We start from the raw sequence: 104939 nt of genomic DNA on the forward strand, positions 1-104939 counted from the left end.
GCACCTGGGTGGCCGTGGGAGAAAGAGAGGGCACCTGGGTGTTTGGAGAAGTAGAGGGCACCTGGGTGTATGGAGGAGGAAAGGGCACCTGGGTGGCCGTGGGAGAAGGAGAGGGCATCTGGGTGTTTGGAGGAGGAGAGGGCACCTGGGTGGCCATTTCGTGAAGAAGAGGGCCCCTGGGTGGTTGGCAGAGAAGGAGTGGGCCCCTGGATGTTTGAAGGAGAGGGAGATGGCCAAAATTGGAAGAGCTGGTCCTTGGGCGCTTGAAGGAGGAGAGAGTGCCACCCTTCTCTCCCCCGAAGGACCAGCTCTTACAATTTTGCATGGTTAAGGCCTGTGAGGTCGCGCATGCGCGGTGGAGCCTCGCGATCAGATGTATTGATGGCGCACCGGATATGACGCGTTCGAGATCCTGCATGGGGTCGAGACTTTTTTTTTAATCACAACACCGGAAGTGTTTCCATCTTGTGCCTTGTTTGTTTCCGGAGCACCACTTCCGGCAGGCTGAGCGGAAGCCGGTACCGGGAAGAATGAAGCGACGAAGGAGAGGACGGAGCGCCGAAGAGGGGAGGAGGTAAGAGAAGGACTATGACTCTCAGCATTTCCTGTGCACAGGGGAGACTGTGACTCTCAGCATTTCCTGTGCACAGGGGGGACTGTGACTCTCAGCATTTCCTGTGCACAGGGGAGACTGTGACTCTCAGCATGTCCTGTACACAGGGGGGACTGTGACTCTCAGCATGTCCTGTACACAGGGGGGGACTGTGACTCTCAGCATGTCCTGTACACAGGGGGGGACTGTGACTCTCAGCATGTCCTGTACACAGGGGGGGGGGGGGACTGTGACTCTCAGCATGTCCTGTACACAGGGGGGGGGGAGACTGTGACTCTCAGCATGTCCTGTACACAGGGGGGGGGGGGGGGGGCTGTGACTCTCAGCATGTCCTGTACACAGGGGGGGGGGGGAGACTGTGACTCTCAGCATGTCCTGTACACAGGGGGGGACTGTGACTCCCAGCATGTCCTGTACACAGGGGGGGGGGGACTGTGACTCTCAGCATGTCCTGTACACAGGGGGGGGCTGTGACTCTCAGCATGTCCTGTACACAGGGGGGGGGACTGTGACTCTCAGCATGTCCTGTACACAGGGGGGGGTAACTGTGACTCTCAGCATGTCCTGTACACAGGGGGGGGTAACTGTGACTCTCAGCATGTCCTGTACACAGGGGGGGGACTGTGACTCTCAGCATGTCCTGTACACAGGGGGGGGGGACTGTGACTCTCAGCATGTCCTGTACACAGGGGGGGGGGACGCTGTGACTCTCAGCATGTCCTGTACACAGGGGGGGGACTGTGACTCTCAGCATGTCCTGTACACAGGGGGGGGGGACTGTGACTCTCAGCATGTCCTGTACACAGGGGGGGGGGGACGCTGTGACTCTCAGCATGTCCTGTACACAGGGGGGGGGGACTGTGACTCTCAGCATGTCCTGTACACAGGGGGGGGGGACGCTGTGACTCTCAGCATGTCCTGTACACAGGGGGGGGGGACGCTGTGACTCTCAGCATGTCCTGTACACAGGGGGGGGACTGTGACTCTCAGCATGTCCTGTACACAGGGGGGGGGGACTGTGACTCTCAGCATGTCCTGTACACAGGGGGGGGGGACGCTGTGACTCTCAGCATGTCCTGTACACTGGGGGGACTGTGCCTCTCAGCATGTCCTTTACACAGGGGGGGGGACTGTGACTCTCAGCATGTCCTTTACACAGGGGGGGGGGGCTGTGACTCTCAGCATGTTCTGTACCCAGGGGGGGACTGTGACTCTCAGCATGTTCTGTACACAGGGGGGGGACTGTGACTCTCAGCATGTTCTGTACACAGGGGGGGGACTGTGACTCTCAGCATGTTCTGTACACAGGGGGGGGACTGTGACTCTCAGCATGTTCTGTACACAGGGGGGGGACTGTGACTCTCAGCATGTTCTGTACCCAGGGGGGGGACTGTGACTCTCAGCATGTTCTGTACCCAGGGGGGGGACTGTGACTCTCAGCATGTTCTGTACCCAGGGGGGGGACTGTGACTCTCAGCATGTTCTGTACCCAGGGGGGGGACTGTGACTCTCAGCATGTTCTGTACCCAGGGGGGGGACTGTGACTCTCAGCATGTTCTGTACCCAGGGGGGGGGGACTGTGACTCTCAGCATGTCCTGTACACAGGGGGGGGGGGGGGCTGTGACTCTCAGCATGTTCTGTACCCAGGGGGGGGGACTGTGACTCTCAGCATGTTCTGTACCCAGGGGGGGGGGGGGGACTGTGACTCTCAGCATGTTCTGTACCCAGGGGGGGGGGGGGGGACTGTGACTCTCAGCATGTTCTGTACCCAGGGGGGGGGGGGGGACTGTGACTCTCAGCATGTTCTGTACCCAGGGGGGGGGGGACTGTGACTCTCAGCATGTTCTGTACCCAGGGGGGGGGGGGACTGTGACTCTCAGCATGTTCTGTACCCAGGGGGGGGGCCTGTGACTCTCAGCATGTTCTGTACCCAGGGGGGGGGACTGTGACTCTCAGCATGTTCTGTACCCAGGGGGGGGACTGTGACTCTCAGCATGTTCTGTACCCAGGGGGGGGGACTGTGACTCTCAGCATGTTCTGTACCCAGGGGGGGGGACTGTGACTCTCAGCATGTTCTGTACCCAGGGGGGGGGGACTGTGACTCTCAGCATGTTCTGTACCCAGGGGGGGGACTGTGACTCTCAGCATGTTCTGTACCCAGGGGGGGACTGTGACTCTCAGTATTTCCTGCACACAGGGGGGGGGGGGGGGACTATGACTCTCAGCGTGTCCAGCACGGGGAGGACTATGACTCTCAGCGTGTCCTGCGCGCGCGGGGGGGACTATGACGCTCAGCATAACTTTCGAAAGAGAGAACTGTAACTCTCGGCATGGCTTTGAATCCGTGCAGTAAAGAGTGTTTATTAACCACTTAAGCCCCCGGACCATATTGCTGCCTAAAGACCCAAGGTGTTTTTACAGTTTGGGACTGCTTCGCTTTAACAGACAATTGCGCGGTCGTGCAACGTGGCTCCCAAACAAAATTGGCGTCCTTTTTTCCCCACAAATAGAGCTTTCTTTTGGTGGTATTTGATCACCTCGGCGGTTTTTATTTTTTGCGCTATAAACAAAAATAGAGCGACAATTTTGAAAAAAATGCAATATTTTTTACTTTTTGCTATAATAAATATCCCCCAAAAACATATATAACATTTTTTTTTTTCCTCAGTTTAGGGCGATACGTATTCTTCTACCTATTTTTGGTAAAAAAAATCGCAATAGGCGTTTATCGATTGGTTTGCGCAAAATTTATAGCGTTTACAAAATAGGGGATAGTTTCATTGCATTTTTATAAATTTTTTTTTTTTTTACTACTAATGGCGGCGATCAGCGATTTTTTCCGTGACTGCGACATTATGGCGGACACTTCGGCCAATTTTGACACATTTTTGGGATTTTTGTCATTTTCACAGCAAAAAATGCATTTAAATTGCATTCTTTATTGTGAAAATGACAGTTGCAGTTTGGGAGTTAACCACAGGGGCGCTGTAGGATTTGGTGTACACTGTGTGTGTTTACAACTGTAGGGGGGTGTGGCTGTAGGAATGACGTCATCGATCGTGTCTCCCTATAAAAGGGATCACTCGATCGATGCAGCGCCATAGTGAAGCACGGGGAAGCCGTGTTTACACATGGCTCTCCCCGTTCTTCAGCTCCGGGGAGCGATCGCGACGGAGCGGCTATAAACAAATAGCCGCGCCGTCATCCCGAATCGCTCCCCGAGGGGACCCGACCGCCGCAAGTCGCGGGGGGGGTCCCGATCGGACCCCCCACCCACGTCTAGGAAGGGACGTACAGGTACGCCCATGTGCCTGTACGTGCCATTCTGCCGACGTATATGTACATGCGGCGGTCGGGAAGTGGTTAATAGAAAGTGGCATATTTATTTCCCTGCCCCCCTCCCTATTATTTTTATACATTTACAGTATTTCTTCATCTTTTATTTCCTCCTTTAGATAATCAGTCATGGATCCTCTGGACACAATGCTGAATGACCCCCTGGATCTGGGGTCGGGTGTGGGCAACCATAGGACCCCCATCATGGAGGAGTGTTTACTGGGAGGAACCAGAGTTAACCTTCCTGAAGACCTGCTGGAGGATGTGAGTGGCCATATCTGTGCGTACGTGCGTGCGCCGAGCCCCGAGATACTGACAGTCTGAAAGAATGCAGCTCATTAAAGTGGAACTTTACCCGAAATGCAACTTGATAAGAATTGATGTTCTATAACAAGGAACATGCATACCACATTAATAATTATGCTGCCAAAATTAGTGTGTGCTGTAAATTGCCCTCAGAATTGCTCCCGTTTCTTCTTGCTGGAGGCTGCCATTTTGCTGAAGCCCAGAGCCCCTGAGCAGCAATGAATAATAAAGTGTCACTAAACCCATTGATTTAAAATGGAACGTTGCCCATAACAACTTAATAAAATATATTATTTTGCAAGGAACATTAATAATAATTTTACCTGAAATTGGTGTGTGCTGTAAATTGCCTCCAACATTGCTACTGCTACTTCTTGCCAGAGGCTGACATTTTTCTGAAGCTCAGAGCCCCAGCAGTAAATCATAAAGCGGAACTAAACCCATCAATTTACCAGTTTAAAAAAAAAAGTTACATTCCTGGAACGCTGGATGTGCAAACTGTCACATTTGCTTGTGTGCTCAACCAAACTGTCAAACCATCAAACTGCTGGTGTCATAACTGATCACACATGCAGCACCATGGCAGTTGCAGCTCAAATAGAAGCAGCTTCCTTGGCTGTAAAGAATAGGAGGTTTAAAGGGGTTGTAACGGTAAAACATATTTTTTCTAAATAGCTTCCTTTACCTTAGTGCAGTCCTCCTTCACTTACCTCATTCTTCCATTTTTTGCTTTTAAATGTCATTATTTCTTCTGAGAAATCCTCACTTCCTGTTCTTCTGTCTGTAACTCCACACATTAATCCCTGGTGTGGAGTGTTGTGCTCGCCCCCTCCCTTGGACTACAGGAGAGTCAGGATGCACACTAACGCACAGCTCCTTTCTCTATCTGCAATGTAGAGCGTCCTGACTCTCCTGTAGTCCAAGGGAGGGGGCGAGCACGATACTCCACACAAGGGAGAAAGCCTCACATTACTGTGTGGAGTTACAGACAGAAGAACAGGAAGTGAGGATTTCTCAGAAGAAATAAGGACTTTTAAAAGCAAAATGGAAGGATGAGGTAAGTGAAGGAGGACTGCACTAAGGTAAAGGAAGCTATTTAGGGGGAAAAAATGGTACCTTTACAACCCCTTTAATTTTCTGACTAAAGTTCCAATTTAAAGGTGTATGTAAAGCTCCAACATGAATGGAGTGGAAAGGGTTAGACCCCTTGTCGGGTTTTTATTGTTGTCTGTGTCCCCACTGGGGAGATATGATCTGTCTATTTATCCCCTGTTCTGGTGATGACTGTCTAAGAGGGGACTTTCTTTCACCTTGGGAGATTTCCTCCCACTTTCTTTTGTCTCAGTGGTGGGAAGTGAAGGAAAGTCTCCCTAATAGACACAGCAAAATAAATAGAGGTTTTATCCTTACCATATCCACCTCCTCAAAGTAAAAAATAAAAAAGTTTTGTGTATAATTGCTCTTGAAAAAGGAACCAGTGCAGTTACTTGTAGACTTGGTAGTGCTCATGGTTGGGATTTTTATTTTGTCCACTTCTCCACCCTTTATATATAATAACTTTTGTCCTTCTTGCCCCCACAGCCCGAGCTGTTCTTTGATGTGGTCAGTTTGGATACGTGGAAGAACGTCTTGTCTGACTCTCAGCGGGAACATCTCAGGCAGTTCCTACCATCCATCCCAGAGGAAAACACCCGCCAGCAGCATGACGACATCATCCAAGCTCTGTTTCGGGGAGACAATTTTCGCTTTGGCAACCCACTGCAAACTGCGCAGAAGCTCTTCCGAGGTAGGGGTCTCCTTTTTATTTCGGTTACATGTTGAAACTAACAATGAAACTGTATCGGAAGCCAAGCTTCCACTTCTTCCCACACTGCCCCCCCCCCCTTTTTTTTTTTTACATTTTGTATGGATTGGTGAAGGGCTAGAACTGTAGCCCATAGCGTCATCAAAGGGCCCCACATAATGTACATTGTATGTAATGAAGACACTGGTGGGTGCTCATTTATGTAGATGGCCAGAGATCTGGTGGGTGCTCATTGAAAGCGGAGGTCCCACTAAAAAAAATAAAAATATTAAAAGCCAGCAGCTGCAAATACAGCTCCTGACTTTTAACATATGGACACTTGCTTGTCCAGGGTGCCCACGATGTCGGCAGCCAAAACCGAGCAGTCGCTCGTCTCTCGGCTGCCCCCACCGCCATCCTCAGTGAGGGAATCGGGAAATGAAGCGTTGCGGCTTCACTTCCCGGTTCCCTATTGCGCATGGGCGAGTTGCGCTGCGTGTCTTCACTGGTCCGCGCTGTGTTCTGGGAGCTGACTCTCCCAGAAGACAGCGGGGGTACAGAGTAGGTGCCGGAAGAGGCGTAGATTACAGAGGTGATCTATGCCAGAAAGCGGGAGCAAATGCCTGTATTGTATACCCTCCTGAAAGGTGCAAAATGTGACACCGGAGAGGGGGAGGGTTCCAAAAAGTGAAAGTTCCATTTTTAGGTGCCACTCCACTTTAAGTAGACAGCCAGAGATCTGGTGGGTGCGCACTTCAGTAGATGGCCACAGACTTGGGGGCATGCTACAGGTGTGGTTGGAGACTGGGGGCATGCAACATAACATTGCTAGAGATTACTGCTATCCCTACATCCCTTTTGGAAATCGACTGGATATAATAAATTAATTGGCTGGTAGAATCCAGTTTAATACGTATTTTCTATATTGTCCCTGAGTGAGCACCCAGGCAAGGAACACACACACTACTGCCTGGTAAAGCCCAAGGGCTGCACAGTGGGTACCAAAGAGCAACTTGTAGACCTCGCACCATAGGTTTAGTACCAGGAGGGTAGAACCTCAGTCATGTTTTTTTTTATTACTTAAACAGGAAGGATTATATAGGGCAGTGGAATTTGTCATGTGAACACTGGCAGATCTGTTCCAGGGAGCCTGTGATGCTGTGTGGAAAGCCCGGAGGCGGGTTGTTTTACAGAGTGGCAAGGGGGCTGTGTTCAGCATGCATACTCAGTGGGGAATCCAGAGAGCTCTGCTTGGGTAGTGTTGCTGGTTGCTATGATAAAGCATTTTGGAGTATTTCCTCCTTTGTCAAGGTACTACCTCCCCGATTGTTCGAGAATTAAGTCCAGTGTGGGAAAAAGGAGTCAGTGGAGGAGGTGGTCCAAGGAATGGCTTCTTGCAGTTGTCCTGAAATAATAAAGTTTTGCAAGTGTTGGACTTTACAGTGTGACTGTCGGGGAAAGGAAGAGCCCCTGCTTTTTACTCAGACAGCCGAGGAAGTGATTCACAATAGAGGACTTGAAAGCAACGGGGAATAGTTATAATTTATTTATTTTTTATTTTTTTCATAACTTTTTTTTTTTTTTTTATTTGTCCTATGATCAACTTTCTTTTTAATTCAAGTGAGCAGAGTTTTTTGCTTTAGATATTTTTATAACATACTCTTTCTTTGTGTTAGATGGCCACTTGAACCCAGAAGTTGTGAAGTACCGCCAGCTCTGTCTGAAGTCCCAGTACAAACGTTATGTCAGCTCACAACAGCAATATTTCCACACCCTGCTTAAACAGATCCTGGCCTCCCGGAAGGTGAGTGTGAGCTCAAATGGGAGATGCATGAGAGGTGTCCCCTGGCCACCTGGAAGGCGAGTGTGAGCTCAAATGGGAGATGCATGAGAGGTGTCCCCTGGCCTCCCTGAAGGCGAGTGCAAGCACAGTAGGGAGAAACACGAAAGGGGTCACCTAGCTTCCTGGAAGGCGAGTGTGTGCTTAGATGGGAGAAACACAGAAGGAGACACCTGAAGGTGAGATCAGATGGGAGATGTATGAGAAGGTCTTTCTGTCCTCCTGGAAGAGGGAATGTGAACTCTGATGGGAGATACATGAGAGGGGCTTCCTGGAAGATGTTTGCTCAGATTGGTGAAACAAAAAAAGGGGGGGGGGTCCCTGGTTTCCTGAAGGTGAGTAATTGCAGATGGGAGAAGCACGAGAGGGGTGTTCTGTCCTCCTGGAAAGTGAGTTTGAACTCAGATTGGAGATGCAAGAGGGGGAGCCTCACAAAAGGTAATTGTGAATATGGATGGGAGATGCACGAAAGCGGCTTCCTGGCCTCTCAGAAGGCGTCTGAGCTAAATTGGGTTTGGTTTTAGAAGAGAATAATTTGCATTGACTATCCTTATGCAGGTTTTTGTACATGGCCGTGTCTGCTCAGTCTTGGTGCATTCTACACGTACTCGCACAAATGCTCGGTATCGGTCCCGATACCGGTACTAGTATCGGTATCAGGACAACCCACCCTTTCCCAGCTTCTACCTGATGTTCCTGCCAGCAGTCCTCTCTCTGTTTATTGTAGTATTGTTGCCCTACTCGGAACCTTCCGATAGATCAATTATATGTTGTAGTCACACCAACGGCATTTCATGTATTGTGCAGGTCTTTAAATGAGAGGTATTTCTAGCAGGGCTCCTCCTCTGAGTGTCGTGCAGGAAATGGACAAAGAGAAGATTATGCAATTTTTGAGCACATTAAAGTGTTAAACCTAATTTATATTTAAAAATGCATGAATGCCCTTTGGGGGGAGGGTTTGCGAATGGTATGGCTGTTTGCTCCATATGACTTCCAAATGTTAAATTCCTACTTTACCTGGCATCCTTTTGGGTTGGGGGTGGCTGGTGGCATAATATTTGATTCCCCCTTTATACCTGTTCTTACTGTTTTTTAATATGCCACACTTGCATTGTGGATTCCTCCCTCCCCCACTCCCCCCCCCCCCCCAATAAACATATTGAAACGGAAAAATGCATGAATGCTTAGAAACTGATGCCCCCTTTTTTACATACTATACTGCTATTAGATCAGATCAAACTTCTACAATATCGGGGCTAACATTTAATTGTCTGTTTAGAAGTCTCTCTCTTTCCCTGATTTATGCTACGTATGTTTACCCCGGCATGCAGGAGCTTTTGGACCTTGCCAGAAAGAATGGTCCAGACCTGGTGATGAAACGGAAAGCCACTTCTCCACGGAACACACCGGAGGAGCGAGAGAGACGGGCACAGCGGCGGTACCTGAAGATCTTGCGAGAGGTGAAGGAGGAGTGTGGGGATGGTACACTGTCCTCGGAGGAGGAGGGTAAGAATCTGGCTCGGAAAGTATGCCTTATCAGGATATTCCCTGTTACACATGTGCAGATCTTGTTTCTTATGGAATTTTATTTTGTCTTTAGATTTATCCTCTTGGCTCCCGGGGTCGCCTACCAGTTCTCCAGGGACTAGCTTACCACTCCGCTCTGTCCCCACTCTGTCCACACAGGACATGAAAACTGCAGGTAGGTCCTGCCAGAATATTTTATGTCATTGTTTAATGTTCTGTTAAAGAGGACCCCTCCTTTGGAAACTGTGCCTAGAAACGGCATGTAGAGGTCAAAGAACTAGTCGCCAGTACATACTTGTGGTCTCACTGCAGCTGATCTTGTCTGCTATGGCTTTTTTAACGGAGGCAAGGAGGCAAGGCTACGCTAGCTAGTGTCAAAGTGACCCCACTGATGACTGTTGATCATAAAGGAGCAGCAGTAGAGGTTGAGGAAGCACAGATCCACAGAATGGATGAAGCAGAGAGATCCTTGCACTCTAGGTCCTCGGGTACAGCTTCTTCTCTAGAAAGGAGAGCAGTGCAGTAATGTGGCAAATTTATTGTTGACTTGTTCTGCTTTGTGTTTCTGTTTTGTGGTGCCCATTTTGGTAGAGGAACAGAGATATCCTCATGTCATAGCTACCCCTCTGACTGATGATCTAGTGCCTGGTGAGGTAACGATTAAGAAGTAGTGAGAGGCAGAATAAGCACAGATTCACACAATGAATGAAGCGTGGAGATTTACGCAATACAGACTCCTCTCCAGCAAGCAGCACAGTAGTGACGAGACCAAATCTCACGCCCAGTTGGATGAGGTTGGAAGCAGAAGTGCCTTAGATAACCTTACACTGCAGACATACAGCTATTGGGAATACGGCACATGAGTGCCTAGGCACAAGAAGTACACTGCTATTTTCCAGGAGCAGTTAAAGACAAAGGGTAGATTTGCAAATTGCAACTCTTCCCCCTTCTTTTTTTTTTTTTTTCTTTTTTTGTTATGTTCACTATATCTTCCAGAATCCTCTTCCAGTCTCAAATAGCAGCTGAAGACATGGGAAAACCATAAAATCAGTTTTGTCTTTACAGATGAACAATGCTTTTGCTATTAAGCTTGTAAAACAGATTACAAAGAAATATTGTTCATTGGTCAACTGGAACCATTGGTTCTAAAGGCAAAAGGTTTTTTATCTTGATGCATTTATCTGTATTGAGATAAAAAAAAAAACAAAAAAAACTTCTGGGTGCAGCAGCCCCTCTAACACTTACCTGAGCCCCATCTGGATTAAGTGATGTGGCACGAGAGCCTTGGCTGTCTGGGTCTCTCCCTCCTCGTTGGCTGAAATGGCAGAAGGAGCACAATTGGCTCCCGCTGCTGTCAATCAGTGATCCAATAGGGAGCGGGGCCGAGCTGCAGCTTCATGTCTAAATGAACACACACAGCCTCAGACTCGGGGTCCCTTTATCAAGCTGCTTGCTGTGGGGGCACTCACCAAGAGGGAGAGGCCAGGAGCGCCGATGAGGGACCCGAGAAGAGGATCTGGGCTGCTCTGTGCAGAACCACTACACAGAGCAGGTAAGTATAACAACATTTTTTTTTTTAATGCAGAAAAGTGGAACATCTGTAACTATGTGACATCTGTTCTATGCAGATAAAGTTGATTTGACAGAACGGGACTTGAAGATGATGCTCCGGAAACATCGTGAGAAACAGAAGCTTCAGCCGGTGAGTGTGCATTATCTTCCACAATCAATTAAAAAAAGAGCATAATTACTAAAGTTATTTGGCTTTCTTCCAGCCTAAAAGTACCATAAATACTATAATCATGCTAGTTACAGGTTCCCAATAAAGGAACCCAGGGGTATAGGCAATCATTTAGAAAGGAGAGGTCAGGCAGGAGACAAAGTGTTGAATATTGCCACTAGGAAGCTAAAGATGTGACTCTTACCATGTTAAGCTTGATTCCAAGTACTATTTGGTATCAAGTGATACCACAAGGCCAAGGAGAAATTATGTAACCAGTTAATAACCACTTGACCTCTGAAAGATTCCCCCCTCCCCGTGCGTTATTTTAACTGAATTGCACGGTGATGCGACTCTTCACCCAGTTAAATTGATGTGTTTTAAAAAAAAAAAACATTTCACACAAATCGAGTGTTTTTTGGTGGTATTTAATCACCTCTGTGTTTATTTTTTGCGCTATAAACCAAAAAAAAAATATTTTGGAAACAAAAAAAAAAAAATTAGTTCTGCTATAAAACATATCCAATAAAAAAAATTGAAAAATATTTTTTTTTCCACACAATTTAGGACAATATGTATTCTTCTATATATTTTTGGTAACGAAATTCCTAATAAGCGTATATTGATTTTGCGCAAAAGTTATAGTGTCTACAAACTATGGGGGAGATTTTATATATATATATATATATATATATATATATATATATATATATATATATAATTATTTTTTGCTAGTAATGGTGACTTATTGCAGCAGACATTCGGACAGTGATCAGTGCTAAAAAATATGCACTGTACTAATGACACTTGCTGAGAAGGGGTTAACATCAGGGGCAATCAAATGGTTAACTGTGTGCCTAACCAGTACTACGCTGTGGGAGGCCTTTTTACTAGGGGAAGACATGGATCCCAGTCCCTGCTTTGCAGAGACAGATGATCAATGCCTTCACTCCTGTCAGAACGGCGATCTGCCTTGTTTATCTAGGCGCCTCTGCTCGATCAGTGGTTGCCGGCGGACATGGAGTCCGCTGTGCCTGCCAATCGGCTCCCAATGTGTGTGATCACAGTGGGAACAAACCTCCGGCGGCACGCATGCGTGCCCTCTACCCGTAAGAGCTGGATCACGTATGTATACCTGGTTCAGCACAGAGGTGCCGCCCTGTAGCAGTAAAACTGCTATAGGGCAGACCTTAAACGGGTAATGCAGGCCAAAGACTAAGGCTGCATTCACACCTAGGCGTACAAAATCGCGGCGTTTTGTCCCGCAAATTGCGGCGACAAATTGCGGCGTTTTGTACCGCGATTTGTGGCGACAAAACGCCGCGATTGTGAATGCAGCCTCACCCCATCTATGGAGATGGTTCACATCTCCTATGCCGAACGCCGAAAGCCGCCTGAAAAAAAGGTCCGGGACTTTTTTTCAGGCGTTCGGCGTGGAGATGTGAACCATCTCCATAGAGGGCAATGTGTTTTCATCCCTCCAGCGTCTCGGGGCTGCTGCGGCGTCACACTACAGGCGACAAAACGCCTAGGTGTGAATGGGGGCTAAGATTAGTTATAATTGGAACATTCATATAGAACTACACTCATCTGGCCAAATATCCAATTTAAAATTTTTCACCAAATCTATTACACTTTGGTAAAGATACATAAACTGGAGTTATGTCCCACTTGCCTTTGTTTCAGTGACTGCTGTGAAGAAGTTCAGCCGTTCTAGGGATGGGTAAACATTAGGACTTCCCAATACATACACAACCTTCAAAACCCATGATTTAAGTATTCTTAAATATGTACAACCCCTTAAATACACTAAATTGTAGTTTTCTACCTTTTTACTTAAAAACCATCCTAACATAGGAAAAAAAACACTTGTTGGGATAGAAAAGGATATTTAATGCCAATCTCCATCTTCATAATTTGACCTACAAATTTGGGTACAAACCACAACACTGACATAATGTGACCCGGATCCTTTATTACATTTTCCTCCTAGAACCCTGGTGAATCCGGGTTGTGATTAGTATCAGAGTTCATTATATACAAGGATAATGTGTACTTCTTCCCTCAGCGTAACGGGATCCACCATAAAACCCCCGTCTTCTAATGAACACAATTTTAAAATGTATGGCAAGTTTGTTGTAATTGGGAGAAATGTTTGTTTCTTTGTTTTTGTAATTGCAAAATACCAATAAAATGCATCTTACAAAATCAGCTAAAGATGTAAGAGCTGCCCTGAACATCTACATTGTCTATATCATATTGTACAAATTATGCTGTCACCAAAAGTAATACCAATACAGCTGTTTAGATTAGGGATCGACCGATATAGTTTTTTTTTCAGGCTGATATCAGGTGCCAATATTCTGTAGATTTAGGCCCCTTTCACACTTGTAGAACTTGTCCCACGATTTGGGATTGCAAAGTAGCATGACAAGTCGTTCTTCATGATAACCATTCATATTCGTACGACTTGAAGTTGTGCCTACTTCAAAGTAGCCCCTGCACTACTTTGGTCGGACTTTGATGGAAGTTCAGGTTCATAGTTCATAGAGGTTCATAGAGGTTCATAGACCTCAATTCTCCCTGAAATCGCTGCAAAGTCGATTTTGAAGTCGTGGTAGTGTGAAAGGGGCCTAAAACTTTATTTTTTTTACTGTAATGTAAACATCCCTTGTGACAGTAATAGGAAGTGACAGGTACTCTCTTTGGAGGGATCGGTGGTCTGTAAGACCACAAGCCCCTCCTCTGCACTTGAAAGTATTTAAAACGTCAAGATCTGCATTTTTGAATACTTTATATTTTTTAAAACTGGCGCCTTTAAGATGTCCCCTTCCGCTGCTTGTAATAGCAGCCGAGCGGCTGTTACAAGAAATCTGACTGCTCTAAACCACGGTACCCCTTGAAGCAATATTGATACGTTTTGTGACCGATACCGATGCAAAAAAAGTGAATATCGGCCGCACAGATAATTGGTCGACACCTAGTTTAGATCCAGCCAATCACAGTACAGCTGTCACTTTTGAATGAATTTTCGGAAGAGCAATTTGGATGGTTCCCTCTGTTTCACTGATGTGCAGTCATAGATCGTATATAATCCTGTTGTCATTCTCCTGTAGGATCACCCTGATCTGATGACGGAAGATATCTCCATGAATGACATAATGACTCGGGTCAATGCTGGACGCAAGGGATCTCTAGCAGGTAATTGACACTTGCTTTTATATGGCTCCTTGTTGTTTTCACAATTCAGAAATGGCTCTGCCACCTAAACTGGCCAAAATCTTCCTGCAGTAAAGGCTTGTTCTGCTAATGGCAAGATGATAATATGGAGCAACTGGGTATAAAGTGGGAGTATAACGGTGCCATAAATAGCCACTGTTATATAAAACATATAAAGTTTATTCATCTAAAATTAGAAAAAACATGCTAAATGAAAGACTAACAGCGCTGGCACAAGATAAAATGAAGCCGTTTTATAAAGTGTGGGACCCATGGATTATATATCTGACAAACGATCCCAGGACGATTACAAATTAGATTGAACCCGTAACATATGTTCCTGAGCACAGAGCTATACTCCTTCTCTCCCCCTCCCTTTCCCTTATTTTCTTTCCCCCCTGTAAAAAAAATGTTTCTTTACGCCATCCCACCCCTCTTTTTTACTTTTGTTTGGTTTAGATACTTTGTTCTTCTTTATCCTCGGCTAGACCTTGTTCTTTTAAGATGTTGAGGGTGCTCCCCGCAACCGGAAGAGCTGGACTCATCCGATAGATGGGGAGCTGGTTTTTCCTGGTGGATGGAGCAATACTCTATGGGTAATAATAGAGAGCATGAACAACTTCAGACTAAACCGACCCCCCGTTATACTTACCCGACGCCTCGAAAGTCCCACGCTCAGCCCTGACATCCTTTTCGCCACTCAGCCTGGCCTTTGATTGGCTAGAGCGGATGGATTGAAAGCAGCGCAGCCATTGGCTGGCGCTGCTGTCAATCGCATCCAATGACACGGAGCCGAGTGATACAGTGAGCGGATATGGCCGCTCGCTGTATCACGGAAGCGCCGTCGCAAGGACTCCACACAATGCGAGGGAGCTTGCATAATTGTGTGGAGTTCTTACGGGGAGGACCAGAGACAGCCGCTGAGGGACCCCAGAAGACGTGGATCGGGGACACTCTGTGCAAAACGAGCTGCACAGTGGAGGTAAGTATAACATGTTTGTTGTTTAAAAAAATAAATAAAACATTTTCCTTTACAACCCCTACAGAAGTTGTAAAAAGCCCAATGTAAAGCCGAGACGATTGTTCCTTGTACTGTAAACTTTAATGAAAATCATTGAAACTAAAATTATAAAAAAAATGGGTTCAATAAAAATAAATTTCTACGTATACATATCATATTGAGCATTTGTGTTCAAAAATTAGATAGTGACAACATGGTGTTTGATCCCAACATGTTTCGCCAGGATTGACTTCAGGAAATTTACAGGTCACCAGTTTTCACAGGACTATGGTAGAAAATGAAGTCCTATATAAAAAACATAAAGAAAATATTTATTGAGATTCTTAAATAAAAAAACCATTAGTATGATTGGCTAAATATTCAGTCTGTCCAAACCATTTAGAGCTTAACTAATGAATCATCAAGGAAAGTCACTGGACAAGTCCACAGCGCTTTGGGAAGATGACTTTCTATAGAAACTGTGGGTTATTTTCCCATTGCGTTACAATAACTTTGTAATGAGTAACTTATAGGGGCTGCCATTGCTGGCCATTTTTTGAAAATACTTTTAGCCTGGCTTCTTTCATGACAGAATTGCCATAAATAGAAACTCCAAGGACCATTCAGCACTCGCTTAGAGGCTGAGACGGGTGTCAGGCACCTGGCGGATCCAGACTTTATGGTCATGATGCGGTGCCCAGACTGAAAACGGGTCAAAGGAATGCAAAACAAATTGCACTCCTGTGACCCATAGGAGAAGCCCAGCCAAACAAGCTTTGGCTGTACTTCTCCTTTTAATTTGTTTGTGGCTGTCTGCCTAGGAGTGAGGTGTCAGGAAAGGGTTAATGCCTGGGTCGCTACCAAGGCTGCTGGTTGAAGCAGGTTTAAACCATCAAAAGCAGTAGAGAGAAAGTAGCGCCAAACGGGCACCTGCACATTTGCATCCTTGTTTTGGCTGCCAGAGGACCTTGGTGGGCAGCTCTGGATTGGGTTCCCAGAGGGGGTGGCGCTGGTACCCAGCAATACTTTGGCATGTCATAGGCACATGCTGAAAACTGAAATACTGGCAATGACAGGCATGTAAGTAGCTGAGCAGTCGGGTGTAGCATATGAATTGTGGGAGGGAAATGAAAGGCTGTCAGAAGTTTGACTGAGTTCTACGTTTATAAACATGAACCTTTTTTTACAGCAAACCGGTGAATTGTGATTGGATAGTTATTGTACACGGTGAAGTTTTCTGCTCCATGCTCTTGGTTACCACAGTTAACCTGAATCATGCTACAGTGTAGCAATCTGATCTGTATTTTATATCTGAAGGGCTTAAAGGAAACCTATCCTAACAGAAATATTAAGGTTGACCCCCTGCATATTTGCTCTGAGTCAGTGACTGAAAACACTAAAGCCAGTTAGCATGATGGCCAAGCAGCCTGAAGTTTCAGAGAGATGATGATGATGGCAGCACAAGTTTTTCTCATAACTGTCTCTAATGCCACAGTAATATTGCATGCTGATTGTGTGAGGTTGGCAAAATAGTGGGATTCCTATTCCAGAAGTCCCCTCACTTTACTCCTTGCATCCTCCTTTCCTCGGGGAACAAAGTGCACGCAGTACTTGGTCCTGTTTTGATAGGTGCTGTGAATGCCAAGCTGGTGTGGTTGGCAGTGCACCTTCTCCATCTTGCACTCTGTTTTAAGCTGTCATTGGTATCTTTCAGCACTTTATGACTTGGCCACAATGAAGAGACGGGTGAAGGAGCGGGACGAGCGGAAGAGAAAGAAGATGAAGCCAATAAAAACGGAGCCGGAGGATTTCCCAGATGCGCCTGAAGAGGCGGATATAATGCCAGCTCTCCTTCCTTCTGACTCGCTCAACCTGGCCTCTGTGAAAGAAGAGTAAGTCCATTCCCTGTCAATTTTTTTTTATTTTTATAAATGCTGCAGCTGCTGACTTTTAAAATAAGGACACTTACCTGTCCAGGGCGCCTGTGATGTTGGAATCCGAAGCCCTGCTGCTGCTACCATCTTTGGTAAGGGAATCAGAAAGTGAAGCCTTGCGGCTTCGCTTCCTGGTTCCCTACTGCGCATGCGCAACTCGCTCTGCGCGATCCCACTGGTCCCTGCTGTCTTCTGGGACCTGTGCATCTCCCAGAAGACAGCGGGGGGAACAGAGGAGGCGTTGGACGTGGCGTTGATGGCCGCGGGTGACTCGGCTATCTATGCCCGGGAGTGGGAGCAAAATACTTCAATTAGACTGGTATCTGCCCCCTCAAAACACCCCGAAAAGTGCCAGATGTGACACCGGAGGAGGGGAGGGTTCTGAAAAGCAGAAGTTACATTTTTGTACGGAACTCCGCTTTTAAATTACATGAGGGTGTGAATAGGGTTCAGGAGAGCAGTGTTGTCAATGAGAAGTGAAGATCAAGAGCACGGGAACATGACCTGAATTTAGCAGAAGGAATGTTCAAAACTAATCTTAGAAAGTATTATTTTACTGAGTAGAATATCTTTGGAACAGACTTCCAGCAGACAAAAAGCAAAAAAAAGGTGGTGAGCCGACTTGACTGCTTGGTCTTTTTGTGCTGTCGCTGTTCTGTTGATTTTCAGATCTTTTGTCCTGCAGGCCCATGGAGGACGTGAAGCCACCTTTGCCTTTCAATGAGATCTCAGCCAGTTTCTTCAGTCTTCTGCTGGATATACTGATGGCAGAGGGGCCCTCCAATTTCATTCTGGTGAGTAAAGAACACTGTGTGAATTATATTATGTGCATTGTTTTTCTACAGTGTGATATGTGTATGTGTAGGACTTCTGCAATTATTTTTATTCATGGGAACTATGCAAAAATTTAAGGGCTGTAGTTTTTTGTATTTCTGATATCTGAAATATTGTTCTTGGCATCTACCTGTTTTATTGGGGTCTTTTCACACAGGTGGTCTGCTTGGCGGACTCCGCTTTGCTCAGCGGGGGATCGCTCCACTTGATACCTGCTGAGCAGGCGGATGATAGATCCGTCTCCTCTTACTGTGCAGAGTGGAGACTGACAGATTCCTGCTCTCCCCTATAGGGAAATTGGGTGAAAAAGGACCGCCTGTCAGATCCAAACCTCCAGACCCATGGAAAATGGGGTCACCATCTGCCTCGATTTATCGGATCGGATAGCGGCGAATGTCAGCGGACATATCACCGCTGACATGTTGTACAGGCTCCTTTTCTGTACTGAAATTACACTGATTTCACTGCACACTGTGAGCTTCTCATTTTGATATTTGCATAGCTCCTCCTAATAGCCAGCCTATTGCTTTGCTTAGTGATGAGGGTGTTTGAGAGGAGTACTGAGGCAGGGTGCTGTAAAAGTTTCCAGGAATCTATGTGTAGCACCCTGACATCTTCCCGCCCACCAGCCATGAGAATCACGAAGACTCGGTGATGACTTCACTAGGCCTAAAATAAGGTAGTGTTGATGAGGGGGAAACCATGTAAGGCAAAGTAGAAGCAGTTTATATTTTAGGTTTGGGGAAAAATATTTTTTTTTTTTTTTTTTTTTGACCATATATCTTTTTCTGGTATTACAGCTGGAGGAGAAGGTGTCACTTTGGCAGGGCTCACCTGCCAGCACGCTGAACAGCTGGTACTCCGCTGCCTCTAACTGGTGTGACTTGGTTCATTCTGCCCTCTTATATCTTAGTGGAGACAGCAAAGGTAAGTGTAAGCTCTGTTGTCCATTATGAACTAGTCAATTCCTTCTCAACTACTATAGAGGAAATTAATATAATCTCATCTGAACTATGTTTCTTTCCATTTGGACTTTCTTTGGATTATTATTATTTTATATAGCGCCTACAGTTTATGCTCGCTTTATAACATGAGGGCCAACAGTACAGTTACAATTCAAAACAAGAGAAATCAGAGTACCCTATTATTAGTATTATTAGTATTATTATTATTATTATTATTATTATTATTATTAATAGGGCACTCTGATTCCTCTTGTTTTGAATTGTATGGTAACTGTACTATCTGCTCTTATATTATAAAGCGCAGCATAAACCGTTGGCGCTTATAAATCCTGTATAAATAATAATATTATACAGGATTTATATAGCGCCAACACTTTGGTTGGGGGATCTGAGGATTGTAATGTGGGGGGGGGGGGTGGCTGAGGACATTAAAGCGGAGGTTCACCCAAAAATCCACTTTTTGACATTAGCTGTAGCATACTGCTAACATCTGCAGTATGCTGGTTTTTTTTTGTTTTTTTTTACTTGTACTTATCGTTATATGAGCCCTTGTTTTCCGGCTCCGAGCGGGGAATCCTGCGGGGAATGAGTGTTTCTAAGCGAAGAGGAGTTGATTGACGGCTGCTAAGGAGCGTCTTGGCCTCTGTTTAATCTTCAACTGATGCTGCACATGTGATCAGTTATGACACCAGCCATTGGATGGTTTGACAGTTTGGTTGAGAGCACAACCAATGTGACAGTTAGCATTCCCGGCATGCCAGGAATGTAACTGCTTTTTCAAACTGTTAAATTGATGGGTTTACTTCCGCTTTAAGGATGCTGGAAAGTTCATTTTGAGGGTGAACCTCCGCTTTAATGTGGGGGGGACCTGAGGTTACTGTAATGCAGAGGGATAATGTAAATGGGGGGCAGAGGACAGTACTAGGGGTTAATGTAAAGGAAGTGTGAGAACACTACTCTCAAAGAGGTGGAGGGGAGTGATGTAAAGGGGGAGATGAGGACTCTTATCAAGAGGGGATCTTGATGTGAAGGGGACTAAGGATGCTGATGTAAGAATGGGTTCAGTGCATTTGGGTGCACACGTGGGTAGGTCAGCCTCTGAAAATAACTTCCACAACACCACAGGTCTATAGTTTCGGGTGTCTCTCTTACTATTTATTCGTTATTTGCAGGTGCTCTATCTGGCTTAACTCCTTATGTTGAGTTCAGGGAGAAGACGCAGCAGTGGAAGTGCCTTGGTGAGTACCCAGAACACTCTCTGTCATTCCTTCCAGAACTAAAACTTTAAAAATGATTAAAAACCCAACTTCTTCCCCCCCCACATAGTGCCCCCTGCTGATAATGAGAAGGATCTCGTTGCTCTCTTCCATCTTTGGCTTGAGACGAAGGATCACATATTCACCACCAAGGTGAGGGTGCACATTTGTCTCGTGTGCACAGAACTTAGGAATTCATCTTTGAACCCATCAGAAAGGAGGGTATCTGTGCTAACTATATGAACGGGTCAGATTCCAGCTTTAATTATTTAGTACATGTGATAACAGACCAGATATACAGGTTTCTAAAGGGCTTTACTTTCTGATCACTTATATCTCAGTTGAGGCATATAATATATTTTTTTTTTTTTTTTTTTGTGCTTCTTTATATGGCAATCGACCTATTTGGAGCCACTGCATTCCTCCATATTCTACAGTGAGAGCTAGTTTACCTAAGATTAGCTCCTTTATCCTAAACATTCCTATATTCTTCTACATGCTTGTGGTAGAGGGGAGGAATCTGCTTGGCAGCTGTGGAGAGTGCACTTTTTTTTTTCTTTCAATTTGATTTAAAACCCAACTCCGCGCACAAATAAATTTATCAGGGGTAAAAATGTATTTGGTGCAAAAGCATGCAGGCTTTTTTCCTATATTATGCAAATCTGCTCATTTACATGTCAGGCATAATACATACAGCTCCAGGATACATTTTTATATATGAGAGAGAGAGAGACTGACTCTGTAGTAAGTCGTCGGAACTGGGGAGTGAGGGTGTGTCTCTTTGAGGCAAAGGAACTGCTCTAACCCTGGAGTTGAGCTAGTTTTAAAGGAAAAAAATCCAAGTATGGCATTTATTGCAGCTTGCACAAATATACCCATGCATTTACCATACCTGTGGGATCCCTCTAGTACAGTGGTCTCCAAACTGCGGCCCAGGGGCCAGATTCGGCCCTTTGATTGCCCTTATCTGGCCCTTGGGGCTCTATTCCACCCACTGACACCAAATATGGGGCACCATTCTTCCTACTTTCCCCAATGATAGGATACTATTCTTCCTATTGACCCCAATGATAGAATACCATTCTTCCTACTAACCCCAGTGATGGGATACTATTCTTCCTACTGACCCCGATGATAGGATACTTATTCTTCCTACTGACACCAATCATGGGGTATTATTCCTTCTACTAACACCAACATCCGGCCCCTTAAGGTCTGAAGGACCGTAAAATGGCCCTTTGTTTAAAATGTTTGGAGACCCCCTGCTCTAGTAAATGGAAATCACTCTGGTAGACACTGCTGCTACAGTGATCTCCACTAGCTTTTGGGTCCTATGCCAAGCGGCTGCTCTTTTGCATTCTTAAAACGTGTTGGCCGCTCGGCATGAGCCTCATTCAGAGAATGCATTGCTTTGCTCTCCACCTTGTTCAATCGGAGAATGATTTGCAATCATTGAAAAAAGGCAAAGCATTCTCTGAACTGTGCCCATGCCAAGTGGCCGAAACTCCTGTGTTCATAGGGTAGCAGCTCAACACAGGACCCAGAAACTAGTGGAAATCACTGGAGAAGTTGTGTTCACTTCATTGTTTTTTTTAGCTTCTAGAGCAGGGTTGCCCAACCAGTGGCCCTCTGGGATAGAGTACTGTTATTAAAGGTATGTTTATTACTAAAATCAGTGTGTGTGTGTGTGTGGATATATATATATATATATATATATATATATGTGTGTGTGTGTGTGTGTGTGTGTGTGTGTGTGTGTGCATATCTGTCCAAAGTGATTACTAGGCTGCTTTCAAATTGATCGGCAGAGCAGTGCACCTGCGGGTTAGCTGCACTGAGCCATAGACTTTTGTTATAACATGGGAGTTTGGTGCACTTTCTGAAAGTGCACCACACCTGCAGAATATAATAGAAGTCTATGGCAAAGTGCAGCTAACCAGCAGGAAAGCCAAAGGTGCATTGCGCTGAATCCGCTGTGCAGGTAAACCTCAGCGTATCAGTGTGAAAGCAATCGGACCCTACATTCACTTCTAAGGAGTGGCAGATGTCCGTTTTCCAACTGCCTACCTGCAATCCGATCCACTTAAAAAGAAAAAAGGGAAGTAGAGTGGGCTGTGTCTGTTTCTGAATATGCAGAGCAGACACAGACCTGCCATCCGCCCGCTCTGCTCATTGTGGCCCATGACCAGTTATCAAGTCTCTTAAGTGGCCCTCGCTCTTCAAAAGATTGGGCACCCCTGTTCTAGAGGTATCCCACAGGCCTGTGTGTGCGCGCGAGCGCCAGTGCCAATGTAACTATGTACAAAATGTCATAACTGGGATTTTCTAGAAGTCCTGTATATATAGATATATATGATGGGTAAACAGAAAAGGCCAATCTCCTGCGCTCAAGAAAAGTGCACTGGTAAAAGTGAATCTCAAGTTTTTGGCTGCTCTGATACTTGCACAGACTTTGCTGCCACCTCAGAGCTGGGGAGATCCAGAAGTACTAGAAAACAAGGAACAGAGGGCATATTACTTTGTGATAACTTTTATGTATTCATGAATAGATTTATACACAAACCACATCAGCAATTAGGCACATCAGAGTCCACAATTTACTTGAAGTGACCTGGTCACCTAATCAAGTCCCAGATGTGAGAAGACCCCTATGGAGGGTCTTCTCGTGTCTGGGATTTGCTTAGGTGACCAGATCACTTCAAGTAAATTGTGGACTCTGTGCCTTATTGCTCATGTTTTTTTTTTAAAGTATAAATCTATTTAATAATATCATATAGTTATCACAAAGGTAATGCGCAAGGCTGGTGTGCCCTCTTTTCCTTGTTTTAGGCTCCATGCACACGGAAGCCAAAAAAAGCTATAAAAAAACGCCAGTAGCTTTGCAGGGAGCCTTTCAATTTTTTTTTTAATGGATTAAAAAACGCTGGCGAGCAGCATTTTTCTGCGTTTTGCATTTTTTTCGGTCGAAAAAACGGCACTTTGAACGCAAATTTCAGGCGTTCAGAAAAAAGCCAATAAACTCCAAAACTCATTAACATTAAAAAATGCCCATGTGTGCATGGGCACATAGGCCAACATAGAGTTCAGTTTATGGGCTTTTTAAAAAAACGCCAATAAACTGCAGTTTATCAACTTCTGTGTGCATGGAGCCTTATATAGTGATAGGTGACTACTGATTTTCAGTGATGTTTCCTTTTTTATTTAAACATAAAATGTACAGAGATTTAAAAAAAATTCTCTTTTCCTTGTAGGAGGAGGAGGAGAGTCCAGACTCCAGCACCCCAATTCCAAGAGTGTAAGTCTGGCCATCACATCGTATGGAATGTAGTTTACTTGTCCTGTACAAGAAACAAGCTTCCTGATCCATCAGTTCAGGCTTTTTACTGTCTCTTGTATGTGGATTTCTAATTTAAATGTTTGCTTATTTTATTACAAAAGAGTGGAAATGCAAAGTTAACCCTGATATATACTTGAAACAAGTACCGTATTTATCGCGGTATAGCGCGCTCCCGCGTATACCGCGCACCCCTAAAGTTGCCCCCGAAATTCCTGTAAAAAAAAGTTATATGATTTTATTACTTACAGTTTTGGTGTCTTCCCAGCGTCCATCGTTTGGTCCGGCGTCCGTCTGAGGCCTTGGTGGTGTCCTCCCGGCTTCTCCAGCGCGCGCCTCAAGTCAAATCCCCGCTTTCCGCGCTCAGTTCGAACGCCTCCGCCGACATATACCGAGTGCTGTACACTCGGGTACATTCGGCAAGGCTCGGCTTCGCTCACGCTCTGTGACGTTTATGCGTAAGCACGAGCGAAGCCGAGCCTAGCCGAATGTACCAGAGTGTACTGCACTCAGTATATGTCGGCGCAGGAATTCAAACTGAGCGCGGGAAGCGGCTATCGGCGTATGTCGCGCACCCACGATTTTCCCCTTATTTTAAGGGGGAAAAAGTGCGCGATATACGCCGATTAAATACGGTAATTGTTTTATTAGGTATAAAAGAATAACTGCTGGTCACTTGATTCATTCATACATTTTCTGTAAATTTGGATAAGAAATTCTAAAGCATTCTCCATAAAATCCCAATGTTCTCTGTGCTTTTATTGCCCTTTCATGAAGCTGGATTTTTGCGCTTTACCTACTGTGGCGCTCAAGTTGAGTATAGCTACTATCGCCCCCTCCATGAAGACCCTGCATTAGGTACTGAGCTCATTTATAATAACTTTACTAAAAATAGAAAATCAGTAAAAAACACCTGGCCAAAGTCAGGCAATAAATACTGACCCAGCGCACCAATGGATAATGGCTTATGCGATTTTAGGTATAACCGAAAATCGCCAGTCATTAGAAAAAAAGGAAAAGCAGTGTAGCAGCTATTATAAATGCCAAAGTTATCAAATTCAAGTATGCCTATAAAATCAATGGTCTAATGCATCAATTAAAATAAACATTAACAGCGCTAGATCTAAGCCCCTCGTGCTTAAATCAATAATGTGTTACCACATCCTGCTACAAAGATATTTGGAGTCTCAGTGCCAAATATCAATTGAATTACCACATGAATGAGCTAAGTGGAACTTCAAAAACAACAGAGTCCTCAATGCAAATGTTCTGCTCTAAATACAACAGTCCTAAATGCAAATAAAGTCTGCTCTGAAATCAGTAGACAATGATGGATGTCTCAGATGTTAGCATGCACAAAACGCAGGGTATTTTTCATCAGTCCTACAAAATACAATGTAGCGAAACACTTCTGCAATGATTGTGCTGTTATAAGAATTTGACTCGTAGGGATCCCCTAAGGGACCTCACTCACCAGATGGATGATATCAGTAGGCACGGATCGCTGGCTGTCTTTCAGCAAAAATGCAGCTGGATCTCTCCTCCGTCCTTCTCCTGTCACTGGATAGTCTCTGGTGGTGCTCAGATTCATATAATCATGTAAGGATAAGAGAGAGACTCTGCATAGTGTAAAAACGTTTATTTATACAGGATACAGAAAGCTCTTCAATGTTGTGCTTACTAGAATGAAATTCAAATATGGCGCTGTGTCTCAATCATACGGCTTGCAGGCGTCTCACTTGTACAGCTCCTGGGGATTCCTCCTCCTGTCGCCGTGAGTCCCGGGATCCCGCGCACCTGATTGGACGATTAGATCACGTGGTCACGCCCTGACGCGTTTCGTGATTGGATGTCACGTCTTCAGAGGGCGTGGCCACGTATCGTGAACTAACCATATTTATAGCGCCGTCCATTCAAGCCGCCCGCCCTCTACATGACGTCGGCTGAATGTTCACTGAATACTGGGGAAGCCCTGTGTTGTCAGCTGCTGTGCGCAGACTTCACTGACGTTACGTTCCCAGCTGACAGCTACGCTAAGCGTGTATTGTTTTCTGCCTGCTGTTAACTCACTGCGTCCCCAGTGGTCAATGTTCACATTGCATGCTCTCTTTATCAACTCAAGTATCCGTTCTACCACCAAACGTGATCCTCAGCAAGTCAGAATTTACTGGGTACCTTTCTGATCTCACTAAGTATCCTTAAAGAACAGACATCAAGATTAACTGAGAGTGCACAGTATTAGCTATCTCTTATAGCATAACAATTAGTAATAGAAACTATTAAAATACAAAAATACATATTATTTTCATAACATCATAAGTATGGAATTGGTTCTCAATCCATATTTATATATTCTCCTTCCCACCCGTATACTGATATAAAATATATATACATATAAAAACAACCTGTATATTGACTTATAAACAAATATATTAAAAATATCCAAAAAATATATTTTAATTAAAATTTCTCAGAATTGATAACTCCGGTTTTGACTGTCAAATAGAGGAGGGGGGGAAAAAATAATCCAAATAAAAATAAAAATAAATATAAAAGGGGGGGTGGGAGTATGGCTACCAACACTACCCCTTAGTAGCTATGGTCTTGATTGTATTCTCTCTGATTGACCTCCTTGCTACTTAGGTATAACCTACTAGGTTAACTATTCATACTAGGTGTATCTTATATGAGAAATAGAGCCTTAACCCTTTAAACTTCCAATGGAAAAAGGCCAAACAGAAGAAAAACATTAAAGTGCTATACAGTAATATATGGGGTCTTTGATTTTTATTTATTAATGGTTACTAATAAAGCAATTGAGGTCAAGTTCTATGTTTAACCCCCTAGGGCTCAATGTATTGGTCAGGAATATCCATTTCGTTTCAGCCTTTGATATTTCCCTTACCATATTTGCACCTCGCCACTTTGGGTGTATCTTGTCCACTCCCCAAAATTTGAGGCCTATGGGGTTTTGGTCATGTTTTTTGAGGAAGTGCAATGACACGCTATGATCCTCATAGCCAATCTTGATATTATATATGTGCTCCGAGACTCGTTTTCCCAAAGTGCGTTTGGTGCGGCCAATATACATAAGGCCACACGGGCACTCCAAAGCATAAACCACATGCGTGGACGCACAGGTTATGCATTCCTTAATTTGAAACTGTCTACCATTTGCCGTAGACGTGAAGCTCGTAAGGCCTCGTAGGTGGGTGGATACCTGTTGGCATGCTTTACAACGTCGACATGCATGGAAACCTTTCTGGTCCCAGAACATCTGTAACGGTTTTGGTTGGTCAAGTACCTTTTTAACCACCTGATCTCCAAATGATGGAGTCTTCCTATATATAAAGGTAGGTACTTCAGGTAAAGTTGGTTTCAGTATTTTATCCGTAATTAAGATGTTCCAGTGTTTCCTGAAGATATTCTCCACTTCTCTGTATTGCTCATGATATTGGGAAATGAATCCCCATTCATGCTTTTGGTCAGGGTTTTTATTTTTTGGTTGTAAGAGGGTCTCCTGAGAGTTCCTGCCTACTACTGATCTGACTTGTTCCAATGCGTCATGCTTATACCCTTTTTCCAAAAAACGATCTGCAATAATTGATGATTGTATTTCATAATCTTTATCATGTGTGCAGTTACGACGTATGCGCATAAATTGGCCTTTTGGAATGTTCCTCAACCAGTGGGGGTGGTGTCCACTTTGCACCGGTATATAGCTGTTTCTATCTGTGCTTTTAAAGTATGCTTTGGTGGTAAGCCTCTCTCCCTCCTTCATAACAAGTACATCAAGATAATGGATTTGCTGTAGATCCCAATTATATTCTAATTTGATATTATTCTTATTAGTATTTAGCCAAGTCGTAAATCCTTTTAGTGACTCTTCAGATCCCTGCCACACTATAAATAAATCGTCAATATATCTAGTGTAGAAAATTAGTTCACTCCGTCGGTTTTTATATATCCACTTGTCCTCCCACTCACTCATGAAGAGGTTCGCCAGGCTTGGAGCGAACTTGGCTCCCATAGCGACACCGGTTTTTTGACTGTAAAATTCTCCTGCGTACCAAAAATAATTTCTTGACAGGCAAAATTCTAGTATCATCTTCAAAAATTTCTTCTGAGTGTATGGTACGTCCTCCCGCTGGCACATAGCCCAATTGAGCGCCAACAGCGCATCGTCGTGTTGTATGTTTGTGTATAACGCTGAAACGTCAGCCGTGACGAGGAAAGTGTCAGTGTCTTTGGATATACTGACCTCTCTCAATTTTCGTATAAAACTAGTGGTGTCTTTCAAAAAGGCCTTGGTGTTTTGTACGCTAGTTTGTAGGAAGAAGTCTAAGTACTGTCCTACACGGGAAGTGACTGATTCAATGCCGTTAACTATCGGCCTGGCCGGGGGGGTAACTGCATGTTTATGAATTTTTGGTACCGTATATATCGTTGGTATACGGTTAAAGCTGGGACATAGGAATGCTTTTTCTTTTTTAGTGATCACTCGCATGTAGTAGCCATAATCCACCAGATTACGTAGTTCTGTTCTATAATTTTTTGTGGGGTCCTTTGGTAGGTGACTGTATGTAACATCATCATCAAGCATGTTTTGGAGTTGTGTATGGTAAAAGGTTTTATCCATTATTACCACTCCACCCCCTTTATCCGCCGGGCGTATAATGACTTCTTTCCTGGCTTCCAAGGCCTTAATGCCTTCTCTAATATGCTTGGGATTAAGGTTATTTTTGGTAGGTAGATCTTCCAAGTCCCTTAAGACTACTTGTTTGAAGACTTCAATCTGGTGGTTGGCTTGCTGCTGCGGATTGAAAAGAGACCTATTTCTGAGTCCACTATCAATCCCTATAGTATTATTTGGTTTGGTTTTATAAGTTATGCCTGTATTTGATAAAAAGTATCTTTTCATGTTCATTTTCCTAACAAATTTGTGTACGTCTATGTACACATCAAACTTGCTCATAGGTTTTGTGGATGAACATTTCAGGCCTGCATTAAGGATGTTTATTTCTTTTTGTGATAGAGTGATAGTGGAAAGATTATATATGCCACTCACTCTGTTTGTCTTGGCCTTTTTCTGGTTGATCCTTCTGCCTGCTCTACACCCTCTCCGTGTTGGATTTCTGAGTGTCTGGCTGGGCTGTGGTATTCCTGCCATTGAGGGGGGTTCCACCATTCCTGAGAGGTGTTGTGATTGTATTGTTGTTGAGGTCTCCCCCTCCAGGGTCTGTTGCCTCGTCCCCTCCCTCGGCCTACTCCCCTCTTCCCCCTCCCTAAAAAAGAAACCGGGTGTGGGGTGGGTCCGTTGTTCATATTGTCCCTAGTGCCCTGCCCAAGCAGTGGATCAAATCGATTATATGTGTTTACTGCATATGTCCCATTGGGTTGGGTATCATATTGGATATCTTGTTGATTGTGGTTCTGGTATGCCTGACCTCTACCTCTCTGGGTGGTTCTATTAGTACCTCTACCACGTTGATTTTTAACCTGTTGTTTAAATGGTTTTTGTGGTGTTTGATCTATGGGTTGCCCCAATAACGGTCTACCTGAAACCTGTGGATTAATACCCCTCAAGGGTGGATCAATCACAAAAGGAATAACTGGGGGTGCACTGTTGGTAGTGCTCTGCCATAAGTAAACTTCCCCTGTATTGAAATCATTAAAATCACGTCTGTATTTTTTTATTTTTTTCTTCTGTGTTTCTTTGTCAACCTTTTCCAACTTTTTTTTAATTTCATTATTAAAGTTGATGGCTAAAGTGGTACCTTTAATGGGGTCTAGTTTCTCCTTAATCTCAGAGATCTTTTTTTCAAGCAAAATCATTTTTCTTTTTTTGCGTCTTAACACCAATTGTTGCAGTTTGAAACCCACCCCATTGAAGAAGTCCAACCACTCTGAAGATGATTCAACATCATCTAAACCATCCTGAGGGCTGACTTCCCATCTCAAACTGCGCATAATGATGTTCTCTTTTAAGTAATGCTCGAAAGTGGCAATATCCCACCAGGTCCGTACCTGTTTCTCCAGCGTATTACTTAAGGTGCTCAATAGACTATTAAAGTCCAACTCGTCATCGCCCCCTCCATCATTGGTGAAAATGGAATCCATATTAAGGAGGCGATTACTGAGGAAATTAATAGAATCCATGTTCGCTTAGGGTTAATAAAATGCCAAACTAAAAATAGAAAATCAGTAAAAAACACCTGGCCAAAGTCAGGCAATAAATACTGACCCAGCGCACCAATGGATAATGGCTTATGCGATTTTAGGTATAACCGAAAATCGCCAGTCATTAGAAAAAAAGGAAAAGCAGTGTAGCAGCTATTATAAATGCCAAAGTTATCAAATTCAAGTATGCCTATAAAATCAATGGTCTAATGCATCAATTAAAATAAACATTAACAGCGCTAGATCTAAGCCCCTCGTGCTTAAATCAATAATGTGTTACCACATCCTGCTACAAAGATATTTGGAGTCTCAGTGCCAAATATCAATTGAATTACCACATGAATGAGCTAAGTGGAACTTCAAAAACAACAGAGTCCTCAATGCAAATGTTCTGCTCTAAATACAACAGTCCTAAATGCAAATAAAGTCTGCTCTGAAATCAGTAGACAATGATGGATGTCTCAGATGTTAGCATGCACAAAACGCAGGGTATTTTTCATCAGTCCTACAAAATACAATGTAGCGAAACACTTCTGCAATGATTGTGCTGTTATAAGAATTTGACTCGTAGGGATCCCCTAAGGGACCTCACTCACCAGATGGATGATATCAGTAGGCACGGATCGCTGGCTGTCTTTCAGCAAAAATGCAGCTGGATCTCTCCTCCGTCCTTCTCCTGTCACTGGATAGTCTCTGGTGGTGCTCAGATTCATATAATCATGTAAGGATAAGAGAGAGACTCTGCATAGTGTAAAAACGTTTATTTATACAGGATACAGAAAGCTCTTCAATGTTGTGCTTACTAGAATGAAATTCAAATATGGCGCTGTGTCTCAATCATACGGCTTGCAGGCGTCTCACTTGTACAGCTCCTGGGGATTCCTCCTCCTGTCGCCGTGAGTCCCGGGATCCCGCGCACCTGATTGGACGATTAGATCACGTGGTCACGCCCTGACGCGTTTCGTGATTGGATGTCACGTCTTCAGAGGGCGTGGCCACGTATCGTGAACTAACCATATTTATAGCGCCGTCCATTCAAGCCGCCCGCCCTCTACATGACGTCGGCTGAATGTTCACTGAATACTGGGGAAGCCCTGTGTTGTCAGCTGCTGTGCGCAGACTTCACTGACGTTACGTTCCCAGCTGACAGCTACGCTAAGCGTGTATTGTTTTCTGCCTGCTGTTAACTCACTGCGTCCCCAGTGGTCAATGTTCACATTGCATGCTCTCTTTATCAACTCAAGTATCCGTTCTACCACCAAACGTGATCCTCAGCAAGTCAGAATTTACTGGGTACCTTTCTGATCTCACTAAGTATCCTTAAAGAACAGACATCAAGATTAACTGAGAGTGCACAGTATTAGCTATCTCTTATAGCATAACAATTAGTAATAGAAACTATTAAAATACAAAAATACATATTATTTTCATAACATCATAAGTATGGAATTGGTTCTCAATCCATATTTATATATTCTCCTTCCCACCCGTATACTGATATAAAATATATATACATATAAAAACAACCTGTATATTGACTTATAAACAAATATATTAAAAATATCCAAAAAATATATTTTAATTAAAATTTCTCAGAATTGATAACTCCGGTTTTGACTGTCAAATAGAGGAGGGGGGGAAAAAATAATCCAAATAAAAATAAAAATAAATATAAAAGGGGGGGTGGGAGTATGGCTACCAACACTACCCCTTAGTAGCTATGGTCTTGATTGTATTCTCTCTGATTGACCTCCTTGCTACTTAGGTATAACCTACTAGGTTAACTATTCATACTAGGTGTATCTTATATGAGAAATAGAGCCTTAACCCTTTAAACTTCCAATGGAAAAAGGCCAAACAGAAGAAAAACATTAAAGTGCTATACAGTAATATATGGGGTCTTTGATTTTTATTTATTAATGGTTACTAATAAAGCAATTGAGGTCAAGTTCTATGTTTAACCCCCTAGGGCTCAATGTATTGGTCAGGAATATCCATTTCGTTTCAGCCTTTGATATTTCCCTTACCATATTTGCACCTCGCCACTTTGGGTGTATCTTGTCCACTCCCCAAAATTTGAGGCCTATGGGGTTTTGGTCATGTTTTTTGAGGAAGTGCAATGACACGCTATGATCCTCATAGCCAATCTTGATATTATATATGTGCTCCGAGACTCGTTTTCCCAAAGTGCGTTTGGTGCGGCCAATATACATAAGGCCACACGGGCACTCCAAAGCATAAACCACATGCGTGGACGCACAGGTTATGCATTCCTTAATTTGAAACTGTCTACCATTTGCCGTAGACGTGAAGCTCGTAAGGCCTCGTAGGTGGGTGGATACCTGTTGGCATGCTTTACAACGTCGACATGCATGGAAACCTTTCTGGTCCCAGAACATCTGTAACGGTTTTGGTTGGTCAAGTACCTTTTTAACCACCTGATCTCCAAATGATGGAGTCTTCCTATATATAAAGGTAGGTACTTCAGGTAAAGTTGGTTTCAGTATTTTATCCGTAATTAAGATGTTCCAGTGTTTCCTGAAGATATTCTCCACTTCTCTGTATTGCTCATGATATTGGGAAATGAATCCCCATTCATGCTTTTGGTCAGGGTTTTTATTTTTTGGTTGTAAGAGGGTCTCCTGAGAGTTCCTGCCTACTACTGATCTGACTTGTTCCAATGCGTCATGCTTATACCCTTTTTCCAAAAAACGATCTGCAATAATTGATGATTGTATTTCATAATCTTTATCATGTGTGCAGTTACGACGTATGCGCATAAATTGGCCTTTTGGAATGTTCCTCAACCAGTGGGGGTGGTGTCCACTTTGCACCGGTATATAGCTGTTTCTATCTGTGCTTTTAAAGTATGCTTTGGTGGTAAGCCTCTCTCCCTCCTTCATAACAAGTACATCAAGATAATGGATTTGCTGTAGATCCCAATTATATTCTAATTTGATATTATTCTTATTAGTATTTAGCCAAGTCGTAAATCCTTTTAGTGACTCTTCAGATCCCTGCCACACTATAAATAAATCGTCAATATATCTAGTGTAGAAAATTAGTTCACTCCGTCGGTTTTTATATATCCACTTGTCCTCCCACTCACTCATGAAGAGGTTCGCCAGGCTTGGAGCGAACTTGGCTCCCATAGCGACACCGGTTTTTTTTTGGATATTTTTAATATATTTGTTTATAAGTCAATATACAGGTTGTTTTTATATGTATATATATTTTATATCAGTATACGGGTGGGAAGGAGAATATATAAATATGGATTGAGAACCAATTCCATACTTATGATGTTATGAAAATAATATGTATTTTTGTATTTTAATAGTTTCTATTACTAATTGTTATGCTATAAGAGATAGCTAATACTGTGCACTCTCAGTTAATCTTGATGTCTGTTCTTTAAGGATACTTAGTGAGATCAGAAAGGTACCCAGTAAATTCTGACTTGCTGAGGATCACGTTTGGTGGTAGAACGGATACTTGAGTTGATAAAGAGAGCATGCAATGTGAACATTGACCACTGGGGACGCAGTGAGTTAACAGCAGGCAGAAAACAATACACGCTTAGCGTAGCTGTCAGCTGGGAACGTAACGTCAGTGAAGTCTGCGCACAGCAGCTGACAACACAGGGCTTCCCCAGTATTCAGTGAACATTCAGCCGACGTCATGTAGAGGGCGGGCGGCTTGAATGGACGGCGCTATAAATATGGTTAGTTCACGATACGTGGCCACGCCCTCTGAAGACGTGACATCCAATCACGAAACGCGTCAGGGCGTGACCACGTGATCTAATCGTCCAATCAGGTGCGCGGGATCCCGGGACTCACGGCGACAGGAGGAGGAATCCCCAGGAGCTGTACAAGTGAGACGCCTGCAAGCCGTATGATTGAGACACAGCGCCATATTTGAATTTCATTCTAGTAAGCACAACATTGAAGAGCTTTCTGTATCCTGTATAAATAAACGTTTTTACACTATGCAGAGTCTCTCTCTTATCCTTACATGATTATATGAATCTGAGCACCACCAGAGACTATCCAGTGACAGGAGAAGGACGGAGGAGAGATCCAGCTGCATTTTTGCTGAAAGACAGCCAGCGATCCGTGCCTACTGATATCATCCATCTGGTGAGTGAGGTCCCTTAGGGGATCCCTACGAGTCAAATTCTTATAACAGCACAATCATTGCAGAAGTGTTTCGCTACATTGTATTTTGTAGGACTGATGAAAAATACCCTGCGTTTTGTGCATGCTAACATCTGAGACATCCATCATTGTCTACTGATTTCAGAGCAGACTTTATTTGCATTTAGGACTGTTGTATTTAGAGCAGAACATTTGCATTGAGGACTCTGTTGTTTTTGAAGTTCCACTTAGCTCATTCATGTGGTAATTCAATTGATATTTGGCACTGAGACTCCAAATATCTTTGTAGCAGGATGTGGTAACACATTATTGATTTAAGCACGAGGGGCTTAGATCTAGCGCTGTTAATGTTTATTTTAATTGATGCATTAGACCATTGATTTTATAGGCATACTTGAATTTGATAACTTTGGCATTTATAATAGCTGCTACACTGCTTTTCCTTTTTTTCTAATGACTGGCGATTTTCGGTTATACCTAAAATCGCATAAGCCATTATCCATTGGTGCGCTGGGTCAGTATTTATTGCCTGACTTTGGCCAGGTGTTTTTTACTGATTTTCTATTTTTAGTTTGGCATTTTATTAACCCTAAGCGAACATGGATTCTATTAATTTCCTCAGTAATCGCCTCCTTAATATGGATTCCATTTTCACCAATGATGGAGGGGGCGATGACGAGTTGGACTTTAATAGTCTATTGAGCACCTTAAGTAATACGCTGGAGAAACAGGTACGGACCTGGTGGGATATTGCCACTTTCGAGCATTACTTAAAAGAGAACATCATTATGCGCAGTTTGAGATGGGAAGTCAGCCCTCAGGATGGTTTAGATGATGTTGAATCATCTTCAGAGTGGTTGGACTTCTTCAATGGGGTGGGTTTCAAACTGCAACAATTGGTGTTAAGACGCAAAAAAAGAAAAATGATTTTGCTTGAAAAAAAGATCTCTGAGATTAAGGAGAAACTAGACCCCATTAAAGGTACCACTTTAGCCATCAACTTTAATAATGAAATTAAAAAAAAGTTGGAAAAGGTTGACAAAGAAACACAGAAGAAAAAAATAAAAAAATACAGACGTGATTTTAATGATTTCAATACAGGGGAAGTTTACTTATGGCAGAGCACTACCAACAGTGCACCCCCAGTTATTCCTTTTGTGATTGATCCACCCTTGAGGGGTATTAATCCACAGGTTTCAGGTAGACCGTTATTGGGGCAACCCATAGATCAAACACCACAAAAACCATTTAAACAACAGGTTAAAAATCAACGTGGTAGAGGTACTAATAGAACCACCCAGAGAGGTAGAGGTCAGGCATACCAGAACCACAATCAACAAGATATCCAATATGATACCCAACCCAATGGGACATATGCAGTAAACACATATAATCGATTTGATCCACTGCTTGGGCAGGGCACTAGGGACAATATGAACAACGGACCCACCCCACACCCGGTTTCTTTTTTAGGGAGGGGGAAGAGGGGAGTAGGCCGAGGGAGGGGACGAGGCAACAGACCCTGGAGGGGGAGACCTCAACAACAATACAATCACAACACCTCTCAGGAATGGTGGAACCCCCCTCAATGGCAGGAATACCACAGCCCAGCCAGACACTCAGAAATCCAACACGGAGAGGGTGTAGAGCAGGCAGAAGGATCAACCAGAAAAAGGCCAAGACAAACAGAGTGAGTGGCATATATAATCTTTCCACTATCACTCTATCACAAAAAGAAATAAACATCCTTAATGCAGGCCTGAAATGTTCATCCACAAAACCTATGAGCAAGTTTGATGTGTACATAGACGTACACAAATTTGTTAGGAAAATGAACATGAAAAGATACTTTTTATCAAATACAGGCATAACTTATAAAACCAAACCAAATAATACTATAGGGATTGATAGTGGACTCAGAAATAGGTCTCTTTTCAATCCGCAGCAGCAAGCCAACCACCAGATTGAAGTCTTCAAACAAGTAGTCTTAAGGGACTTGGAAGATCTACCTACCAAAAATAACCTTAATCCCAAGCATATTAGAGAAGGCATTAAGGCCTTGGAAGCCAGGAAAGAAGTCATTATACGCCCGGCGGATAAAGGGGGTGGAGTGGTAATAATGGATAAAACCTTTTACCATACACAACTCCAAAACATGCTTGATGATGATGTTACATACAGTCACCTACCAAAGGACCCCACAAAAAATTATAGAACAGAACTACGTAATCTGGTGGATTATGGCTACTACATGCGAGTGATCACTAAAAAAGAAAAAGCATTCCTATGTCCCAGCTTTAACCGTATACCAACGATATATACGGTACCAAAAATTCATAAACATGCAGTTACCCCCCCGGCCAGGCCGATAGTTAACGGCATTGAATCAGTCACTTCCCGTGTAGGACAGTACTTAGACTTCTTCCTACAAACTAGCGTACAAAACACCAAGGCCTTTTTGAAAGACACCACTAGTTTTATACGAAAATTGAGAGAGGTCAGTATATCCAAAGACACTGACACTTTCCTCGTCACGGCTGACGTTTCAGCGTTATACACAAACATACAACACGACGATGCGCTGTTGGCGCTCAATTGGGCTATGTGCCAGCGGGAGGACGTACCATACACTCAGAAGAAATTTTTGAAGATGATACTAGAATTTTGCCTGTCAAGAAATTATTTTTGGTACGCAGGAGAATTTTACAGTCAAAAAACCGGTGTCGCTATGGGAGCCAAGTTCGCTCCAAGCCTGGCGAACCTCTTCATGAGTGAGTGGGAGGACAAGTGGATATATAAAAACCGACGGAGTGAACTAATTTTCTACACTAGATATATTGACGATTTATTTATAGTGTGGCAGGGATCTGAAGAGTCACTAAAAGGATTTACGACTTGGCTAAATACTAATAAGAATAATATCAAATTAGAATATAATTGGGATCTACAGCAAATCCATTATCTTGATGTACTTGTTATGAAGGAGGGAGAGAGGCTTACCACCAAAGCATACTTTAAAAGCACAGATAGAAACAGCTATATACCGGTGCAAAGTGGACACCACCCCCACTGGTTGAGGAACATTCCAAAAGGCCAATTTATGCGCATACGTCGTAACTGCACACATGATAAAGATTATGAAATACAATCATCAATTATTGCAGATCGTTTTTTTGGAAAAAGGGTATAAGCATGACGCATTGGAACAAGTCAGATCAGTAGTAGGCAGGAACTCTCAGGAGACCCTCTTACAACCAAAAAATAAAAACCCTGACCAAAAGCATGAATGGGGATTCATTTCCCAATATCATGAGCAATACAGAGAAGTGGAGAATATCTTCAGGAAACACTGGAACATCTTAATTACGGATAAAATACTGAAACCAACTTTACCTGAAGTACCTACCTTTATATATAGGAAGACTCCATCATTTGGAGATCAGGTGGTTAAAAAGGTACTTGACCAACCAAAACCGTTACAGATGTTCTGGGACCAGAAAGGTTTCCATGCATGTCGACGTTGTAAAGCATGCCAACAGGTATCCACCCACCTACGAGGCCTTACGAGCTTCACGTCTACGGCAAATGGTAGACAGTTTCAAATTAAGGAATGCATAACCTGTGCGTCCACGCATGTGGTTTATGCTTTGGAGTGCCCGTGTGGCCTTATGTATATTGGCCGCACCAAACGCACTTTGGGAAAACGAGTCTCGGAGCACATATATAATATCAAGATTGGCTATGAGGATCATAGCGTGTCATTGCACTTCCTCAAAAAACATGACCAAAACCCCATAGGCCTCAAATTTTGGGGAGTGGACAAGATACACCCAAAGTGGCGAGGTGCAAATATGGTAAGGGAAATATCAAAGGCTGAAACGAAATGGATATTCCTGACCAATACATTGAGCCCTAGGGGGTTAAACATAGAACTTGACCTCAATTGCTTTATTAGTAACCATTAATAAATAAAAATCAAAGACCCCATATATTACTGTATAGCACTTTAATGTTTTTCTTCTGTTTGGCCTTTTTCCATTGGAAGTTTAAAGGGTTAAGGCTCTATTTCTCATATAAGATACACCTAGTATGAATAGTTAACCTAGTAGGTTATACCTAAGTAGCAAGGAGGTCAATCAGAGAGAATACAATCAAGACCATAGCTACTAAGGGGTAGTGTTGGTAGCCATACTCCCACCCCCCCTTTTATATTTATTTTTATTTTTATTTGGATTATTTTTTCCCCCCCTCCTCTATTTGACAGTCAAAACCGGAGTTATCAATTCTGAGAAATTTTAATTAAAATATATTTTTTGGATATTTTTAATATATTTGTTTATAAGTCAATATACAGGTTGTTTTTATATGTATATATATTTTATATCAGTATACGGGTGGGAAGGAGAATATATAAATATGGATTGAGAACCAATTCCATACTTATGATGTTATGAAAATAATATGTATTTTTGTATTTTAATAGTTTCTATTACTAATTGTTATGCTATAAGAGATAGCTAATACTGTGCACTCTCAGTTAATCTTGATGTCTGTTCTTTAAGGATACTTAGTGAGATCAGAAAGGTACCCAGTAAATTCTGACTTGCTGAGGATCACGTTTGGTGGTAGAACGGATACTTGAGTTGATAAAGAGAGCATGCAATGTGAACATTGACCACTGGGGACGCAGTGAGTTAACAGCAGGCAGAAAACAATACACGCTTAGCGTAGCTGTCAGCTGGGAACGTAACGTCAGTGAAGTCTGCGCACAGCAGCTGACAACACAGGGCTTCCCCAGTATTCAGTGAACATTCAGCCGACGTCATGTAGAGGGCGGGCGGCTTGAATGGACGGCGCTATAAATATGGTTAGTTCACGATACGTGGCCACGCCCTCTGAAGACGTGACATCCAATCACGAAACGCGTCAGGGCGTGACCACGTGATCTAATCGTCCAATCAGGTGCGCGGGATCCCGGGACTCACGGCGACAGGAGGAGGAATCCCCAGGAGCTGTACAAGTGAGACGCCTGCAAGCCGTATGATTGAGACACAGCGCCATATTTGAATTTCATTCTAGTAAGCACAACATTGAAGAGCTTTCTGTATCCTGTATAAATAAACGTTTTTACACTATGCAGAGTCTCTCTCTTATCCTTACATGATTATATGAATCTGAGCACCACCAGAGACTATCCAGTGACAGGAGAAGGACGGAGGAGAGATCCAGCTGCATTTTTGCTGAAAGACAGCCAGCGATCCGTGCCTACTGATATCATCCATCTGGTGAGTGAGGTCCCTTAGGGGATCCCTACGAGTCAAATTCTTATAACAGCACAATCATTGCAGAAGTGTTTCGCTACATTGTATTTTGTAGGACTGATGAAAAATACCCTGCGTTTTGTGCATGCTAACATCTGAGACATCCATCATTGTCTACTGATTTCAGAGCAGACTTTATTTGCATTTAGGACTGTTGTATTTAGAGCAGAACATTTGCATTGAGGACTCTGTTGTTTTTGAAGTTCCACTTAGCTCATTCATGTGGTAATTCAATTGATATTTGGCACTGAGACTCCAAATATCTTTGTAGCAGGATGTGGTAACACATTATTGATTTAAGCACGAGGGGCTTAGATCTAGCGCTGTTAATGTTTATTTTAATTGATGCATTAGACCATTGATTTTATAGGCATACTTGAATTTTATAATAACTTTACACTCGGATATAACAAATATTACCCTCTGTTTCTATCTACACGTATGACATCCACTCTCCCCCCGCATTGGTAGTGATGACGGTGGTCTTGGGCATGTTCCGGCCACTTGGGGACAAGTAATGTAGATCACATGAGCAGCATTATTGAGCGTCAACTTTGGAAGTACAGCACCCGTGAAAACAGAATTAAGTGCTGTATATACTTTGTTTTCTGGTGGACTGTGGGAACTGAGGATGTGCCTGGTGAGACCTCTTTAGATTTTGTGCCTTAGAGCTTACACAGTGCTGAGGACTCTTCCTGCCCCTAATGAGAGCACTGCATGCCTAAGTGGCCAATCACTAGCACTGTCACATGGAAGCAAGGGGAGTAAGTCACATGCTCTCCATACCTGGAAGAACGGGGTATATCTTTATTTTTGCTTCCAGCAGCTGAAATAAAGGGAATGCACTTGTGTGCAGCTGAGGACGGCAGCAGATAAATTAAGTTGATGAGTAAAGCACCAGATGATTGAGGATTTGTGTTGAACATGACATAACCGTAGAAGAAACCTGCGTTTGGTTCATAAGGCAATTCAGAAAAGAGTCAGGGCTTTTTAATATTGAACGGCATTATTTTGTCTGTAAATCTGACCATTCAATTTTGTTTCAGAAGAACGGATTACATTGTGCGGCCGAGTTCTGGAGATGAGAAGCGGATTTTCCAGGAACAGGTTGGTTTCCATTATTACGGTGTCACTTAATTAGTAATGGCCTATTTTTTACTGATAACGAAAGGTCATTTTTTTTCCATGACTTCCAGCTGTAATTTCTGTCTCTGCTCCACCCAGGAACGGCACCGCTACCTCCAGCCACACAAGGCCTTCACTTTCCGCATGCATGGATTTGAGTCTGTGGTGGGTCCAGTGAAAGGTGTATTTGACAAAGAGACGTCGCTGAACAAAGCTCGTGAACACTCACTGCTGCGATCTGATAGGCCAGCTTACGTCACCATCTTGTCTCTTGGTAATTTTCCTCCTGTGTCAGCTCTGGGTGGGCGGGGCTTGGGCAGCTAACCATTTGTGACATGGTAACATAAACACTATACTTCATCTTTTTACACAAACTTTTTATATTTAGTATTTGGCTTTTTGCTGTGTGTTTTTTTTCTCTTTGTGAAAGAATTAAAGGAGACTAACCAGGGGCAATATTTTTCGCACAGATCCAGGAAAGTTGGAAGGAGCTTCCATTACTTTACATCCTATTTAAAGCCCATAACACCATAAAATCTACCCTTGCATTGTATTTAAGGGTTAAATGCTTAAATGGTAAGCTCGCCTTTTACAGAAAATTTGTAAGATGTACTTACACTGGACCCCCTCCCCCATCCCCCCCCCGGTCCAGCTATACCGGAGTCCTGCGATATAAAAACAGAGTGTGACCTGACATAGCCACTGTGGCAAGTCTCCATCCCTAATCAAAGTACCAATGGGACTTTGAATGAGGCGTGTCACAAATGAAAAAGTAACAATGTAAATTGCATAAAAGGGTACCCAAGTAAAAATATTTATTTTACAAGTTGAAACCTTTCATTGGCTCAAGGTACAAAATACAATTGGTATAAGAACAGATCCCAGAAATGCCATTCTAAGCTGACACGTGACAAATTACAGCTTTAGAGATAAATACATAATGATGTTTGCAACCATGGGTACATGAGTGTTCCTTATGGAAATCGAGAGATTGAGGGCATGATGTGAACTCTACGCACGTTTCGTGGTTTTGTCCAGTCGTCCGATATACATATGCCAGCTCAGAAAGCCAGCCCAGCCACTGATAGGGGAAACGGGGGATGCTGGATACAATGCTAGGTCTGGGGCTGAGGCAGGGGCCCCCCCACCCAAAGCAAGGGTGCAGTGATGCAACGAGTAGATAACCATTAGGTGATAATGTGAGGGGAAGGTGGGAGGACACATCTGATGCACACTGAATTTGTGTAGGGTGATTGCCTGAGTGAACAAAAATCAAAGTGTCTCTGCAGTGGAGACATGAGAACTGAGAAGTCCCGCGATCACCCGCTGTGAGACATCATCAGTGTGTACCGATAGGAGGCATTCTAATTGTCCCATGGACAGCGCTGACCAATCAGAACCTGCCTAGCCCATTCTGTCAGCACTGGAGAAGAGGAGAGAAGGCCGATGGGATTTTAAATCCCTGAACTGGTATATCAGCGATCCGATTCTCTCACAGCGGTAGATCGCAGAACTCCGGTATAGCAGGACCAGGCGATGGGAAAGGGGGTCTAGTGTAAGTTCACCTTCCAGATTTTCTGTAAAGGTGAACTTATAATTTAATAGGTTTAGGGGTAGATAAATAGAGAGTTGAGGCCCATACACGATCAGACTTTTCGACAACAACGGTCCAATGGATGTGTTTTATCGGACAATCCGACCGTCTGTATGTTCCATCGGACAATTGTCTGTTTTTCAATGAACAAATGTTCGCTGTGAATGCTCTCAAATGCTCTTTCCGACAAATGTCCGATGGAGGATCATTCGATCGTGTGTACACAAGTCCATCGGACTAAAATCCAAAGGACAAACACGCATGCTCAGACATGCTAAACATCAGACAATAGCAGAAGTTGCCCAAAGGGTGGCGGTAAAGAGCTGAAAAAACATGTGGTTTGGTGAATGTTGGCTGAAAATGTTCTGCTGGGTGTAATGCATACCAAGTTCACGGCCGATGCCCCTTCTGACAAAAATCCACGGAAAAGTCAGATGGAAGTCTGATCGTGTGTATGAGGCTTAATACTCACCTGACAAGCCCGCAGGCTGTGCGACTGTTCCCCTGAAGTCTGTGCTCTTTGGCATTCTGGCCAGCAGCCAGCATTTTCACTTTGACGCCATCACATACAATGCAGGATAGTAGAGGGTCAAAGCAAGGAATAAAGGAAGTTTCATGCCTTATTCCTCTAACCCTAGCCTTAACCACTTCAGCCCCGGACCATATTGCTGGTCAATGACCGGGCCACTTTTTGCGATTCGGCACTGCGTCAATTGCGCGGTCGTGTGACGTGGCTCCCAAACAAAATTGGTGTCCTTTTTTTCCCACAAATAGAGCTTTCTTTTGGTGGTATTTGATCACCTCTGCGGTTTTTAATTTTTGCGCTATAAACAAAAATATTATATCATTTAATATAATTGCTATAATAAATATATAAAAAATATATTTTTTTTTCCTCAGTTTAGGCCGATACGTATTCTTCTACATATTTTTCGTAAAAAAAATCGCAATAAGCGTTTGATTGGTTTGCGCAAAAGTTATAGCGTCTACAAAATAGGGGATAGTTTTATGGCATTTTTATTAATATTTTTTTTTTTTATTAGTAATGGCGGCGATCAGCGATTTTTATCGGTACTGTGACATTATGGCGGACACTTTTTTGACACATTTTTGGGACCATTGGCATTTTTTAGCGATCAGTGCTATAAAAATGCATTTTTTTACTATAAAAATGCCACTGGCAGGGAAAGGGTTAACGCTAGGGGGCGAGGAAGGTTAATTATGTTCCCTGGGTGTGTTCTAACTGAAGGGGGGGGTGGGACTGACTTGGGGAAATGACAGATCGCTGTTCATACATTGTATAAACAGAAGATCAGCATTTCTCTCCTGACAGGACCCAGAGCTGTGTGTTTACACACACAGCTCCCGGTCCCCGGTCTGTAACGAGTGATCGCGGGTGCCCGGCGGTGATTGCGCCTGCCGGGCTCGCGCGTCGGGACCAGGGGCGAGCGTGCGCCCCTATTGGCTGATTCGCGAGATGACGTAATATTACGTGATCTCGCGCAGCCGAGCCGACCTGCCGCCGTAAAACTGCGGCGGCTGGTCGGCAAGCGGTTAATTAACATTTAACCTTTATAATGAAGGGGAGCCCAGCTTCAAGGGTATTTTTTAAAGTTCAGCTTTACAAAACAACCTTAATTTTGCCTACAATACATTTTCACAAAAAGAACAAATTTAAAATGTGTTCTTCAGATGTAATGGGAACTCTATAATCTGAATTGTATGTGATAACTATGACGTGTCCTCTTTATAGATTGTTCACGTAAACTTTTCATTCTCAGTTCGTGATGCAGCAGCCCGTTTGCCAAACGGTGAGGGTACACGTGCTGAAATCTGTGAGCTGCTGAAGGATTCCCAGTTTCTGGCACCTGATGTTACCAGCGCTCAGGTAAGTCATGGTTTATTGATATTGGGCTGGCGGTTTTTGTTTTGGGGTTCCTTGAGGGCTTCAGCGTTAATGTACTACCCAAACTCACACTGTCCGCGTCATCTAATGTTAGGTTAACACGGTAGTGAGCGGTGCACTGGACCGGCTGCACTATGAAAAGGATCCATGTGTGAAATATGACATTGGACGCAAGCTGTGGATCTACCTCCATCGTGACCGCAGTGAGGAGGAGTTTGGTAAGTCCTCTGTTGATCAACTCTGCTTTTGATGATCTTTTTTTGCATAGAGTCTTATCCTTTTTGTTCTCTTTTTCTGCAGAGAGGATTCACCAGGCACAGGCAGCGGCAGCCAAAGCCAAGAAAGCTCTGCAACAAAAGCCAAAAACGCCCTCAAAGATCGTACGTTTTTGGTTTCTTTCCTGTCCCCCCATTCCTGTCCCCCCTATATTGTTTTCTTCCTACAGTTCATCTTTTCCATATTCACTTATATCAGCACACCGGTGAATGTCAGAGCCATGTTTATGGAGATGGGTTGCTCCTTTACTGCTCTTGAAAAGGAAGTTGGTGGAAATCTCTCCAAAGGGAATTCCCTCTTTTATATACAGCCACCAAAACAAGTGTCCCCACTGGAATATTTTTTATTTTCTGTTTTAAGTGACAACTCAATTTCAACCCTGATGACAATGGTCACCAAGACCTCAACAGAAACTTGATGGAGGTTCTTATCCTTCCTCACTTAATCCACAGCTAAAAAAAAAGTTGGACATTAGATATTGTATTTTAGTGTAGGAAAACCATCATAATTGGTTAGGAAGAGCTGAGGAGTTGGGTTTGCTATTTTTTAATGGTGTGGCTGAGGCTGTCTGCTCCCCTTCTGTATGCGGTGTGGCCTCTTTGGTACGTACTGAAGGCGTGGGGTCCCTGTCCTGGTATATTGCTTCTTGAGGTTCAATACTTTAAATCTGAACTCATGGATGCCATAATGGGCACCCAATCAATTTTTTTTTTTTTTTTTAATGGTTCTGATGTCATCAGCTGCAGCTGACATCCCTAAACTGTCCTGGAGGAGGGTCCTACAAGATGTTGGGAATGATTGTTATACGTGCACTAATTAGAACAACATGTCTCCTGAATCTTTGGGCATCTAGTAATGTGTATTGGTTTTTCTGTGGGCAGTGACAGAGGAATTATTTTTCTCTCTGTCCCCAGATTTGCAATTTCCCTTTTCATTGGAGTAATCTGCTCATTATGAGTGGTCAGGTGTGCAGACCTGCCTCACAAGCACAACTTCAGTGCTGAAAGCTAACTGCAGAAGTAACCATTCTATGAATCGTCCCCTGTTCAATGAATGATAAAGGAAATGACCGGTCACTAAAAAACAAAATCGCTGCACAAAACCTTGGGGTGGGCTTTGAGAGCTCTTCTGACAATTGGTTTTGGATTAGTGGACTGATTGTTCTTCGTGGAGTTCGGGTTTAAGTCACTGATTCAGAAGTATGCATATCAGGGGATTGGACTTCACTGGAAACTTGTATGGTGTGGGCAATGTGTTTTATGGGTCAACTATGCTGTGAGTCGGGAGGCACTGAAGCAAGAGACAGCCAGGCAGGTGATATTTTGACAACAGCAAAGGCATCCTCTATATTTTTGGCAGTTCAGACTTCCTTTTTAATTTTTGGTTTATGTGCAGAAATCCGGCAACAAGGAGTTTGCGATGAGGGGCAGCAGCACGCCTGAACCAGTTCAGCTGAACTTTAATGAGTGCAGTATGCCGCCAACACCCGGGACACCCAGCACACCAACTACACCAGCGCTTCCAGCAATGCCAATGTCCCCCACATCTGCTGCAGTCAGTAAGATTCTTCCCAGCAATGTTTCTGAGTCCCCCAAATCCAGTCCGAGGTAAGAAACCCACAGTCTGAGTCCCTTATACCTTATCCAATGGTAAAACAGAATTTAATGGTGTGTGTTTTCGGTCTGCAGTGTCCTTTTGGTGTCCCCGCCCACCATGCCTCAGCTCAGCACTCTGCTGGCTCCGTCTGTGACAAGTCAAGTGACTACTGTGACCGCGCCTTCTGTCAGGAACATTACGCTCCCCTCCACCCCCTCAATGCCACAAGTACGGATTGTGACGGCTTCTGCTGCTATGCCAGCTGCTGCTCCGCCTGCCATTGTTACCCAGTCTCTTTCTCCCATTGTAACGCACATCAGGATGCCTGTCACAACGACCACTTCTAAAGGAATAACTCAGGTAGGAGCGCAATGCCCTGCTGGCTTGTAATAATGAAATGGGTTAATTATCCCAGCTGGATTATAATTGTTTTTCTCTCCCCAGGTGGTGACAATGCCAGTGAAGACGCAGGCAGCTGCCACCATCCCGCGCCCAGCCATTACAGTAACTGCTCCTGGAACCATTTCTGTGACCGCTCTGACTGCACCTACAGTGGTCACTTCCAAACCAGTAGTCAGTACCCTCTCAAGTTCAACACCCACAATACTGCAGAGCATCACAGGACAGAACATCATCAAACAGGTGATTTATGGTACAAATCTAATCTATAATTTGTATTGTCTGTGTGATGTCAGGAGCTGAGGGGTACACCGTGTGATTTCAGGGGGTACAGGAACACGGTGTGCCATCGTGGGACACTGGGTAATGTCTCGGGTTGTGAGGATTGGATGTGATCTTGGGGGGGAGCAAGGAAACTGTGCCAGTGGAGGGGGGGGGGGGTTACTGTATGATGTTGGGGGGCCTGCAGAGACCCTGTATGGTGGGGGGGGGAGTGCCTGTGAGAACGCTGTACTATGGGGGGGTGAACAGGTCCCTGTGCCCTCAGCTTGTAGATCTGAATAACCAATATATTTACAAATCTTCAGAATCTTGGGTTTGCTGCATTTGCATTTTTCTCGACATTAGAAAATGATACAAGGTTAGGTCATTTTCTGTATGTGCAACAAAGACTTACTAGACTTGTACTAAACTTTTATAATTTTCATCCATTTTATACCCTCCAATCTATTCACAGTAACAAATACATTTTGGCTGCGGTTGGTTCTTAAACTTTGCATAAGTGGAGGATACCGCGCTGTCACATAAAACATAAATAAGCAGGCCGCACAGCAAGAGACAATTGCAAGTGAAAAGCGCTGAATGAGAACGGTCATAATGAGCAAGACCATATATGGCATAAAAATAAATTGCGTTATACACTCTGAATGACATGCGTGCTAACAAATTAAATAAATAAACTAAATATAGTCCACAACGTGATGGGAAAAAATTATCTAATCCATAGAAATCCATAGATGGAAACTGTGGTATGTTAGTCCAGGTAAGTGAATGACTATCTTGAAACATCAATAGAAAAACAAGTGTGGAAAGAAGATAATGGGAGAAGCCACCACCAACATAAGGTTAGCTTACCAGAGCTGTTGGACTCAACAAGGCATATGTCGTTGAAGCTTATGGTGACAGCACACCGGTAGACAGGGACTTCCACGTCTGCAGATGTTGGCACAGGCAAGATGGTGATCGCACTGTCCCTCAGATGACTCCCAGCAGAGAAGGAAAACTCTGAGGGAGGTTGGTCGAATCCTTCCCATATGCTCACAGGATGCAACCAAAAATGAAACAAAAGTTCCACGTAGTGTGAATCCGCATTACAAAGAATATTTATTAAAATTGAGGAACGCATTTGAGGAGGTAAAATAGCACTTGTAAAATAGACTGGAGATTTAACGCAATGGCATCAGCAGGCTCAGGATTATTTCACAGTCTATTCTACAAGTGCTTTTTTACCTGCTAAAATGTGAGTGTTCCTCAATTTTAATAAATATTCTTTGCCATGCGGATTCACACTATGATTTCTTTGATTTCTGGTTGCATCCTGTGAGCATATGGGAAGGATTCGACCTTGTTAAGTCCAATAGCTCTGGTAAGTCTTCCTTTATGTTTGTGGTGGCTTCTCCCATTATCGTCTTTCCACACCTGTCCTATTGAGGTTTCAAGGTGGTCATTCACTTACCTGGACTAACAACATACCACAGTTTCCATCCATGGATTATATGCATTTTTCATCACGTTGTGGACTATATTTAGTTTATTTCATTTGTTTGCATGCGTGTCATTAAGAGTGTATAAAGTCGTTCTTATTTTTCTTTCTTTTTTTTTTTTTGTACCATATACGGTCTCACTCATTATGACCCTTCTCATTTAGCGCTGCACATATATTCGTTAACTTCAGCTTTGGATCTCCTGTGGTGTTTGTGAACCATCTGACCAGTCTCTCTTCTCTCTGTCAGGTTGCAATATCTGGACAGCTTGGTGTTAAGGCCCAGCCTGCACTTCCAACCACCAATCTGCGCATACAGGGCAAGGACGTTCTGCGGCTTCCTCCTTCTTCCATCACCACAGATTCTAAGGGTCAGACTATACTGCGCATCACACCTGACATGATGGCGACGTTGGCCAAATCCCAGGTCACAGCTGTGAAGCTCTCCCAGGAACTTTTCTCGGGTGCACCACCCAGCAGCTCCAGCAAAGGGCTTTTACATATGACGTCCAACCCATCATCCCCTTCTCCTCCAATACCTACAGCCATCAAGGTGGCACCTGAATTGAAGACGGCAGAGCATGGTGGCCCTGGGTTTAGACTGATGCCTGCTCTGGGTGTTTCTGTAGCTGACTCAAAAATGAAAATCACAACTACTGCAGAGACAAAGCCAGCCACAACTATACGGATTGTGCAGGGACTGGGCGTTGTGCCGCCTAAGGTGGCAACTACACAGAGTATTACAGTGACTGCCAAACCTGTAGCCATGGCATCTTCTGCCCTGGTCAGCCCTGTTCATGCGGCCTCAACCATCAGTCTTTCACCCACCACCTACACTGGCACAAAACAAGTGGGAGCAGCAACAGCCACTGTACGGCAGATTCCAGTGACGGCAGCTCAGCAGGTGAGATGTTTGTGTGTGTGTGTGTGTGTGTGTGTGTGTTTGTACGGACAGAGACCTCTGATGGGGTCTGGAGTTGAGTATGTCCATGAACAGACCCCCCTGATAAAGCCTACAGCCGTGTGTATGAACTGGGACCTCTGATGGGACCCAGCGCTGTATGTGTGTATTAACAGAGACCCCTGATGGGACCCGGAGCTGATAATATCATAAATAAGGTCTGGAGATTCTGGAGACTTCCCTAGATTATTTTATTGTCCTCATCAAAGCATATGATAAAAATGAAAGCTGAACACAAGGGAAACTGCTAAATAAAAATATGGTAACTATTTAATATGGCAAATGATTTCTATTTGACTTTGTCCAACCCTGAGATATACACACAGTCTGCAGAACAGCATAGTAGTCACTGTTTTGTGAACTGACTTTTTCCTTTCTGTTTTGTGGGACAGCTTGATCACCTTTCCCCAGCCTGTGAGGCAGTTGTACGAGATTTTTGCAGTTTCTCTTTTCTCGCCTCCAGTTGGCATTTTCCTTGTTGGCGTGCCAGATTGGCACTTAGTACAGACCTCCCCCCCCCCCCCCCCCCATTTGTTGTACTGTACATGAGATTACTGGAGGTAATATGAATTGATATTCATGCACTTTATATTTGCATTTAAAAAAAGGATGTCCTATAACTAGGGTTGTCCAGATACCGATACCAGTATCGGTATCGGGACCGATACCGAGTATTTGCGCTAGTACTCGTACTCGCGCAAATACTCCCGATACCAAAATAGAATACTTTTTTTTTATTTATTTTTTGTGACATCGAACACAAATTGGATGGCACCATTGGATGGCACTGATAGGTGGCACTGGCATTGATTGAATGGCACTCATAAATGGATGGCACTGATAGGTGGCACTGGCATTGATTGGGTGGCACTGATGAGATGCACTAATAAGCTGCCTCCCTGCACTGATGCACTAATGGGCACTGATCTGCACTTTTGGGCACTGGCACCGATGAGCTGCACTGATAGGTGGCACTGGCAGTGATCACTCCTTCAATGATATGTAGTTTTCCAGTACCGTATGCTAAAAAACAGCCCCACACCATGATGTACCAGTTCTTCATAATTCTAAAGAAAATATCTTTGGTCTGTATTGTGGTTTGAAAACGGTCACATGACATTAAAAAAAAGTATCGGTATTCGGTATCGGCGACTACTTGAAAAAAAGTATCGGTACTTGTACTCGGTCCTAAAAAAGTGGTATCGGGACAACCCTACCTATAACCCATAATAGTTTTGTGGGTTAAAACTGAATTAAAGTTTTAACCCATAAAATATACACAATAACCCGTGTACTAATCCCATAACCCATAAACCATGTACAAATACAGCAATAATTTTTTTTAAATACAAGCATTGTAAATACTTGAATAAGTCCATGTGCTGCAGAGCTCAAATTGGAAGTGGGTGAAGCAGCACAAGGAACCAATTAATTGTGCCACAGCATTCCTGTGTGAACAAGGAACAGCCTGTTAAGAGGAGAGACGTTAAAGCGGAGGTTCACCCTTTAAAACATTTTTTGACATCACACAAAGTCGCGCCATCCTACCGACACAATGCCGGTGTGTTTTTTTTTTGTTTTTTTTGTCAGCACATACCTCTTAATCCCGATTTTTTTTTTTACCTCACGGCGATCCCGCGGGAGTGGGCGTTCCCAAGCACTGCCTGTGATTGACAGGCTTCCGAACGGCGCATACTGCGCGTCACAGGTTCGGGTTCTGTCGGCAACCTGTGACGTGCAAAAAAAACAAAACACCGGCATTGTGTCGGTAGGATGGCGCGACTTTGTGAGATGTCAAAAAATGTTTTAAAGGGTGAACCTCCGCTTTAATAAGTATGCTGCCTTTCCTTTACTGTCCAATCACAGGCAGGGGCCAAGTCAAGATTTCTAATATTACTTTTTAGTTACTGTATTTATCGGCAGATAAGATGCACAGGCACGCACCTTCATTTTAAGAGGGAAGTTTCAGGAAATAAATAAAAATTTTAAATAAAGAACTTTGAAGCAAAATAATGCAGCCTGATCAATGCCCATCTGCAGCCTCGCCATTGCCCATCAATGCAGCTTGATCAATGAGTCGGATTACTGCTCACTCAGAGGGGACAGGGAGGGGGATGGGATGAGTGCTGTCAGATTACATACAGCGAGAATCTCCTGTTTACTCGTCGGCCTCTTTAATACAAAAGTCCCACCTCCTGGACAGGCTTCTATGATGGACAGAACATTGGTCCAATGCCGGCCCAGGAGACGGGACTTCCTATTACAGAGGCCGCTGAGTAAACAGGAGATTCTCGCTGTATGTAATTTGACAGGGCTCGTCCCGCCCCCCTCCCCGTTCTCTCCAAGGAAGCCCAAATTGCAGTATCGGCGTATAACACGCACACACTAATTGCAACCAATTTTCAGGGTGAAATAGTGAGTGTTATACGCCAATAAAGACCGTATAACTGTCTAGCCCAGACCAGGAAAGATTTCTGTTATGGAACCTGGAATAATTTTTTTTTTTTTTTTTTAAAGCTGTAGTTGATGATGGGAGTAGTAATTCAGTGTGGGGGTTGAAGTATGTTCTGTAACTTTTTTAACCTTTCCCAGGGCAAAGTTCCGGCTCGAATTACCGTGCCACTGTCAGTCCTCGGTCAGCAGATGAAGGGGAAGAGCGTCATGGCGGCTCCCATCATCAAAGGAAACCTGGGAGCCAAGTAAGTGCCTTCACCATTACCATTATGGGAGCCACTCTGTGGTCCTTAAACCAGAATTCCACGTAAAACCTCTCGTCCCCTGCCTGAGGTTATTGTATTAGTGCACTTGCGACAAACAATTGTGTACTGTCCGTTTTTATTTGCACTAACATACAATTTTTCAGGATAAACTTTTGGGATGTGTCCCCTTCATCAAGGTCCAAGCAATACTGCTTCGGGTACAGGCCCCGAAAGCTTGTCCTGAAAAATTGTATGCGTGTGCCGGTTCACATTGATGCAAATTTGATGCGTTATTAAAAGCCTAGATTCGCTTTTCATCCAAAAACACAATGGGGGTCGATTTACTAAAGCCAAATACACGGCAAGTGCACTTAGAAGTGCAGTCACTGTAGATCTGAGGGGAAGCTCTGCTGATTTCTATCATCCAATCGTGTACAAGCAAAAAATGCTTTATTTTTCTTGCATGTCCCCCTCAGATCTACAGTCACTGCACTTCCAAGTGCACTTGTAGTGCAAAGTAGATTTGCCTTTAGTAAATAAACCCCATTGTGTTCAGTGACGGTCGTTCACATCTATGCGTTGCATAGAATGCATTAAGATAAAAAACCTTCTGACTTTACATCCACTTTAATGTCGAGTTTTGGACTTATCTATGTGTTTTAGCAAAAGCAGAGCTGGAAAGCACACATAGTAAGTGCTGGGGTCTGCAGCTCTATTTATATTAAGAGGCATCTGGAGTGATTGTACTAATTACCCCTCAAGATCTCCCCCCCCCTTAATATTATCAGTTAAGTACACACTTCATTTGACTGTATAAAGCTTAAACACATTTAACTTTTTTTTTTTTTTTACTTTTTATGATACAAGAGTCCGAATAGAATTTAAGTCTGGACTTTACATTCTAATTCTAACACTTTTCTCCTTGCACACCCAGCCTTTTACAGTGTCTTTGTCCCCTGCCAGGGAGATTCACCCTCTCTGTCCTGGTCGCCTTTGTCCCTGAGAAAATGATGGTAATATCTAGGGCTGCAACTAACGATTATTTTCATAATCGATTAGTATGCCGATTATTGTTTCGATTAATCGGATAATAGTCTTTAAAAAAAAAATTGCATTTGTAAAAAATTTGGGGCCAATTTGTTGTTGGGCAGATTACAAAACACAAATTGCCACAAAAACACATTACATGCTTTTCTGCAGCTTCTCCATTGAAGTATATTGAACCAAAAAAAACAAAATGGCACCGTTTTGCGTTAAAAAGTCTTTGCCCTTTCCAAATACGCAGCTGCTGAATAAAATCGTGGATGTGAACGTGTCCCATAGGAAAACATGTAAATGAACTGTAGTGTGTTTCTGCAAAAAGCACCAAAAAACTGAGGTGTGACCCCGGCCTGAGAGGTTTAGTAACATAATGGGGGGTTAAAAAAACAATAAGTACAAAAAGAGCAAATAATCGCTACTGTAAGGGGTTAATTTTTTTACTGTGGGACAGTGAAAGTAATATTTACAGTAGCGATTTGCTTTTTTTGTACTATAAAGAGCTAATTTTAGTTTTTTTTAACCCCATTATGTTACTGGCCCATTAATCGATTATGAAAATTGTAATCGGTTAATTTCATAATCGATTAGTTGTTGATTAATCGATTAGTTGTTTCGGCCCTAGTAATATCCTGAACTTCAGTTGTTTGGGGGGGGGGGGGGGGGATCTTCCATTTGAGGGGTGTCTTGGTGAGAACTAAATGTTGTTTGCCTGAGGGACAGGAAGTGAAGGGAAATCTCCCTACAGAGGCACAAACTGCAAAGGCTAAAATTACAGGATTTTAACTTTTCTATATTCTATCCAAAAAAAATGTTGGCTTTAGATTTACTTTGAGCAAGCAGTTTGGTTGTTGTGGGAATGGTTTCACTTCTATTCTAATTTGTATAATTCTACTCCATGGATGGTGCCACAGAACCCTGAATGTGTTTTTTTTTTTTTTTTTTTTTTTTTCTTCTTGACATGTTTTTCTCTCTTCAGTATAAGCGGTTTGGGACGTAATATTATTCTGACTACCGTGCCAGCAGGGACCAAACTCATCGCAGGAAACAAACCCGTCAGCTTCCTGACCGCACAGCAACTGCAGCAACTCCAACAGCAGGGCCAGGCCACACAGGTATGAGGGGAGGAGCCTACAGGGGAGGTTACTGTCAGGAGCCACTCACAAAGGACAATGGCCTCTGAGCCAGGTCACAGGCAACCAGCCAGTCCAAAGATTGTCGGCTTCCATCACTATAGCAAATAGAAAGCTCAAGAATGGACGAGGCCAGGCCATCAGTCGGCAGCACTGGTAGAAATTTGCCTATCCATGCAATGAACAGTACAGCTAAGCAGTCTTGTAGTCCCCAGGTTTTGTGATACCTTGAGCAGTTCAGGGATACTTTACACTTCCAGAGCTGTTTTTGCATTTTTTGGGCACATTTAGAACATTATTTTAGCCCTGAAGATTGCATAAAACCAGGGCTGTGGAGTCGGTAGATAAATGTTTTGACTCCTAAATGTTCCGACAATCTAAATTTAGTAGGAGTTGGAGTCGGTGCATTGTTTGCCGACTCCGACCCCAGGTACCCAAAATTTCCTCCGACTCCTCGACACCAACTCCGACTACACAGCCCTGCATAAAACCCCCAAAGTATTAAATATCTTCTGAAAGCAGACGCCCTAGAGAATAAAATGGTGGTAGTTACAATTTTTTATGTTGCACAATATTGGCACAAAGGTCTAGGGCAGCATTTAACAACCAGGGTGTCTTGAGGTTTCTTTAGGGGTGCCTTGGCAAAATACTTGAAAATTTCCCCATAATTGTATATAAGGCGGTGGGTGGATGGATGAAACCTGCCCTTTAGTTACAGGTTTGCATTGTACACAATTAAAACCTTCTAGCTGCCAACATCCTAACGACCAATGGCATGAGTTGATAAGGAGGATGTCCGTTGTCTACATATCATCCTTGTTTGACCTTCCCGTGCCTCTCTATCGGCTTTGGTCTCATTAGCTAAGTGATGGAGAAAAAAAAAAAAAAAAGTATTATTAATTTATTGCATTTTCATCCAAATATGAGATCTGAGGTCTTTTTGACCCCAGATGTCATATTTAAGAACACCTGTTATGCTTGATTCTATTACAAGGGATGTTTACATTCCTTTTAATAGGAAATAAAAACGACACAACATTTTTCTTTTAAAAGTGTCAAAATGGAACAAGAGCAATAATTCTAGCCCTAGACCTCCTCTGGAACTCAAAACATGCAACCTGTAGAATTTTTTGAATGTCGCTTATGGAGATTTTTAAGAGTAAAAGTTTGACGTTGTTCCACGAGCGTGCGCAACTTTGTACCGTGACGTGTTGTGTATCAATTTACTCGGCGTAACATTATCTTTCACAATACAAAAAGAAATTGGGCTAAATTTTTACTGGTGGTTTTTTTTTTTTTTTTTTTTTTTTTTTTTTAAATTAAAAAAAAGTGTATTTTTTTACAAAAAAAGTGCACTTGTAAGACCGCTGCGCAAATACGGTGTGACAAAGTATTGCAGAGACTGTCATTTTATTCTCTTTGGTGTTCAAAAAAAATAAAAATATAATGTTTAGGGGTTCCAAGTAATTTTCTAGCCCAAATTATTTTTTTTTAACTCGTAAACCCCAAATCTCAGAAAGAGGCTCGGTCCTTAAGTGGTTAATGTTGGGCGGTCTACGTATATTGATGTTGCTGCATTATGTAAAACTATCAGAATAATTTTTAAGTTTTTAGAATGGGGTGCCTCAAAACTGTCTGCCTAAAATTTTGGAGGTTACCTCGAGATTGTCCATAATTGTAAAGGGTGCTTTGACTGGAAAAAAAAGGTTGAGAAACACAGGTCTAGGAACGCAAAATTTCTGTAAAAAATACAATAAAGTAATTTTAGGGCACACAGACACAAATTACACCATTTTTGGGGGTAAAATACGAGCCAACATTTTCATGTTTGGGTGGTTTTTGACACGTTTCCTTTTTTTGTGGGGGGGTCTCAAATGTTTGGTGGGTTGCTTGGGTGTAACCATAATTTTTATATAAAAAAAAATGTGTACGTACGTACGTACGTACGTACCGGTACATACATACATACCATATTTATCGGGGTATAGCGCGCACCCCTAATTTTGACCCTAAAATCCTGTAAAAAAAACATTTTATTACATTTTACTACTTACAGTTTTGGTGTCTTGCCCGGCGCCTCGTCCAGTCAGGCGTCCGTCTGCGGCCTCGGTGGTGTTCTCCCGCGCTGTCTTCATGTGGAATCCCCGCTTTCCGCGCTCAGTTTGAAGCCTCCGCCGACGTATACTGAGCACAGTACACTCGGGTATATTCGGCCAGGCTCGGCTTCTCGCGCATAAACGTCGCAGAGCGTGACTACAAGCGAAGCCAAGCCTGGCCGAATGTACCTGAGTGTACTGCGCTCGGTATATGTCGGCGCAGGCATTCAAACACGGCGTATCGGCGTATATCGCGCACCCACAATTTTGCCCTGATTTTCAGAGCAAAAAAGTGCGCGATATACATCGATAAATACGGTGCGTGCGTACGTACGTACGTACGTACGTACGTACCGGTACGTACGTACGTACGTACCGGTACGTACGTACGTACGTACGTACCGGTACGTACGTACGTACGTACCGGTACATACGTACGTACCGGTACATACGTACGTACCGGTACATACATACGTACCGGTACATACATACGTACCGGTACATACATACGTACCGGTACATACATACCGATGCATGCATGCATGCATGCATGCATACATACATACATACATACATACATACATACCGGTACGTACGTACGTACGTACGTACGTACGTACCGGTACGTACATACATACATACATACCGGTACATACATACATACATACCGGTACATACATACATACATACCGGTACATACATACATACATACCGGTACATACATACATACATACCGGTACATACATACATACATACCGGTACATACATACATACATACCGGTACATACATACATACATACCGGTACATACATACATACATACCGGTGCATGCATACATACCGGTACATACATGCATACATACCGGTACATACATGCATACATACCGGTACATACATGCATACATACCGGTACATACATGCATACATACCGGTACATACATGCATACATACCGGTACATACATGCATACATACCGGTACATACATGCATACATACCGGTACATACATATGTATGGACCTGGCAGTAAAGGGGTTAAAGTACATTCCCCAGTAAACCGTAAATGTCCCTGGTTTTCCTCTTGCCAACATTTTTTTTATTTGTGGTGTTATTGAATGCAGTGTTGAAAGTGTGTGTAGAAAAGGGGCCCTGTCATAAAAGCTGATCATTGATATCATTTGAAAATTAATGTAAATACCCTGTGGCTTCTATTGATAAGACCTGCAGATTATTAGGGATGTCAGTTGTCCCAGCTGTATAAAACACAAGTTGCTGCATTGTATATCATAACTAAGACTTCAGTGTAATTAAAAATTTCCTTTATCCCTACCAGGTGCGAATACAGACGGTCCCAGCCTCCCACTTACACGCTGCGACAGCCTCCACCTCCCCGGCAACCTCCAAGACCATGTCCACAGTTGTAGTTACAACAAATCCTCCCAGTAAACCAGCAATGGACCCTCAGCGACATTTGAACTCCTAAGTTTAATTGTGATGAAGTGAGATTTGGGGCTCCCTGTATGTAAGGACTTCCTCTGCAAGTAGCTGTCTTTTATTATGACACATCTATGCCAGCCAATGGCGGTCCTGGGAACGGTTTCCAAGCCGGCCAAAGCAACTATGGGAGAGAGGAGCACAAGTTGACATGTTGTCTATCATCTATAAATGGTTGCTAATGCGCACAACTGATTTCTCGAAGACGGACACAATTTGCGTTCTGATCCTTAATATTTTTTATGCTGATAAGGCAAATGATAAAGTAATTAATATATATGTATTTGCCTTTTGCTTCTGAATGTTAAATATATTTAAGACTGATAAAAAAAAAAATGTGCTGCATTTCTGTTTCATTGTGGATATCAGACCTGCATTGCATGACATCTGGAGGTCCCCTTTCTTGGAACACTGTGCTCCCTGTAACAGACCTCATTTCCCCTGTATTGCCTATTGAACAGCTGTAAGACAGTGGCGGGTGCTCATACGGATCGCAGGGGTGTCTCTCCTGTAGAAAAAAGATAGGAAGAGAAAAATTGCGCTAACCAAAAATTGTGATTAAGAAATATAGAAGGCAGCAATCGCGTGACCCAACACAAGCATATATAGAAAAAAGAAAAAATCGCGCCAACTTAAATGAAAAACAACAATCAAGTCCTTTGTAAATAAAACAAAAGTGGTAATAATGTCCAAAAACAGTTGAAATCCAGAACAGACAACGCCCAGTGCACTGATTGATGTGTGAGCCGCCACCACATGGACTGAGGCTTACCAGAGGGTGATTAAATAACAGCGTTATTTATATTCCATAGCAGGATAATCCAGGGTATGGGGTCACAGCACAAGATGGATCAGAGATGCAGCATAGACCACAGCAAATACGAAATCCACGGCGGGATATGACCAGACTTAGTGTGGGGTACTCTTCCTAGACCGTTTCAGGCAGCCCAACGATATACCACATAAAGGGAAGGAGACCGCAACATAGCGTAGTATGTACAAACTGGTTTATTTAAAAGATAAAATGCTACTTACACAAGAAAAGTGCAATCGAGCGATAAAAACAAATGCCGGCCGGCCGGCATGAAACAGGAGCCCTTCCTCCTTGTGTAAACGTGGTGACGTCACTGCACGCCATCGGGACAGACGCGTTTCGTCATACGTTGACGTTTTCAATGCGTCTCCCCTGTAATTCATGCGCCCGGCCCCTAATCTACCTGCAGGGCGCCAGGTGCATGAATTTTTATTTTTTGTTTTGTTTTAAAAAAGGGTGGGCTCAGGGGGCAGAACATTGCGCCCCATGCCCACCCAGTTGTGACATTAGCAAATTAATATTCCCTAATGTCTTCCTGTTTCTCCTCCCGGCCAACCAGGAAGCGGGTCCTGATACCCGATTGGCCGAGAGTCCTAAGTCCTGATTGACTGAGAGGGGACGCCAGTGGGAGATGAGTGCAGGAAGCAGAAGATTCACTAATGACAAAGGGGAATTTCTTGTCCATGAAAATCTTAAACCTTAGGGTTATACTGCCTCCTACAGGAGTATTGGATACTGGCAAACAAAAATAAATAAACTGTAGAGCAGCCCAGGATAAACGCTCCTACTAATACCAACATTCCTCAGTGTTACAAGTCTCCTAGGAGGATAGATGTGTTTTCTTTATTTCTGCTTGTTGTAAATACTAATCCATCTTTTTTTTTTTTGTAGCTACTTTTATTTTTTATTCAAGATTTATCTTCATCCATTGCTGCTGCTGGTTTTATCTAGTGACTTACACCTATCCTATGTCGTTATCCTCAGTCCGGCCTTTGAGCTGTAGGCAGGTGAATTGGACCAATGTGGCATCACCGGGCTCCACAGAGCACTCCTCCAGGTTTAGTGCCACTGGGATTATGCAGCAAGCTAGTCCAGTTTGCTGAAATTTCATTGCAACAACTCACCTGTCACCCACGTGAGACAGAATGCAATTTGTTTAAATTATCAATATATATGTTTTCTTTAACAATACTTTAAAAGTAATGCAGAATGCATTAATAAATTGTTAAAAACAATAATATCACAATTGTTATATGATACATAGGTCCCAATTGGGACCACTTAAACTTATGCAGTCCTATTAGTGTAATAATTCTCAGAACTGATCTATACTATAAACATTTAGCTAATTAAACAACTAGCCTTGATTAGACAGGGGGTGACCAGAACATCTGGCACCAAAGTACATTATACATTATCATAAGTATATACACACAGAGATGAGCAGATGGACAGAAACAATATGTGACCCAATTAACAATGGGAGAGACATAAACTTGTGTATTCTGTCCACTAGACAAATCTTTAGAAGACAATGTCCCAGCAGTCCGATACAGTTGAATGAATTCATCTTCATAGATCTCTTGAGGATTATGGTTGAAAAATATTTATGTTCCAAATGGAGACTCTCCAACCCAGTCTGCAGAAGGACCACCATATTTCCTTTGACTATTAACCTGTACAAGATTAATATTGCACCTTTCCTTCCACTTCAGAAGGGAAGCTTTATTGTCATTCAGAGAATGAATCTAAGCCTTGCCCTCAGCATCCATTACCTTGTCCATCATTGGCAAATGATCTGCTCTCTCCATTGGCCATAATAAGTGGGTAGGAGACTTGCCCCTAGTCCTCTCCATAAGCCCATGTCCTTGTTGGGTCTGTCACAGGCTGGACCCTGCTACCAGACTGCCAGGTGTCTGAGTATTTATGGGTTGTCTCCCCACCTTCTGGGCCCTGCCTGCTCAGGGATTGGTGGAAACTCCATAAATATCCAGGCTCCAGCCTCTGTCCCTCCACCCACTATTTTCTGGAAATATCCAGAGTTGCAGAAGACAGGATGAGGTAACAGAGCCACAGCCTTTGTAGCACTAAACAGCCTCCTAAACAAAATACACACATGTTCATCTGTATAAACTAAATGTTCCTATACCAGCACCAGTTTGCTTTCATTAAAGTGGAGTTCCACCCATAAATCTAACATTACATCAGTAGTTTTAAAAAAAAAAATGTCATTAGTCCTTTAAGAATATTATTTTTTTATTTTATTTTTTAGATGCCTTCAAAGTGTTGTTGCTAGGCAGAATAGTTAGAATCTTCCCTCTTCCTGCACCTAGGTGCTTAAGCTTCCTAACCTACACCGCACAGACTCCTAGGAATGTAGTGGGTGTAACTTTCCAGGAGTCTGTGCACTCCCCAGTCTCGAAGAATCATGTGACTTGGACAGTACAGGTGCTGAAACCGGATCTTAAAACTATTACACTGCTTGTGCAGCACTGAGCATGTGCGAGATCTGCAAGGCTGAAATCCAGGAAGTCATACAGTCTGGCTTCATGATGCCCACACTTAAGATGGCCCCAGTCAATTTCTATTTTATAAAGTGTCTAAATGCTGTAACAACCTAACAAAACGAACCTTAGTTTACAGACTAACTTTACTAGAATACATTAAGCTTGTGTGTTACAGGGGTATTTATATTTAAAAAGTGAAATTGTGGCCGGAACTCCGCTTTAATTTCAAGCTCTGAAAGACCGCAAAGAATCCTTTCTGCTTGTACTGCAAGATTGTCTGATCAATGTGCGTGTATTACCATTTCTTGTCCTGATGACTATGTCAGTGTTTGGCAGGCAGCTGGCAGGCTTGATTCACTTTCCGCACTCTGCTAATGTACTTTAACGTGAACATTATGACGTTCTTTGTGTAGGAACACAGCTGGGTTCTGTATGAGATTCAAAATAATACATAATTCAGGACAAGCTTTGGGTAGATTAAGGTGGCCAGACGTCCCCGGTTTCTGGGGGACACTGATCCCATTTTGTTTCCAGGTTTAATAATTGCGTTCCTGGTGCCTGCAGGGTAATCCATTTGAACATTTCCTTGATTTGGGCCTGGAGCAGAACAAGGGAGAAGGGGTGTGTCTGGTCCTGTGTGTCTCTGGGATTATTGATGATGTCATATGCTGATACTACATGGTCTTCCCAGACCCCTTCCTCTTGGCTTGAGCAAAAAAAAACAATTGCAGCCACTGTGCCCATCATACACAGCTACTGTGCCCATCAATTGCAGCCACTGTGCCAATCAACTGTCACCACTGTGCCATGCCATTACACACAGCCACTGTGCTATCAATTGTCACCACTGTGCCCATCAATTGTTGTCACCACTGTGCCATGCCAAATGCAGCCACTGTACCATGCCATCAAACGTTACCACTGTGCCCATGAATTGTCACCACTGTGCCCATGAATTGTCACCACTGTGCCCATGAATTGTCGCCACTGTGCCCATGAATTGTACTCGCCACTGTGCCCATGAATTGTACTCGCCACTGTGCCCATGAATTGTACTCGCCACTGTGCCCATCAATTGTACTCGCCACTGTGCCCTGTTAAATTCTGCCACTGCGCCCTGTAAAATGCCCCCTCCCCATTTCAGCCCGGCACTTACCTTTTTGGGGTCAGCCATCCTGCTTCCACCGTCCCTCGATGTCTTCTCCCGCCCTCGATGACGCTTCAGCCAATCAGGTTACCAGAACCGGTGAACCTGATTGGCTGAGACGCCTGTCAGTCTTGTACAAGGAGCGCATCCCTAGTGCGTTCCTTGTATAAGCTTCCGGGACCCGAGGGCTGTACTCAGAAAAGCCGATCAGAGCCGTTGGCTCTGATAGGCACTTCCGTACAGCCAACCAGCTGCTGTTATTCAGATGGCCGGACATGAGCGCCGACCATCTGAATAGAACAGCGGCAGCGGCGATAATAACAGATTCATGCAATGCATGAATCTATGTTATTAGACTCAGTGGCGGTGAGATCCAGAGGGGGCGGCGCTCCAGCGCCCTCTATGGACGAACCACCACTGCTAGAAAGTCCAATCAACATTCCCCCTCTTGGTGACCTTGTATTGGTTAAGGTGGTACTATCAGCCGCCACCTTATGTTCACCTGGTCCAATTTCTTTATATTCTATCATGGATGATGGTACTTGTTTATCGATTTATTAATTAGTTTTATTTGAGGCTATACTCAAAAATTGGTCAAAGTGATAGTAAAGGCAGAAGTTTTTATGCATTAAGATATAAAGCCTTCTGCGTGCAGCAGCCCCCCTAATACTTACCTGAGCCCCATCTAGATCCAGCGATGTTGCAGTACTGTCTCGGCTGCACAGTACTTCCCTCCTCATTGACGGAGACAGCAGCGCGGCGACATTGGCTCCCGCTGCTGTCAATCAAAGTTGGTGAGCAGAGAAAGAAGGAGGGGCTGGGGTCAGGCCCCGACTCTGTACCTGAATGGACACACGGAACTGTGGCTCGGGTGCCCCCATAGCAAGCACTAAACAGGGGAGGGGCCAGAAACAGATGAGGGATCTGTGAAAAGGAGGATCTGGGCTGCTCTGTGCAAAACCACTATACAGAGCAGGTAAGTATAACATGTTCTGTTCCGTGATTGGCTGCCTCAGCCTGCCTGTGTAAATGTATGTTTCACTTGCTATGCCTATGCCAATCTGGCCGGCGCGGCGCCGGTTCCTCCCACAGGTTCGTGGCATGCAGTGCCAAGACGAGAGAGAATACACTGCCAATGCCTGCCCTGGGCCTATGATCGATCGCTGAAGAACCACAGGTAACAGCAGCAGTGCCAAACACACTGTTACACACACATATGACATTGTCAAAAAGGGACCGAGCATGGATGACCTTAAAATGATGCCCCCCCCCCCCCCCCCTGAAAAAAGTTCAGCGGACGCCCATGGAGACTGCATGACCCAGATGTACCATGTGGCTTGCCCGACTTGGCTGAATTAACTGATTTTGTGTTTGCAATTTGAGTTGAAGTTTTTAGCCATTTTTTTTTTTTTGTATATGGGAGATATCTCTCAATCTATTATCTATTGCCTGACAAAAGGTTCCCACAGAACGTTCACCTGATTATGGCTTATAGGCAGGCCTTGGGCTGCAGTTTGTCTACCAACCTAAAGGTGGCACTGTGCCACTTCTTCAGTCTGGTAGTTATCCTTTGGGGACTAATTTGTCCCCTAGTATGGGCCCCAGGCAGCCATCTTGGGGAGGCTGGCATCTCCAATCCGAATGCAAAAATTCCAAAGGAATTGCTTTGCCACCTTGTGACAGAAGTGTTTAAATGTCAGTTTCTGCATCATTTGGTGTGGAAGTAGGTCAGGGATCAAGCCCTGTGTGTAAGGCCTCGTAAACACGATAGGTTAACCAGAGGACAACGGTCTGATGGACCGCTTTCATTGGTCCAAACCGATCGTGTGTGGGCCCCATAGGTTTTTTAACCATAGGTTAAAAAAAGCCAACTTGCTTTAAATTGAACCTATGGATTCCTAACCGATGGGGGAAAAAAACGATCGTTGGGCACAACCATCGGTTAAAAACCCGCGCATGCTCAGAATCAAGTCGACGCATGCTTGGAAGCATTGAACTTCGGTTTTTTCAGCACGTCGTCGTGTTTTACGTCACTGTGTTCTGACACGATCGTTTTTTTTAACCGATGGTGTGTAGGCACAACGGACCATCAGTCAGCTTCATCGGTTAACCTATGACAACGGTCCTTCAGACCGTTCTCATCAGATGGACTGATTGTGTGTACGAGGCTTTAAGGAGAAAGTGGGAGCAATAAAGTGAGGTACCTAACGAGGAGAGAGAGAAGATTTCCTCATACAAGGGGTCTCTTCTGCGAGTTTGTTGGAACTGTCTCTACCAGCAGCTGGCTAAACTGCAGGGACTTTGGGGATCTCAGGGCAACCCATAATCTGGATACCTCCTCCAAGGGAAGTGCTTCTCGGGCCATTCTGTGGTCTGTAAACTCATATTATATTGCTATTGGAAAAATATGATGTCTCTACCAGCTTTGCACATCTAGAGTGATATTTTTGCCCATTCTTCTTTGCAAAATAGCTCAATCTCTGTCAGATTGGATGGAGAGTGTCTGTAAACATCAATTTTCAAGTCTTGCCACAGATTCTCAATGTGATTTAGGTCTGGACTTTGACTGGGCCATTCTAACCCATGAATATGCTTTGTTCTAAACCATTCCATTGTAGCTCTGACTGTATCTAACCTCCGTCCCAGTCTTAAAGGGGCTGTAAAGCATAATGTAATGTAAACGTAATGCATTAAGGTGAAAAAACTTCCGAACATACCGGCCCCTCGTTATACTTACCTGACCCCTCGAAAGTCCCGCGCTTGACCTCGTCATGAACGTGTGTAGTTCGTGCGGGGAGGACCAGAGACACAGCCGCAGAGGGACCCCAAAAGATGTGGATCGGGGCCACTCTGTGCAAAACGAGCTGCACAGTGGAGGTAAGTATAACATGTTTGTTATTTAAAAAAAAAAATTTTTTTGTTTACAACTCCTTTAAGTCTTTTGCAGACTTTACTCAAGGCACTGTGGCTGTATTGCTTATCGTATTATTCAGATCATTGCAAAAATAACTGGTCATTTCAGGTTTCTTCTTTTTTCAATAGTTTCTAAAACTGCAGATTTACTATGGCATTGTGCATCCATACTCGTTGAAGATCCATTTACAAGCAGTAGATTATACAATGAGTTTGCAACACACATTTGCACCAGGGACGGGGACACGGTACAGTAAAACCTTGGTTTGCGAGCATAATTTGTTCCAGAAGCATGCTTGTAATCCAAAGCACTTGTATATCAAAGCATTTTTTTTTACAGGGTATAAAAGAGAAGAGAGGAGCCTCTAAATGTAGCAATAAGTTGCTAAATGTTATACCTTCATTAAATGTAACCATATTGCTACACTTAGAGGCGCCTCTCTTCTCTTTTATACTCAGTTGTGACATGACGCTACTCTTATATCACAACATCGCTTGTATATTAACCTCCCTGGTGGTATGATTATTTCAGAAAAAAGGTGCTGAAAGCGGTACCATTATTTGCAAGGAAATTTGGCGTTTTATACTGTAGGCCTGTAATTCTTAGGAATACCTCACTTAAATCTGAGCAAACAAGAGTCTAGTAGACATCCCGGGTATGAATTTTTTTTAAAAACAAAATGATAAATTATAATATAATAAATAATTATAACAAATAATAATATAATTATAATAAAAATTATTCAATAATGTAATCAACTCAAAATCACTGAAATTTGCTCAGTTGCAGAATTGTCGCTGTCATTACTTTTATTTTTTTATGACGAATTTCCCCACAAATCGCTATCGCACAATTCTGCAAGTGATTATGATTTATTATCGCTGTTTTCTAGCTGCTCTAAAAACATTTTTGACATAAAGGGACACTTTTGGTTGCTATGGACAATCTCCAGTTTGCAGGCAGAAAGAAAAGTTTTTATTATATAAAAGTACATGTAGGGCACTGGGCAGACCACTAGGGACAAGGGGGGTGTGTATTTTTTACATACAGTACTGTAATCTATAAGATTACAGTATACTGTATGTATTGTGTTTGTTTACCTTTTTGAATTTGGCGCCGTTCTCCGCCCCCGTGCGTCGTAACGTCGCAGGGAACGGAGATCGGCGGCACACAGAGGCACTGTGTGAATCGAGCGAGCACCCGCTCGCTCACACAGCGCGGTGGCATCGCTGGATCCAGGGACAAGGTAAGTAAACACTGCCTGGATTCAGCGAGGCGAGCCGAGACTGATTCGGGGTTACTGATCGTAGCCCGAAAATCTCACCAGGAGTCAGACTCGGGAACACCGCCAGGGGGGTTAAGGCAATGTATTAAAACATTTTGCTTGTCTTGCAAACGCTCTCAAACCAAGGTTTTACTGTATCTGGTTCTGATCTGCGGACGTTGCATTGCACTGTGAGTAATGGCTACATATAGAAAGGTCATGTGATATCTTCAGCGTCAGTTTGTAAAGTGTTTTCTTTCTCACTTCTAATTAAAGCTTGTAAAGTCCCCCCTGAACTGCAGGAAAGCATTTTACACCTCGGCCATGATATAAATCTTTCCATACCTTGATAAACCCTCACCGGGGGAAGGCTGGAGGTGTTTCTGCTGTACGCAGGCTGGGAACCTCAATGGTGCCATTCCAAGTCTGCACTAAACTTTCCAAATTAGCTCCAAATGGTGTTTGATTTGTGCAGAATGTAAGCAAACATGGCCGCCTGCCAGCAACGCTAATGAACAAACGCTTGTTTTGTTTGTTTTACACGTAACTGTTCTGTCATTGAGCCGTTTGACGAGGGATTAAATAGACTCTGCAGTTTCTCTATTGAGCTCCCAGTCTCATTAATTTACTTACTCGGGGCTAATGTAGCAGTAAAATAATTCCCTGCGAGAATTCAACCGCCAAATGGGGGTGGGACATTGTAACCCAAAAGTGTAATTGTCCTGCAATCTGCCTGACCTCGGCCAAGAATTCAGGTCCAATTCTCAATGCTAGACTTTTATAATATACAGTATAATGGAAAACAGAGACATAAATATTTATTCCACTGAGTTATAGCAACATTAATAAATGCCTCATTAAGGTTCAGCTTTAATGTGTAAAAATAAATTAAAATGATCCCTGGTGATCCTGCCATGAAGATCCTTATTCAGTAACTTCTGTTATAGTTAAAAAAGGAAAGTGATCTGCACAATTTCTTTAGAATCACAATGTGTGTAAATATGTGCAATAGATGAATCCAAAACGAATATCCAAATGTCATTGGCGGAAGTGACGTGACGTAACGTAACGTGTAGGGCGTGGCCGGAGCGAGTCGTGGACTGGAAGTGATGTAAGAGGCGTTGGAACGCCGTTGTTTTGATCTCATTGCGTTTTAACAGTTTTTGATGTAAGCATCCACTTGTCTTTTAACAAACCATCGCTTGTTAAAACATATTGCACTATGGGAAGCACTTTATCTATTCCATCTCCATATGTAAACCGGAGCCCATAGCGATGCATTAGGAGCCTGGAAGTTGGATACCGTCAGTATCTATGTGTCCCTGAGGCTGATTATTCGTGTCATAGCGGTGAGAGTTCTGTGAGCATTGAGCAGTAGTGTGAAGGAACGGGAACCATTTTGTTGGTGGAAGCACAATTTTTGAGGACTTTTGTTTTTCATTCACTGACACTTGAACATTCAAGTTGGATTCATTTGTTTGTTTTTTAGCACATATTCATACATATTGGTGAAAGCACAAATTTCGAGGACCCACTTTTTTGTTGCTTTATTCACTGACAATTTGATATTCGTTTCTGCCAGCCAAGCCTGGAAATGTACCTACTCTCACAAAACTTGTACTATTCTTCTAGCACACAAGAGGGTGCAACATTATTTATTATAGGTATTTATAAAGCAGTGTCTATACAGTATATATATATATATATATATATATATATATATATATATATATATATACACACTGTAACTCCGTCGTAACTCCGAATGAGGGCCGTCATATCTCGGCGCCTGATTCATAGAATCAGATACGCCTCACTGTTGCCTAGGTACGAGCGGCGCAAGTCTCCTACGCCGTCGTATCCTAGGGTGCATATTTACGCTGGTCGCTAGGTGGCGCTTCCGTTGATTTCCGCGTAGAATATGCAAATGAGCTAGATACGCTGATTCAGAAACGTACGTACGCCCGGCGCATTGATTTACGTTGTTTACGTAAGGCTTTTTTCGGCGTAAAGTTACCCCTGCTATACGAGGCGTAGCCAATGTTAAGTATGGACGTCGGGACAGCGTCGAATTTTCCGTTGTTTACGTCGTTTGCATAAGTCGTACTCGAATAGGGCTGTGCGTAAGTTACATTCACGTCGAAAGCATTGACTATTTGCGGCGTAATTTGGAGCATGCGCACTGGGATACTTTCACGGACTGCGCATGCGCCGTTCGTTAGAAGCGTCAAATACAGGGGGTCACGAGTAATTAGCATACAACACGCCCCCTACCAGCCTATTTTGAATTAGGCGGGCTTACGCCGGCCCATATACACTACGTCGCCGTAACTTCGGGCGCAAATTCTTTCTGAATAGGGGACTTGCCTGTCAAAGTTACGCTACGCCCGCCTAAAGATAGGCATTTCTCTCTGAATCTAGCCCATAGTACATTCACATCAGTCTCTGCCCTCAAGGAGCCCATAATCTAGGGTCCCTAACTCACATTCATACATACTCTGGCCAACTAACCCATCAGTACTAGGGTGACCACATTTCCAAACTACCATTCAGGGACACCCTCCCTTCCTAAAAATCAGCTTGTGCCGTAACGAATCACAGCACAGTGATTGGACACAAGAGGCGGGATTTATGATTTCTCCACTCACAAGCAGGGGGTGGGGATTGTGCTCCTCCAGGCATTCCCGCCCAGGACAAGTACCGTCAGTGAGAAAAGCGGTGATGTGGCAGCCTTTTTTGGGGGCATCAGGCTGGCCTGGGGGGGGGGGGGGGGGGGGGGGTGGCTGTGTCAGCTTTATTCCGGGACACTGTATTGTTCTGGAATGAAGGTGCCCGGGACAGACCTGCAAAATGCGGGACTGTCCCGGGCAATCCGGGACATGTGGTCACCCTAATCAGTAGGTCTTTGGAGTGTGGGAGGAAATCCATGTAAGCACAGGGAGAACATGCAAATTCCATGCTGGTCTTGTTGTGATTGTAATTTGAACCAATGTCCTAGTGTTGCTATGCAGAAGTGCTAACTACTAAGCTAATGTGTGTACATATGAGCTTTTTTGTGAATGGTCTGTTTTGGAACAAGGATATGTGAGGTCAAATAGGGATGTTATTTTCATTGATAACAGTTTAATTGGCATTAGATCTAAGTTTATTGATCAAGATTGATGTTTTTTAGTGGCCAGGGGTCATACTAATATCCAGAGACATTTCAGGCTACAATATGATAATAAAATGTCATTTCTGCCCAGCAGGGGGGGCACTTGTATTTCGCATGTACAGTGGATACCTTTTCGTTTTCTTGTCCGTTACTGGGCCATAATTTAAAAAATACACTTGGTTGCCAAAATTCTGTGTTACTGGATGCAATGACATTGTGCACTTTAGTCATGGAGAACTGTACCCGAGGGCTCTGGCATGACTGCGAAATATGATGATGATTTATTGCAGAGATCCAATGTTTTTATTGTCTTGTATGTATGTTTGTGAGGTCATTCAATACCACCACTGGGACTTTTATTGGCACGATACAGTATGTGCCCCCTAAGACTTCTAATGGTTTGGCATAGTATGTGGCCTTTGAAGCTTCCAATGGGTCGGTACAGTATGTGGGCCCTGAGACAGCCTATGGCTTGGCAAAGTATATGGCCCTTGAGATATCCAATGATTCAGTACAGTATATGGACCCTGAGGCAGCCTATGGTTTGGCACAGTATGTGGCCTTTGAGACAGCCTATCACCCAGCACAGTATGTGGACCCTGGGATGACCTATGGTTATGGTTCAGCACATTACGTGGCTCCAAAGATGGCCTATGGCTTAGCTTAGTAAGTGACCCCTGAGACTTCATATGGCTCAGCACAGTATGTGGCCCTCCATACTACCTATGGCTCAGCACATTATGCGGCCCTCCATACTACCTATGGCTCAGCACAGTATGTGGCCCTCCATACTACCTATGGTTCAGCACAGTATGGGACCCTCCATACTACCTATGGTTCAGCACAGTATGGGACCCTCCATACTACTTATGGCTCAGCACAGTATGGGGCCCTGGGATGGCCTACGGTTCAGCACATTACGTGACTCCAAAGATGGCCTATGGCTTAGCTTAGTAAGTGACCCCTGAGACTTCCTATGGCTCAGCACAGTATGTGGCCCTCCATACTACCTATGGCTCAGCACAGTATGTGGCCCTCCATACTACCTATGGCTCAACACAGTATGTAGACCTCTTAGACTACTTATGACTCAGCACTGTATGTGGCCCTCCATACTACTTATGGCTCAGCACAGTATGGGGCCCTCCATACTACCTATGGCTCAGCACAGTATGGGGCCCTCCATACCACCTATGGCTCAGCACAGTATGGGGCCCTCTATACTACCTAAGGCTCAGCACAGTATGGGGCCCTCCATACTACCTATGGCTCAACACAGTATGTAGACCTCTTAGACTACTTATGACTCAGCACTGTATGTAGCCTCTAAGAATGCCTATGACGACTAAAATGTTGTATGGCTCAGAACCACATGTAGCTTTTGAGACTGCCTATGGCTTGACCCAAAATGTGGCCCCTGAAACGGCCCTGGAACGACCTATGGGCCAGAGCATTATGTGACCTTTGATCTTTACCTAGATGTTAGATCACACAAAGGGCTGATTCATGTCATTTTCAAATGTCTCAATACAATATAATCAGTGTACTGAAAACGATTTTTCCTTTAGTTTACCTTCTTGAGAGTAGGCTGGGGTCTTTCGTAATCACGCAAATCAAATACATGTAAAATCTCTCAGGGATGGTGACCGCTCCTGATATTGAAACCAGCAAGTGTGAAGACCTAAGGGATGGTGTAACTCCTCATAATGGGTACAACAGGTGTGCAGAGTCAGGAACTCAGAGCAGGGATGTTGGGAACCCCTCATAATGGCCACAGCAGGTGTGCAGATCCCGGAAACTTAGTGCAGAGTTGATGGGAACCGCGCATAATGGCCACAGCTGGTGTGCAGACCTGGGAACACAGGGCACAGATGGTGGAAGCCACTCATAATGGGTAAATCCAGGGCCGCCATCAGGGGGGGTACAGGCAGTACACCTGTAAGGGGCCCGGATGGCAACCCTCCCTTTTTTTTTTTTTTTTTGTAAGGCTTCCGGAGGTCCCCAGGGCCCCGGATAGCAACCCCCCTTTTTCTTATTGTTTTTTATTCAAGGGCACAGAGGTCCCCAGGGCCCCGGATGACAACCCCCCCCCTTTTTTTATAACTTTTTTTAAATTTTATATAATTTTTTTTATTTTTATAGGTTTTTATTATATATATATATATATATATATATATATATATATATATATATATATATATTATTATTATTATTATTATTATTATTAAAGGGCCCAGATGTCCCCAGGGCCACGAATGGCAACCCCCCTTTTTTTTTTATAAAAAATGTAAAAAAAAATTATATATATTTTGTATTTCTTTTTTTTTCTTTTTATTTCTTTTCTTTTTTTTTTTTATATATTGTTTTTTTATTAAGGGCCCAGAGGAGGTCCTCTAAAAGTAAAATATTTTTTTTTTATATATATTTTTTATTTTTTTATTAAAGGGCCCAGAGGTCTCTTTTTTTTTTATTTTTATTAAAAGGCCAAGGGGTCCCCAGGGGCCCGGAGGTCCCCAGGGGCCCGGATGGCAACCCCCTTTTTTTCTATAAAAAAAAAATTGTAATATTTCATATATATATTTTTTATTAAAGGGCCCAGAGGTCTCTTTTTTATTTTTATTAAAAGGCCAAGGGGTCTCCCAGGGGCCCGGAGGTCCCCATGGTCCTGGATGGCAACCCCCCCTTTTTTTTTCATATATATATATATATATATATATATATATATATATATATATATTTCTTTTTATTAAAGGGCCCAGAGGTCCCCAGGGCCCCAGATGACAACACCCCTTTTTATATTTATATATATATATATATATTAAAGGCCCCCCCGCTTCTCAATTTTAGGTGGCAGCACCTCCCCCCCTGGTTCTCTGCTCCAGGGGGCCCATGCCTGAAGCTGTGTAAGGGGCCCCATAATTCCTGATGGCGGCCCTGGGTACAACAGTTAGGTAGACCCAGGATCTCAGCTTAGTGATGATGGGAACCCCTGATAATGGCCACAGCAGGTATTCAGTCTTTGGAAACTGTAGAGATGGTGGGAATCCCTCTCAATGGGTACAGCATGTGTGCAGACCTAGGAACTCAGCGCAGGGATGGTGGGAACACCTTATATTGATCACAGCAGGTAAACAGACCTGGGAACTCAGTACAGGGATGGTGACAGCCCCTCATAATGACAGCCGGTGTGCAGAGTTGAAAACGGTGCAAATATCAAACCATTCGATTCTGTAAGACACAGAAGAGACTGTCGGGTGATTTAAAACTCCAGGCCCTAGGCTTCCCACAACCCATGAAAGGCTCCGGCTTCCTCCTTGTTGGTCCCTGCCAGCAGCATTTTATGTATTTTTTTAAAATAAACTCTTACCTTTATCAGTTGTCTTTAGACCATGTGATGTGCAGGGACCTCTTACTCTTCAGTTCCTCTCTTGGTGATGGGGGGGGGGGGGGCCTCAATCAGTGCACTCTGCATTATTGAACTGTGACAGCAGGGCACTGTGGTGACAGTTAGGCCCATGACTCCCTGCACTCACCGTTATTCCTCAGTCCTTCTGGTTAAAGCAATATACAGTCTGGAAGGCTGAGGACATCTTGTGGTAAAAATAAGGTACTGCAGGGAGGCAACGCTGGAGAGGAGGCTGAAAGTCTGTTCTGGGTAGAATGACCTTTTAAAGAGTTGACCGTGTGTTTTTCTACATAGCTGGCTGTCCAAATTCTTATTTTTCTCGATATCATTGATTCGACATGTCCACGCAATTCTGGCGACAGAGGAGCAGCCGGGTTGACTCTGCCAGTGAAAGCATTAGACATTTTATTGCATCGTTTATTTATCTGGACGTTTTAATGGTGCCGGGATATGAGGAGAACAGGACAGAAAAACAAAAACAGGCAGAACTGAATTTTCCTGAGTGCAGCAATAGGTTTTGTCGTCGAGATAGATTTACTTCTGCTCTGAAAAGTTCTTATAAGGAAATCATTTGTCTCGTGTCCAATTTTTTTTTTTCTCTTAATGATTATAGAAACATTTTTATGTCTTTTGACTGAAAAAGGATATGTGATCACATGAGAAGAGTCCCTGTTTAGGGGGAGCTGTCGTTTTTAATTTGTATTTAATTGTATTGTATGGTTACGGTTAAAAGAACCTAAAGCCACAATTTGACTTTTGGCCCAAAGCCCCCATGGTGCCCCCTAACAGATGAACTCAATTTACATATTGATCTGCTAATTGTAACAGTCTCCCTCTGAAACCATCAATCCTCTAATTTCCTGGGATACTTTTTATGTGAGAGGCATTGACTGGCTGTCCAACTTTGGAAAATTAGAGTGTAAGCTCCACTGGTGAGATTGATATTACTGGCTCAGTGTTCTCTGTACAACACTGTGGAATATGTCAGAGCCATATAAAGTAAATGTATAATGGTAATAGAAGTGGCGGCTGGTGCTCAATTTTTTTTGGGGGGGCGCAAACGGAAAAAAAAATTGCAGCCTCGCTGTGCCCATCAAATGCAACCACTGTGCCATCAATTGTCACCACTGTGCCATGCCATCAAACGCAGCCACTGTGCCATAAATTGTCACCACTGTGCCATGCCATCAAACGCAGCCACTGTGCCATCAATTCGCACCACTGTGCCATGCCATCAAATGCAGTCACTGTGCCATCAATTCGCACCACTGTGCCATGCCATCAAATGCAGTCACTATGCCATGCCATCAAACGCAGCCACTGTGCCATGAATTGTCACCACTGCTCCATGCCATCAAATGCAGTCACTTTGCCATGCCATCAAACGAAGCCACTGTGCCATCAATTCGCACCACTATGCCATGCCATTAAACGCAGCCACTGTGCCATGCCATCAAACACAGCCACTGTGCCATCAATTGTCGCCACTGTGCTAATTGTCACCAGTGTGCCCTTTAATTGTCGCCACTGTGCCCATTGTCGCCACTGTGCCCATTGATGTCACTGTGCCCTTTAATTGTCGCCACTGTGCCCATTGTCGCCACTGTGATATGTCACTGTGCCTATTGATGTCACTGTGTCCTTTAATTGTCGCCACTGTGCCCATTCATGCCGCTGTGCCAATTGTCCCCATTGTCCCCACTGTGCCTATTGCCACCCCTGTGCCCATTGATGTCACTGTGCCCTTCGTCGCCGCTGTGCCCTGTAAAATGTCCCTCCCCCCCCCCCCCTGCCCGACACTTACCTTTACTGTAGTCAGCCATCCACGTCCTCGACCCTCGATGTCTTCTCCCGCCCTCGATGACGCTTCAACCAATCAGGTTACCGGTAGCCAGAACCGGCCAACCTGATTGGCTGAGACGCCTGTCAGTCTTATCCAAGGAACGCACCCCCCGTGCGTTTCGAGGATAAGCTTCCAGGGACCAGAGGGCTGTACTCGGAAAGCCTATCAGAGCCGCTGGCTGCCAACCAGCTGCCATTATTCAGATGGTCGGCACTCATGTCCGGCCATCTGAATAGAACAGCGGCAGCGGCGACAATAACATAGATTCGTGCAATGCATGAATCTGTTATTAGACTCAGTGGCGGTGAGAGCCAGAGGGGGCGGCGCTCCAGCGCCCTCTATGGATGAACTGCCACTGGGTAATAGTGTGTGACAGCAGTGGGGACATTAGAGTGTACAATCCTCCATTAGAAATGTATAATAATATCAATACAGTGGAACCTCGGATTAGGAGCATAATCCGTTCCAGGAGAATGCTCGTAATCCAAAGTACTTGCATATCAAAGCGAGTTTCCCCATTGAAGTCAATAGAAACGAAAATAATTTGTTCCGCATTGACATGCAATACCGCATGCGGCCAGAGGTGGGTGGGGGTTCGCCGGCGAGCCTTGGAAACGACCGAAAAGACACAAGGACACTTCGGCTGACCTCGGCAAACCTCGAAAATACTTTGTTCCCAAGGTTTGCAGAGGTCAGCCGAGCTGTCCTCTGGCCTTATCATGCAATTCCGAACGGCGACGTTCGGCTCTGGCGCCCCCCACCTCAGACCAAATGCAATACTGCAGGCCCCATTGGCTTGAATTCTGCTCGTTTTGTGAGACAACACTCGCAAACCGAGTCAGAATTATTTAAAAAAAGTTGCTCGTCTTTCAAAAAGCTTGTTAGTCGAAGTTCCACTGTAATATCAATGGTGTGAAACTGTGGATGGGACTTTAGAATGTAAGCTCCTCTGGTAAAGAGACAAATGTGATTAACTCAGCATTCTCTATACACTGTGGAATATGTCAGAGCCAATTACATGTATAATAATAATAGTGTGTGTGTGTTGGTGGCAGTGGAGTGTAAGGGACTCTGGAGCAGAGACTGATATGATTGATTTAGTGGATAAGGGAAGTTTTTTTAGGGGGATTTTTGAGGGTGCCAGCAAGAGAAGTAATTCAGATACTACAGTATATAAAAAATAAAGATTTTATTATTGCATACAATACATAGTTGAAAGGTTGGCTATGCTTTATGTGCACAGGTACAGAAGAACATCTTGACTTCAAAACAGATGAAAATTTGTCACTCAACAATAGCATTGGAGTGATTGTCCCGACATGTTTCGCCACTTAGGGCTTCCTCAGGAGATGTTTTAAAAACAACAAGATGTAACACTGCATAGAACAGAACACCGTTAAAAAAACATTACAATAAAAAAAAAATCCCCATAAAAAAAACTTACCTTATCCTCCTCCATCTTCAGGGATGTTGGTGTCTTTTTGACATTGTCACTTATCCATATCACCATCTTCTTTTATGATTGATTTAGTGTTCTCTGTACAGCACTACGCAATATGTCAGAGCTATATATATATATATATATATATATAGAAGATATCATTTTTTTTTATTTATTACCATGATGGTCATCAAAGAGTGATACAGTTTTATTTCCCCTCGTCTCTTGGTAGACATTGGTGACATTAGGAATGCGCGGTTTATTGGCAGCAGCCTCAGATTCCAGGCTTTTTCTTGTGAAGATCTGTGAGATTCCAATAATTCCTGATATTTTTCCCTGGGATGACCCTCCAGGGACCCCGAAAATTTCCTGGGATCTCATATGTCTTGCTGCCAGCATTGAATGGGCTCTAATTACAATGTTCTCACTTGAACTCTGAGACTAAACAGAAAACAAACTTGTCCAAGTTGTGATTTGAGGCTCCACTTCACCTCCAATCTGATGATCGGGCTACAGATTTGAGATCCTACAGGGAGTGATATTCTACAAGACCATTCTTATTAATTCTCACTCCGTTCTTCTTAGTACTGATAAGTCCATTATTTTTTCCTTCCAGTTTACCAAAGTGTGACCTATAGCGGTACAGGGATCGGCGGGAGGAACCAGCGAGCGCGTGAGAGGACCAGGAGAGTAACACTCCTGGAGGTTTCTAAGAAGTAGAAGATGATCTTCAACTCCATACATGGTCTTATATATATATTGGAGATATTTAGGAGCATGTATGAAGTTACGGATCGTCTTCTACTAATTATCATGTTGGCAGCTGAGCGACTGCTTATCCTGCACCCGGCAGCTCATGAGGACTCTTGGATTATTTGGGGTAGTAGCACCTTTCTTTCTGAAGTTTCTAAGAAGACTCAGTAATTTCTCATCATCAGAGCCGTGTTCAGTGGAGCAGTTTATGAGATCGAGTATTTAATACAGGGCCGATCCTAGGCAGGGTGCAGGGTGGGGGCGCCGAAGCTCCAAAGTGCTCCCCTCCCTCCTCCTTGTCTGTGTCCAGAGGCAGAGGGCATGCGGTTCCCCACCCCGCTTGCTCTCTCCGCTGGCAACTGACAAGAGAGCATACCTCCCACTGTCCCCGGAATCCAGGCTGGGTACCACAGCGGAGCCTAGTACCGGAACACGTTTCGGCACTAGGCTCCACTAATTAATTCTGTCTAGTGTGCATGAAGCAGTCTCCTGTCTGCCCCACCCCCTCTGCGTGTGTCGGCTCTTCTCCCATAGGCGGTCTGATGAGAGGCTTCTGGGTTGGCCGGAGCTGCTGCCAATCATCCCGTGCACTCCCAGAAATGCTCTCCGAGTGCCACCCTCCAAGTAACCAAAGATGCCACGTATGCCCCACCCCCTGTAAAATGTCAGAGACGTGTTTTGTTTCTTAACCACTTAAGACCCGGACTAATATGCAGGTAAAGGACCAGGCCCCTTTTTGCGATTCGGCACTGCGTCACTTTAAATGACAATTGCGCGGTTGTGCGACGTGGCTCCCAAACAAAATTGGCGTCCTTTTTTCCCCCCACAAATAGAGCTTTCTTTTGGTGGTATTTGATCACCTCTGGGGTTTTTATTTTTGCGCTATAAACTAAAATAGAGTGACAATTTTGAAAAAAAATCAATATTTTTAACTTTTTGCTATAATAAATATCCCCCAAAAATATATAAAAAAACATATTTTTTCCTCAGTTTAGGCCGATACGTATTCTTCTACCTATTTTTGGTTAAAAACATCTTAATAAGCGTTTATCGATTGGTTTGCGCAAAATTGATAGCGTTTACAAAATAGAGGATAGTTTTATTGCATTTTTATTAATAATTGTTTTTTTTTACTACTAATGGCGGTGATCAGCGATTTTTTTTCCTGACTGCGACATTATGGCGGACACTTCGGACAATTTTTGGGACCATTGTCATTTTCACTGCAAAAAGTGTTATAAAAATGCATTGGCCCAGATTCAGTAAGAATTGCGCATAAATTACGGAGGCTCAGGGCAACGATTTTGCCCTGCGCCCCCGCAAATTTGCGCCGCTGCCCTCGTTTCACGGAGCAGTAGCTCCGTAAATTGCGAGGGCGCGCTGGCAAAATTGCCCGGCGTAAGCGCGCGCAATTTAAATGATCCCGCAGGGGGCGGGAATCATTTAAATTAGGCGCGTTCCCGCGCCGATCGTAAAGCGCATGCGCCGTCGGGAAACTTTCCCGACGTGCATTGCGGCAAATGACGTCGCAAGGACGTCATTTGCTTCAAAGTGAACGTGAATGGCGTCCAGCGGGATTCACGAATCACTTACACAAACGACGTGAAATTCAAATTTCACGCCGCGGGAACGGCGGGTATACTTTAGCATTGGCTGCCCCTACTATTAGAAGGGGCAGCCTTACGCTAAAGACGCCATACGGAAACTCCGTAACTTGCGTACGCAGGGCTCGCGCAACATTGTGAATCGGTGTTAGTATGCAATTTTCATACTATACACTGAGCACAATGGGAGCGCCCCCTAGCGGTCATCGCAAGAATGCAGCCTAAAATCTGCGTGGCATAAGAGCCTTATGCCACGCAGATTTTAGGCTGCAGTCGGCGTTACGATGTTCCTGAATCAGGAGCATTCGTAACGCCGGCGCAAGCAAGCAATTGCGCTGCGTAACTATGGTTACGCAGGCGCAATTGCTCTCTGAACCCGGGCCACTGTTTACTGTGAAAATGACAATTGCAGGGGGCACTGTAGGGGTTAAGTGTGACCTCATATGTGTTTCTAACTGTAGGGGGGCGGGGCTGGACGTGTGACGTCATTGATCGTCGTTCCCTATATCAGGGAACAGACGATCAATGACACTGCCACAACGAAGAACAGGGAAGGTGTGTTTACACAGACCTCTCCCCGTTCTTCAGCTCTGGTGACCGATTGCAGGACACCGGCGGCGATCGGGTCCCGTAGTCGCAGTCACGGAGCTTCGGAGCCAGCGGCGTGCTCGCGACCCCACGGCTGGGCTTAAGGAATCGCGTACGGGTACGTGACTGTGCCCAGCCGTGCCGTTCTGCCGACGTATATCGGCGCAAAGTGGTCCTTAAGGCCTCCTACACACGACCGAACATGTCTGCTGAAACTGGTCCGCGGACCAGTTTCCGCGGACATGTCCGACCGTGTGTAGGGCCTACCGGACCGGATTCCTGGCCGAGCGGACAGGTTTCCAGCGGACAAAAGTTTCTTAGCATGCTATGAAACTTGTCCGCTGGAAGCCTGTCCGTCGGACATGTCCGATGGTCAGTACGACTCATCGGACATGTCCGCTGGCCCGAGAACCCGCGCATGGCGTCGAAGTGATTCGACGCATGCGTGGAAGCATTGAACTTCCGGGTTCGCGCACGTCGCCGCGTCGTCACCGCGTATTCTGTCCACGGGGAATTTGGTCTGATGGTGTGTACACACATCAGACCAAATGATCCCAGCAGACATGTCCGATGAAAACGGTCCGCGGACCGCTTTCATCGGACATGTCTGGCCGTGTGTACAAGGCCTAAGTGGTTAAGCTTGCCACATCCTCAGTTTGCAGGTGATACACCGATGTTCTGTACTCCTGGTTCTCGTCTCCCCCCGCAGTGCGCCTGTCCCGGAGGGTGTTTTTTCTTTTTTTTTTTTTAAGCAAAAATGCAATCTTCCTTCCAACCTAATGACTTCAGATGTCTGCAATAAATCTGATGTAGTGATAACAGAGAAATGCCGTCTATTCCTTTACTGATGTCAGTTATATTAATAGGTCACATATGTGAAGATCTCGTGTGACCCACATGAAGGAAAATATGAGTGCAAGCTAGACACATTGTTCCGTGGATCTTGTAGCGTGAGGATTCTGTATAAATATGTCACTTGTTTGTACAGCTCGCTGATACCTTGCCTGGTTTATCACTGGCTTTGTGTCCTCCTCTGGCTCTAGATTAGACGAGGTACTAAGAAAATATTTATACAGTGGAACGCCCCCACATAGTGATAGAGAGGGCGCTGCGCCTCCTTTCACCCCCCAACTGTCAATATGTACCTGCTGAGAGATGAACCGATTGTAAGCATTGTCAGTTCTCTCCCAGTCCCTCCTGCCACAGTTCTATTCACCTACAAAGCTCACCTAAAGCTGATCTCTCCATATATGTCCCACTAATGCCTAGTACACACGATCAGAAACTCAGACGAAACGTAACGCTTTCTAAGCCATCGTACAATATTCTGATCGGCTTTCCAGAGCCGACCACAACAATTCATGTGAAATTATCTGAAGGGGCAAACACGAAAAAAAATTCTCGAATGATACGAAAATGTACAAATTTCATTTGTCGTCTGACAAAAATCAGAGGACTGAGACCACATATGGTCAGAGACTGAAGAATACAATACATTACATCACTTCCGAAGTCGTATTCTGTCGTATGAAAATGTTTGTATGTAGTGCTCTCCCCGACCTCCAGAGGCCTGGTGGTGACCCCCCAGAGTCAGAGAGGGCTGACATTCCTCCTCAGGGTGCAGGTTACTAGGCATGGTGGGTGTAGTTAAATTTCAAAGTAGTGCAGCGCTAAATGTAAAATTACTGTATTTATCGGGGTATTGCGCGCTCCGGCGTATAGCGCGCACCCCTAAAGTGGACCCGACATTCCTGTAAAAAAAAGATTTTAGTACTTACAGTTTTGGTGTCTTGCGCGGCGGCCTCGTCGGGTCCGGCGTCCGTCTGCGGCTTCGGTGGTGTCCTCCTCGTCGGGTCCGGCGTCCTTCTGCGGTGTCCTCCCCGCTCGATCCCCGCTGAGTTTGAACCACTGCGCCGGCATATACCGAGCGCAGTACACTCGGGTATAGTCGGGCAGGCTCGGCTCCTCTCGTCGTCACGTCCTGTACGTCCAGGACGTGACCACGAGAGGAGCAGAGCCTGCCCGACTATACCCGAGTGTACTGCGCTTGGTATATGCCGGCGCAGTGGTTCAAACTCGGCGCGGGTATTGGCGTATATCGCGCACCCACGATTTTGCCCTGATATTCAGGGCAAAAAAGTGCGTGGTATATTCCGATAAATACGGTAAGTTGATGCATAAAAAGCAAATAGGTAATGAAACCCTGAGTCAAAATTGACAAACACAATGATCAATGATATACAAATATAAATAATAATAACGAACACTCAAAAAAAGAAAAGAAAAAAAAAAGAAAAAAATAAGTGTTGTGAATAGAAAACGAAGGCAGAGTCCCGTTCATAATTTTATAAGAAAGGTCCATGTGAAGGGTTAACTTCCAAAGTGTATCCAGGTGATTCCAAAGAAAATAGTGAGGAACACTAATCTTCCCAAAAGAACCAAAACGTGTCTTCAAACACCCATAAGTGTGGTTGCCTTCTTACCGGAAAGGGCGACTGTTTTGAACCAGTCTCACCAAGCTCAGGGATATAGGTCTCCCCAGAACGGATCAGGACAGCGACTAATGGATCCAAGGGTAACTCAGAAGATAAAAAACAGAATCTTCCCATAGCGCAATATGTTGATACAATGAATTTAATTAAAAAAGTATTGCACTTACAAGAGCGATGAGTGATCCAGCAAAACAAATCATAAAAACCGTGGCGTCTCCATCTGCTTCCTCTTACTTCCTGTATGTCTGTAACACCGCCGTCTCGATGGACGGAACGCGCTGACGTCACCGGCACCCTACGCACGTTTCGTCTCCGAAGGACTTCTACGGGGGATTGCCGTGTCATGGTGGGTGTAGTGCAATGTGAAAAGATGGGTGCCAGTCACTTTTAAAAATGAACAAAGAGAATTGTATTTCTCTTAACAGAAACAGGGGGAGATAGGTGAGGCACAGGACACCCTTAGGCAAATGCAATAGCAAATTGGCAGAATCATTGGACAAAAATAAAACTAGGCAGACAGCAATACAGAAACAGTGCCTTTAAGCTGAATGCCGCGATCTGTATTTGGTAGCAACTACTGTCTCCTATAGCAACAACTTTGCTCACAGTATCCCACTGTAGATCCTCAAGCTCAACTCACAGTATCCCACTGTAGATCCTCAAGCTTAGCTCACAGTATCCCACTGTAGATCCTCAAGCATAGCTCACAGCTACCTGCTGGACTCTTCAAGCTTCACCCACAGCACCCGCTGGGTTCCTCGGACTTACAGCTACCTACTGGACTCTTCAAGCTTCACCCACAGCACCCGCTGGGTTCCTCAGACTTACAGATACCTGCTGGAATCTTCATGTTTCACCCACAGCTACCCGCTGGGTTCCTCGGACTCACAGCTACCTGCTGCACTTCTCTTCAAGCTTTACCTACAGCTACCCGCTGTACTTCATATATGAGTTCTCTCATGAAGCTTTCCCAGCTACTTCACAGTCCCCGACTGATGAAGAATCTCCTCTGGTACTCCTTCAGAACTCCATCCCTTTACACCTGCCTCTGGCAATAAGAGTGGTTGACCCTCTGGCAACGTCTTCTCCCTTGCCTCCTGGCAGCATTCAGGCTCCCCTCAGGCCTTGCCCCTTTACATGTGGTTAGGCCCCAGGCTTCAGGCCTACACCTCGACACCTGCTCCACACACACACCCACCCACCCAGGCCGCAGCCCGGGTGGAAAGAACCCCAATCACCTGACTCTCTCCAAATAAATAGACTATCCCAGCATTCTCAGTGGCCAAAGAAACTCCTGCTGATTGGCGGAGAAAAACATATTCACTCATACCCTGAATTCACTGTAATCTATCATTCTAATGCCAAAGGCAACAGTGCCACCTATTGACAGAAGAGAGAAATCACAGTTAAACTCAAGCTTAGGCGAAAACCATTTGACCAAAGACTACAAATTAACCAGGCTTAGTTACCACCTGGCACAACTAAATTTATTAGCAGTCCTGTTTAGGACAAGGGAGCTACATGTGACTTTAGTAACCACTAGCATGCAACAAAAAATGGACGATCATTCATCTGATATTCTCATTGTGTGTATGAGGCTTAACTTGCAAAAGCCACAGGAAAGCAATCCAGTTTGGTACATGACCTTCTCCTCTTCTTCCCCTAATGTGTACTTAAACCTAAAAATTTCATTACTATACAAATCAGTTCCTTATCCTGCCTAAGTAACATTTTTGTCCCTCCTATATTCTGCTTTTCCTTGTAGTTTCTTGTAGTCAATTGTACCTAATAATCCATTTCCATTTCCTGTCTCAAGGTGACAACGGTCCATTAGCTGCTCCTTAGGCTGGGTTTACACTGATTCCGGATGCGGCTCGCAGCAAGGGTCAGGTGCGTTCCTGTTCTCCGTTTCAGGGACAAATCAGGGCCAAACTTTTTGCCTGAATTCGGCCCTGAAACAAAACTGTCTTGCCCAAACATTGCTTTGTCATAAAAAAATTGAAAGAGCCTACAATTCATTAGAGCCGCAAAGCCGGTTTTAAATGGCTTTTTTTCTTTCAGAAATGACACTTTGTGCAGGGACAGTTCTATGTATGGGAAACATGCGCTTTTTCACAGACTGACTTTACACCCCCCCCTAGGTACGAAATTTAAAGTAATATTACACTTTTATCGTTTCACTTTTAGCATTATTAAATTCACTGCTCCTGAAAAAATGGCAGTTTTTAAAAAAAAAATTTGCATTGATACATGTCCCCTGGGACAGGACCCAGGTCCCCAAACACTTTTTAGGACAATAAATTGCATATTAGCCTTTAAAATCAACACTTTAGATTTCTCCCATAGACTTTAACAGGGTGTTCCGCGGCTTTTCGAATTTGCCGCGAACACCCCTAATTGTTCGTTGTTCGGCGAACAGGCAATGTTCGAGTCGAACATGAGTTTGACTCGAACTCGAAGCTCATCCCTAACCATGAGCTGTAGGTGTAATAATTCTAATTGGGGTTCCCTGAGACCTGACAGGATAAAAAGGTTGGGGAAGGCTGCTATAGTCAGTCATCCGTCAGAGCTCTCTGTGTGATCCAAGCTTGGTAAATAACGCTCAAAAAACACACCTGACACAATCCATCACAATGTTCCTGAGTTCACTTGTAGCATTTTTGTTACATTGTGCGATGCTGACAGGTTTCATATATGACGTTTTTCTTGGATCTCTCATTGCTTTTGTCTGGAGTTGAAATTCATCTGTGTTCCAGACGGTTGTCTGGAGACAGGGAAATCATTCTCCTATACAAAGATTTTATACGTGTCGCTGTGGATAAGTTGAGTGGACAGGTTCTATTAGAACCGGAGCAAAGAGGTCTGGAGCTGTTACCAACAACCAGGGCCGCCATCAGGGGGTAAAGACATTACACCTGTAAGGGGCCCGGTGGTCCCCAGGGGCCGCCCCCCCGCCCCGTGTTTTTTTTTTATGTCTGACTTCAGCAACTCGCGGCAGGAGAGAGAAGAGAAGACTTGACATGGCTTTGTTTTGTTCGTCAGCACCAACCCACCCCCTTATTTTGGGGCCCTGCCTAAAGCTGTGTAAGGGGCCCCAAAATTTGTGATGGCTGCCCTGCCAACAACAACAACCAGATATCTTGTTTTAGATTCCTAGGAAAGAGAGGTGAGGACTTCTTGGCAAGAGCTGAACTTTTTACCCAGTGATCACCAGGGCCGCCATCAGGGGGGTACAGGCAGTACACCTGTAAGGGGCCCGGAGGCCCACAGGGCCCCAGATGGCAACCTCCCTTTTTTTTATTAATTTTTAATATATTTATATATATATATATATATATATATATATATATATATATATATATATATATATATATATTATTATTAAAGGGCCCTGGATGGCAACCCCCCTTTTTTTATAAAAAATAATATTTTTTTTATATTATTTTATTTCATTTTTTTTCTTTTTTTATATATATATATATATATATATATATATATATATATATATATATATATATTTATTAAAGGCCTCAGAGGTCCCCAGGGCCCCATGTGGCAAACCCCCCTTTTTTTTTTTATAAATGTTTATTTTTTTATTTTTGTATATATATATTTTTTTTTTTTTATTAAAGGGCCCAGAGGTCCCCAGGGTCCTGGATGGCAACCCCTTTTTTTATTTTTTATAAATGTTTATTTTTATTTTTTTTATATATTTTTTTATTTTATTTTTTATTAAAGGGCCCAGAGGTTTCTTTTTTTTTTTTTTTTAAGGGCCCAGAGGTCCCGGATGGCAACCCCCCTTTTTTTGTAATTAATTTTTATAAAAAAAAAAAAAAATTTGTGTGTGTGTGTATATATATATATATATATATTTTTTTTTTATTAAAGGGGCCAGAGGTCCCCAGGGAGGTCCCCAGGGCAACCCCCCTTTTAAAAAAAAAATATATATATCGTTTTTATTTCTTTTTTTCTTTTTATTAAAGGGCCAAAGGTCCCCAGGGCCCTGGATGGCTACCCACTTTTTTTATATTTTTCTTTATTTCTTCTTTTTCTTGTAAATGCCTGAAGCTGTGTAAGGGGCCCCATAATTCCTGATGGCGGCTCTGGTGTTCACAGACCATCCTCAGTGTGTTCATCATATAACAACACTTCATACTTTAAAAAAAGTAAAACACCGAACAAGCTCCCACATTACCCGACCCCTAAGACCAACAGCAGTTACAATCTGTCAAAATTACAGTATAAGGATTATCAAATAAGAACATATAGGTCTAAAAATAATTTTTCAAAAAAGAACATATACGTTACAATCCTCCTAGGCATAACAATTATGCCCCGTACACACCATCACTTTATGTGATGAAAAAAAACGACATTTTCTGTGAAGTAAAAAATGACGTTTTTGAAACTTCAATTTTCAAAGACGAAGTTGCCTACACACCATCGTTTTTCTCACAATGTTCTTGCAAAGTGAGGTTACGTTCTCACCACTTTTTCCATTGAAGCTTGCTTCATAAGTAGCTTCTGGGCATGCGCGGATGAAAAAACGTCATTTTAAACGACGTTTTTGCTACACACGGTCAATTTCGGTGAAGTAAAAGTTGACGTTTTGAAAAACGACACATAAAATTGAAGCATGCTTCAATTTTTTTTGGTCGTTTTTTAGAAGACATAAAACGACGTTTTCCCCCACACACGGTCAATTAAAGTGACGTTTTTAAAAACGTCATTTTTTTTCATCACATAAAGTGATGGTGTGTACGGGGCATTAGAGTGAACTTTTAGTACTTGGTTGAACATCCTTCGAGTCATTATTTTTTTTTATAATAAAAAACAGCTTGTACCAGTGGCGGTCCATCAATTAGGGGCGCTGGGTGCAGCCTTCCCTGTCTACGACCACCCCGGCTTTCCATGCATCTGGCCCCTTTCAGGATGCATGAATTCCAATGGGGGGTGTTTTTTTTTGAAGCACCTCATTAGAGCCAGAGGCTTAAATAGGCTCCAAAATAGGGTGGGCTCGGGGGGCAGAGTACATCCAGGTGTGTTACACTAGCGAATGAATATTCGCTAGTGAAACACTGATCCTCCTCCCGGCCAATCAGGAAGCGTGTATGAGACCTGTTTCCAGATCAGCCAAAAATAGAAGCATCCCAATTGGCTGCAGAGAAGGAGGGAGGAAATGGAAACTGCGGAAAGTTGGGGAAGGGGAAGCTGCTTCTGCCGCGATGCCCACGGAGAGCAGGGAAAGGGGAACCTGCCGCCACCATGATGCCTGCGGAGAGTATGGGAAGCAGTTAGTGAAACTCCCGGGAGAAATACTGCCTGCCAATGGATGTGGTAAGTACTGATGTCACAAGGGGCGGACTCTCCGAGTGACATCATCAGATGGCCACGCCCCATGGCTACATAAGACATGTCAGACAGCGGTGGACATCACAACGGAGGAAGACAGCATCAGGACAAGAGTAAACTTTTTTGTTAACCAGCGGCGAGGAAGAGGACAGTGGTGCGGGAGAAGACAGCTCCTGGACAGACGGCGGCGGGAGAAGATGGCACCGGGAGTGGCGGCTGAAAATGGCTGAGGAGAAGACAGCTATTTTTTTTTTTAATAAAGGCTCTTGTTTTTTTTTACATTTCACTGCTTTTTTTGGTGGGGGGGGGGGGGGGAGCAGGATAAGCTTTTATTTTTAAATTAGATGTGGTTGGGGGGGGGGGGGGGGGGTTACATAAACACAGAGTTGCACTTTGTGGCCCAGATTCTCAAAGGGCTTACGACGGCGCAACGCCATGTACGCCGTCGTAAGTCCTAATCTGGGCCGTCGTATCTATGGGACTGATTGTTAGAATCAGTTACGCATAGATATCCATTAGATCCGACAGGCGTAAGGCTCTTACGCGGTGTCACCACCGTTGTTTTCCCCGTCGAGTATGCAAATTAGCTAGATACGCGAATTCCCGAACGTACGCGCGGTCGACGCAGTGAAGTTACGCCGTTTTTCATTAGGTTTGTGCGGCGTAAAGTTGCCCCTGCTATATGAGGGGCAACCAATGTTAAGTATGGCCATCTTTCCCGCGTCGAAATTTTAAAATTTACGTTGTTTGCGTAAGTCGTCCGTGAATGGGGCTGGTCGGATGCCATTTATGTTCACGTCGAAACCAATGACGTCCTTGCGACGTCATTTGGAGCAATGCAGCCTGGGATATTTTCCGGATGGCGCATGCGCAGTACGTTCGGCGCGGGAACGCGCTTAATTTAAATGCTCCACGCCCCCTACCCGGCTAATTTTAATTAGGCGGGCTTGCGCCGCGTGATTTACGCTACGCCGCCGCAACTTTACAGGCAATTTCTTTGTGAATAAAGCACTTGCCTGTAAAACTTGCGGCGGCGTAACGTAAATCAGATACGTTACGCCCGCCGAGATTTACGCCCATCTACGAGAATCTGGGCCTAAGTCTCCTAGTGTGATGACATAAAGAGATCAGAAGAAATGGCCATTGATGTGAGTGGGGTCGGGCTTTGTCATTTTCTTTTATTTTAGCGCTCCCTCTGGTGTTTGTTCCTCCACTATACTTAGCACCACTCGCTGGCAAGTTATTTTTCATCATTACACCATTTTATTCAGCCAAGCTATCCTCTGTGTTGATGTTTTATAATCACAAAATAATTATTTCTATTTGAGGTTTTAAGTTCTTCTCAACAGACATAAAATTGGAGAATTTCATCCAAATCCTTCTTTCCAGCTGTGGATTTTTTGCAAGCTGTATGCAGCCGCGTGCCAAACCTGAGAGCGACACTCGGAGGAATACCGAGGCTGGAAAGCCGTATTTTGACGTTCACTTGTAGGATTACTGTGCTGCCTTGTGCCAAATCCAGACTTACCTCTCGGATTACTGCCCTAAATCCATTCCTGGGTATGAAGGGGGAGCCTGCGCCAGACTCATTGTATAAGCAGCAAGGATGTCATGGCCTTGCTTGCCAAGCTGTGAGTGTTACCTAAAGGAATACCCTACATTGTGCTGCCAGACTGCTCATTACCCCTATGGAATGGTCATTAGTGAATGGAATTATAGTCAGATATTCAAGGTGTCTGCTGTCCCAGAGTATATGCAGTCTGACATTCAGGCTGGAGTATTAGGCCTAGTACACACGAGAGGATTTATCCGCGGAAACGGTCCGGGGGACCGTTTCCGCTGATAAATCCTCTGGCGGATTTTGATCTCATGGTTGTACTAACCATGAGATCAAAATCCCAGCGGAATTCCGTCCGCGGTGACGTGTCGCGCCGTCGCCGCGATGATGACGCGGCGACGTGCGCGACGCTGTGATATAAGGACTTCCACGCATGCGTCGAATCATTACGACGCATGCGGGGGATGGATTCAGACGGATTGATCCGGTGAGTCTGTACAGACCAGCGGATCAATCCGTTGGACTGGATTCCAGTGGATCGATTTCTTAGCATGTCAAGAAATTTAGATATGCTGGAAATCCATCCCCGGGGACAAAAATCCGCGGAAACAGATCCGCTGGATCGTACACACCAGGGGATCTATCCGCTGAAACCGGTCCGCGGATCAATTCCAGCGGATCGATCCTCTCGTGTGTACGGGGCCTTAGGCATTGTAGGGCAATACCACTACAGGTGCCATGCTTTCCATGGTTCAGCATAATACAACTTTGGAAGCTTTCTTATAATTTTTTTTCGGTTTTCAGCCCAGTCAGCAGAAAGAGCATCCATCTATCAGTATCTTTGTAAATCTGCAGCTGGTGATCACAAGGTCCACTGGAAGCATTACTAGTATCTTTCCTGGACCCCTTACATTAGACTCTGGATGCTGCAGTCCCTTGTAAATACTTCTAACCAATAAGGATGAGCTCCGACAGTGTGCCCATCAATTTCTGCCAGTGTGCTGCCAGTTTGCCCCATCAATTACCGCTAGTGTTCTGCCAGTTTGCCCCATCTAAGTGGCAACCAGTGTGCCCATCAAACGCAGTCACTGTGCCCATCACACGCAGCCACTGTGCCCATCACACGCAGCCACTGTGCCCATCAAACGCAGCCACTGTGCCCATCAAACACAGCCACTGTGCCCATCAAACACAGCCACTCAGCTGTGCCCATCAAACACAGCCACTCAGCTGTGCCCATCAAACACAGCCACTCAGCTGTGCCCATCAAACGCAGCCACTCAGCTGTGCCCATCAAACGCAGCCACTCAGCTGTGCCCATCAAAAACAGCCACTCAGCTGTGCCCATCAAAAACAGCCACTCAGCTGTGCCCATCAAACACAGCCACTGAGTGGCTGTGTTTGATGGCACAGTGGCTGCGTTTGATGGGCACAGCTGAGTGGCTGTGTTTGATGGCACAGTGGCTGCGTTTGATGGGCACAGCTGAGTGGCTGTGTTTGATGGGCACAGCTGAATATTTACTTGGGTTTCAGGTGGACATTTTCACAAAAAATAACCCCCTGCCCTACTTAGGAACCAGTGTGCTGCCAGTTTGCCCCATCAATTACCGCTAGTGTTCTGCCAGTTTGCCCCATCTAAGTGGCAACCAGTGTGCCCATCAAACGCAGTCACTGTGCCCATCACACGCAGCCACTGTGCCCATCACACGCAGCCACTGTGCCCATCAAACGCAGCCACTGTGCCCATCAAACACAGCCACTGTGCCCATCAAACACAGCCACTCAGCTGTGCCCATCAAACACAGCCACTCAGCTGTGCCCATCAAACACAGCCACTCAGCTGTGCCCATCAAACACAGCCACTCAGCTGTGCCCATCAAACGCAGCCACTCAGCTGTGCCCATCAAACGCAGCCACTCAGCTGTGCCCATCAAAAACAGCCACTCAGCTGTGCCCATCAAACACAGCCACTGAGTGGCTGTGTTTGATGGCACAGTGGCTGCGTTTGATGGGCACAGCTGAGTGGCTGTGTTTGATGGCACAGTGGCTGCGTTTGATGGGCACAGCTGAGTGGCTGTGTTTGATGGGCACAGCTGAATATTTACTTGGGTTTCAGGTGGACATTTTCACAAAAAATAACCCCCTGCCCTACTTAGGAACTTCTAAATTAGGGGCACTTGAACAACATTGGGTAACTAGCTTGCTGTATTTATGTAAATCACTACAAACCTGAACACCGGCACAGCAATGTTCATACCCTTCATGGCATCCACTGCGAACCAAGCATAATGTCAGCAATCCAAAAAAGTCAGCTTGGCTAGTCAAACTTAATATAAACTCTAGTAAGGAGTGGGCTGTTGCAGAGACAAGATCCTGATATTTCCCAGCCTATGCGATTTTTTTCCAGAAATGAAAACCTGAGAACGACTTAAACTTACATTAACTATCCCTGATCCCATCACGAAGAAGAACGTCCATCATGTTATACATACATCACTCTTGGTACATGTCAAGTTGCACACATAGCACATCCCGGGGTCATGCTGTGGATGATCTTGCCTGCTCCTCGGCTGTTTCCCCTTGGTTTTTTTTTTCGTTCCCATGGGGTGGTGTCTTCCGCTTTAACACCGGGTAAGATAACTTGACCCAGGCCACTGCCCAATTACATTGCAAAGGCTGAGTATAGCCTATGGGCTTTGACTATCATATACCGTGCATCTCACTCCTGGTGATTGGCTATAACTCCCTGAAATGCGTTGAGTTTCGAAACAAGGATGCCGAGACATGCTCGCCCAAATTACGTATTTTATCATTATTACCTACTGCTTGTACATGTATCATGTAAATTTTATTGATATGCTTTTATATTTTATTTGAATTAACTATTCATTCTTCATTGACTGTACCAGTTATGTCTATTGAATACTTGTATTAAATACGTTATTATATTATATTGCATGTTAATCTTTTATGATTGCATTATTATGTTATGATTATTATTGATATAGGGGGCCAGATTCACGTAGCTCAGCGGATCTATAGATCCGCTCGATCTACGTGAATTAAGATCCGCTCCCGCAAGTTTAGGAGGCAAGTGGCTAATTCACAAACAACTTACCTCCAAACTAGCGACGGCGGATCCTAAATCCCCCGGCGGAATTCAAATTCCGCGGCTAGGGGAGTGTTATATTTAAATCAGGCGCGTTCCCGCGCCGATTTAAATGCGCATGCGTCGTCTGGGGAATTTCCCGGCGTGCATTGCTCCCACTGACATCACTAGGACGTCAGTGGTTGCGACGTGAGCGGGACTTGCGACACGCGTGTTCGTGAATCGGCGTACGCAAACGACGTAGGAAAATTCAAATTCGACGCGGGAACACCGGCTATACTTAACATTGGCTGCGCCTGATAAAAGAAGGGGTAAGTATATAACGGAAAACCGCTACGGAAACGACGTAAGAACACTGCGACGGGTCCACGTACGTTCATGAATTTGCGTATCTCGCTGATTTACATATTATTTATCGTAAATCAGCGGGAACGCCCCCGGCGCCATTTTTAAATTGAAAAAAAGATCCGACAGTGTAACACAGTGTAACACTGTCGGATCTAGCCCTATCTATGCGTAACTGATTCTATGAATCAGGCGCATAGATAGGACCAGTTTACGTCAGAGATACGATGGTGTATCTGTAGATACACCGTCGTATCTCTTTGTGAATCTGGCCCATTATGTTTATTATAGATCATGGACTATCCTTTGGGACTGGTACACCAATCAATTTACAGATAGATATATTAATTCACTTAGTATTATACAGGTTGACATGCCTCATGCAAAGTCCCATGCCACTCTTTCCTCTTTTTTATGATATATACAAGGGATTTAGGCATGTCACTGTCAACCACAGTTGTGATAAGTCACATATATTTTCAATTTACATTAACTATCCGTTTAGTAATGCAACAGTGGGACAAGCTCTGAGATTTTGAATTGGTGAGTACAACTTCCTAGTGAGCAGCAAAATAATTGCCAATTAGTGATTCCACAGACTGAAGCTTTGGGAGTCTGTCTAGTGTTACACTGAGTAGGTAGACATTAGAATGCTAAGTGCACCAGAACATTATCTCTGAAGTACATTTATTGTCTAGGTCTCTGCACTTGGGCGCAGAAGGCCTGTCGGGAATGCCAAAACTATGCCACCCACATAGAGAAGGTGGAATATATTTCTTCCCCTACTGTCTACATGTGAACCCTTTGAGTTTTTAACTGTGGACTTTCCTATGTTGCAAGAAGTTACTTTGGGGAATTTATATGCTTTAATGATTTTTTTGACTATTTTCCAAATTTGCTATTGGTATACTGGCACAAGACATGACAGCTAAAAGTACAGTCAAGCTTTTATGGGCTTAAGTAATTCATCTCTATGGTTTCCCCAAATAAGTATTGTCAGATCAAGGCTCCAATTTAGAATCTCTTGTATTCTGTGAATTATTAGGTAGATTCACACACATTGGCCTAACTTTAGGGCGGCCTAGCCTAGCCTGTTTAGGCTACACCACCGTAAATTAGTTAGGCTAGTAGTGATTCACAATCTACTTACCTGCTAATCTACGGCGGCGTATCCTAAAACGAGCGGGCGTAAGGGCGCCTAATTCAAATTGCTTGGAGGGGGGCGTGTTGTATGGAAATGAGGCTTGACCTCACGTTTTTTTATGTTTTTTGACACTGCGCATGTACCGGGCGACTACATTTCCCAGTGCGCATTTCGGCTGAGTACGCCGTACGGGCCTATTGATTTAGACGCGGACGTAAATGACGTAACTCCCGATTCGCGGACGACTTACGCAAACGACGCAAACATTTCGAACCTCGCGGCGGGAACGGTGGCCATACTTTAACATTGTTATTCCTCCTCATAGGTGGAATAACTTTAGGCCGCCTAAGGCCTTACGGAAACGACGTAATTCGACGGCGTAGGCCTGGCGTACGTTCGTGAATCGGCGTATCCCCTCATTTACATAATCTACGCCGGCCGCAATGGAAGCGCCATCTAGCGGCCATCAGAAACATTGCAAGCTAAGATAGAACGGCACAAGCCGGCCTATCTTAGCTTTGTTTAAGCGTATCTCTGTTTGAGCATACGCTTAAACAAACGCTGGCGTAGATTCAGAGTAAGGTCGGCTTATCTACTGATAAGCCGGCCTAACTCTTTGTGAATCTACCTATATGTTCCTCCACAGAGGAATAAAGTTTGTGAGCAGTTGTACAGAACTTTATTAAGCATGCTTCACTTTTTAGAGCAGGCACATAAAGAACGTTGGCCTCTTCATGTAGACAATGTGTTCTTGGACCTAAAATCATATGGTTCATGGGGCCACAGGATATACACCCTTCATTTTGATATTTGGGGAACAGTTACCCAGCGACTAGCTTTTGGAACTTTGACAGAGCTAACCCCAGACCAGTGGGCCCAAGAACTTAGGCATTGCCTTAATAAGACCAGGCATCTGCTGTTGGGGCGACATCAAATCATGGCTAAGGAATGTATGACTATTCTTTTGCCATTAAGGCTTTGAGTCTTTTTTCAAAATCCCAAGCACATATGTCAGCAAACTGGAAACAAAATGGATATCAATTCTGTATCACATGGAATAACAACCCTTTCCAGATTGTCCAATACAGTATAGTATTGTTTAAGATTTTAAAGCTGGACTTTACAGTTACAATGGGATTTTCTGCGACCTTGTGTTTTTACTGCAGATATTTGCCATCTCCACCAGAACCAACAGAACCTGAGATGGAAGAAGTACCTCATGAATGGTATCTATCTCTGGCAAGGCCCAGTCTCCAGCTGTTGAAACTAGTTAGCCCAATTCTTTCCTAAACAAGTAAAAAAGGCGCAAAGCACAGGTACCTCAAGTAGTGGTACCCAATGGTCCAAGGGCAAAGGTAAGAAGGTGTGTATATACACATATATATGCACACATAGAACTATATGGCAGGGTATCAGTCAGGGCAGCCACCAAGAAAACCAAAAGCCGGTTCCGGTATACTAGGAAAAAAACAAGAAGAGGGGCGCCTCTGAGTATGTATCATAAGAATAATTTAATAAACAACAACATCCACTCACATGGAGAACAGGTAAGTTGCATTCAAATCCGGTTGCTGGGCTGAAGAGATGAAAGTGGGACTGCAAGTCACAGCAAGTCCTGTAAAGCTGGCACCACATCAGATCCGTGCAGGATGGAGTGGGATGGTTGAGCACAGCGTGGTTTTCTTCAGTGATCCAGGTTTGGGCATATCTTAGTCTATCAGGAAAAATCCATCTGATAAGAATATGGGTTCCAGGTAAAAGGTGTAGTGGAGAGTGACAAAAGTCAGTGGTTATGGCAAGCCGCGCTGTGGCTTTGGTGTGCACTCTGTCTCTGTAGATTGAAAAGTAAACACGGCCGTGTATTAAGAGTGAGACTAGAGGAGCATCACAGCACAGCGCCCGGCAATGACATCACACACATGCAACATGTTTCGAAGCTACCAAGCCATTGATGGAAAAAAGGCCGCACCTCTTTTTCAAGCCCAATTCTTTCCGATGAGGATGCTCAAACACTGGACAGAGATTATTGCTTCCCCAAATGTTCTGGGTGATATCCTTGGGAGCCTTTATCACATTTTCACACAGACTTCCCATGAGATTTGGTAGACATCTTTGCATGCAGAAGAGCTTTATATATCGTTTTTTTCTACATCATTAGAGAGCCCTGTATTGGGAAGTTTAGGTAGGGACAAGAACCCATCCTGTTATCAACAACTAGGGCTCTTATGGAGCAGCACCCCTTCAGTCAGAAAGTGGAGGATATCCCGTGAGGGGGCAAAGGTCAGCAGTATGTGCGGCCAGAACCAAACTTCTTTAGATGTTGGGGTTCCCCTTTGTACGAATGTTGGATGCCTTGAATGAGGAGCTATAAGGAGTAAACAGATACTCTTCGTTTAACGACTTACCTGTTTAACGACCACTTGGACTTACGACCAGCTCTCCCCACCCTAACGACTAGCTATACTGTACATCATTGTATTGTACAGTACAGAATTTTTGTTTGTGTTCTGTACTTATGCAAATTAAAAAACGTCATTGAGCTGAATTTTTGTGTTTAGACCTTTTTTTTCACAATACATTACAGTACAGAAGTTAAGAATGCTTAAAATATTGATTACTTGTGGCTCCTCGTTTAACAACCAATTTGTTTAACGACCTGGTCGTTGGAAGATAACATGGCCATTAAGTGAGGAGTACCTGTATAGTGGAGCACTGTACTTACACAAATTGGGACTTTAAGGAAGGCAATCTCTGGTAATTCCTACCAATCTGGAGCAAGGAATACAGATCTATGTATTGCACCTGTTGAAACTTTACTTGTTAATCTACCTTTACTGCTTGGATAGTCAAACTTGAAAGCTTCTAAAGTTTTGTTTAATCTGGCCTTCTGGATCAAAATTTGTTTGGAGAAGGAACTGCCTGTGTGACGTGAGTTAACACTAACTACACAACTCTTATCAGTTTGGCCCTACCACACTCCTACCAAGCTAGAGAATCATTTTATATCCATATTGATACTGTATCCATATCAATTAATTTTATCAGTGTTCCAAGCTATCATCTGTGAACTTTACAACCCCTCCTCTATATATAATCAAGATTAGGAGATGAGGAGGTGTTAATAGTCCAAATTAAGAGAGCACCCAAGTGTGACAACACTGCCCCCCTTCATAGATACAGTACAGTGAGTGAGGGTTGATCTCTAGGTAAAATAAAGAAAATAAAACTAATACAGCCGCTATATCTAATGTGTGAAAAACAAGCAGAAAAATACATGATTGAGGGGCACTTGTGCTAGGAAGGGAATTTTTTTTTGGGGGGGGGGCGGGATTTGTGCTAGGATAGGGAATTGGGGGAGGAGAATCTGTGCTGGGAGGGGGTCTTTGCAGTGTAGGGGGGGGGGGGGTAATTTGTGCTTGAAGGGGAAATTGGAGGGGTATAGGATTCGTGCTAGGAGGGAGGATGAGTATTTGAATTAAGGCCCGGATTCACGTAGAAGCGCGTATCTTTGTGCGGGCGTAACATATCCTGTTTACGTTACGCCTCCGCAACTTTGACAGGCAAATGCCGTATTCTCAAACCAAAGTTGCGGCGGCGTAGCGTAAATAGGCCGGCGTAAGCCCGCCTAATTCAAATGTGGTAGATGTGGGCGTGTGTTATGTAAATTTAATGTGACCCCACGTAAATTACGCTTTTTACGAACGGCGCATGCGCCGTCCGTGAAAGTATCCCAGTGCGCATGCTTCAAATTAACCCGCAAGAAGCCAATGCTTTCGACGTGAACGTAAATGACGCCCAGCCCTATTCGCGAACGACTTACGCAAACAACGTCAAATTTTCAAAATTCAACGCGGGAACGACGTTCATACTTAACATTGGTACGCCTCATATAGCAGGGGTAACTTTACACCGGGAAAAGCCTAACGTAAACGGCGTATCTGTACTGCGTCGGCCGGACGTATGTTCATGAATTGGCGTATCTAGCTGATTTACATATTTCTAGGCGTAAATCAGCGTACACGCCCCTAGCGGCCAGCGTAAATATGCAGTTAAGATCCGACGACGTAAGAGACTTACGCCGGTCGGATCTAATACAAATCTATGCGTAACTGATTCTAAGAATCAGGCGCATAGATACGACGGCTCGGACTCAGAGTAACGACGGCGTAACTCGTACGAGAATCCGGCCTAAGTACGCAGATTAGTTCTCCATTTTTTTCTTGGGGGGGGGGGGGTATTTTTTCTGACTTATTATGCTCATACATTTGGGGGGGGGGTGCAATTTGACATGCTCGCCCTGGGCTCTAGATGACTGTGTAGTAGAATTTTAGATGTATCTGTGGTGACACTAACGTGAATAATTTTTTTTCTCCAGCAGTATCAGAAGGTAAACTTAATTGACCGCTAGGAATACAACATTGTATTTACCAGTTAAGATTTACTGCCAAGTTTATTGATCAAATGCTGATAGCACACAATTCAATGGAAACTCCCATTAAATAACTTTTGTTTCCCATGTGTTATTTCCACTGTTGATACAGGCACTGATTAATAAATAACTAGTCATAATGTGTGTTAAAGGTACTTTGTCCATTTGTAAGCCAGATGATATTTCTGAGTTGGGCAGTCTGTCTGAATAGATGGTCCACCACAGATCCTATTCACCAGCCTATAGACCATCATGTGTCCCACTCCCCAGATCAATTGGCCATTGTTGATCCCATTCCCTAGACTGACTGGCCCTCATTGCGCTCACTCCCTAGATTGATAGGCCATCATGGATGTCACTCTCTAGATTGGTGGGCCATCATGTATCTATTACCTTACTATTATGGATGTCACTCTCTAGATTGGTGGGCCATCATGTATCTATTACCTTGATTTACTAACAGTTGTGGAATCCACTCCATAGACTCATTGACCCTCATTGAACGCCTTCCCTAATGGGCCAACACGGATCTCACTACCAAGATTGATGGGCCATCATGGACCATACTCTCCTGATTAATTAACCAACATGAAATCCACTTCATAGACTGACTGGCCTTCATGGATCCCACTCCCTAGATTGATTACTCATTGGTTCTACTCCCTAGATTTATGGGCCATTTTGAACCCGATTTCTTTGGTGATGGGCAATCATGGCTCCTGCTCCTTAGACTGACGGGGTATTATGGATCCCACTACTTAAATTAACGTGTATATAAAAGAAAGCCGTCAGCTCAATGAATACATTTATTAATCCAGGTGTGATACAGAATAATACAGGGCTTGATGGCTATGGCTATGACTAAGGCTACATGCCAAAATACGTAAGCTCTGTATTATTCTGTACCACACCTGGATTATTAAATGTATTCATTGTGGAAGATCGAGCTGCCGGCTTTCTTTTATCTACATGTTTACTCAAGTGCTAGGAAGACACGCCATTGCACTGACCGCTCACCACCTCAGGGAACTACTGCAGGTGTTTTCTACTAGTCAAACCTAAATCAATATAACATTATGGATCCTACTCACCAGATTTATAAACCATCATGGATCTCACTCCCTAGGTTGATGGTCTACCGTGTATCTACTTGGATTGATGAGCTGTTATAGATCTCAGAGGGTCATCTTGGACTCCACCCCCTAGGTTGATGGCCCCAATGTAGACGCCATTTTCTAGATTTACAGATGCACTTTGTTTATCTCTGGGTTGTCAAACAAACCATATACAGTGCCTTGAAAAAAATATCATACCCCTTGAAATTTTCCACATTTTGCCATGTTACTACAAATTTTTACGACCCGAGTGCGGATCATCTTTTCTTCATTACTCTACTCAGCCAGCGACCGTGGATCGAGCACCCGAGAACCTTGCTTTCTATGTTATGTTTTGGTAGCAGCACTGACTTTTTTGTTTATATTCTGAAGCCTCAGAGCACTTCTTGTTCATTTACCTGTGCAGCTAAGGATGCAGAGAAAGGGACTGCTAAATCTATGCAGTTTTGGTCGGGGGGGGCCTGTCAGGTAGGCTGTACGGGGCCCCGTGATTTTTAACAGAAGCCTTGCAGGTCCCAGCCTGAGGCTGCATTTGTCAGAAAATATTTTACAAATGCTAAGTCAATAACATATTTTAGTATGTCACACTTTTGCTCAAGCATGAATTTTATATAAAGTGTTGAGAACTCGGCAGCCCCAAAATGTGTGATTGCAGAAAAGAACAAAAAAGGCTTTTTGGAGGCACATAATCAAAATCAGGTCCTTGATATTCCATAAACATCTACATGGTGTTTTATGGTGTGCTCTAATAACGATGGTACATAGCAATCTTCCTAGACACAGATGTCACATTAAAATGTACTATTTTCCATTAGTTCTCACAAGAGATAAAAATATTCCAGTGACTGAAATGTTCCTTGAGTAGAAGGTGCCAAGGGAGCAGACAATGGGCCTGTGTGAACATGAGATATCATCACATATCTGCATCTTGTCCTAGGTCTTCAGAGCGTTGTGTTAAGTGTCTCCAAGGTTTTCATGCTGTGTTCAGCTGTGCCGATGTGTCCAGTGTTTTGTGTAGGAGATAACATAGTTGAGTACTTTCTGTAATGCTTTATTTTTTGGCACTAACAGTTAATTTTTCATTACAAGCTTTCAGAGGTCTACCTCCTTCTTCTTGGTCCAAGCAGTACTATAAAGAAGGGGGGGTAGAAACCCAAAAGCTTGCCCTGAAAAATTAACTGTTAAAGCAAATGGCTAAAGTTTCATGGACAGTGCTTAGATGTGTTGTTGCAAATGCACTAATGCAAGGAAAAAGGGGGGGCAGTTTTAGGCCCCCTTGCCTCATGGCATTGCGGCAGCGGAGGTTTCTAGTCTCCCCTCAGAGCAGAATTTGCGGGAAGAGTTCCCATTGGCTCCTCCTCTGGAATCAGGTCAAGTTGTAGCCAGGCAGTGTAAGGGGTTGAAAGTTTACTATTGGGTAACCCCCTCGAGTCTGAAAAAGTGTGGGAAGCATTCCCATTGGCCCTTGGCTGCCCTAAGCTGGTCAGGTTGCCACTGTATCTGGGCAGCTAAGGGGTTTTCTGTGGAGAATTTCTAAATAAAAAGGGGGATTCAGAGCCCTAGAGGCTCAATCGCCTCAGTAGCATCAGCATTTCGCGGTTTTCACTTTATTATGTGGCTGGTGTCACCTTTAAAGGGGGACAGTTTTTGTATATAAAGTTAAACAAGTAATATATGTTTAAGTGGGGAGATTCCCCTTTATTTTGATTTTACAGCTTGAGCCGTAGTGGCTGAGCTGTTCGTGTTATTATAAGTTTATCTTTTAGAGCCGGTTCACACTGGGGGCGACTTGGGATCCGACTTGAAGTCGCCTCAAGTCGTCCCAAGTCGCGCTGTCGAGAAAAACAATGCAAGTGAATGGGAGCAGTGTTAATACACACGACTCGAGTCGCTCCGACTTCAAAAAAAGTTCCTGTACTACTTCAATCTGACTTGTAGGCGATTTGTACCCATTGATTTCAATGGAAGTCGCCTCCAAGTCTGATCCAAGTCTGATCACTGTCTTAACTGAAGCGACTTTCCAGGAAGATAACATACATTTCTCAGGCAAACCTCTCCCTCCCCCTCCCTCCCCTAGAGCTGATTGTTGTTTGATTGGCCACTGGAAAGTCTCCTGTCCTGGAGACGACTTCAAGTCGTGTTGTAAATCGCGCCAGATCGCCCTGTGGTTCATGCTCAAGTCGTGTCGGAGTTGCCTCTGAAAGTCGCGCTGGAAGTCATGTCGCCCTAGTGTGAACCGACTCTAAAATATTTATTTATTAAAGCCAATAATAAAGGCCAAATATTTTCCAACAAAGGTAGTAGTGTTTTTTTATTGTGTACAAATCTGCTGACTGCTATCCCATATGGTTACACACAGTATAAGATAATGAGCACTGTTCTCTTTCATGTTTCTGTATTCCTGTTTATATAGTATATCGTGGACACAAAAAACTTTCTACGTGCCCTTGCCCTATAAAACACTACTGTGCGTTGCCCCACTATTCTACACAAGTTTGATCCTAATGTTTCGGATGTATGTTGGAAATGTTTGCAGGCCCCGGGTAACATGACACACATTTGGGGTACGTGCCCACGTGTTACCCCCTTTTGGGACAAGATTCTCAAGCTATATGACAAACTTGTAGGGGACAAATATCCCAATGAACCCCGCTTAACGGTCCTATCTATGTTACCGGGGTCATATAAACAAATTAAGAACTGCTTAATTCGCCATTTGTTAACGGCTGTACGTTCAGTTATTGCTAGATCTTGGCGTCAACCTGTGGTCCCCTCTCAAGCTGATTGGGCCTGTGAAATGGACAGGATCGAACATATTAAAAGGATATTAGCGTGGGATGCTGATAAGAGTGAGGCCCATATGTGGACCGTTTGGTTACACTTCCGGTTCTCTGCTGATTTTGTCTCTTTCATAGTGGATACAGCTCCTACCACTTCCCCCATGCCCTCTCATGATTAGCGTGATATCTCTTCTACCCACTTTCCCTTTCTTTCTCATTCCCTGCATCCCCCCATTTTTTTCTCTTTATTTCTCCTCCTCCCGTAGCTTGTAGTAATCTTACTGGTAGATTCACCGCACTTTAAGGCCATATGTGTTGAGCCTTGTTTTTTTACGTTTTCCTACACCACTGTTTATAGTGGTCTACTGGTTACTTGATTTACCATTACAGTGGAACCTCGGATTACGAGCATAATCCGTTCCAGGAGAATGCTCGTAATCCAAAGTACTTGCATATCAAAGCGAGTTTCCCCATTGAAGTCAATGGAAACTAAAATAATTAGTTCCGCATTGACTTCAATGGCATGCAATACCGCATGCGGCCAGAGGTGGGGGTTGCCGGAGAGCCTCTGGAACACACGGAAAGGCCCGGCAAACCTTGTAAAGGCTCGGTAATGGCGTATTTCTAAATCTTTCCAAGCATTTCCGAACTGAGCCGTTCGGCTTCTGCTTCCCCCCCTCAGTCAAATGCGGTACTGCATACCGCTTTGGCTTGAATCCTGCTCGTTTTGCGAGACAACACTTGCAAACCGAGGTAGGATTTAAAAAAATACAGTGCTCGTATTGCAAAACACTCGTTAACCGCGTTACTCGCAATCTGAGGTTCCACTGTACTTGGTTTATTTCAATTATTTCTACATTCCCTAAGGATATCTACCTGACTATGCTTATGTGATACATGTTCTTTTAGTATCCTTCCGATCCTAATGTATACTTGTACACTCGATGGACATATGTTATTCCTTGCCTATGTTTAGTCGATATGTTTTAAAAATGCTTGAAACGTAATAAAACAGATTCAACATAAAACAATACTGTAACTAACCCTTTCCATGGAATTCAACAAGATCTGTAAACTGTAGGCGCACACCAAATCTGTGCGTGACGGGATTCAGATCTAAAAAAAATATTGGGGTATTTGGTGGAATAGTTAAGAAAAGTTATGTTAGAAAGCCGTGTCCCCTGGACATACACCCCCCACCCCCCCCCCCCCCCCACCCCTCCCATTCTGTGTTTTCTGGACTTGTTCACCCTGGACTGGGCTGGAATCTCATGAAATGGGACGTGCTGCTAAATAGCCCCAGTGGAGCTGTGGGAACACAGAGAAATTAAAGAACTTTAATTAACTCTTATAAAAGGGATTGGATGCAAATGGAAGAGTTTCAACATCTGGTTTCAGTTTTACACTTTCCACAGTTTGTAACAAAAACTTCCAGTTTCGAACCTGAAGCGTGTAATGAACTAAAACTCCCATCATGTCCTGGCTGTTGGAGAGCCCCTGGATAGCGGGAGTCATCATTGTGTGCAGGGAGGACTCCGGGATGTAATCTGTATGTGTCTGTATGTATCGTGGTGAATAAGTCGAAACAACACTGAGGCCCCGTACACACGACAGAGGAACTCGACGTGCTTGGCACGTCGAGTTCCTCGTCGAGTTTTGGGATGAAGCCGCCGAGGAGCTCGGCGGGCCGGCTTCTCCCATAGAAGAACGAGGACAACGAGAAAATAGAGAACATGTTCTCTATTTTCTCGTCGAGTTCCTCGGCGGCTCCATCGAGCCAAAACTGTACAGACGACAGAGTTTCTCGGCAGAATCCGGGTTTTGACCGAGTTTCTCGGTGAATTCTGCCGAGAAACTCTGTCGTGTGTACGGGGCCTGAGAGAAGCCCCAGCCCCCAGGCCAGCAGCAGACTTAGAAAAAAAAGTCCACGGCTTCCACGCCGGCCATTGCAACACATGGGGCAAGTTAAGTGTCTTCTCTTACGATTCTAGGGGGGGGGCAATTGCCCCCTCTTGCCCTATGGAGCAAGTGTCATTGTTTCCTCATCTTGGACCTTTTCTTCTTCGGTCTCTGGTTGATTGCCCCCTTGTTCTCTTTTGCCTGTAATAAATCTCCATTGTTAGTTAGTTTTCTGGCCACATTTCGGATTTCTGATTCTAACAAAGATTTGTCTTTTTTTCTCTGTACCCCAAGTGACCAATCCCTGCCCTTCCCTGCACCACTATAACATGGCTCATCTCAACAAGAACATTGACAGTTACTGGTCCAATGGATTGTAGGACATACAGTGCGTTGAACAAGTATTCATACCCCTTGACATTTTCCACATTTTGTCATGCTACAACCAAAAAAGTTAATGTATTTTATTGGGATTTCATGTGATAGATCAACACAAAGTGGCACATAATTGTGAAGTGGAAGGAAAAGGATAAATGGTTTTCAATATTTTATACAAACAAATATGTGAAAAATGTGGCGTGCATTTGTATTCAGTCCCCTTTATTCTGATACTCCCAACTAAAATCTAGTGGAACGAATTGCCTTCAGAAGTCACCTAACAAGTAAATAGAGTCTACATGTGTGTAATTTAATCTTAGTATAAATAGCCACCATCGAGTTGCATGTTCTAATTTCTTTCACTTCTCTCCCTTCTGTCATCGTCTTCCAACTCCTGGGGGGCGAGGCAATGCCAAGCGAGCGCCATTAAGCGCCAACCATGGTTGCTTGATGATACTGCAAGGCCCACCCCCAGGGGCGGACTGACTATTCAGGCTCTCGGTCTGAGTGCCTGAGCACCGGGGCCAGTAAGGGGACCTATGAGAGACTCCTGGGTGGAGGGGGCAGGATGGATTCGGCCACAGGATGGGTGGCGTCAACAGGCTCCTGGTCCTGGTTCTCCTGGTCCACCTATACTGGCCCTGGTATATGTATGGTAGAGACCTTAGATTGTAAGCTCCTTGAGGGCAGGGACTGATGTGAATGTACAGTATATATGTAAATACCCATGTCTAGCTAGGTGCTGGACTACAGAAACATGGAGAAGGAGATATTTACCTCTTTACAATTAGTTTACTTTCTCCTTCTGTTGTTATGCTGAATATTGTGTTGCACTATCACCTCCGGTCAGCAGAGGGAGAACTATAGCCAGAAAAGCCTATTGAATTATATGCAGAATGGTGAGGATCATGGGATTTGAAGTCCAGGAAGTAAGCCATAGTGTGGCGTTTATGAACCTTTTCCACTATCATTCCCAAGGGACACTGGGGTAAGGAGGAGTATTAGAGCTGCTTATCTGGGACTGTTTAGCTAGACCCTTTCTCTTGGCACCAAGGGAAGTGATGGAAGCACTTTTGCTGCATACTGACCAGAGTGCTGAGAGGTCAGACCAGTGGAATCACCAGAGGCAGTGCAGCACAGACAGCAGCAATCGCATCTGCACTGTCGCGGCAGGGAGACCAGAGAGTCCTCTCACCCTTTACTTCCCACCGTTGAATTTCCGGAGACATTCTGTGGGGAGTCTGTACAGCGAGAGATCACAGCTGCATCACATGTGGTGAGAGGGCTCACTGCCCATTGTTCACATTGCTAGCAGGGACTGAGTTACTGTAGGCAGGACATTAGGTATACTGCACCTTTACTGCATCTTCACCACACCTATTGTCATGAAGGGCATGCCAGTAGACAACATGGCTTCTCTAGACGGACTTCTGTGCCTCTTCACAGGCTAATTCATGCTTCCTCTCATAGATGTAGGAATATGGCTAATACTTATGCAC

The 104939-nt window shown here is 44.0% G+C and overlaps 1 protein-coding gene across 2 annotated transcripts; it reads left to right on the forward strand.

Annotated features, from left to right (window-relative positions):
• Positions 1 to 450: 450 nt before the first annotated feature.
• Positions 451 to 57749, forward strand: NFRKB (nuclear factor related to kappaB binding protein). Of its 2 annotated transcripts, none has more exons than XM_040326242.1 (26): positions 451 to 574; positions 4070 to 4214; positions 5838 to 6042; positions 7716 to 7843; positions 9211 to 9385; positions 9480 to 9581; positions 11035 to 11108; positions 14243 to 14327; positions 17060 to 17237; positions 17965 to 18073; positions 18914 to 19040; positions 20251 to 20316; positions 20405 to 20487; positions 23586 to 23629; positions 40379 to 40436; positions 40554 to 40728; positions 43830 to 43936; positions 44049 to 44172; positions 44255 to 44334; positions 45626 to 45837; positions 45919 to 46186; positions 46271 to 46468; positions 48238 to 48891; positions 51541 to 51647; positions 53665 to 53800; positions 57244 to 57749. In XM_040326242.1, the coding sequence occupies exons 2-26, from the start codon at positions 4080 to 4082 to the stop codon at positions 57391 to 57393; spliced, it is 3780 nt and encodes a 1259-aa protein (XP_040182176.1). In that variant the 5' UTR covers positions 451 to 574; positions 4070 to 4079; the 3' UTR covers positions 57394 to 57749. The 2 variants fall into 2 exon arrangements, with proteins under 2 accessions (XP_040182176.1, XP_040182175.1); XM_040326241.1 differs by having other exon boundaries at positions 452 to 574; positions 40376 to 40436.
• The last annotated feature ends 47190 nt before the right edge of the window (positions 57750 to 104939 follow it).

The sequence above is a fragment of the Rana temporaria genome, chromosome 10 (genome assembly GCF_905171775.1).
Source record: "Rana temporaria chromosome 10, aRanTem1.1, whole genome shotgun sequence".
Lineage (NCBI taxonomy): Eukaryota > Metazoa > Chordata > Amphibia > Anura > Ranidae > Rana > Rana temporaria.

Coding starts and splice junctions, on each gene's coding strand:
- NFRKB (XM_040326241.1), top strand. CDS start 4,080: ATGGATCCTCTGGACACAATGCTGAATGACCCCCTGGATCTGGGGTCG. Junction 44,335..45,625: donor CAAAAACGCCCTCAAAGATC/GTACGTTTTTGG, acceptor GTTTATGTGCAG/AAATCCGGCAACAAGGAGTT. Junction 48,892..51,540: donor CAGTGACGGCAGCTCAGCAG/GTGAGATGTTTG, acceptor AACCTTTCCCAG/GGCAAAGTTCCGGCTCGAAT.